Genomic DNA, 130,340 nt, shown 5'->3' on the forward strand with positions numbered 1-130,340 from the left:
TTTGTCAAAGTACCCTTCCATCCTTTATTAATGTCTTTACTGAGAGGGTTTGTCTACTGGACTTAAAACCAATTACAGAAAGATAAAACAAAGGCTTATTTGCATAGCTACTCAGTTAAAAACTAGAATGTCAGCACTTTTTATAGTGACATATCTTAAACTTTTTGAGTCACAGACACCTTATAGAGCCTCATGTACCCTATGGACTTTGGGGGAAAAAATACACATATACATTTGTATATGATGCCCTATGAATCTCAGGTGAAGAGCTCTTCCTTTACAGAGGGCAGGGAGTAGAAATTGAAAACATGAGCCTATTCAATTGATCATTTGGCTTGGGAGTGGGGCAAAACCCTTACATAGAATTGTCACTAATGTCTGTATCTTCCCAAGCAAAGGTATCCTCTACATTCTTCTTGTCAACCAAAATATCATAGAGCAGGAAGAAGCACTCCAATTACCGTGCCCCATCACAATCCACTAAGCCTTAACATTTGAGGTTCCCTTGTCCTCATCCTTAAATGTTTTTTCTCTGAGGCCTCTAAGGTGAGTATGCTTTGGGTAAGGGGTACGCATGGGGCTAGGCCTCTACTTGCCTGCCTCAGAGCAAATATTGGAAATTGACTAGGGCAAAAACTCTGATCCCTGATTTAGGAAGAGGCCGAGATTGTGTTGAAAGATAAAAATAAAACATACAAATCAGAGCAGGACTGAAGGGGAGAGGATATCCAGTGATGAACTGGGAGACAGAACCACTTGTGAAGAAACAGATACATTACTGAAATTAAGAAAGGTTGGAGCTCATGCTTGTTGAGCAGTTGATCTTTGAAGTCATTTGCTAATACTAATTTATGCATTTGATACATATTCTTGTTTAAACACAGTAACCTACCACTTAGAAATGTAAATGAAATGTCTTAAATGCAAGCTTGACCATACACTGCATAAACAAGAAGAGCAAAGAGGAATATTTCATATTTGTCTGCCATCTTCATCTGGACATTGACATGTCAAAACTGATCTAATGATCTTCTCCCCTCAATCTGCTCTCCTAGCATCTTTCCACCTCAGTTAATGCCAACTCCAGCCTTCCCGCTGGTCAGGCTGAAAAATTTGTCAGGAAATTCTATTGACTCTACCTTTTAAATGTACCTAGGATCAATTCATTCAACTTGCAAAATAGCCCCCATAAGGTAGGTACTATGTTTATCCTTTTTTTTTTTATAAATTTATTTATTTTATTGGCTGTGTTGGGTCTTCATTGATGCACACAGGCTTTCTCTAGTTGCAGCGAGTGGGGGCTACTCTTCATTGTGGTGCACGGGTGTCTCATTGCGGTGGCCTCTCTTGTTGAAGAGCACAGGCTCTAGGTACGTGGGCTTAAGTAGTTGCAGCACATGGGTTCAATAGTTGTGGCTCACGGGCTCTAGAGCGCAGGCTCAACAGTTGTGGCACGTGGGCTTAGCTGTTCCGTGGCATGTGGTATCTTCCTGGGGCAAGGATTGAACCCGTGTCCCCTGCATTGGCAGGTGGATTCTTAGCCACTGCACCACCCAGGAAGTCCCTATCCTCCTTTTTTAGGAAAGCAAAATAAATCAAGGCTTGAAGAGGATAAGTATAATTAGTCTAAGTTCTATATACTTACTAGTTCTATAGGTAGTAGAACCAGAATTCAGTCTAGACAGTCTGACGCCACAGCCCAGGCTCTTAATCATTTGGAAATATTACCTCTCCAAAGAAATAAAAACCTATCTAAAAACTGATCTAGCACAAGGCAGGACTGAACTCAGGAACAATATAGGTATATTCTACAGATTTATTCCAAAGTCACTTATTTAGCATTGCACAATTAAATATACCCAGGAAAGCTATTAGGAAATACATTAATTCCAGAATCAAATAAATTATTTCTCTCATTATGGTTGTATATTGCATACTTTTGTAATACATTTTTTAATGTTGGGTTTTTTTTCTCCTGGCCACTATACTTTTAGAAAGAACATAATAAAAATTTTTGAGGAAAATTTAGGAGTTACTATCAAGAACAATTCCTGGGTAAGTTAGAAATGTAAGCAGGGATCATATCTACTCTGTTCATCATTATATACCTGTGTCCACCATATATGTTTAATTTACATACATAAACATACATGTTTTACATAAAACTCCATCCTTCCACAAGTCACCCACTTCTTGATACTTATGTTACCACTAAAATACCTTGTGAAAATTATTAAAACAGCCTCTGACTGGCCTATCTTTGCTTCCCTCATCTGTTGTCAACACACAGCCAGAATAATTCTTTTAAAAGAGCCAGATCATTCCACTCCTTTACTCAGAACCCCGCAATGGTTTGCCATGTCGAAGTATCAAAATCTTTACAATGGCCTAGGAAGCCTGTGATCTCCCCATTCCCACTGCCATTACCTCTCTGACCTCCTCTTGCTACTCACTCATTCCACATGAATTCCTTGCTATTTCTCCAATATGCCAGGGGCAACCCACTCTTTAAGGCCTTTACAGGCTGTGTCCTCTACTTGGAAATTTCTTCCCCACATAATATATATGGCTAACTCTCACCTACTTCAAATCTTTGCTCAAATGTCATCTTTTCAATGAATTCTACCCAGACTGCCCTATTTAAAATTGCAAACCTACCAACACCCCATTATCCTTACTTTTCCTTTATCCTCTAAGATTTTATCACATTTCTAACATGTTACATAATTTAATGAAATTTATTGGTTATGTCTCTAAAGACCTGTGCATCCCAGGTGATCAGAATGGTGTCTAGCCAAATATCATATATCACTTACATGCAGAATCTAAAAAAAAAACACAAATGAACTTATTTACAAAACAGAAACAGACTCACAGACTTAAGAGAATGAATTTATGGTTACCAGAGAGGGAGGGTGGGCAGTGGGGATGGATTGGAGTTTGGGATTGACACGTACACACTGCTACATTTGAAGCAGATAACCAACAAGGACCTACTGGATAGGACAGGGAACTCTGCTCAACATTCTGTAATAACCTAAATGGGGAAAAGAATTTGAAAATGAACAGATATATGTATATGTTTAACTGAATCACTTTGCTGTACACCCAAAACTAACACAATATTGTTAATCAACAATACTCCAATATAAAATGAAAAAAATTTTTAAATGGCAACTAGCATATAAATGAATCCTTGTATTTCACATGGTAGGTGCTCAGTTCAGAGGCCATGAAATACTACATTTACGTGGATTAGGGTGCTTGACCAGAGCATGGAGTCTATTATTTAGCTGTCAGCTCTGCAACTAAAACGACTCATACACCAAAGTTATAAAAGGAGTTATCTCTGGATAATTTAATCGTGGTAGTGGTCAAGGGGATCTTTATTTGTAATATGACATATTTCTCCCAAAAGACTTATCGCTTGTATAATTGAAATGAGTACAAATTTTAAAACTAAACAAAACAAAGGTTTTGAAAGTAACACATGGGAAGAAAAGTAAAAGGGAGCAAGATTTTTCAATCTGAAGTAAGACAAAGGGAGAACAATTTTAAAGGTAGGTCAACAGGAAATAAGCTTAAATACTATATGAAAGTTGGTGCTTACAACTACTTGGAATAGAAATGGGATATTCTGAGGCCATAGATTAACATTTCAAAATGCTAGATTTTTAAAAGCCATGGTTCTGCCCATGACCCACCATTGTTCATTTAAATCCTGTGATTCTGTAATGCCTAAAAATTCAGACTCTAAGAGTGATGAGAAAATTAAAGTTTAATACTAAAATGTTGCTTTAAGAATTCTGCCTTAACACTTTTCCCCTCAAATATGGAAAACTGAAGGGGCATGAATCAAAACAAAAAATGTTTAAAAATTCAAATGTTTTTATTAGTATCATTACCAAGTATTTTTAACTGGCTTACCTCTCTTTCCCCTTTAAGCCTAGTATATCCCATATTGCTTTATTAGATTGTTATTAGATTGTTCATATATTGTAATAAGTAAAGTCTGCTTGGTCTAGGCCACAATTGAACAGATTACAGTTAAAAACCAGTGAAGAAAAATAAATCCACTCCAGTCAGAATATAGTATGATTATGTCAAACCTCAATTAACATCAATATACCAAGCTGATGGCTGATCTGACAATCAGAAAAGTACATTTTTGTTTCAGGTACTTTTGAGATTTTTCCACATACTTATAACGCTTTTTCAAAAAATTTTTAAGTCTATACGGTTTTTCCAAAAAAATGTATGAAAAATACTCTTCCAGTATGTTAGTCAGAGCAAAGTCTAAAGCAGCTCTGTATATTTCATACCGTAAAGTCACCTACTTTGAGTTTAAAAATATGGTGAAATTATCTTTTGCATTTATATTTCAGTGGTAGTTAGTATTTATACAATAACTTGAGCAAGTGGTTTTTACAGGGCAAAATGGATAGTAAGTAGTTTCTTACAGTCTTTGCAACTGATATTTCCCCAAATACTATATTATACTCTGAACGAGCATGCCACTTTAGAAATATTAACATTCAACTTGTTGGTTTTAATCTCTAAAAACATGAATCTATTTCACTGTAAAAGTTGTATCAACATGAAAAATTTTGCATTCTCCCAAATGTGTCAACGTTAGGTAAAAATTCACCTAGGCAAAATAGTATTTACGCTTTCATTTTATTGTTTTTAAGAATTAAACTGCCACCTCAGTAGTCTTAAGAGCAATATAATGAAACATACATACATTTAATTTAGACTTATGTCCATCATAGCTTCAAAGGCTTCCCTGAAATAAGGCTGGGATTCACATCTTTTTCCTTAAAGAAAGAAACACTAACAGTAATTTTGTTATCCTTCTACCCACCCACCCTCATTCAAACAATAACTGGATGAATTCAAGTCTAACACCATTTTAAAAAATTGTCTGCTACAACACATTCATCTGATCTGCCTCCCTGCATAACACATATTTCTTAAACTTAACCGAAAATAAATCATTTTTTAAAAGCCTACAAGAATTCTCTTAACATCTGGAATTTTATCATGATATTAATTTTTTTGTCCAATACACAGGCGAAGTGGTTTCATGCCACATTCAATTCTAGTGAATTTCAATTAAAACAGGTGAGCTCTTCATAAACAGTTGAGAAGCTTTAAAGTAAATCTGGCTATTTCCTATTACATGAAACCAAAAAATGGTACTGGATTTTCAAAAATAATATTTTAACAGCTCCCAAATAGGGCCATGAAAGGGAATCAAGTTTGCACCAGTCCAAGTACCTACAGTAATATGACAGACGCACTCACCACCATTTCACACTATTTCACTCCCATGCTTCTAATAACAATTTCTCACTAGAAATATCTCATTAACACTGGACTCTCAAATTGCTAGGTGTGAAAAGTCAGGTACTTTCACTTAAAAAAGTGTATTAGTTATTTTCAGGTGGTCAAGGTTGAAAGGGCCATTTATATATTATTTCTAACTTCAGCTCTAAGTTCACAGATGACTTTGCATCTGATTATCCAAGATGAGAAACTGTTTTGCCTGTTCCTGACAGAATTAAATGGTAAATTAGCAATCAGTTCACCCCTTGTCAAAAAGAAATGTTCTAAATTTATACACTACAAACTATTTAATAAATGGTATCTGCATACTACACATTTCATGTTTATGTTATGCACCATTTTAAGGGGGAGGAAGTACTTCACAGGGGTTTATTCAAAGGATATATAGTAATATCCTCAGAATGTTGATTTATACATATGCATTCTGTATAAACTGTAAGTGGTCATCTTAGCTGGACTGTAACAAGCCCCTATAATGCAAAAGCTGACTCTGAAGGCACCGTATAAAGCACTGAAATTCACAATTTAGACATTACTTTTCTCTTCTCCAATACAAAATCATCTGGTAGTCTTCAATGCTGACTCCATGCTAAAATGTTCCAAGTTTTAGACTGCTTAACCAATAAAAGAAACAGGAAATCATTAATAGTTTTTAAATGTCAAGTTAGAGAAAAAAACCTTATCATACAGTCATGAAACCTGAGCAACAAAAGTATGTGATTACAAGAATGTCCTTCATTAATACAGTATTCAAATTCCTCCATGGCATTCAAATTATATTTAAAACCTAATAAACAAGAACCCACTTAAGCACAGGATCAAATTCCACCATGAAATGAGGAATTACATAAAGCCTATTCGCCCTAAATATTTAAGACAACGCGCAGAGAGGAACACACTTCATCTAAAGAACACCATTTAAACAGTTCTATAAAATAATGTTACTTAAGATTAATGTGTGGTGCATCACGTGATTCCAACTATTCAGTAAAAAGCATTAATGAGTAACAGCATCCCCAATAGCTTGGAGCCTATACAGTTGATTACTCTGGCCATATCTTTTCAAATAACGAGCAATGCCTTTTAACATTACAAACGTAAGTATTCCTTAGTACTGGAATTCCAATGTATTGTGGTGCTCCTGAGGCTGCCTACAAATGAAAAGGCATCCAAGTGAAGTGCATTATACACCTAATATACCTCAAAATTTCAGTGCCTAAAATGTGAAATAATTTTCTACCATTTAACAGTCTGCCTTACAGTAAATTCTAGTAGATTTTTACTTTTAGGATTTTATTGTAACTTTGGGAAATTAGTGGTAAAACATATGGTTTAAAAAACAGTATGTGGCTGCACTTAAGTTCACATAAAAATAGCATTTTTACAACCATATTGAAATTTAATCCCTTTACACAGGTTAACAAAATGTATCACAAGAAAAACTAAACATTGGGTTTAACAAAAGCAATACTTTTGAAAGTGGAACGATGAAAAACTTTTTTCAAATTTTTTACAAATGGTCACCTCTGGGTCAATTTACCACACTAGGGGAACAAAGTTGTTAAAATATAGTTGTGCTCAACTGAGCCACTTATCTGCACTACAGTATAGTACTTGAAATCAATCCTAAGGTCAAGATTTCAAACCATTTTAACAGATAAGACCCTAAGTGTCTTACAGCCACCTCAGCAAGAGGTGCCTTTCCTTCCCCCAGTCAAAGCTTAATTAAAAGATTGACTATACATAAGTTTTGTATCCTCATCATATCTTCAGTTCAAAATACTATTATCATTGGTAATACGGTCTATATCTTGTCTGATCTGGATGATGTGGTCCAGGAAGTGGGGTTTGAGAAGGCGGACCCTGCATTCGTGGAGGAGGAGGTGGCCCTCTTGGTGCAGGCCATATACCAGGACTCATTCCCCCTGGCTGTGTAAATGGAGGGCTCAGAGTTCCTTGATCTTCAGTGAACTGGGGTAAAGAGTTAGGATTATAATGGTGAGGAGGGGGTGCAGTTACAGGTGGACCACCGTGCTGCGGTGGGGGCGGTCCTGGAGGAGGATGATTCATATAAGGTGGCATCTGGGCAATAATATGTCCAGGGGGAGGGGTGATTGGTGGTGGAGCAGAGGTCATTGGTGGAGGTGGAGCTTGGCTGTACACCAAGTGAGGAGTACCTGCAGCCTGGGGCGGATGTGGCAGTGGATGGCTTATTGGAGGTGGAGGAGGTGGGGGTGGTGCATAATGTTGCTGTGGAGGCATAATATGATGAGGGTGCGAGACCACTGGCTGACCCTGATATTCAGGATGGTGGTGAGCAGGTGCTGGGGCAGGAGGTGGTGGTTCTCTAGCACCTGAATTGGAGTCATCCTGAATAGGGACAGTTATTAAATTGCTGTGTTTTCTTGTTGAAATACGAAAGGTTTCCTGACTGACCGAGCGAGGTGGAGGTGGAGCCATGGACAACTCTGCCGGAGGAGCACGGATATCCTCATGTGGCTGATTATAGTGCTCGTGGGGCACATGCTGCAAAGGAGGTGGTGGCATCATGATGTGCTGCTTTGGCGGAATATGGCTCATATGGTGCTTGTCTGGCGGCATTATAAAACGATCGGGGATTTCAGCTGGTGGTGGGGCAATAGGAGGATGAACATTTTCAAGTGAAGCACGGGGAACAGGTTTTCCAGCTCTCATGTGGCGATGGTTGATATGAGCCTGTAAGTCTCTCTGAGACAAGTATGTTCTCTTGCACCCTTGAACAATGCTACACATGAAGAGAGAACCTCGTGTACACTGCTCAATTCGCTGCACAGGATCACTACAGCTAAATCAGAAGGGGAAAAAAGTTGGATTTACTAAAAACAGACTATATAAAAATAATGCACTTAATTTCAAAGATATGACTAGTTTTAAATTTTGTTATGGAAAATATCACCAAAGTTCACAATTAAAAGTTATAGTTACTGTAAGTGAACCTTTAATCTTTTCCTCTTGGTGGTCTGTTTGCTATTATTAAGCATCAGCATTTCTGTCCACATGAGAGCACTTAAGAAAAAATTCAAAGTGTTTATCAAAGCAGAATATATTTTAAGAAAAGACCTTTTCTTTCCAAGACCTGGAATTTACCTGATTTTCTCAAACAACTCTAAGCTTTGCATCCATTTGCAAAAAAAAATTCAGGAAGGGCAAACCAAAGGACCTGTCACAATCATGGAATTCAAACTTGTACAGTATTTAATGAGTAGTAAGTATTTTCTGAGCAAATAATACTAAGTGGAAGACAGTAAGTGGAAGGATGCTGTAAGAACTACAAAAATAAATAGCATCATCCTAATCATCAAGGTCCTTGACATTAAACAACATCAACGATTTAAATTCAAACCCTTAACACCAAGAGTCCCTTCCAGAAGGGGTCTTTATGAATTGTCAGACAAATTAACTTCTACAAAGTATTACACACTCCTGCTTTTCTAAATTATAACTGCTAAATTTAACTCAATATTTTCTTAATGAATCAGGGTCAAACTGCGTTCTTCATTCACTATTTTTAATCCACTCTTGCCACTGGAGTCTTCTTGAAATAGTGGAAAGAGGACTGAACTAGGAATTGGAACTGGGATCTAGTATTGACTCTGAGATCTTGGAGACATCATTTAAACTTTGTTTCTTTATCTGTAAAATGGGGTTAAAACATCTAACCTAACTCATGATGTTTTTATATTTACTTCCCCCTGCTTAAAACAGTATCCATAACATCAACAAAACAGTGAAAATGACAGGACTTAATGACTAATTAAGCACTATACATGTACAAGCTATTACCACTGAATATGTGTGTCAGGTCATATGACACTATATTAAATGACTTTATAGTCTTGATTTTGAGTGGTATCTGTTTTTTCTTCCTCACTGTAGGCTGGTACTCCTTCATGATACTAGGAGGCTTCCCTTTAGCAGCCATTTCACACACTTCTCATTTTTTGCTTCTAATTTGCTATAAGCTCCAAAATAGCTCCACAGTAACAGGATGTGAGTCACTTCTTTTGGGTGATGCTTAAGCATTAGAATGTAATATTTATATATATTTGGTTTGCCATTTTTTCATTTCTTGACCTGGGTCTGCTAATCCAGATAGGCTTATGTTCTAATATATCTAAGAGTCAACCAGTGAGATGCTTACTGGAGTCACAATGAATACCTTGAAAACTAAATTCCCTTTTGAATATTAACATTAGAACACTTACATAAAAGAGAAAACCTCTGATGTTTTAAACATCCAAAATCCCTTATCCCAATAAGGCAATCAAATTTACTATATAGTTTAAAGTAGATGTACACCATGTTGGAAAAATAAGGCACTACAGAAAATTAGGCAAAAAGTAAATATGCACTTTTAATTTCAAAACCCTTCTGAATTATAATAACAAAAAGGAAATATTCTTTAAACTCACACTATAAATTTTATAATCTGGGACTTTAAAGGGCTAATAAAAATATGCCCAGAGAATTAGTTGTTATCGGTTTGTCAATGAATCAACCATTCTCTCTGAGTGAAGCCAATCTTCCTACACCATAAAAGAAAATTATCCCTTACAACTGTCTATAGCTTCGTTATCAACTAATACTACAATCCCTGGGATAGGTTCTGACATAGGTTATGAGGAATCTAGGAAGCCTACAGTTGTTCCAAAGAAGTTTCTCTCAAAACTTTTCACAAACCTTCTATCAGGGGTTCTGAATTGATATAAAAATTCATAGTTTATTCTGGATCCTTCAAGACCATCTCCAAATAGATCACTATCAACCAACACCTCCAGATAGTCATAACTTGTCTGAGTCTATCTTAGAACATGATGGTGTTCAAAGACATACTCAAGAAAGAATAATCAGATTTGATGGTAATAAGTAAGAGCTTATACTAACATAGTACTTGCTATATGCAACATACTAGATATGTATTAACTCATTTACTTCTAATAATAACCCAGGGAGGTAAGTACTATTATTAGCTCCATTTTATAGATGAAGAAATCACCTATATCACACAGCTAATAAATAACAGAATACAGATTTGAAACCAGGAATTCTAATTCCAGAGTCTTTGCTCTCAATCGCTACGTGATACTACCTCTCTAGCGTCCCATTAAAACAAAAAAATAACTATCTTTGGTTTATAACGCTAACTTTGTGATGGCACATATACTTTTTACTTTGGCCAATTTGAATTGATTGATAATAGCTAATTAGCCCTATCTTAAGGAGAAGGCTAAGGCCAACTCTAGGCTCACAGAGAAACATTAGTCATGTCTACACATTTGATATCCTGCCATTGATCTATATCACACCCTGATCTTTAACCTACACTATAAATCATTATATCACAAACTTTATTATTTAAACATTGAATGATGATCTTACCCTGGACACATCTTATCTCCCTTTTTTTCATGTAAAATAGCACAGTCATAGCAAAAAACATGCTTGCATGGAATCTGTGAACAAAAACATGTTATAGTTACGCATACTAGAACAAATTTAAACATTTCCATAAAAAAATTACAGTAAGCACAGAGACCTAGACATAGAAGGCATTTGAGAACTGTTTGTTAAAATGAACATTTATTAAGTACTATTTACAACAGTTAGCCTTTTCCAGTCATGAAGCTCTTTATGAGAATGTGATGAAAATTTTGGGCCCTTTCCCCCAAAAAACATAAACATGCACATTTGCTTACACATTTCATGGTCCCTACAGGTTAAAAGTTCCTGAAGAATACTGTATAATGTTTTATCTAATCCTATATCTCCTGAAAGTATTCCAAGGCAGTAAAAGAACAAATATCTTCTTCATTTAATATAAGTAGACTTCTTCCCTGTAGTCTTAAGTTAATGAACTTACAAATATTTAAAAACAAATCAGAAGGACACAGTAAAATGTTACACCATTTTAAACCTCACAGTCCATTATTGTTATTTAGCTATGTTAAACAGCAAAGCAACAGAGCATAATCCATGCCTTCTACCATGACAGATATATCACTAAACTCAATTTTTTCCCAACAAAAATGTAAAACTATCTTTTTATATGTCAAAATTACCATAAAATTACAGTGAGCGCTGTATTTGTTTAAATGCTTAAGAGTTCAATTCTCAGAAATCATATATAATATTAATTCAGTTTTATATTAAAAATTACAGCCTTCAGAAATGAGTAACTGATTTTATTCTGTTAAGCGCAGAAAAAAAACACTTTTCCTTAATAAACTAGAATTAATGTAAACTAACAGGTATTGAACAGTCCAAGGAAATTATTTAGTTTACAGAATTAGTTTCCTTAATTAATATTTTACAAGCAATTCAAGAATTTGTCAAAATAATTTTATTAAATGCATATTATTCTCAAATCTCCCTTAACTATTTTATACTTATTTAAAATGTTATAAACGTAATCACTAAACAATAATAAATCTATCTACTTAAAATTCAGAATTTTACCTCTACGCAAATATATACATTTACAAAAACAGATTTAATTTAGTTTTACTCACCATTCGGCCATAGATTTTAATAGGCAATCCACATTTGTCACAGAAATGAACTGGTGTATCATCCTTTTCACCTAGGATGTTTATCTGTTGAAAGGATATAATTAAATTTTCCTTAAGCATTTCTAAAAATTATGTCTATAATTTATACAATGAATTGGTCAATATTTTATAAAAATTATTAAAACAATTAGAAATGAAGGTTTCTTGGTATAAGCCCCACAATGCCACATTATTTGGGCCACCATCAGTTTTGGGAGTTTTTTTCTCTTAAACAGTGTTAATGGTTATTGCTTTTACTTGACTTCACTGAAAATCACTTCAGATTAATAGTGAAATAGGTCATTAATAAACAAATGATTTGTGGGTACTGAAAGCTATAACTATAATAAAAGTTCATACCATTCTTTGTGAGTCTGAATTGTTCTAATAAAGTATTTAAAATATCTTATTGTTCTAATAAAATTTTTTATTTTTAGTTATACCTGAAAGTCCCAAAAAAGGTGTCCAGGAAATCTTCGCTGATTTCCAAACAGTTCGCCCCCTTTACAGTCATACCGTTCTTCTTCATTATAATCAAATCCTTCTGAGAAAACAAAGTGTTACTTATTAACTTTTCACATTTCAAAAACACCAGCTAGAAATGATCTTAGCAATCACATAGTCCAACTTTCACCACTGAGAATACTGCAGTACTGGAGACCATAACATCACAGAGAAGATCAGTGGCAGAGCTAGAAACAGATCTCAGATCTCTTCACTCCCATTCAAGTGCTCTTATTAATTCACCAGACTATTTCTAGTATAAAACTACTAATTATCATCATCATGATTATTACACAAATAAAAGATAATGATTGCCATTTATTCTGATCTATCTGTAAAAGTGGTATTATGTGGTAAGAAACTGGTATTATTGCCAAAGGATTAATGAAAACATAAAGAACTCTACAGACTTTCTTCTTATGACTTATTAAATTAGGTATCCTCTTCTTCAGCTTTAAATGGAGCCTGATTTTAGAAACATCAGCATATTCATACTTCATCCTTTCAGTTAAAACCTCTCCCTGGTTAATCACCCAAACAGCGAATTTACATCATATCTACTTACAAGTATCCTCCCCTACACTGCATACATCAATATCAATAAACTTAAGACAATATGAAGATCAAATGGGCTCAATTTCTCTGAACTAATTAAAAAGTTAGTGGTAATCCTCTCATCTCATACAAAAGAAAAGAAAAGAAAACTAGAGAACGGTCTGAATGGGGATTCTAGGTAGAATCCAGTTACCTAAAGTAAAGCTGAGAAGACAAATCTATCCCTCCAAGGTGTCAGGCTTCTCACACTCTTTTGGCCCTAGTACTGGTAAACAGAGTAGCCAAAACACACAAGTCTTAACTTTACTCACATGGCTACATTACAGCACCTGCACAGACACATGGTCACAAATGGGGACAGGCACACAGGCAAGAATTTTTTGAAGCTGATATAGATATACCAGTGTACTGCTATCTAATTACCTCCAACACAAAAGCAGAATTCTTTATAAGTTACATCTGAGTGAACCTAGGCTCTTATATGGCCCATTTATACCATATAAAAGCTGCTGTCATCTAAAACTCAAAATAAGTTAATTTTTCTACTTATCTAAAACTCAGAAAATTACTGAGCAGAATAACAGCCAAGAAAATAAGCAGCATGTTATCATTTTTCATAGTTCAACCTGTACTCCCATCGTTAAGCTATACATATATTTGTAGACATAACATACCAGCTGCTGCTGCTCTATCAATAACCTAAGATATCCTGCCTCTGGCCTTTCTGGTTTTTAAATAATTTCTTAGAACTACACAGTAATATATAAATAAATTCTTGTGTAACAGTAAAACAATGCAAAAAAGCTAAAATCCCCTTTCTATCCTTTTCCCCTCAGGTATCTCTTCAGCCCCTCCCACTTCAAGTGCACACCCCTTTTTGGTTTTAATAACCCAATACATATCCATAAAAGTTTCAAAGCAGGGATCAGCAAACCTTTTCTGCTTAAAGCCCAATTAAGTAAATATTTTAGGCTCTGTAGGCCATACCTGCAGTTACTCAACCATGCCAATATAGTGTGAAAGCAGCCATAGACAATACTTAAATGAATGGGCATGGATGTGTTCCAATAAAACTTAATTTACGAAAAAACAGAACTGGATTTGTCCCATAGGCCATAGTTTGCTAACCCTGTACTAAATGCTAAGATGCGAAAACTGTCTTATACTCGTGAAATGGGGAAAGGCCTTTCTAAGGATGACAGAAAACCCAGAAGTCAAAGAAAAGACTGGCTATTTGACTACATAGAATCATCAAGCTTCTTTTCTCTACAATAAAAATTTTATATATAAAACTCAAAAGACAAATGGGGGATATACACAATACATGACAAAAAGCCAGTTTATTAATATACAAAGAACTCATAAGAATCAAGAAAAAGACAACCAAACAGAAAAAAAAATGGGAAAAGGATATGAACACATAATCCTAGGCAAGAGAAATGACCCATGCTATGAAAAAATATACAACCCCACTCGTAATTAAAGAAATGTATATCAGAACAAAAATTTGTAAAGGTTAATAGTACCAATATTGGTCTGGGAGTATAAAGTGATGCACTGTTTTTGAAGAGCCATTTGACAACATCTGTCAAATTCTAAAATGCACAAATTACAAAATCCACCAAGTTCTAAAATGCCCACAGGGAATTCCACTTAATGCACTGTGGTGACCTAAATGGGAAGGAAACCAAAAAAATAGGGGATATATGTATATGTATAGCTGATTCTTTTTGCTGTACAGTAGAAACTAACACAACACTGACTATATTTCCAATAAAAGTTAATTTAAATAAGTAAAATAAAATGCCCAAATTCATGCAAAGTTTAAATTCTATAAAATATACATTCTAAGGCATATATACAAGGATATTTACTGCAAAATTGTTTTTAACAGCAAAAAATTTAAAAAACTGTTAAATAAATTATGGTATATCCATAAGTGAAATACTTAAACTTATTTTTGTAAATGAGATACACCCATATGCATTGAGAAGGCAAAATCTCACATGCATCTTACATGAAAAAAAGGGCAGTTATATATAAAGTAACTATGAAAAATTCATACCAGGGATAATTTGGGAGGAGAGGGACAATTTTACTTTTAATATTATGTATGCTGCAATATTGTTTAGATTTTTAAGAGGCGGTGTTACTTTCAACAACAAAAGAAAATAAACCAAAAATATTTATAATGGGAGATAAAAGTAAAATATGCCAAAATGAGAAGTCAAAAAGACTGAAAAAGGAAAAGAGTATGTACGATTAAAAAAGAGGTGGATAAAAGTAAACAAAATCACATGGTTTATTTGGTGGAATCAGATATAAAAGAAAGACTTTTGGATCTGTTAGTTTAAACAAATTACCTTCATCACCAGCTGGAGCCTTTGCAGGCATCCTGTTTATAGTCCTTGGAGTTCGAGGTGAAGCTTTGGCTTTGTTCCCTTGTTTGGAGATGAGTTTTATAGGAATTCGTCTTCGAACATCAAGACCACCCAATGATCCAGAACTATTAGTGCCTTGTAACTCATTGTCTATGTTAGAAAAAAAAAAGTTGTAATTTCTTTTAGTTTTTCTTTTGGAAGATTATTCTGCCACAGGTATTAAAGCAACATACCCAACATTATCAAGGGCTGAATATCTGGGTTCTGATTTTAAATACTATGCTATATATAAGTTCAAGTACTAATTTTCTCTACTTTGGATAAACCCTTAAAGCAATGCTTTTTGAGACACAGAACCCTTTAAAAAGTTAACAGAAGTTATAGCACCTCTCCCTAAAAAAGTGGACAATAAAATTTACATGTAATTCCAGAGAGGTTTACAGAAACATAAAACCCTTCATGAACCTAAGATAAGAACCTCTGTCTTGGAACTATAAGATTTTTTAAAAGAAGAAGAAAGGTAAAGGAGGAAGAACAGAAAGAATCCATCACTACGTCCATTAAGTATGCAAAGCAGGCACTCAATAAACTTAGTAATCTGCATCTACGTCAGGACAATCAGTAATTCTGGAAACACAAAACTAACACTGACAATAGTAAAATTAAATAAATAATGCACTGAAAATAAAGTTAGTTTTAGGGATGTGATTATTCTCTTAAGTGTGAAATAGTTTTTCTAAAAAGCATTCAGGAATATAGTAAAAATTATACCATTTAGTAGTAAAAACACACACTAATGTACTTGTGCTATAACATTTCTAAATGAACACATGTAACTGTGTTATTCTTGCTCAGCACTGTAATGGAAAACTATAGTTTAGGAGGATGCAAGGTTCCTGTACTTCAACTAGGCCTAAACTTGCTACATCCCTGTTATTAGCTTAGGAATCAAATTTACTCATATCCCATGAGTAACAGGAGGATTATTTCATAGAACTGACTCTATGTGAAGATTAAAAGCCACCTTTTTTCAAGTCCATGACAAGATGTTATAATTCAGAAAATATTTACCTTTACCTACTAAAGCTAGGAAAGTGCCCTAAAGTAAGAAGTACAAATAATTTTTTAAATAGTAATGTTCTAAACACAACAATTAGTGAACAAGGTTGTGTAAGTGTCACTGCAGCAGAAAGTACAATCCAGACTGACAGCCAAACTGTCCACATTACATTCAGTAAAGCCAAATTTGGAAGTGGTATCCTAATCAGCACTAATGATCTCCAAGGGTACTAGAATTACAGCCACATGTTAAACTCACATTGATTTGCACTCTTTCTGAATAACAGCTAGAACAAAACCAAAAATCAGTCCTTAACAATTAAGTTAAATATCTTTCAGTCTACTTTCTAGGGCAAGAATAAAGACGCAGATGTAGAGAACGGATTTGAGGACACCAGTGGGTGGAGGAAGGGGAAGTTGGGATGAAGTGAGAGAGTAGCATTGACATATGTGCACTACCAAAAGTAAAATAGATAGCTAGTGGGAAGATGCTGTATAACACAGGGAGATCAACTCGATGATGGGTGATGACCTAGAGCGGTGGGAGGGAGGCTCAAGAGGGAGGTGATATATATATAAATACAGCTGATTCACTTTGTTGTACAGCAGAAACTAGCACAACAGTGTAAAGCAATTATACTCCAATAAAGATCTGAAAAACAAAAAAATAGTAGGGTGGAAACCCAATGAAGTGGATTGAAGAGACAATGGTGGAGATAGATAGATGTATGATATACACATCTCTCTAAATGAGACAGGTTAGAGAGAAGTTTGAGGTCAAAATAAGCTTCTGTTTAATTTTTTTTAAGATCAGTGGCATTAAAGCACATTTGTACGCTAATGAGAATAAATTAGAAGAAAGGCGGGAAAATTCATGGGAAAGGGATTACATGGATAAAGTCTTACATTAGGATAAATCCAACTTGATCAACTCAACACTTCACAAAATGTATTAACAATCCGAATAATGTATTTCATCTGCTTTCACTTTAGTAGCTTATTTATGTAAAAATACCTACAAGTAATAGCAAAGAGACAGGTATGATAGGATTTTTTTTTTTTTTTTTGCTTAAAAAGTATTCCTGATTTTCCAATGAACTAAAAAAAGCAAGCTGTTGTAAACAGTTCAATGTTGTCCTTCGGATAGCAAAAGGCCTCTTAACAGTTTTACTTTGGTGAATGATCAAAATACCAACACTTCATTACTACAAGTCCTTTTCACACCACCCTGGACACTTGAGGTCACTACTGTGGCTTGCTTAGCCTATTATGACTTTGAAGAGCCTGCTGCCCTCTAACACCTAGCAGCCTGCCTCAGACTGCAAGTTCAAAAGCAAAGTACAGTGGCTAAGTGACATCACTCTAGGTTTGTCTTGGAGTTTGCAGTGTTTTATTAAGAATCAGAACATACAGTGCAATTTCCTTTTGAATACAACAACTAAAAACATAAAGCCCTAACAACAAAAGTCCGTGGATATTACAGAAAGTGAGAATTAGGGATATAACTGCCCATAAAGTGAAATCCACTTTAAAAACACATAACTTTTATATTATATAGGTTTTTTAAAAGATTTTGTGTAGAATATTACCTTGAGAAATATTTTTTACAAAACTTAGGTTACAGTTATAAGTGCTAATTCTTAGACTAGCCAAAGAATGAATCAAGTGTTAAGAAGGAGTTTCTTGGAGTAATTTTTCCAGCAAAATTCTATTACAACACCACAGGATACCCTTCATTTTATGATTGACTTTTTCAGCACGACCACAAAACCAGTCATTTTTGCGTAACATTCGAGGGTTTCATCAATTTCCCCAAGGGCTTCTCTTAACCCTTTGATATTAGAATTATCCTTTTGAGACGCCTATCCTGTCATGTCTTCAAATCACTGGCTAACTGACATTTCCTCACTTGACAAAGATTTTATTTGTGATTCAAACAATTACCAAATTCACATTTACGAATTTCATGAAAATTGGAATCTTCTGTAATCACAATCAACATACAGCATCTGATATCATTTCCTGATACGAAACACTAAGGACACTGCACTGAAATTAACTAAAAGAATAGAGAAAAAGCTGGTGTTAAGCAGGGATATCTGAGCAGTAACTAATTGAAGTGGTCAGTCCATTAGTGCAGGATCCTCAACCTTTCTGGCCCCAGTGGCCGGTTTCATCTGGGATGGGGGCGCAGGGGGAATGATGGTTCCGGCAGGGAATGAGCGTGATGGCGAGCAGATAAACCCTCGCCTGCTCACCTGCCGTTCACCTTCTGCTGTGAGGCCCCGTTTCACGGTGCCAGCAGTCCGCGGCTCGGGGACTGGGGACCAGGGACCCCTGTATTAGTGAATATTTTCATGTTCGGATGACTTTTACTTTCTTAGGCAAACTTTTAACAGGATAATAAATGCTCAGATACATACCCACCCACATTACAATTTCCTAACATAACATCCTCTAAACTGTGGAAGGTGCTTGACTCCCAATTCCAGTAAGAGGCTCAAATGAGAAACATTTGCTAACGTGGCATGTCTGCAGCCCCAACGCCAAGATTTTAGAGTTTCGATTCTATAAAATTTCCAAACACTACTGTTCCTTAGAGCCTGGTTCTAGGTCCTGTTCTCTTCTATATTCCCTTTCTTTAAGTGATTTGTGGTACTAAGTCCCAAATAAACTCCCCGCTGATCTCCACTTGATATCTCCCCTTGTATGTCTCAACACACATCTCATACTTAGCGGTCCAAAATCTTCTTCCCAAATTCCCATTTCTCACCTCTACTACATTTAAAAAAAAAATGTTTTTCTCCCAAGTCTTCCAGTAAGGGAGACTACTCAAACTAGAAACCTAGGCACGTTTCCTTTCTCTCACATGCCTCCAAACCAATCCACCACTGCGTGTTTGAGTTCTACCACCAAGAGTCACTGAATCTGCCCACTTCCCTCTTCACTAAACCAAGCCACCTTCACTAAGCCAAGCCTCCCTTCTGATCTAACGCAATCACCTCCTACATTTTCTATTTTCTATTATTCTTGCCTTCTTCTCTTACACCATTCACCACAGAACAACCTATTAAGTTTTAAAAAGAGATTATGTTCCTCCTCTACTGCTGTTCAACGGCTTCATACTGCACTTAAAATAGCATTCAAATCTTTACCATGGACTTCAAAGTCTTGTACAGCCTGACTCCTGCCTTCCTTTCCAATCTCATCTTAGGGCTCTTTCCCTCTAGTTAACTAGGTGCAGTTGATTGGGCTTCTCTATATTTTCCTCCCTCAAAGTCCTTGATATTGATACTTGCTGTAAATGCTTTCCTTGTGATTTATTCCATGCTGGATTCTTCTCAACCACCGGATCTCAGTTTGCGAATGTAACTTTTCCAGACAGACCTTCGCTGACCACCCTCTCTGAAGCTTCCTCCTAACGGTCTTTACCACAGCACCCGTTTATCTTATTCAAAACACTCATCATAATCTGTAACATTGAAGTTTTCTAAAAAAACTTGTTTATTGTGTCTTTCCCAATAGGACATAACCTTCAAGAGAAAAGGGACTCAGTCCGTCTTGTTTACCATTCCATCTCCAAGCCTAGCATGTGTATATATGTAAGTGTGTATATACATACACACATAACATATTCATATATATGTATGAGTGTGTGTGTGTATATATATATAATTAAGTAGATAATTGATGACTGAGGAATCCTAACCAATACTTAATACTGGAAAAAGCCTTCCCCCACCCCCCCACCTGTAATATGGCTAATGTAACTGAACGGAGCAGTATCTAACTCCAAATGCACTCATTCAACATCCAAAAACCACAAGGAAGCAAAAGCCAAAGAACACCTAACAAAGAGTGGAGCCATTCTTACTTGGAGAAAGGGATGAAGATATCTCGATTTTAAGCTCAAGACTGGTGGTTAAGGACCACAGCCGAAGCACGGGATATGCTTTAGGCTTAAGCAAAAAAGCTGCTCCCGGTATGATTCCGAAAACCATATCCGAGTCCCTTCTCCCACCTCTACTCCATGAAAGACCGAAGAGACAATAACGGCAAGTGGTGACCACCGCAGCACCCGCCCAAAGCTGACTGAGACAGCAGGAAGTCTCCAACCCACTCTCGCGCATCGACTCCCAGCGTAATGAAGCTTCCCGGACTCCGAGACTGGAATCTACCCGCCAGTCCCCCTAACGTAGGGCAGAGCACTCAAGACGAGGAAAAAAAATAGCCGGCGCTCTCTCCTCCCTGCGAAGCCCGCGCCGCCCGCCGTCCCGGCTCGGAGCTCAGCACAAGCAGAGAAGGAGGGGCTGTTGCCGGCACGGAGGCTGTAGGTATCACACGGGAGAGTAGGCCAGGAAGTAGCAGGCCCTGGCCGGACACGCGGAGGGGTCTGTGAGATTACTTTCTCGCCGCCACACCCCAGTGCTGTAGGGCGAGCGTAACCCTCTATGCTCGCTGGGCGACCAGTCCCAGGCCGGCCAAGGGGGCATGGAACCGGGACCCCCGCTGCCTCCGCCTCCTTACCAGTGTGATCCATGATTCGGCTCGCAGGGCACAGTGGGAGCGGAAGTCAACCGCGCCGGAGTTGCAGGGAGCGCGTGCGCGATACCTTCCGGAGCCTGGGAGGCGGAAGTGCGACCAGGTTGCCCGGGTTCGGGCCTCCAATGGCTTCCTTCTCTCGCGACCGCTAGCCAGCTCCAGTGAGGGAGTCGGGCATAGTTCGGGCAGAGAGAGAACGAGCGAGTACGCGGAGAGCTTCAATGTCGAGGCTGTTAAGGATTCCTCTTATGTGCTTCCAGAGGAAGTAGCCTAGACCGACGGGAACGGGGGAGGGGGAAGAGTCGGTAGTAGCCGGAGGACTAAGCTCGCGGCAGGTAAGGCGGCCGCAGGCCCCCGCGGAGCTTTGCCTTCTGGGACTTGTAGTGCGCCGGGCGGCCAGGCCCAATGCGCAGGCTCGGCCGTTGAGCTGGCCCCACCCAGGCGGGCGGAGTAACGTTTTGGAATCCCCCGGAGTCTGTGAGCTACAGTCTCCGCCCCCGTCCCCCCCGCCCCGAGTCCGGGGAAAGTGTAAACATGCGCCATCCGGAAGGCGTCCTCCAGCTGGAGGTTGCCCGGGGGATGGTTGAGCTGTGTGAGGCTCCCAGCTAGAGGGAGACGCACTGTGCATAGTCTACATTTTGCTTTGTCGTGCGAGCTGCATAGACCCACGCAGAGCTGACTTGGGTATCTGCCCCCGTTCCCACCTCTAAAGTTGCTAACAGTTGAAACCCATTTCTAACGTTTGACTAGCACTCATTTTCTAGGGAAAACGCTTGTGGCGCTTTACCCCCCCCCCGCCCCGCCCCCAGAACACCCCCTCCTAAGGGGCCAGGTGGAGGGCGGATGCAGCGCCGCCGCCCCCTGTGAGGGGACAGCGGGGACTCCAGTGAAGAGTGGAGCTGAGGATGGGGAGAGCACGTTAGGGCTGGCCGCGAGGGAGCGGTGAAAAAGAGGAAAGGCCTGAAACGAGGAAGAGACAGTTACCGCCTCGGGCAGTACCTAGTTCCAGTTCTTGGTCCCAGGGGCTGGTGGTTGCTGCCGCCTTCATCGTCCTCTGCCGAAACAAAAGGCAAGTGCCAAAGAGTGATTCCTGAGGACCTTCAGGGCTGTCTCCACCTCGCGACCCTGGCGCATCTGTGTCCACTGCTTTCTCCAGCCCTTCACCCTTGATGCTCTCGAATGAGTAGGAAGGAGCACAGTTAGTGGGAAACACAAGCTGGGGAGTCAAGGGATTTGGGTTCTATTCTTGTCGTCCCTCGGTGACGACATCATTACCTTGTGTTATTTACGCTTTCAGTGCCAAAGTTCCTGGATCAATCAGAGATTACTGTATTGACCTCTTAGAGAAGCGGTTTCATGGTGCTGAATTCCGAATGAAGTGTGTGTAGCGGTGTGCTCTATTTGTATAGTTGAACAGTAAGAGCTCTGAATAATGATATGATGAGTAATACTGTAAGTGTTCTGTATTATCTGCTGAATGGTTTACTGGGATCTTTTTAAAGACTTTCCCACTATATCTGCAGCTTTATAAACAGGTTTTTAGGTGCATTCACAACTAAGGAGAATTGTGAATCAGAGTTATTCCTGCTTTTGTTAAAATGTAAGTTTCTGTTTTATAAGTGGTTTTCAAGATGCTTTCAATTGCTGGGCATTTTTTGTTTTGTTTTGCAGGTTGGGGGAAGCTTAACCTTTCTCCCATTCCTCCCTATTTCTCTAAATACAATGCTGATATGATCAGGCATTTTTCACCAATCTGGGGCATAAAAGAAGAAAGTTTTCACCTATGAAGTGCTCTTTTTTTTTTTCCTATCCTCATATTTAGCCTAGGAGCCATACTTCAGATGATGCAAATCCAGGTTCAGAATAATATTAGTGCCTGCTGATGCTAATATTTAAAGAATTAGAATAGAAAAGAGCCTTCAAACTGTTTTATATAATTTAATATGTAACTCAGAAGTTGTGTCAGCATTCTGTGGTGCATCGAGTTATGAAAATTTACTGAAAGGAAACTTATTTTTTTAATAAATTTTTTTATTTATTCATTTATTTATTGGTTGTATTTGGTCTTCATTGCTGTGCGTGGGCTTTTCTCTAGTTGCGATGAGCAGGGGCTGCTCTTCGTTGTGGTGCGCGGGCTTCTCATTGTGGTGGCTTCTCTTGTTGCAGAGCATGAGCTCTAGGTGCGTGGACTTCAGTAATTGTGGCATGTGGGCTCAATAGTTGTGGCTCTTGGGCTCTAGAGCACAGGCTCAGTAGTTGTGGCACATGAGCTTAGTTGCTCCGTGACATGTGGAATCTTCCCAGACGGTTCTCCTGCATTGGCATGCGGATTCTTAACCACTACACCACCAGGGAAGTCCAAGAAACTCACTTTAGATTTCTTGTTGATAAAGTGTTAAACATTTGTTGAATTATTTGATTTGAGCTCTGTTGCTTTTATGCATAGCTTTAAGCATCTGTGCTCTATATTCACTTTCCCCTTAACTGTAGTTGCCTCACTGTACCAGTGTAGTGGCAGTATAAGTTAATTTCTTTACCTAAACTAATAAATGAAACTGTATATAGACTTATATTTTATTACTGCCCTCTGGTATCCATTCTTGGTAACCTATAGCTGTAATCAGTCACAATTTCTTTATTGAAAGTCTACATTATACTTATTTTATAGCTTGATACTGTCCTAAGGTTTATAAAAGTGAAACGTCAGTGTAGTGGATAATCAGAAGTTCCAAGTTAAATATCATGTTTTCATCTTACTGACAGACATCTGCTAGCCTAAAAATTATAAGCTAATGCTCTTCAAGGTGTTTTGATGACCTTGCGTTTACATAGCACTGTTTACCTGTGAAAGAAATAGGATGCATATCAGAGAGCTTGTTTGAGGCTCCTCAATACCAGATCAAGGCAATAACCTTCATCTCCTGAATGCTTTTTTTTTTAACACTTTTTTTTTTCCAGCCGCACAGCGTGGAACATGGAATCTTAGTTCCCCGACCAAGGATCAAACATGCACCTTGTGATGTGGAAGCACCAAGTCTTTTTTTTTTTTTTTTAAGCTCTTTATTGGAGTATAATTGCTTTACACTGTGGTGCCAGTTTTTGCTGTACAGCAAAGTGAATCAGCTGTATTTATACATATATCCCCACATCCGCTCCCTCTCGCGACTCCCTCCCACCCTCCCTATCCCACCCCGCTAGGTCATCACCCATCATTGAGTTGATCTCCCTGTGTTATGCAGCAGCTTCCCACTAGCTATCTATTTTACATTTGGTAGTGTACATATGTCAATACTACTCTCTCACTTCATCCCAGCTTCCCCTTCGCCACCTCCCCCCCCCACCCCGAAGCACCAAGTCTTAACCACTGGACCACCAGGAAAGTCCCTCCTTAATGCTTTTTTAGTTGTTATCACACTGTAGTGCCTGAGACTGCAGAAGACAAGAACTGTGTAAATAATGGTCTCTACATCCAGGACCATACAGGCTACCATTTATAGAAATAATTAAAAACATGGATTTACAGTCTAAGTGTTTCAAGTGCTGCCTACATTCAGAGAAAATTATGAGCAGTAGAGCTGAGGGCAGTTAAGTAGGCTTTATGGAGGGATTTTAAAGTGGCCCTTGATGAATGGGATAGCATTTGAGGATGAGAGCAATGAAGGAGACACATCAAACAAGAAAGAACAAGAGCACGGCTGTGAGAATTGTCATAGCTTCTATAGAGGACAGCGATCAGCTTTGCTTTGTGCTATTGGTCCATGTTTGGGAGTACTGAAAAATAAGGTATGATTGTGGAGAACCCTGAAAAGTAAGATTTCAGAGTAACAGTTAAGAAAGAGCATATAAACAAAACCTAGCATGATGCATTTATATAGACAACACAATTCAGTGAGATATGTTTAAAAACAATGAGCAGATCTTAAATTTGGGTGGAAGGGAATCAATACTATTACACATAAAAATAATTGGCCAAGAAGCCTGAGATCCCCTATGGTGGCCAAAATGCCAGCAAGTGTGAGTGAACTGTAAATAAGAGAACTGACTAGGACAGTGTTCACTACACATGAACAACTTTGATAAGTAGAAACGGATGGGAAAGGTAGTAGAATATAGGGGTTAGATATATGGACTTGGGCGTTAACAAACTGGGGGTTCCAAGCCCAGCACAGTTGTGAGACTTTAGGCAGATTACCTAATCTTGTGGCTGAATTCTGTCATTTGTAAAATGGGGATAATAATAGTACCTACCTTTAGGATTGTTGTGAGAATTAAACGTTATTTTCTATCTAAAGCACTTAGTAGTCCTTATTGGCACACAGTGAACCCTTATTAGATGGTAGTTATTATTACCAGGGTAGTTACTATATTCATTGCTTTTTTTTTTTCACAATTTATTTTCTTTAACTCTACTAACTTTTTTATCGTAAAAACTTTTTTTAAAAAGTCTTATGGTAACAAATGTATACTCTGTTTTCTGGCATTATCTTTTTGTATATCACTTAGAAAACACTTCCTCAATCAAAATAATAAAAGCTTTCCTGAGGTGTATTCATTGTTTCATTCATTCAATGTGTATTCATTCATTCAAAAGTATTCATTGCTTCTTGAGGTGATAGTAAAGATTAAGTGAGATAACAGCACAGCAGCTGGCCCATTATTAAATGAGTGTTAAATGTTAGCTACAATTTCATTATTATCTATAAATATGGATTGGAGATTTGACAGTTGGGTCAGTAGGGAAGTTTTGGACCTGTTTGCATACTGAGGCAAACACAAAACAAGCCTGATGCTTAGCCAAGACTCTTTGACTTCTATTTATTGCGGTCAATTGAGTGATCACCTTCAAGCTTGATTGGCAGGCGGCTTCAGCCTCACACAGCCCCAGCTTCCTCCTCTCCCTGCCAGCTCTTGAAACAGCCCCAACATATTACCACAGCTAAGCGTTATCACGTATGGCAGCCAGCTTTCCAAAAACCATCAAAAACTGGGCAAGAGACAAATTCAGGGAACAAGAAGGAATTAAGTCCTCAAGGACTGAACATTGCTGACTGAAAGCATTTCCCCACTCTGGCCTGGCAACATATTTACCCATTTGGATAGGAACCTTTGATCTAGAGAGGCCCTGCAGCCTGCCTCCTTTTCTGAGAAGAACAATTTTGCAATGGGTATTCTTTCAGCTAGATAGGCCTGCTCCTCCCTAGTTCTTGAGCTAGGAGAGCATTGTCTTGATTTTTCCTCTCCACATTTCTGTTCATCTCACTCCTGAAAGAAGGCTTAGCAGAACAGTCTGTCATACTGTTTCCTAGACTTGACAGTATCCTTCGCTGCCACTCCATGCCAGTTGGAAGGGGCTTTCAGGCCTCCCTGGTATACTTGGTTTGTAAATAGGCCCTGTTACTGTTAAAGAAATGTCTCTCACTATCAGAAATATATTTTACATCATAGCCCAGTACAGAAACTTACACACATGTACATAAATATGTCATGAAACTATACTTACCCTTACTGTATGCCATGCTCTCTGCTATTTCTATTCTTTTCTGTCCCTTTTTTTTTTTTAATAATTGGTGGTTATGACTCACTAAAATGTTGAAGTGTACTGATGGCATGGAATTTAGATTTGAAAACCACCATATCTCCCATGGTGTTTTGAAGAGCTTATACTATTTTAGAAACGTCCAAGAGGAAGGGTGAATCTTTGCACTGGGGAAGACTTAATCCTTGTGTGGCTGTGCAGAGGGTGATGAGGAAGTAGGTATCCAAAATCAAAGAATGCCAGGGAACTCAAGAACCAGGCTCCTGGAGTTTCTTTCCAGTATTTGGTAATAGCTACCTCCTCAGAACTGGGTCTCCAAATGAACAAAAACAGTTTCTTAACAGTAGATTTAACACCCACCTGCCCCTCAGTTGAGGAAAATACTAGGCATAGATTTACAGTTCTTCTCCCACCTTAAAACTGCCTACCCATGAAGGCACCTACTCATATGCCACTTTCTCCATCAGGCCTTCTCTGTCTCATGCTTCCAGTAGGTAATATATGCAGTAAAGAAAGAGCATAGGCTTTGGCATCAGGCAGAGCTGGGTTCAAATCTCAACTCTCTCTGTGTGATATTGGACAATTACTCAAGCTCAATTTCTGTATCAGTAAAATGGGGGATAATACTAACATTCCTTGCAGAGTTGGTCTAAAAATCAAAGGAGAGAACATTTATCACTTACAAATAACAGGCCTTCAGTAAATGTTCATTTCCTTCATTCCTCTTGGTAATTACTGCCCCTTCAGAACTGTGTTTCTTTTAAGACATCACTATCTACTTCATATTGCAGCAGCATGCTTATTTTAGCCACCCTACAAGACAAGCTCTTAGAGGATAGCATCCATTAGTAATTCATATTTGTATAATACATAGTGTTTAGCAGAAGGTGCTCACAAAAATATCTGTTGACTTACTGAAGAATGCCATCAAAGATACTATGACCCTGTCAAATTTTTTTTTTAACTTTTGAACACAAATGGATGTGGCAAACAACTGGATAAAAGCCTATAATAAGGGGACATCCCTGGTGGTGCAGTGGTTAAGAATCTGCCTGCCAATGAAGGAGACACAGGTTCCATCCCTGGTCTGGGAAGATTCCTCATGCCTCGGAGTAACTAAGCCCGGAGCCACAACTACTGAGCCTGTGCTCTAGAGCCTGCACGCCACAACTACTGAGGCCCATGCACCCTAGAGCCTGTGCAACACAACTACTGAAGCCTGCGCACCTAGAGCCTGTGCTCTGCAACAAGAAAAGCCACAGCACTGAGAAGCCCCCACAGCGCAATAAAGAGTAGCCCCCACTCACCTCAACTAGAGAAAGCCTCCACTCAGCAGTGAAGACCCAATGCAGCCAAAAATAAAAAAATAAAAAATAAACTTACAATAAAAAATAACTGCAATAGGAGGGCACTGGCCACTAGAATTGTAAAGGATTAGTGACAATTTATTACACCAGTATTCATAGTTCATTCAATAAAATGAGCAAAGAACATCTATAAGCAAAGAACATGCTATAAAACAACAGCCCATATCTGCCAACATGAAGGAACTCAAGCAGCACAGCAAGCCTGAGCTTTTCTTGAGTGAGAAAAAAACTCTGTGTGTAGGTGTGTGCTTGTTTAAACATATACATGTATACCACAATGAAATCCAGCCAGTTAGGAGAGACATTAAAATGTAAGAAAGTGAATAACTGTGGTAAATAATTTATTCAAGTATTTATCAGTGCCACTCTTCTAGTTGCTTTGAATATATCAGTAAACAAAACAAATAGCCCACCTTGCCAGTGTGAAACTTACATTCTAGTGAAATATAGCTGGTTTGAATATGTAACTTTATAAATACTAAGCAACTATGGAAATTATGGTTGCAGAATAGAATGTGAATGTTATAAACAACAAAATAAAAACTATATAACTGAAAAATTTTAGAGAGGTGACAGAAAGCACGTGAGTACTAATTTTTCATGAATTGCCTACCCTTACTGTTTAAAATTGAGAAATAGTTAAAAATATTAAGAATAAGAACTCTGACTTCTGAAAAGTTTTCATAATTTCTTTTCTTAACCTAGAAAGAGCCTTTAGAAAGTAATACCCCCACGTTAAAGATAAAAATGCCCTACTTCATGTTCTTTTGTCATATCAAGTTCAAATAAAATTAGAATGTTTCAATTAAAAATAGCACCTATTGGGACTTCCTAGGTGACGCAGTGGTTAAGAATCCGCCTGCCAGTGCAGCAGACACGGGTTCGATCTCTGCTCCAGGAAGATCCTATATGCCACAGAGCAACTAAGCCTGTGAGCCACAACTATTGAGCCCATGTGCTGCAACTACTGAAGCCCACATGTCTAGAGCCCATGCTCCACAACAAGAGAAGCCACTGCAAAGAGGAGCCTGCACACCACAATGAAGTAGCTCCTGCTCACCTCAACTAGAGAAGGCCCGTGTGCAGCAATGAAGACCCAACACAGCCAATAAATAAATAAATTTATTAAAAAAAATAGCATCTATTGTAGAGCAGTCAGGGTCTAACTAGAAACTACTTCAAGTATTCTCAATAAGGGAATTTAGTGCAGAGACTTGTTATACAGGTAACGGAAGAGCTAAGAAGCCACATATGTCAATGAGGTGACCCAGCAGTTAGTGTAAGAGCCAGAAGCTATTGAAGCCTTAGGCTGAAGGGACAAAGGGAGAATACAGTGCTCCCTGAAACACAGGAGGCCAGAAAAAACACAACTGCTGTGAAGAATATACCCCTGTCTTCTCCCTTTCTGGTGGCCTCCAGTCTCCCATTAATTGACCCTGGCTGGATATCAGCTGGCACAGGAGCCAGGGAAATGCAGGCATCAAACCCCCCACAGTACTGAAAGCAGAGGCAGGACAAGGAATGCCCAGGCACACAGGCCTTGCATTGAATATAGAGTACTGTATTGTCTTTACAAAAGGATTACTACTCATCTACTAGATGTATAGAGATAGCTGGGCAAGCTATTCACCTGTGGTTAATAATGGTTATTTCTGTATAGACTGATTTTGAGTGATTCTTACATTCTTTATCCTTATAAATTTTTTTTTTGGCATTGTTGGGGAATTTTTTTAATTGGATTTTTAAAAATTTGTCATCCACATAGTTTAATGAGCTGAACCATTAATGAACATAAGTTTAAAACTATGGTAAATTTAGGCAGATTTCTAGAATTATGAACATACAGTGTTCTTCAGTATTATCACCATGTCACAATATGTTAACTACTGCAGTTGATAAGCTTTCTGATTCCACTCAGGTTAGAAGTTTAAATTAAATCTGAGGTCTATTAATTATGCACTGTATTTTTGTAACAGCATTTCCCCAATCGGCAAATAATTCTGTGTAAATCTTTAAGAGATGATAAAGTCACAGTGCCATTATCACACCTGAGTCTCTTCAAAAAGTCAGTGTCATGGGGAAAAAAGGGTAGGAGGACTTTTCTAGATTTATAAGACTAAAGAGCTATAACAACTAAATGTAATACTTGCAGCTTCATTGGATCCAAACTCAGGGGAAAACAGATATAAAAGGTATTGGGGAAATTTTAATATGGATTGGCTTTAAGATGCTATAAGGGAATTATTTTCTTAAGTGTAATAATGGTATTTTGGTTAGTAGATGCATGCTCATGTAGTTGGGGGTAGAATATCATGTCACCAAGATAATTTAAACAGAAAATATATAGCTAGTAGGCATATAGACATATAGATAAGGCAGATGAGGCAAGTAATGAATCCAGGTGTAGTGTACTATTGTCTCCTTCCAACTTTTCTGGTGTTTGAAATACAATGTAATAAAAAGTTGGATAAAAACTCTAGACAGGCTCATTTGCAATAAAAATAAATATGCACAAAGAAATTAAATATCTGGTGCTATGGAATGGAAACAATGAAGACCGGTATCCACTGGTGGAAGATGATGAGGATTTGCCCCACCATGACAGAAAGATGTGGAATGTTGGAAGCAGCAACCGAAACAAAGCCAAAAACCTGTTGTGAGGGAAACAAGATGGCATTTTTCTTGTCTGGGAAAGCAGTAAACAGGGCTGCTATGCCTGCTTCATAGTGTATGTATCTCCAGTCAATTAAAAAAAAGAAAAAAATGTTTGCAATGTTTGAATGTTTTCACTGTCTCAAAATTCCTAAGTTGAAGTCTTAACCCCCAGTGTGATGGAGCCTTTGGAAGGTAATTAGGATTAGATGAGGTCATGAGGATGGGACCCTCGTGGTGGGATTAGTGCCCTTATAAGAAGAAACAGCAGAGAAGTTGTTCTTTCTCTATCCACACGCATACACCAAGGAAAGGCCATGTGAGCACATTGCAAGAAGGCAACCAGGAGGAGAGCTCTCACCAGAACCCAATCTCAGCTCCCACCCCCCTGATCTCAGAGTTCCAGTTTCCAGAACTGTAAGAAAATAAATTTCTGTTGCTTGAGTCACCCCATTTATGGTATTTTGCTGTGGTGTCCCAAGCTGACTAATACAGAGTTTGGTACCAAGAAGTGGGGTGCCGCTGTAACAAATACCTAAATATATGGAAGAGGCTTTGGAAATGGATAATTGGAAGAGGCTGGGAGAGTTCTGAGGTGCATGCTAGACATACAGACATTAAGAACAATCCTGGTGAGGTCACAGACAGAAATGAAGACCATTATTGCAGGAATATGTTTACAGGAGGAAAGGCAATCCTTATTAATCAGCGGTAAAGAACTTGACTGCACTGTGTTTTAGTGTTTTGTAGAAGCCAGAACTTGCAACTGATGAAATTGGATATTTAGCTAAGGAGATTTCTAAGCAAACTGTTGAAGGGACAGCTTGGTTCTTCCTGACTGCATGTCGTAAAATGCAAAAGGGGAGAGGTGAATTGAAGAAGGAATTGTTAAACACAGAGGAGCCAGAACTTGAAGATTTGAAAAATCTTCAGCCTATCCATATTGCGAAAAATGAAAAAGCTTATTCTGAAGAGAACACTAAGGCTACGGCTGAACAACCATTCAATAAAGAGATTCATGGACTTAGGTCAGCCATCTCAACAGAAGCCAGACAGAGAGATGGGATTAAACAGCAGAGACAATGCCAGTTTGAACTAAAATGGGTAGAGAATGTGGGATGGAATGAAAGAAGGCTGTTGGACGTTTTGGATTTCAAAAGATGGGACCATAGAGCTATTTGGCTTGTGAATATGCGTGCTATGCTTTAAGGAAAGAGAAGAAGGACCCCTAAGGTGATTTCAGAGATCATTGAGGCTGCCACTCCCACCACAGGTCCAGAGCACACAGGCAAGTCTGAGCAAGGTGTCAAAGGGCAGGACTGCTACTCAGCAGAGCTGCATGGACAGGGCCCTCCCAGAGAGCCACATGGGCAGGGCTGGAGGGCAGAGCATCAAACCAAAGAGGGTGGCTCTCCAGCCTCAAGATCGAATGGAATTTGCCTTGTGGTGTTTTGGACCTGCTTGGTCCTTCCTTCTTACCTATTTCTCCCTCTTGGAATGGGAATGTCTATCCTATGCCTGTCCCGCAACTATATTTTGGAAGCACTTGTTTGGTTTTACAGCTGGAGAGGAATTTTGCCTCAGGATGAATCCTGTCTACAGTTTCACCCATATATGATTTAGATGATCTTTAGATGAGACTCCGGACTTTAGACTTCAGACTTGATGCTTCGGAGTTGAGAAGTGCACTGAACTTCTCATTGAGAGGCTAGAGGGTGATATACTCTTCTTTCATCAGGAAAAGAAGACTCCAGATGGTCAGGATGGAGTCTGAACTTTCTAATTGGATGTAGGGGGAGAGAGAGAGTCAATCTTCACCCTACTTCAGCTATTCCCCTTATTGTGAATATTTGCTTATCTCTTGCAACAAAAGGTAATAAAAATGATGGCCTGGTCCACCTGCATTCTTGTCTGGGAGGAATTCAGAATGAATCCTGTCTGCTCAGTGTCCAGTGCAGGACATTTCTTTGGCCCCTTCCTATAGCCCCAGCAGACAACTGAACTGCTTCCTTGGAAGCTGTCACTAGGTAAGTGTTCTTCTGTCAGCTCCCAGGTGCTAAATCACACCATCAAGATCCACTCACCTCCCAGTATGTTAACACGTGGACACTGGAATTTATTTCTCGAGCGGCCTTAGGCAACTCACTTAAGCTTTCCTTGTCTCAATTTCCACATTCTGCAAAATAGGGACGGCTGTTTCCACCTTTTAGTGTGGCTTTGGAGGTTAAATTAGCCACTGAATTTAAATAGATCAGCATCACATCTAATACCATGATGCCTGACAAATAATAAGCACATAATGAGTGTTAGTCATCATCTTCATCACCACCTGTGCCAGGTAGATTAAAAACCCCGGACTCAAAGCTGTTTCAGATGATATCCACTAGGTGGCACTAGCCACAGGCCGGAAAAACCTCCCACATGTATGCGGTTTTTCATCAAAAGTATGAAAGTCCTATGAAGAGACAGAAATGAAACTGTCATGGTAATAAGGCAATGTGTACATATAGATATCAATATGTTGTGGCCCCCAAGCCAAGTATTTGATCCATGGTAATTTCTAAAGCAGTTGTCCAAAATAGTTACTAGTCAACATGTTCTAGTTGTTGATTCCCAGACTCAAGGAGATTCTGACCCAGGGGATCAGCAGAGATCAAGGTGATCTGACAGGGGATCTGCAGGGGATCAGCAGAGAAACCTTCCTATCCTGTATCCTGGAGTGCTGGTGTGTAGCTTGGTCAGTTTGGCTAACAGCTGGGGCTTTTGTTTTGCAGAAATCTGTTTCTCCAGCTTTTGTTAGGCTAAGTAGGGTATTTAGAGAAAGACCTAGATGAAGGCCAGAGATTTTTGTGCGCTGAGTGAGGAAGCTTTTGCAGGGAACAGACCGCTAATATAGGGACAAAAATTTGGTTGAAAGTGCAGAAGAGTTCAAATAGGAATTTTAGCAAGTTTTTCTATGTGATAAGGAATATCAACAGTGCTTTTGCAATCAGATGTGCTTTTCTGACATCTGTGAAAACGATCTCAGGGTAGAACAAGAACAAAATGGGCTAGACCCTTGAGTTACAACACTTTCTCACTTTTTTAATCATTCTGTTATCCCTAAGCTTTCAAGTGAAATCTTGTTTAAAATATCTTAGTTATATTTTAGGGAATTGAGAGGTTTGTGTCCACCTTTGGGCTGAATTATTATCCCAGTTGGAACCGAGTTACGGAAGTAAGGTGATAAAGACTGTGAAATGTGAAAGCACTCAGTGGGAATCCTCAATACTTAGAGAAATCAGAGAAAAGCCCGGAATCCCTGTAGTTTCCTAGGATGGAAGGTTTTGCTGTTTGGGTATCAAAGAGCAGGACAATCCCAGAAGACTGGCCATGGTAATATACTAAACAAGAAAATCTAGGGGCTGCAGGCAGATCCAGAACAGGTGGAGTTTACAAAAATGTAACTGGGTGAAAGTGAACAGAAGACATAAACAAATGGGGGAAAGAATTAAATTGGTTAAGAGGAGAAACTAAAAAGAGCAGTTTGGGAGCTTTCTGAGCTTTCTGTTTAGAAAGAAACTAGAGGCCAGTGGCAAGCCCACTCCTTCAGCTTCCTCACCCCCCACCCCCACCCGCAACCCATCTTTACCTGCTTTCCACCCAGGAGGAAAGGGAATTCTTTATGTAAGCTAAATCTCCTCTTGTCCACACATCATCAGTTATGTGTTCCCCTTCATACAGTTTCAATTCTTCTTTCATTACTGGCTCTATTCTCTAGACATATTAAAAAGAAAAGAAAAGAAAAAAGTTCAAGTCTCTACCTTTTGAAACAAAACTCTCTCTTGATTTAGCACCTTGTAGTAGCTGTCCTCTTCTTTCTTCCCTTTGCTCCATGCTTCTAGAAAGAGCAGTCTCCCTGGCTCCACTTCCTTTCTTCTCTTTCTGTTCCTTCCCTGCAATCGGGCCATTTTGCCAACACCCATCTGCAAAAGCCCTCACTCAGGTTACCAGTGAAATTCCTCATGTCAAATCATGGGATAGTTTTCAGTGCTAATCTAAGGAAGCTGGCTGCAACATTTGCAGCTGTTAACATTTAGCCAATAATTACTGAGTACTTACTATGTGTTTATACTGTTCTAAGCACTGTGATGTATAGAGATGAAGCCCTGTCGCAAGGGTGTAGCCAGGTTATAACATCCATTAGAGTTATATGATACTTGGATTGGTGGAACAGCAAGATCTTACAAAGGTGCCAACCTTTGACTCACTTCACGGCTTTGCATCACAATCTGAATTTCAAACTGCTTGCTCAAATGTTATTTTCATCATATTATTAACAACTATCAACACAGTATCTTAAAATTGCTAAAATGTAATACTTTAGGAGGCAATGACCACTCCTTATGCTCCCCAACCCACACCCCCTCCCCCAACAAAGTTTTCCTTGTATTCCCTTGTAATTTGCTTTCTAGTGGGGTGAAACTCACAGTATACATGTAAGCAATAATTTCAGAGAATTGTAAATACTGTGAAGGAAATAGAGAAGGGCAATGTGATATATAAAGCACTACTCTGGTCTGAATGTTCATGTCCCCCCTCAAATTCGTATGTTAAAATCCTTATCCCCAAGGTGATATTATTAGGAGGTGGGGACTTTGGGAGGTAATTAGGTCTTAGGGTGGCACACTTATGAATAGGATTAGTGCCCTTATAAAAGAGATCCCTTGGGCTTTCCTGGTGGCACAGTGGTTAAGAATCCACCTACCAATGCAGGGGACACGGGTTCGAGCTCTGGACTGGAAAGATCCCACATGCCAAGAAGCAACAAAGCCTGTCCACCAGAACTACTGAGCCTGCACTCTAGAGCCCATGAGCCACAACTACTGAGCCCACACACCATAACTACTGAAGCCCATGCACTTAGAGCCTGTGCTCCACAGCAAGAGAAGCCACCACACTGAGAAGCCCGTGAACAACAAAGGGTAGCCTCTGCTTGCCTCAACTATAGAAAGCCCATGCACAGTAATGAAGACCCAACACAACCAATAAATAAATAAATAATAAAATAAATTTAAAAAGAGAGAGAGAGCCCTTGCCCCTTCCTCCATGTAATGGCACAGTGAAAAGGTACCTTCTATGAACTGGGAAGTGAGCCCTCACTAGACACTGAATCTGCCAAAGCCATGATATTTGACTTCCCAGCATCCAGAACTGGGAGAAATGAATGTCTGTTGTTTATAAGTCACTGAGTTTATGGCGTTTTTGTTATAGCAGCCCACACAGACTAAGACAAGCACCTATGGGCACCTATGGCACTGGGAGAACTGCTTTACACAGTGTGGTCAAAGAAGGCCTCTTTGAGAAGATGTCATTTAAGCTGAAGCTTAAAAGATGAAAAAGAGTTAATCTTTATAAGAACCTGGGGGAAAGCCTCCAGGCAGAGAGAAAAGTGCAAAGGCACCAAAGAACTTGGAATGTTGATGGACTGAAAGGAGAGATGTGTGCCTAGAGCTTTGTGCTATGACAGTGTCTGCAGAGGAGGCTGGAAGAGGTGGGCATTGTTTTATCAGATGGGAGATGTCACTGCAGCATATTTAAGTGCTAACAGAATCGTTTCGGTGGAGAGAGGAATAAAGGTGCAGAAGGGGTGGGGATTCATCGCACAAGTGGAGGAGTCTGCTTTGATAAGAGCAGAAATGCACACACTTTTTTTAAAGCTTTTTTCCCTTGGGGCTTCCCTGGTGGTGCAGTGGTTGAGAATCCACCTGCCAATGCAGGGGATACAGGTTCAGTCCCTGGGCTGGGAGGATCCCATATGCCACGGAACAACTAAGCCTGTGTGCTGCAACTACTGAAGCCCATGTGCCTAGAGCCAGTGCTTTGCAACAAGAGAAGCCACTGCAATGAGAAGCCCACACACCATAATGAAGAGTAGCCCCAGCTCTCAACAACTAGAGAAAGCCCGTGCGTAGCAACAAAGACCCAATGCAGCCAAAAATAAAATCAATCAATCAATCAATAATAAAATAAATCTTTTTAAAAAAGAAAGCTTTTTTCCCTTAATTTTAACAACGTCACTCTTGATTCTCCCCCTTCCTCTCTGATTCTTAGTCTCCTTTCTAGACCCCCCTTTAATTTTCATTGTCAGCAAGGTCCTGTCTACAGCTATTTCCCAGTCATTCTCTCTGTATCTTCCTTAGACACTCTCATGCCCAACTGGGCCAGCCTACACCACTCCAGTGGACTTCACACACTCACATGCAACTGCAGGTGCATGTATTTTAATCTCCCAAATTATAGCTCCAGCCCAGACCTGTCCTCTGACCTGATTCAGCTGCTTCTTTGATACTTCCATTTGGATAGATGGAGGCATCTTTAACTTAATGTGTCCGAAACTGGGACTCGTGAGTCTTTTCCACACACAAAACACAGCACTAAGCAGGGGGTAGGGAGTGTGGAGGGTGGTGAGGGCTCATTTGATGGTCCAAGTTCTACCTCTCCTCCTCACCACTACCCACATTCTTTGATACAGAAGTTTGAAGTGTTTTCATTCTTATGTAAGATGTCACAGTAGGCATTACTAGTCACCAGACTTCTTACTCTCCTTCTTTTCCTAGACATCATATTTGTTTACATAAGAGGATTATGTTTATCCACCTCCTTGAAGTTAGACTTAGCTCTGACTCTTACTTTAGCCACTGATATGTGAGTGAAAATTACACGTATTGCTTCCAGGTGGAAATATTTCTCCTTGCTGTCTTTTTTTTTTTTTTCCCCTTCTTTGTTTTAAGGTTATCATTTGTTGAGATAAAGATACCTAAGATTAAAATAGCCTGGAATGCTGAGGCATCACGTGGAAGAAAATTGCTCAGTGGCTTATTTGGACATGCAGCAAACTTTAAACAAGAAGGAAAAGAACAAGAAAAAAAAACCTTTGTTATATAAGTCACTGAGGTTTTGCTTTTTTTTTTTTTTTTTTAGTTCTCAGACATGTGTATCTTAGGTTACTATGCATAATCGGACATATCCTGACCGATGAAAAAAAATGCTGTGCAAATTCAGTTTCAGACCAGTCTCTTCCAGCCACTACTTGCAACCAGCTGCCCACCCCTAAGCCTCTTCTAATTAGAAATTCTAGAGCTGCCAATACCCCCAAACTGTCCCTCTTCAACTCTCCCCAATTTGTTATCATCACCATCTACTTAGTTGCTCAAACCTAAATCCAAAAACACAGAGCATCTTAATTCCTCTCTCTTCCTCACTCCCACAGTCTGGTCACCAGATTTTTGTATGTCTCTCTCAGATTTGTCCTGGATGTCTGTCCACAGACTGTTCCTGTGTCCAGTCTTCAAGTACATATAATACCCTCAAAATCATAAGTGAATAAAGGGTTTACAGAACTTCTTCCTCCTGCCCTTGCCCCCTGGCCACCCCCAGTTCCTCTTCCCATAGGCAACCAAAATGACCACACCCTGTGTATTCCTTGAGAGATACTCTCTGCACGTGGAAACAAACAAGTCTCCCAGAGCAATCTTCTGGAAACACAAAACTGGCCATATCTCTCCCAGTTTAAAGGCTGTCAGTGCCTTCTGGGTACAAACTCTTGAGTGTTTAGGACTCTGTGTTGGCAGCCTCCTCTGTCCTGCTGGTCTTCTTTCAGTCCCAAATGACGGCTTCTCAGCTGAGATCAATCCTGCCTCGGGGCTTTTCCCTACCTGTTCCCTCTGCCTGAACAATCTCCCCCCAGGTCTGTGCTTGCTAATTCCTTCCTGAAGCATCCCCTCCTCCGAGAGCACACACAGTCTCCCCTCCTTCCCGCCCAAGTCATCCTCCGTCACAGAAAGCCCTTTGTTTGTTGCCTTCAAGCCTCTGCCACAAGACGTCAGCCTGTGTTTAGTGGGATGTTGACCTGTTCATCAACTGTCTCCCTCGTTAGACTCTAAGTCCCAGGAGGATAGAGCCGGACTCTATTTTTTTGACCACTGATTGTATACCCAGCTTCTAGTACCATGCCTGTCACAGAAGAGGCACTTGATGAATAAGGAGCCGATGGAGAAGCTAGTGCCCTGAAGAAAATGAAGGCAGATGAAACTAAAAAGAAAAAGTAGCCTCAGCTCTTTAAGCAGGCAGATCTGACCTGCACGTTACTTCTCCCCGGAGTGTAGATCTTTATCCTGACTGTCCTCATGCCGCGCAGCTGGCTGTGTCTCTGGTTAGGCAAACCACCTGGTGTAGAGGAGAGGCAGTGAGGAAGGAGGAGGGCAGGCTTCACCCCCTACAGCTTGGAAGTCTTCAATTCTTCAGGAGGAGGTCACAGCAAGCACAGAGGACTTCTCTGCTAGACCTTGTATTTTGTCACAGACATTTAATAACTGGTTTAAAGAGAAATATTAAGCAATCACTTCCTGCTTTGTTTTAGGAACCAAAAGTTCTTTCTTTTTTTTTCTTTTTTTTAAAAACAAGCAGGTAAAACCGGAAAAGACCAACTCTCTCATGGAAACAGCAAAATGTTTATAGGAAACATGGACTCCACAACATCAAATCAGTATCTACTGATGCCTTAAATATTTTAATATAGCACATATCTTCCTAATCATAAAAGTAAGGCCTCATATCATTGGAAATAATAGAATACTAAAATTGTCTTAAAAGAATAAACTAGGGAAATAAAAATCACATCCATAGAACAAGCTTTTTATTTCTAAATCACAAAAGCTAATCTTTCATCCGTTACTCTGTCCTTGGAAACCAAACAACAAAAGCTTCATTCATCTCTGCTTTAGTTTCACCTTCTGAATTTATTTCTAGGCATCCAGGTCAGCTGATTGGATTAGCTAGGTAATGTAACCCAGTCATTTTGCCTTTATCTCTTACCAGAGTCAAGGATAAAATCCAGGCTCCTTGATGTGGCATCGGAGGCCCCTCGTAATCTGGCCCCAGTCTACGTCCCAGCCTCATTTCTCACCACTTCCTTCCTTTACCCACTTGATTGGGAGCTTACCAGAGAAAGGTCATGGGTACACAAGTGTGTCCTACTGGTCCAGACCACTCCTATTCACCTGAATACCTCTGGGCCAGGGAAAGAACAATGCCCAGGCATCCTTTTGTATACGGTATAAGCTTGGGGGAATGGGTTGAAGGATCCTGATGTGCTATACTCACAGTCAATTAACAAGCTCAGAAGTGAGTTCACTAGGAAGGGGTAGGGTTGACTAATCAACATGCAGAGATCAGGACCCATCCTCAGGTGTGTAGCAATGCCACCTAGTTCACAGGTGGCTTGAAGAGAGCTGCAATGAACTGAATGTGCCCCTCCCCCAAATTCAGATGTTGAAACCACAACCCCAAAGGGAGGTGGGGCCTTTGGGATGTAATTAGGTCAGGGGAGTGGAGCCCTTACAATGAGATTAGTGCTTTCCAAGTAGAGCGCTAGCTATGTGAGGACACAGCAAGAAGACAACCCTCTGAGTGCCCACTATAAACCAGGAAAGGGGGGGGGGGTTCACTGACCATGTTGGCACTGTGATCTCAGACTTTTAGCCTCCAGCCTATTAGAAATAAATAGAAATAAATGTTTTTTGTTTAAGCCACTCTGTCTATGGTAATTTGATATAGCAGCCTGAATTGACTAGGACAAGAGCCATACCTGGTATCTATCCTGAAGAGTCTCCGCCAACTGGTAGCACTCGTTGGTCAAGGACTTGTATTATTGTTTTACATCCAAAGGGTGATCTTTAGATGCTCCTTCTTTGTGGCCTAGAGCTCCTCCATGACTGGGATAGTAAAGAGTAAAAATGGAGAAAACTGCAAGCACAATTCTAAAATGGAATATTGCGTGGTCAACTTATCCTGGCCACAGGAAGTATAATATCAGAGGTGCTCCTCCAACTCAGAATGTCCTTGTTCAGTCTTTTTTTTTTTAAATAGCTCCTTTTAAAAATATTTATTTATTTATTTGGCTACATCAGGTCTTAGTTACAACACACAGGATCTTTCGTTGTAGTGCCCGGTGCGAGGGCTTCTCTCTAGTTGTGATGCGCGAGCTTAGTTGCCCTGCGGCATGTGGGATCTTAGTTCCCCAACCAGGGATCGAACCCTTGTCCCCTGCACTGGAAGGTGGATTCTTAACCACTGGACCACCAGGGAGGTCCCCCTTGTTCAGTCTTAATGAGTCTGGGAGTGGTGTGATGTGGAGAAGTGTATTGGCACTTGGCATGCTTTTTAAAAAAGGCTCTCAGAAGGAGTCTTGTGCTGATGGCACAGCCATGCAGCTTGATTGTGATGGTGTTTACATGAAGCTATACTTGGGATAAAACTGCATAGAGCTACTACACACACGCACACAAATAAGTGGTGACATGTGAATGAGCTCTCTGGTTTGTACCCATGCCAATTCCCTGGGTTTTATATTGTGCTGTAGTTGTGCAAGATGGTAACACTGAGGGAGGCTGGGTGAAGGGTGCATGGGAACCTTGCTGTACATTTCCCTGTAAATTCCTGTGAATCCATAATCATTTCAAAATAAAAAAAATTTTAAGTGTAATTGGAAGGGATTCAGAATACCAGAGCACTTGGTCTAAAACAGTGCATTGGGGCTGGCTCTTATGCAAAAACAGTTCCCCTGTGTCTAGGCCCAAAGATGTTCCTGAAGAAAGGAATGAAGTGGGCTACCTTAGCAGATTCAAAACAAGCATAGCATCTAGAAGGGCCTTCAGCTCCTTGAAGCTCTGTGAGCATCCTAGTGAATCCCTAGCTGCTTTTCCTGGAGACCTGTACAGAGAGCAGGCAGACAGGGAGGTAAGTTGGGGTAGGCCACAGGAATAGGCCAGAGAGCCTAGGAAACTCTGAATGTCTTGTGAACCCAGATGACTGCTATCTCAAGCCATGTTGGTCTTATTCAGCATCACTGCATCGTGATTCAGTCTTCCAACAGTATTAAGCACCTTCTGTGCGCCTGGCACTCTTCACTCTTCTAGTGCTTGGAATCTGTCCAGGAATAAAACAAAGATCCCTGCCCTGATGGAGCTTATATTCTAGCATAAGGGAGGAATCAGGGAGAGGAAATAAATAGTACTAGCTGGATTATAATGCATAGAAGGTGATAACTTTAATGAAGGAAAAAAATAGAGCCAGGTAAGGGGGACCAAGAACTCAGGGGATGGCATGATGTGGGAGAGAAAGTGTTGCTAAATTCTCTGAGTTCTCAAATGATATGATTGTATTGAAATCAATCCTTTATTTGAATTTTCTTTTTCTACTACTAAATTCTTTCTCATCTTCCCTTTCTACTTTCCCCTGATCTCCTCTCTCTTCTTCCCTCCACCTTTTATTTTAAACTTCCTTTTTTTTCTCTTTCTTCAGTTAATTTCCCCTTTCTTATTTCTTTCCCTTCCCTGATGCCATTTTCCTCATAGTGGTTCTTTTCCTTTCTCCTTCCCCTCTTTGGCCCTCCTTTCCTTCCCCACTCATCGCTTTTATTTTTCTCTCTCTCCCATTCCTTCTGGCTATTTGTCTTTATGTGGCTTTTTTACGGAACCGAAGTTCGTATGATTAAAGTTCATATGGCTTTTATTATATTGTTTGCATAAGGGCTTTCTATTCTAAATGAAACCAAACTTTCTTCAGGAACCCAGCCTGATGCAAGTGATAAAGAGATGTAATTTACTGACTCTCATCTCATCTATTCACCATAGGCCTAAGCCCCAAATAAGGGACCTCTCAAGTATTTCTGGAAGTTCTGATGAGCACCTGACATGTGTTCATGAGTAAGTCCGTCCCACAAAGGACGGCTATCCTCCATGCACTTTTCAGGAGGATAAGACCTGAGGTGTCTCCAGAGCTGTAGATGTGCCTGGAGACCAGGGCAAAATGCCTTCCTCTACCCTGGGAATTATATTGTTATATGTAATGGTTGCCAAGAGCATTTCATGTGCCCCATCCTTTTATAGAGATCTCAGGAAATCAGCTCTTTTGGATTATATTTTTGCAGCCTTATTTCTTCATAGGAACCCAACATGAGTTCATGGATCTCTCTCTAGAACATAACCCAGAATGACAGGCACTATATTACCCCAGTCACCCTGTCCACCAACAACTCAGCCTTGTTACTGGGTCAGCTCTTTAAGTCTGCTCCTTCTTGCTTTGGAATGAATGTCTCTATCCCAGGAGGCTCCTCAGTCATTACACAGACTTCTCTTTAGCCTGGCCCTGGACACATCTCAAGTCCAAGTAGACACAATTTGACCTCAACCTGGGAGTCCCACCATGTAAGTTAATGAAGCACATGAATTGAAATCTATATTTCTCTCTCTAATTTAAAAAACAAACAAATAGGGCTTCCCTGGTGGCGCAGTGGTTAAGAATCCACCTGTCAATGCAAGGGACACAGGTTCAATCCCTGGGCCGGGAAGATCCCACATGCCATGGAGCAACTAAGCCCATGTGCCACAACTACCGAGCCCGCACTCTAGAGCCTGAGAGCCACAACTATTGAAGCCCGCATGCCCAGAGTCCATGCTCTGCAATAAGAGAAGCCACCACAATGAGAAGCCCGCATACCACAACAAAGAGTATCCCCCACTTGCCCCAACTAGAGAAAGCCCATGCACAGCAATGAAGACCCAATGCAACCTAAATAAATAAGTAAATAATAAAATAAATCTTTAAAAAAATTTTAAAAATAATTTAAAAATAAATGAAAAAACCAAACAAAAATCATGTTGTTTTTATATTTTGTATCATCTAATAAGATGTAACCATGATTAATTTTGTGAGTTTCAGCATATATTTCATTTAATTTTTTAAATTTAAATTTTTGAGGGTCATTAATCCCTCAAAATGAAAATGTTTGCTAATTCTAGAAAATATATTAAGAATGATAATTGTTAGAAATTGATAGGCTCTTCTAAAATGTAAACGGGAATGCAGAGGACTAAGCATAAATATAATAGGAAATGAACAAATTGGAAGAATTATACTTCCAAATATCTACAGCTACTAAAAAGCTATAGTAATTAAGACAGTAAAGTATTGGTACAAGGACAGAAAAACACACCAATGGAACAGAGAGTCTAGAAACAGACACAAGCATATATCATTATCTGATTTATGTTAAAGGTGACATTTCATTGAAGAAGGGGAAAGGTTGGTATTTTCAATGAAAGTTGCTGGGTCAATGGGATATTCATTTGGGAACAAAAAAATGTATCTTTACTCCTTGCCTCACACCATATATAAAAATTGACTAAATGTGAGAATTTAGAATTTTTTTAGAAGAAAACATAAGAAAATATCTTCATTGTCTTGGGGAGGCACAGTTTTCTTTAACTAGACACCAAAAAAAAAGGAAGGAAAAAGAAAAGAAAAGAAAGAAAGAAAGAGAAAGAAAAAGTGATAAATGGAACTACATTTAGATTAAGAACTTCTCTTGATCAAAAGTCATCATAATTGAGTGAAAAGGCAATCTACAGAATAAGATACAATACATTTTTCAACAAAGGATTTGTATCCTTACTACATACACTCATATAGGGCAATTAGAAAAAGGCAGATGGCCTGAAAAGAAAAATAGGCAAATGATTTGGGCCCATGACTCACTAAAGAGGATATTTAAATGTTAAATGATAATAAACATCTGAGGTGTTCAACTGCTTTAGTCATCAGAGAAATGCAAAGTAAAACCACAGTATGATACTACTACACACCCACAAGAACAGCTTAGATGAAAAATACACAAACCAAGTGTTGACAAAAATGTGTAGCAACTGGAACTCTCACAGCTGATAGAAGTGTGAGTTGGTACAACCCATTTGGAAAACAGTCTGCTGTAGATACTAGTTATCTACCGCAGTATCTACTGAAACAGAACATATGTAAATGACACAGCAACTCTGCTCCTAAGTATATACTTCACAGAATTGTGTGCATATGTTTACCAAATAAATAAATAACAAGAATGTTCACAGCAGCTCTATTCATGAAAGCCGAAAACTGAAAACAACCCAAATATCCATAAACAGTAAGATGGATAAATAAGTGGTAGTAAATTCAGACAATGGAATACCATGTAACAGTGAGGAGTAATGAATGATTGCTACATGCAATAACATGGATGAATCTTACATTTGTGATACGGAGTGAAAGAAGATAGACACAAAAGAAAAAGGGAAAAAATAGAAATAATCTTCCTATTTTGATAGAAATCTTTCCATTTCGATTCCATTTATACAAAGTTCAAAGATCAAGTGTTAGAAGTCAGGACAATAATTACCCATTGGGGCAGTTACTGGAAGGGAGCATGAGAGGGCTTCTGGGGTGCTAGTTATTTCCTGCTTATTGATCTGGGTGCTGGCTAGACTGGTGTGCTTGTTTTGTGAAAATTCTTCACGCAGTACACTACGCTTTATATCATTTTGATGTGTATGTGGTACCAGAAAGAAAAGGTTGCTTACAATAATGAAAATCATTGCACAAAATACGCTGGAAATATTTGGGTAAGAATTACAAGATTGAACTGAGATATGTAACATTATTTATTGCATTAAGAAGTTTTTACAAAAAGAAATTACACACAAATGGAAGGAGAGCTATGCGGAATACATCAAAATGATGACTGATAAGAATACTGACACACTGCACAGCACATGAAACCACTGACAAAATGAAAAGCCAACCTATTGAATGGGAGAATATGTTTGCAAATAATATGATGATAAGGGGTTATTATTCAAAATATATAAACAGCTCACACAACTCAATATCAAAAAAAAACAAACAACCCAATCAAAAAGTGGGCAGAAGACCTGAATAGACATTTTTCTAAAGAAGAAATACAGATGGCCAACAGTCACATGAAAAGATGCTCAACATCGTTAAGCATCAGAGAAATGCAAATCAGAACCACAATGAGATATCACCTCACACCTGTCAGAATGGCTATCACCGAAAAGACCACAAATAACAAATGTCGATGAAGATGTGGAGAAAAGAGAACCCTCTTATACTGTTGGTATGAATGCAAATTGGTGCAGTCACTGTGGAAAGCATCATGGAGGCTCCTCAAAAAACTAAAATTATAACTTCCATATGATCCAGCAGTCCCACTGCTGGGTATATATCTCAAGAAAATGAAAACACTCATTCGAAGAGATACATGCACCCCAGTGTTCACAGCAGCATTATTTTTTTTTTAGCAGCGTTATTTATAATAGCCAAGATGTGGAGGCAACCTAAGTGTACATCAACAGATGAATGGATGAAGAAGATGTGGTGTGTGTATGTGTGTGTGTATATAATTCTATTATATATATAATATATATAATATGTATTAAATAATTATATATAGTATATATAATGGAATACTACTCAGCCATAAAAAAGGCAGATATTTTGCCATTTTCAGCAACATGGATAGAACTGGAAGGTATTATGCTTAGTGAAATAATTCAGAGAAAGACAAAAACTGTATGTTATCACTTACATGTGGAATATAAAAAGTAAAACAAATGATTGAATATAACAAAACAGAAACAGACCCACAGATACAGAGAACAAACTGGTGGTTACCAGTAGGGAAAGAGTAGGGGCGAGGATCAGGAAAGGGGTTTAAGAGGTACCAACTACGATGTATCAAATAAATAAGTTAGGAGGATATATTGTACAGCACAGGGAATATAGCCAATATTTTATAGTAACTTTAAATGGAGTATAATCTACAAAAATTTTGAATCACTATATGATATACCTGAAACTAATATAATGTTGTAAATCAACTTTACCCCAATTAAAGAAAAGAATACTCGAACACTTAAATTTAGCATTTTTTATTATATTTAATAGTTTGTTCAGAAGGGACACATCAGAGTAGCTTAAAAGGCAATGTTACTTTTCATAAAAAATATGTGCAAATATCTCCAAATGTACATGATTTGATTTTTTTCACTTATTGAAATTCATATACAATAGTGGAATCTTATCCTCTAAGTTAAAAACATAACAAAAGCTTTAATTTCAAGTAAAATTTTCATTGACAATACAGAATTAAAAGTATGTTTACTATTCACAAAATGCATGGAAGAGACAGTGTTACTAGAGTATGCTTGGGAAACAAGTCAAAGACTGTGGTCTTATATGGCCACAAATGGACCCAAGATTTTACAAAACTCTAGCCTTTAAAATGTAACTTTGGTATTTCCTTCAATCAAAAAAAAAAAAAAAAAAAAAGAGCAGTGCATATTTCCTCTATTGAACAGAGGTATTTATCCATTTTCTGCAAGACTATTATATTCACTCTCTAGAGATATGATTTTCACCATTATAGGCATGTATTACTGTGAAAATGAGATAACGTTATAATCCTGGTTATGCTATACCCAACATGGGGAGAATTCTGTTCCACATCAATTAAAGCCAGTATAACCCATGAGCATAAAACACTGTTATAACATCACAATCCATTGCAACTCCCTGAAATTCTAATATGTAGTATGGGGGTCGGGGAGGAAAATAATGCTTTTAGTCACCTAATTTGATATGATTACTAATGATATTCCTTCAGAAGTAGCTAGAGGCCTTATTTCTGATAGTATTTAAGAAGAAAAACAGAGATAAGACATGCTGCCTTTGGATAGCCAAACACATTTGGGAATTTCACACATTTGTGCCAAAGGTACAATATCATTGTCTGTCAACTTAAGACATTGTCTCAGTTGAGGACCTGAGTATTTTTCTCTAGAAATGAAGTACAACTTCATTCACTCCAGCATGAAATACATGGGACTAGTCCACAGGACCAAAGCCTAAATATTATATACAGTGCCTAGAAAATTGTTGGCACTCAGAAAAAGTTAAGTAAAAAATATTTTCAGGCTTAACATAAGGATTTTTAAAAAATATATACTTTCAATGTGTATATTCCAAACCAACTATTTTCCTTTAATATTGAATTCATTTAGAATGCTTTGTCTTAATCAATATATATGTATATTATACATATATATAAGCATTTCACTTTTTAGATTTTTTTTGAAAGGTGTTTAGAATTTAGTTGAAGATCACTTCACATACTGCTAAATTTTTAAAGAAAAACAGAAACTTGTTTTAATCACCACGGTCTTATAAACATATCTAAATTGACTTTTGTTCAAAACAACACTATCTTTGTGTTAGACTTTAAATAGACCATACTTAAATATAGCCTACACAATGACCATTTCTATAGACTAAGATAAATTAAAACTGCATTTTTCAACTAAAGATAGTGTGTCATATATTTTACTGGATCTTATCTGTGATCCTTGATTATTACATTGAAAAATGCTTTCTATAAACCACAATAATCTTAACACTTCACTTCTCTGAGTCAATGTTTCTAAAATATATCAGCCCAATTCTATAGCTTTTAAGTGAACCATTCCCTTTATTCTGAATTCTGGTTACGTATCTGGTCACATATAGTAATACTTCATTACTAAGTACTAACCAAATTTGCATTTTTAAAGCTTTTTTTGGATGCATTTACCAAAAGGGATTTTTTAAAGGTATTTATTGATAAGTATATTAATAATTCTATTTCAGCCTTTACTCGCTGTGACCTTATACTGTGATCAGTGCAGCTCATGGGTATCAGTGTCAGTCAGAAATAGATTTTTCTACAGGATAATCATTCCTGCCTCACCTGCCTGCCCACAGAGGCTGCTGGGTGACACAGCTACACAGAGATACGCAGGTACCCACGAGAACGTTGTCAGCAAATCTGTCGTGGGGAAGAGCAGCATAATATCCTCAGATCCTAGACATTGCTAAATTCTCTTCTCCATTTTGCTTATTTTATAAGTAAGCTACTCATTTTATAAATAAAGCCTAGAAACAATCTTAGTGCTTCTCTTTCAGTGGTTAAGAGGTTAAAAAAATATACAAGATTTTAAGAAGTCTAATGGAAAAAGCATCTTTCAAGTTCGAAGAAAATAGTCAATGCAGAAAATATTTGCATAGAATTATGTGGTGGGTAAATTTTGCCTTGCAGTCCTTGCTTAGAGAAACCTCCCGAGCCCAATTTCAGGAAGCAAGTCTTCGCATAGCCTGTGGAGGCAAAGGGGAAACAGTGTTGATGCAACTGAATTCTCCTTAAGTCTACCTTAACTTTTTTGCAGATGTTTGTGTAGTGTTGCTTGCTTACATTTATTCAAGTGTATAGCATCACAATAAAAGTAGGGTAAAAACTTAATTCTGTACCTTATCATACTTTAATCGAATATATTTTTAAAGCAATAATTACTATTTTTTGAGCACTTACTATGTACAGTACAAAGTTTTATTCCTTTACATGCACCCGCTAATTGTCACAACTCTGTGAGGTATTATTATTTCCATTTTACATGAAGAAACCAAAATGAAGACAGGATAAATAAAGTGCCCTAGGCTACCCAGCTAGTAAGCTGCAGAATTAGGGCCAGCATTCAAGTCTCTTGGTTCTAAAGCCCAGGTGCTGAAAACCACTCTGCTTTACTGATTCTCTATCTACAGGAACCCTACCTGAATGTGGCATTAAAAATACTTCTATAGTGTGACAACTTCTTAGGTTCCAATTTTGACATGAGTTTTCACTCAACTAAGTTGGCCCTGTATCCTTAGTCATAAACTAGTAAAGCTGGAAGGACTTCACAGCTCAATAATGACATTCCTGGACTCACTAAGCTGATGGGCTAAAACGCAGAACCTCTGATTTTCATTCTACTTAGTGTATGTCTTCCACAAAAATCTTCTCTGCCTGTCATCCTCACTGCCTGATTTTATCATTGGGGTTTGAGTGTTATTCTTTTCAACATTTTTATCAGGACCTGGAGTAAAGCAGAGAAGTCTTGCTTATCCAGATCTGCATTTGGCACCCAGTGGGGGTACATAGCTAACATGCTGGATGATAGATTCAGTGTTCAATAAACTGGAATCAGTAAGCTGTGACCTAGCAGGAAAACATGTAGTTCTGCATCAAGGTCCAAACCATACATAAACACAAATGGGGAGCTCGGCTAGACCACAGTTCATGTGAAAATGCCCAAGTCTTTAGTTGCTCAATAGAAGCAAAGATTATGATGTAGCTATTATGAAAATAAACCCATTCTTAAGTCACAGTAATGTAAATATCTTGCTGTGATCAAGGTAGGGCATAGTTGACCCCATCTGGGGTTTTGTGTCCCCTTCTTGACCAGGGAAGGATTAACAAACCTCATGTCTATGAGGAACAGGAAAGGGAACTGGAGGAGTCTCACCCAGGGCAGAGGCTGTTGCAAACATGAAGGTTGCTCTCAGATATTTAAGGACTGTTCAGAGAAGGCAGCCCAAAGGATCTCAGTCCATTGGATGATTATTAGAGAAAGGGTTAATCTAGTTTGTAAGCACAACTAACACTTAGAAACTTCCAATTGTGTAGCAAACTCCCTTGGAAAGCTACTACTTGCCAATGTCTAGAAATGTTCACACAAAAGCTGAGAGAACATCCTTAGGGATGGGTAGGAGAGATTTCCACATGGCCAAGGATGTGGGGCTACTTGATTTCTACACATCTTTCAACTTTAAAATTCTATGATCTTCTTTTGTTGGTCCCATTTTACTGAGTGATGGAGCCACAAAGTTCAATCAGATACTGTAAGTTTCAGTCAAGCTTCCTATGAATAATCTGATGCCCCCGAAGCATCAGAAATATACAGAATCAGTCTCTTTTTTAAGCCATCATCAGTCACATGAAGAAAAGTCATGAGGTTCCTACTTCTCATATACTATTTCTGAAGCTTATGAAACTCCTCGTTTAAAAGTTCCCTCCATTCATCCTTCTCCTTTACCACTGGCCTGAGGTCTCTGAAAGAGAAGGTATGCGGAGGCTTAGGTATAAAATCAGGACCAGTGTGTTGGCTGCTTCTAGTTGCTGATCACACCTGTATGCCTGGGGCAAAAGGTCCCTCCAGGTACTTAATGTCTTCAAGAGAGAATCCTTGTTTTCCATTCTCCCCTTTCTATGAAGCCATCCTCTTGATATTTTTAAAAAATTCTTTTCCCTGAATAGTTTTTATCAGTTTTAATATACAAGTATTATTCTATTTAATCCAAATTATTTTCTTTGAATGAAAATAATGATCATACCTCATCTTGGACATCAAGTTCTTCTTCAATCAGCTCTGCTTCCATTAATTCAAGAGGATCTTTACAGTCTTGGATGAGGGTGATCTTGACAAAGAGAACACAGAGAATATATATTGGAGGTATAATAGCATCAACCCACCTGATACTTCACTGTAAATGATTTGAAGCTTTGCTGGTGCCTCTCATCTATAATCTACATGCTTCAGAATCCTTTTCAGCTTTCTTGTCCTTTTCTATTTCCCACTTAGAATTCTCCCTATACCATTTTTTTTTTCACATTCAAGTGTGAACTGGTATCGTTCTCCATTGTCTAACCTCCTTTGCAACTCTATTCCCCAACCTCTGAAGGGTATGCCTCTTAACAAGTCACCCTGTCTGCCTAAATGATTCAGCAGTCAGTAGTGGTTTTCTTTCAGTGGCCAAGTTAAGAGCACTTAGTACAGCATGAAGTATTAGTGAAGGCCCAGAGAAGGACTCCTGACCGATGGCAATAAACAGTCTCAAGTTGAACTGGATGGGAATTAATTTTATTGGAGATGGAAACCAACATCTATGAACCAAGTAGCTTGTTCAGGAAAGTTCTGCTTTTTAGCTGTAGTATGTAATTTAATCTTCCACACAGAGGAAACCAGTAGCAATCTGGACTTTGTCTTATGCGTAAAGGGTATTCTCAAGACAACTCTAAATGTATATCAAGGCAAGAGTGACATTTCAGAGGGCTTTTTAGCTGCTTTTAATCTCACATATGAATAACCCAGTTCTCTTTATATGATCGTGCTTTGCTGTTGTTACCTGGGGGTGAGATATGTGTAAGATCCATGTCTTGGTATTTAGGACTAGTATTTTCTACAGCAGAATAATCTTTGCACTAACCATAGGTGGAAAGAATAATGTATTATTGTTTTCTAAATTAATTTCACCTCAGATATTAACTTCCAATCTACAGGAAGAATCTATTTATTTTACTTTTAGAAAAAAGGGAAAGAAATTTAAAATATAGTAGACTGTGTCACCAGAATAATTATTATTGTTGTTATTTTTATAGGCATTTGTTTTATTTTCCCAAATTCACAATGAGAAGATCCATGAGAGATGAAGTTCTTGTACCAGGCAGTAGGCCCAGCCCAGTGATCCACATGAGAATACTCAACTCTCCTGGGTATTTTACAGGAGAAATGACAAAATAAGGAGGCCTGTGGGAAATCAAGGCCTATCCTGTTTTGTGCAGAATAAACTCTAGGCTGATTCATGGGTTTCAATTTTTTTTTTTTTTTCAAGGATCACTTAAGACCTAATGGTTCGTATTTAAAGACATTGATAGGGAATTCCCTGGCAGTCCAGTGGTTAAAACTCCAAGCTTCCACCCCAGAGGGCATAGGCTCGATCCCTGGTCAGGGAACTAAGATCCCTCAAGCCACGTAGTGCAGCCAAAACAAAAACAAAAGCAAAAAAAAAGACACTGATAATCAAGAGTTTCCAGACTGCTAAGAATTTAAATTGCATTTTATATACACATCACAGAAGATCCAAGATTTGGTGCCTATATTCTAAAAAGTCACTACAGCTAATGCCTACTCTTCTTAGTAAATCCACACATTGTAGAACTAACATTGTCCTAGCTACTACCAGGTGCTTTCCTATAAATTCTCACATTTAGTCTTCATATGTACCCAGCAAGGTAAATGTTTTTACTCCCATTTTACTTATGAGAAAATCGAGGCTCTGAAAAGTTAAGTAGATGGCTTAAAATCCCACCGGGCTGGGATTCAAACCTAGATTTGTGGAATTTTTGCCATTTACAGAAATCATGGTAGTTTAGGAAAGATACATATGTAGAAAGGTTTGTTTACCGTTTCTAAAATGGAATCTTGAACCTCTTGGGATTTCACCTGGCTCTGGAGATGGAGAACAGCATCATGGACAGTCAAAAAGAATATGTCCTTTCTGATGTTATCATTAAAGAAACCACATTTCTCCAGCTTTTCTATCACATGATCTTCAAAAGAAAGAGATAATGTTTAGTTAGTCTCTAGGAAAAGATATTTTTATAACATCAACCAATGTTAAGTTTTAGTACCTCCTCCTTTTAATACTTTTTTCTCATTTCCAAAATGTGATCCTGCTCTAGATAGAGTTTCTTTCCCAGTAGCCCATGGATTGATGATACCATAATTGGTTGTAGTAGGTGGTCTTGTTTTCCACCACATCCCTTTTTCCAGTGGACCGGTCCTCCAGCTGCTATGAGTCTGACTGCTAATGGTTCACAGCTGTGCCCTTGTCTGCAGAACTTTCTTTGGCCAACGGGAGCTGTCTCACTTGAAAAGGCCTGGGAGGTCACACCTGCTCCCTTGGGTGGCCTGCAGCCACCGATTGACTGATCCAGAGGTAAAAGGGCCAGCCCCCTGGCCTCAAGGAGGGGTAACCACCTGGTGCTTTTCTTGCTGTGTGCTCCCTGTGAAGTCAGGCTAGGTAGACTCTGAAGCCATGTCTTTTGTCTTCTCCACCTGCCCTATCTTGCTCCCTTCACTCCATGAATTTTCCAGTGGACTCTCAATAAATCACGTATGCAAGAACCCTTATCTCAAGCTGTGCTTCTAGAGAACTCAGCCTAAGCACCGCTATTTTCCTACACACACACTTGTACATAGACAGACACAGGCTCATACCCTGGAAGTTTCTCCAGTTCTAAGGGGTCTAAATCATCTCCAGCTCTGCTCTCCGCTTGACAATTTCTCCCCATTGTTCCTGCACTGCTGTCAGGACATAGGTGTCCATGCATTACCAGCTCTGTGGCACAAACTGGAAGTAATCTTGCTAGGTTCAAAAAGGCCTTCAGAATGATTATTTAATGGGTAGAGTTTCTGTTTGTGGCAATGACATTTTTGAAAATAGACAGTTGTGATGAACTTTGGGGCACATGTATCTTTTCGAATCAGTGTTTTCATTTTTTTGCAGATATACACCCAGGAGTGGAATTGTTGGATCCTATGTACTTCTATTTTTAGGGTTTTTTTTTTTTTTTTGAGAAACTTCCATACTGTTTTCTACAGTGGCTGCACCAATTTACATTCCCACCAACAGTGCACAAGGGTGCCCCTTTCTCCGCATCCTTACCAACATTTTTAATTGTAGACTTTTTCATGATAGAAATTCTGACTGGTGTGAGATAGCTCATTGTTGTTTTGATCTGCATTTCTTTATTAATTAGCAATGTTGAGCACCTTTTCATGTGCCTGTTAGCCATCTGTATGTCTTCTTTAGAAAAATGTCTGTTCAGGTCTTCTGCCCATTTTCTGATTGGGTTGTTTGGTTTTTTGATATTGAGTTGTATGAGGTGCCTGTATTTTTTTTTTCTTTTTTTTTGGAACCTTTATTGAGATATTGAGTTAACATACAATAAACTGCATATATTTAGAGTGTACAATTTGGTATCCCAATATCCCAATTCATTCCACCCCAACCCTCCCCGCTTTCCCCACTTGGTGTCCATATGTTTGTTCTCTACATCTGTGTCTCTATTTCTGCCTTGCAAACTGGTTGATTTGTACCATTTTTCTATAGTCCACATATATGTGTTAATATACAGTATTTGTTTTACTCTTTCTGACTCACTTGACTCTGTATGACAGTCTCTAGGTCCATCCGTGTCTCTACGAATGTCCCAGTTTCATTGCTTTTTACAGCTGAGTAATATTCCATTGTATATATGTACCACATCTTTTTTATCCATTCATCTGTTGATGGACATTTAGGTTGCTTCCATGTCCTGGCTATTCTAAATAGTGCTGCCATGAACATTGGAGTGCATGTGTCTTTTTGAATGATGGTGTTCTCTGAGTATATGCCCAGCAGTGGGATTTCTGGGTCATATAGCAACTCTATTTTTAGTTTTGCAAGGAACCTCCATACTGTTCTCCATAGTGGCTGTATCAGTTTACATTCCCACCAACAGTGCAAGAGCATTCCCTTTTCTCCACATCCTCTCCAGCATTTACTGTTTGCAGACTTTCTGATGATTCCCGTTCTAACCAGTGTGAGGTGATACCTCATTGTAGTTTTGATTTGCATTTCTCTAATAATGAGTGATGTTGAGCAGCTTTTCATGTGCCTCTAGGCCATCCGTATGTCTCCTTTGGAGAAATGCCTGTTTAGGTCTTCTGCCCATTTTTTGATTGGGTTGCTTGTTTTTTGATATTGAGCTGGATGAGCTGTTTATATATTTTGGAGATTAGTCCTTTGTCTGTTGATTCATTTGCAAATATTTTCTCCCATTCTAAGGGTTGTCTTTTCGTCTTGCTTATAGTTTCCTTTGCGGTGCAGAAGCTTTGAAGTTTCATTAGGTCCCACTTATTTATTTTTGTTTTTATTTCCATTATTCTAGAGGGTGGATCAAAAAAGATCTTGCTGTTATTTACATCAAAGAGTGTTCTTCCTATGTTTTCCTCCAGGAGTTTTATAGTGACTGGCCTTACATTTAGGTCTCTAATCCATTTTGAGTTTATTTTTGTGTGTGGTGTTAGGGAGTGTTCTAATCTCGTTCTTTTACATGTAGCTGTCCAGTTTTCCCAGCACCACTTATTGAAGAGGCTGTCTTTTCTCCAGTGTATATCCTTGCCTCCTTTGTCATAGATTAGTTGACCATAGTTTATCTTTGGGCTTTCTATCCTGTTCCATTGATCTATATATCTGTTTTTGTGACAGTACCATACTGTCTTGATCACTGTAGCCTTGTAGTATAGCCTGAAGTCAGGAAGCCTGATTGCACCAACTCCATCTTTCCTTCTCAAGATTGCTTTGGCTATTCGGGGTCTTTTGTGTTTCCATACAAATCGTAAAATTTCTTGTTCTAGTTCTGTGAAAAACGCCATTGGTAATTTGATGGGGATTGCACTGAATCTGTAAATTGCTTTGGGTAGTATAGTCATTTTCACAATATTCATTCTTCCAATCCAAGAACATGGTATGTCCCTCCATCTGTTTTTCTCATCTTTGATTTCTTTCATTAGTGTCTTATAGTTTTCTGAGTACAGGTCTTTAACCTCCTTTGTTAGGTTTATCCCTAGGTCTTTTATTCTTTTTGTTGCAATGGTGAATGGGATTGTTTCCTTAATTTCTTTTTCTGATCTTTCATTGTTGGTGTATAGAAATGCAAGAGATTTCTGTGTGTTAATTTTGTATCCTGCAACTTTACCAAATTCATTGATTAGCTCAAGTAGTTTTCTGGTGGCATCTTTAGGATTTTCTATGTATAATATCATGTCATCTGCAAACAGTGACAGTTTTACTTCTTCTTTTCCAATTTGGATTCCTTTTGTTTCTTTTTCTTCTCTGATTGCTGTGGCAAGGACTTCCAAAACTATGTTGAATAGGAGTGGCGAGAGTGGACATCCATGTCTTGTTCCTGATCTTAGAGGGAATGCTTGCAGTTTTTCACCATTGAGAAGGATGCTTGCTGTGGGTTTGTCATATATGGCCTTTATTATGTTGAGGTAGGTTCCCTCTATGCCCACCTTTTGGAGAGTTTTTATCATAAATGGGTGTTGAATTTTGTCAAAAGCTTTTTCTGCATCTATTGAGATGATCATGTGGTTTTTATCCTTCAGTTTATTAATATGGTGTATCACATTGATTGATTTGCATATATTGAAGAATCCTTGCATTCCAGGGATAAACCCCACTTGATCATGGTGTATGATCCCTTTAACGTGTTGTTGGATTCTGTTGGCTAGTATTTTGTTGAGGATTTTTGCATCTAAATTCATCAGTGATATTGGTCTGTAATTTTCTTTTTTTGTAGTATCTTTGTCTGGTTTTGGTATCAGGGTGATGGTGGCCTCATAAAATGAGTTTGGGAGTGTTCCTTCCTCTGCAATGTTTTGGAAGAGCTTGAGAAGGATGGGTGTTAGCTCTTCTCTAAATGTTTGATAAAATTCACCTGTAAATCCATCTGGTCCTGGATTTTTGTTTGTTGGGAGATTTTTAATCACAGTTTCAATTTCAGTACTTGTGATTGGTCTGTTCATATTTTCTATTTCTTCCTGATTCAGTCTTGGAAGGTTATACCTTTCTAAGAATCTGTCCATTTCATCCAGGTTGTCCATTCTATTGGCATATAGTTTCTTTTCTGATTGGGTTGTTTGGTTTTTTGATATTGAGTTGTATAAGCTGCCTGTATTTTTTTACCAAATCTTTTTTCTATTGAAGTATAGTTGATTTACAATGTTGTGTTAATTTCTGCTGTACAGTAAAGTGATTCAGTTATACACATATATACATTCTTTTTTATATTCTTTTCCATTATGGCTATCACAGAATATTGAATATAATTCCTTGTGCTGTACATTAGGACCTTGTTTATCCATCCTATATATAATAGTTTGCATCTGCTAATCCCAAACTCCCAATCCATCCCTTCCTCCCCCCCCAACCTTGGCAACCACAAGTCTGTTCTCTATGTTTGTGAGTCTGTTTTTGTTTTGTAGGTAGGTTCATTTGTGTCATATTTTAGATTCTACATATAAATATTATATGGTACTTGTCTTTCTCTTTCTGACTTACTTCAATTACTATGATCATCTCCAGGTCCATCCATGTTGCTGCAAGTGGCATTATTTCATTCTTTTTTATGGCTGAGTAGTATTCCATTGTATATATGTACCACATCGTCTTTATCCATTCATGTGTAAATGGACACTTAGGTTGTTTCCATATCTTGGCTATTGTGAATGGTGCTGCTATGAACATAGGGATGCATGTGTCCTTTTGAATTATAATTTTGCCCAGATATATGCCCAGGAGTGGGACTGCTGGGTCATATAGCAACTCTAGTTTTTTGAGGAACCTCCGTACTATTTCCATAATGGCTGCACCAACTTACATTCCCATCAACAGTGTGGGAGGGTTCCCTGTTTTCCACAGTCTCTCCAGCATTTGTTATTTGTAGCTGTCTGTATATTTTGGATATTAACCCCTTGTCAGTCACATCATTTGCAAATATTTTCTCCCATTCAGCAGGTTGCCTTTCATTTTGTTGATGATTTCCTTTACTGTGCAAAAGCTTTTAAGTTTAATTAGGTCCCATTTTATTTACAATAGCATGGAAGCAACCTAAGTGCCCAACAATAGATGATTAGATTAAGAAGATGTGGCATACACAGCAGTGTAAAGCAACCATACTCCTATTAAAAAAAAAAAAAAGAGGAAGAAGAAGATGTGGCATATATGAAATGGAATATAACTCAGCCATCAAAAAGAATGAAATTCTGCCACTTGCAGCGACGTGGATGGTCCTAGGGAATATTTGTTTAGAAATAAGTCAGACAGAGAAAGACAAATGCTTTATGATGTCACTTGTATGTGGAATCTAAAAAATATGCAAATGAATGTACATGTAAAACAGAAACAGACCCACAGATATAGAAAACAAACTTGTGGTTAACAAAAAGGAAGGGGAAGGAAGGAGGGACAAATTAGGCATATGAGATTAATAGATATATTAATAGGTTAATCTATTTTATACAAACTACTATGTATAAAATAGATAAGCAACAAGGACATACTGTCTAGAACAGGGAATGATAGCCATTATCTTGTAATAACCTATAATGGAGTATGATGTGCACAAATACTAAATCACTGTGCTCTATGCCTGAAACTCATATAATGCTGTAAACTAACTAAACTTCAATTAAAAAAATAAATTTTTAAAAAAATCAAAAATTAACAACAGCAACAACAAAAAATGTGCAGTATATGTAAAATACACACTGGATCTCAAAGATGTGAACAGAAGCAAACAGTGCAAAATTATCTCACTAATAAATTTTATACTGCCCAAAAAAAAAAGAATGAAAGAAAGAAAAGAGAGTTGTGATGATTGCACAACATGGTAAATGTACTTACTGCCACTGAATTAACTGTACACTTGAATGTGACTAAAATGGCAAATTTTATGTTATGCATCTTTTACCACGATAAAAACTGTTTCTGAAAAAAAAGGCCTTTGGACATCATGTACTCACATTCCAAAGTAGAAAGAAGGGCTTAAGGAAAAGTCTTATAGATAGATATGTACGTATATGCATTTACCTTGAAGTGATGCAAAGTACACATTTACATCAATTCTTTGGAATTCTTTGACAATCTAAAAATTTAAAAAGGAGAGTTTGTAACAATGAGTAACTTCATCTGCCCATAATTCAGTAGCATTCAATTACTTGCTCAGGAGAAACTTCCAGCATTTTCACGGTGAATCAGGAGTTTGAAGAAAGTTCATTATTGGAAACTGGAAAACCATAGAGGTTTTCCACATACAGTGATGATGATTAGGATGAAAAGACCGTATCTCCAGAGGTGGCAACATCCAGTGCTCAGTAGCACAGCACTGGATAGCACAGAAGTGCTCCATAAATATTTGTGGAAGGAAAGAAAGGAGTACAGGAGGCTTCCTAATGCAGCCTCTGCTGGTTGGAAAGAAGAGTATGAGTTTATATCTTTGAGTGGAAGCGATATGGGTGTGGATTTGTGGCCACCAGATTCCTAATGTAAAAACAGACCTATAAACCAGAGCCTTTGTGTTTTGAATGTAGCAGTGTCCGTATCCCGATTATGATTTTGTACTATAGTTTTGCAAGATGTTAGCACTGAAAGAAAGTTGGTAAGGGGTACAGAGGATCTCTCTTTGTTATTTCTTACAAATTCATGGGGATTGACAGTTATCTCAAAGTGAAAAGTTTAATTAAAAGAATCAAGACACAAGACCTATGGGCAATAATAAAACAGAACTTGAAGTTTCTGGGGAGAAAAGATCAAGACCTCTGTGCAAGTATAAAGTCTGGAGTTTTCATAATTGTCATTATAGCATTTGAAAGCAACTATGTGTTAGGTGCGGAAAATATTCTGGCATTAAATATCTTGACTCTTCCTCAAAGTAATTCATTAAATCCTTTGGTCAACACAGTCTACAGTGGATCTCAGCCAATGCTTAGAGTGAAATGCACAAAGAAGAACAAGAATGTGTTCTCAAATGAGCTAATAACCAGGTTTGCTAAGAGACCTGTAATAGAACCTATCAACATACTCTTGCATTCTTTTATCAATTACTTCTCTACCTGACCGGCCTAGCACCTGCACCCTGGAATCATTTCCTGCCTTTGCAGAGGTAGCTAAGAAGCCCCAGCTAAGCTAAACCTCAGCTGAGGGTAGTTTGATGTTATTACACCTGATTGTTGGTGCCTTGAACCTACCTACTTTTCTGCCCGATCCTCTAGATACCTACCTGAAGCTTCACCTAAACTTGACACTCCGGTCAAGTTGACACCCAGTTAGGCTGCTTTGAAGCACTTAATACAATTGTTATTTAAAAGATTACTTAACATTTGCCTTGCCCCCTAGACTGCTTAGTCCCATGAGGGTGGGGACTGTGGCTATTTCACAATTAGTTTCCTGTGCCTGGCCAAGTGCTTGGCACACATGAGGCATCGCACATCTATTTGTTAAAAGAATCACTAAACTTGAACTTGCCTACCTGGTTTCTAACATAAATGTTTCTGTCCTGCATGCTCCTCAACTCTATGACTTCCTAGTTGCCTGACCTGCTTGCTGCTGATCCAGCCTTGATAATGCCTGGCTTTTCCAGTCCTACCATGTTTCTCATTCTGCTGCAATTCACACAACATATAAAAACATAATACTTAACACAAAATTTTGCCCATTTTTCTTTCTTTTCATATTCCATGTCATATATATACTTGGAAAAATAAAACATAATAAATGTTAATATTTGCTGACAGGTGACCATGTGCCAGACACTCTTCACTCTTCCCATTTAACTCTCATAACAACGCTATGAAGTAGGTACCATCATTCTCTCTACATTACAGATGGAGAAACTGAGGTACAGACAGATTAAGCAGCTCGCCCAAAGTCACACCGCTAGTAAGCCGTAGAGCCAAGATTCAACCTCAGGTAGTCCAGCTCCACAGCCTGTGCTTTAAGATAATATACTCTGTTGCAAAAGCATTCCTCTGGAAAAATTACAGCGCCTGTGCAAACCCTTTTGCAAGACTGGGAAACCCATATCATTTTACTATTGCCAGAGCTCCAAATCTGTCATTCGAAACACCAGAACCTTACCACTCGCAACGATCTCACTCCGACAACATCCAAGAAAGAGACAGCTCCACAGTCAAGCACGAGGCTGTGGATCGGGACTTTAGGAACATTCACTTTGACTGGGAGCTCAGCGTTCCAATCCACTTGAATCTCTATTTCCTTGGTTGGGATATCAAGTTCTTCTGGATTTTCGATGTCTTCATCAGGCTCAAAAGCATTATTCGATGAACCAGCATCACTTATAATGCCATTCTAAACAAAGAAAACACTGCCAACTCAATTACTAATCATTTGGGATGTCTTTCAACAATTAATCTAAAATGACTTAAAAGTCCTACAAACTGTTCCTTGGTAAGCAAAACATCAAAAGGATGAACTGTTAGGGAATAAGGTTTACCTTAGCCCAAATTTTGATGTTCCCTAGGAAAAAAAACAGAAGAGCAATGGAGCAAGGAAGTGCTTGATTTCTGGAAGATTGTAGAACTTAGCCAAGAGATACATTGACAGGAGAGTTTGAATAAAAGGTAATACTGTAGCTCTAAAAGTTTATGACCTTACAACTGCCTTCTGTTGTGAGTAATTTTCTGGCATTGAATTAGCACTTATTTTGTTCCTTTCAGTGAAAGTAAAGTTTATTTCTTATTTTTCACATCTTAAATAAGGTGTGATAGAAAAAAAAAAAAAAAACCACACTCTATGTTTCCAAGGAGCCCTGCTGATTTCATTTTATTCTCCCTCATACCCTCTTGCCTAAAAGAACAACTCAGCTGTTCTCCATTCATACATTTGTCATCTGCTTATACACATCTGGGTACCAGAGAGGGTATATTTAATTTTAGACAGTCTAACTGCTTTAATTTCATCTGAGAAATGAGAGAAGTTCAGAGGGGAAAGAATGATGTTGCCTCACCTTTGTTGCTCTTAATTGCCCTTTTTTGATGAGTTTCTGTATTTTCCTCAATGCTTTCAGCCTCTTATTATACACTCTAATGGCATCAAATCCAACCTTTGGAAATAAACATCAAGTTAGTTAAGATTTCTGGTTCCTAATGCTCATTAATGGCAATTTTTACCTGGAAAGGCTACTTCTCAAGTGGTATTACTCCCTGATATATCCTGCCAAAAAAGAAATTCTGAGGTCTGATGGAGGTCTCCACTACAGGGCCACCTGAACCCACCCACCCAGAGACTCAGGGAAGGCAGTAGCATATTGAAGACTCCAAGACAGTAAAAAAAAAAAAAAAAAAAAAAAAAAAGAGCAAAAAATCAGGACTTCCCTCATGGTGCAGTGGTTAAGAATCCGCCTGGCAATGCAAGGGACACAGGTTCAATCCCTGGTCCAGGAAGATCCCACATGCCACAGACGAGCAGCTAAGCCTGTGCACCACAACTACTGAGCCCATGTGCCACAACTACTGAAGCCTGTGCACCTAGAGTCCGTGCTCTGCAACAAGAGAAGCCACTGCAATGAGAAGCCCGTGCACTGCAGTGAAGAATAGCCCCTGCTTGCCACAACTAGAGAAAGCCTGCGTGCAGCAACAAAGACCCAATGCACCCAAAAAATTTAAAAATAAATAAATAATAAAAAGCTTATTAAAATAAATAAAATTATTAGAAGTATGTAATTTAAAAAAAAAAACAGCAAAAGGTAACCTTTTTAGCTTTGTCTGTGTTTTCCAAATTTGCTTGACATAACAAAGCCCTTTTGTTGTTGCAAAATTTATGAACATTCCTCTGAACTTTAGGAAAGCACTGATCTAGAGGCAAACTCCAACTTCGAAGCACGGCATGGAATTCAAGACCAGAATTTCCTGCTTATCCATTCCACTTATACTTTTTACCCTTCATTCCAACTGCCCCCTCCCCCATCCCCTGCCCAATACAAATTCCCCCATTTTCCTTTCAGCTCACATAATTCCCAAACACCTGCCATAATCTCCTTCCTTCTGCCCAACCGCTACGAAAAGCCTGACCAATCCACCTAACACAGATCGCTCCTTTCCATGGAATCTTAACACTTACTGTCTATATTACTTATTTGGAACTTACTCAAATTCTGCCTGGAGACATCTCTAGCGGTTTTGTCTGGCATAGTTATTGCTACCTGACTTTTAGCATATGTGTTATTATTGGTTTTTCCTATTCCCAAATAGATTGAAAGTTATTTGAGGGCAAGGATGTTATCATTCTTAGTGCCCTGTACCACGGAAATAGGTATAGGACCTTATGCCCAAGTTTGAGCCCAATAAATACCTGTTGAATGAATGAAGTTGCAAAGGAGGTTAGAAACCAGATTTCTAGGGATAAAATACTTACTGTGGACTTGATACATTTTTTTAAACCATCGACGTTGCCATAAAAAATAGGACTAGAAAATCTCAGAATCTTCACTCCTTCAAGTTCTTCAATCTAGCATTAAAAAAAAAAATTGTCTGAGGTTAAATCATTTCAGGCCTTAAATATTCAATTAAGTTTTTGGCTATTCAGGTAGGAGCTGAGTGACAATTACCCAGAGGAGCTGGGCAGTGACACTCAACTTTCCTCGAACAGGGGCTTCATTGCAGTTGGGAGGCAGAGATTTACACAAATTCCTGGACCTCCACAGTTGCAGAGAAGGGCAAATTAGAAAGGGCCTTATTCAACCCTCTGATTTCCAGATGAAGAGACCGAGGCTCGGAATGCTGATATGATTTGCCTCAAGTTCACTCCACTGGCCCTCTTTTTTGTTTCCCCCAAATTATTTTAAAATAGTGAGGGGAATAAGAAAAGCAAAGTCAAGGGGATTTGCAGGAACTGAGGCCTATGATGTCATTTGCTTGTTCTTACCCTGACACACAGTGGCCAGACCAAAAGCAGAACCCACATAAAACCCATAGGCTTTTCTACTCTTTAGGGGTCATAGCAATGCTAGTCCAGCCCTTCAGATGAGAAAACTGAGGCCCTGAGAGGCTGAGTGACTGGGGTAAGGTCTCCACCAGCCAGAGCCTAGAACTCAGAACCCCCAGTTCACCTGGGGTTCCCTACCCCAGAGCAAAAGAGTCATCTCTAGAATCATTTCTAGCTCTTGAGGGCACCTGACTCAACATAACTGCAAAAGATTGTGGAAATAATTGAAGTAGCAGCTTCTGGAATTCCAGATTCAGTATCCAACATCTAAAAAAAATTTTTTTTCTTTGCTTTTAAAAACTTTTTGTTGCTAAATTAATGTTTTCTTCATTTTGTTTGTTTGTTTCTTTTCTTTTTTCTTTTGTTCGCTGCACTGCACGGCCTGAGGGATCCCAGTTCCCCGACCAGGGATCCAACGCAAGCCTGAGGCAGTGAAAGCGTGGGGTCCTAACCACTGAACCACCAGGGAATTCCCTTTTTTCTTTTTTTTTTTAACTTTTTTTCATGGCAGGTCCACTTTTCCCATGAGCAACTTTTTTTTTTTAATTGAGGTAAAACTGGTATATAATATATTGGTTCCAGGCATGCAATGTAATAATTTGATATTTGTATACATCACAAAGTAATCACCACAATAAATCTAATTACCCTCTGTCCCTATATAATTGGACCCCTTCATCCATTTCACTCAACCCCCAACCTCCTTCCCCTCTGGTACCCACCAGTCTGTCCTTTGTATCTATGACTTTCATTTTGTTTTCATTCGTTTTGTTTTTTAGAATCTACATATGTGACCTCATATGGTATTTGTCTTTCTCTGTCTGACTTATTTCACTTTTTTTTTTTTTGGCTGCACTGTGTGGCATGTGGGATCTTAGTTCCCTGACCAGGGATCAAACCCATGCCCCCTTCAGTGGAAGGGCAGAGTCTTAACCACTGGACCAGCAGGTGCATTCCCTTTATTTCACTTTTCATAATGACCTCAAGATCCATCCATGTTGTTGCAAATGGAAAGATTTTCTTTGTTATGGCTGACTAGTATTGCAGTGTGTGAGTGCGTGCGTGCATGCGTGTGTGTGTGTATGTGTGTGTGTGTGTGCACACGCCACATTTCTTTATCCATTCATCCATCAGTGGACACTCAGGCTATTTCCATATCTTGGCTATTGTAAATAATGCTGCAGTGAACACAGGGGTGCCTATATCTTTTTGAATTAGTGTTTTCATTTTCTTCAGATAAATACCAAGAAGTGAAATAGCTGGTAGTTCTATTTTCAGTTTTGGAGGAACCTCCATACTGTTTTCCATAGTGCCTGCACCAATATACATTCCTATCAATAGTGTTTGAGGGCTCCTTTTCCTCCACACCCTCTCCAACACTTATTTCTTGTTGTTGTTGTTGTTTTTCCTGGTTTTTTGTTGTTGTTGTTGTTAATAGGCATTCTGACAGGTGCGAGGGGCTATCTTGTGGTAGTTTTGGTTTACATTTCCCTGATAATTAGTGATACTGAACATCTTTTCAGGTACCCATTGACCATCAGTATGTCTTCTTTGGGAAAATGTCTTATTAGATCCTCTGCCCATTTTTTTAAATTGAATTGCTTGCTTTTTTGCTGTTGAATTGAGTTCTTTGTATATTTTGGATATTAATCGCTTTTAAGATATATAATTTGCAAGTATTTTCTTCTGTTCAGTAGGCTGCCTTTTCATTTTGTTGATGGTTTCCTTTGCTGCACAAAAGCTATTTAGTATTATGTAGTTCCACTTGTTTAGTTTTTCTTTTGTTGCCTTTGCTTTTGGATTCAGATCCAAAAATTTAATACCAAGACTGATATCAAGGAGCTTACTGCCTGTTTTTTTTTTCTAGGAGTTTAATGGTTTCAGGTCTTACATTCAAGTCTTTAATCCATTTTGAGTTCATTTTTGTATATGATACAAGATAGCGGTCCAGTTTCATTCTTTTACATATGGCTGTTCAGTTTTTCCTAACATCACTGATTGAAGAAACTGTCCTTTCCCCATTGTATATTCTTGGTTCCCTTGTTGTATACCAATTTTCCATATATGTGTAGGTTTACTTCTGGGCTCTCTATTATATTCCATTGATCTATATGTCTATTTTTATTGCCAATACCATGCCATTTTGATTACTATAGCTTTGTAGTATAGTTTGAAACCAGGGAGCATGATATCTCCAGCTTAGTTCTTTCTCAAGATTGCTTTGGTTATTCAGGGTCTTTTGTGATCCCATAGAAATTTTAGAATTATTTGTTCTAGTTCTGTAAAAAATGCTGTTGGTAATTTGATAGGGATTGCACTGAATATGCAGATTGCTTTGGATAGTATGGACATTGTAACAATACTAATTCTTCCAATCCATAAGCACAGAATATCTTTCCATTTATTTTTCAATTCTTCTTGAATTTCTTTCATCAATGTCTTCTAGTTTTCAGTGTACAGGTCTTTCACCTCTTTGGTTAAATTTATTCCTAGGTATTTTTTTCTTTTTGATGCAACTGTAAATGGGATTGTTTTCTTAATTTCTCTTTCTGATAGTTCATTATTAGTGTATATGAATGCAACAGATTGTATATTGATTTTGTGTCCTGCAACTTTATTGAATTCATTTATTAGTTCTAACAGCTTTTTGTTTGGTTTGGTTTGGTTTGGTTTTTTGTTTTTTTGCTGTGTGTTTGAAGTCTTTAGAGTGTTCTATGTATAGTACCATGTATTTTACAAATAATGACAGTTTTAATTCTTCCCTTTGAATTTGGTTGCCTTTTATTTCTCTTTCTTGTTTAATTGCTGTGGCTAGGACCAATACTATGTTGGATAAAAGTAGCAAGAGTGGGCATTCTTGTCTTGTTCCCAGTCTTAGAGGAAAAGCTTTCAACTTTTCACTGTTCAGTATGACTTATCTGTGGGGTTGTCATATATGGCCTTTACTCTGCTGAGGTCTGTTCCCTCTATACCCACTCTGTTAAGAGTTTTTATCATAAATGGATGTTGAATTTTGTGAAATGCTTTTTCTGCATCTATTGAGATGATCATATGATCATCAGATCTGCAACATGCAGATGAGTTTTGCTATTTTTATCCATTCAACCACTCCATGCTTTAGGGTTTTGTTTTTTTTTTTTTTTTGGAGAATTTAGTCCACTTGCATTTAAAGCTATTATTAATAGGTATGTACTTATTGCCATTTGTTAATTGTTTTCTAGCTGTTTTTGTAGTTACTCTTTGTTCTTTTCTCCTTCTCTTTCCCTCTTCCCTTGTGGTTTGATGACTTTCTTTAGTGTTGTGTTTAGATTCCTTTCTCATTATCTTTTTTTTTTTTTTCATAATTGCTTTACACTCTTGTACCAGTTTTTGAGGTACACCAAGGTCAATCATCTGTATTTATACACATATCCCCATATCCCCTCCCTCCCTCGACTCCCCCCCACCCTCCCCGTCCCAGTCCTCCAAGGCATCATCCATCATCGAACTGAACTCCCTTCTCATTATCTTCTGTGTATCTACTATAGACATTTGTTTTGTGGTTACCATGAGGTTCACATATAGCAGCCTGTAAACCTATAAATCAAAGAGCCTATTTTAATTCAATAGCAACTTACGTTTGAATGCATCCTGAAAACTACATTTTTATTCTTCCCCCACTTTTCATGTTTTTGATGTTACATTTTATATCCTTTTGTTTGGGGTACTCCTTAACTTTTTTTTTTTTTTTTTTTTTGGCTGCACTGTGTGGCTTGCAGGATCTTAGTTCTCCAACCAGGGACTGAACCTGTTCTCTTGGAAGTGAAAGCTTGGAGTCCTAATCACTGGCCCGCCAGGGAATTCCCACTTCTTTTCTCTTTTAACCTTTATGTTAGCTTTATAAGTGGTTAATCTACTATCTTTACTATATATTTGCCTTTATCAGTGAGATTTTTACTTTTATATGTTTTCTGATTGCTAGTTAGTGCCTTTTCTTTTTAATTTAAAGAAATCCCTTTAACATTTTTGTAAAGCCAGTTTAGTGGTGATGAACTCCTTTAGTTTTTGCTTGTCTGGAAAACTCTTTATCTCTCCTTCAATTCTGAATGATAACCTTGCCAGGTAGAGTATTCTTGGTTGGAAGTTTTGTCCTTTCAGCACTTTGAATATATCATGAATCTTCCTTCCGGCCTGCAAAGTTTCTGCTAAAAAATCAGCTGGTAATCTTATGGGGGTTCCCTTATATGTAACAAGCTATTTTTCTCTTGCTGTTTTTAAGATTCACACTCTATCTTTAACTTTGCACACTTTATTTGTAATGTCTCGGTATAGATTTCTTTGGGTTCATCTTATTTAGAACTCTCTGTATTTCCTGGAGTTGAATGTTTTTTTCCTTCCCCAGGTTAGGGACATTTTCAGCCATTATTTCCTCAAACAGTTTCTCTGCCCCTTTCTCTCTCTCTTTTCCTCTGGAACCCCTATAATATGAATGTTATTCTGCTTGATGTTGTCCCATAGGTCCCTTAAGCTATCCTGTTTTAAATTCTTTTTTCTTTTTGCTGCTCTGCTTGGGTCAGTTCCACTGCCCTTCTTCTAGGTTGCTGATCCATTCTTCTGCTTCATCTAGTCTGCTGCTGAATCCCCCTAATGTATTTTTCAGTTCAGTGAGTGTATTCTTCCGCTCTTGACTTCTTCTGCTTTCTTATATTTTCTGTCCCTTCATTGAAGTTCTCACTATGGTCATCCGTTCTTCTCCAGAACTCATTGAGCAACTTTATAACCATTACTTTGACCTCTTAATCAGGTGCATTACTGATCTCTGTGTCATTAAAGTCTCTTTCTTAAGTTTTGTCTTGTACTTTCATTTGGAACATATTCCTCTGTTTCTTCCTCATTTTGCTTGATTCTCTGTGTTTGTTTCTATGTATTATGCAAAATAGCTACCTATTCTAGTCTTCTAGCCTTGAAGGAGTGGTCTACGTAGGAGATGAACCCCATTGTTCAACCTTGCCCTAGCTCTTGGTTGTCTCTCAAACCTGTGTGCTTGTCTAATTAGCCTGGTTTGTTTTTGATAGGTCCCAGCTGTTGAGGGTGTGCCAAGACCTGTCAGTGTTACAAGCGGAGGGATTTCATTCAGCACCTAGTTTCAGGCTGATTGGAAGCCACATCCTCAGGCAGCAGATTTTAAAGTATGAAAATATACACAGTCTTGAGGAACCACAATTGCTGACCTCAGGAGACATGGAGGTGTCTCCTGGGTGATGGTTGCAAAAATTGGAGCTTCAGATGAGTGAATAAATAAACTCCTTTCTGGGAGGTACCACAAGCTGTGGCAAGGCCAAGAAAGGGTGCCAGGTTGTGTCTCCCTGCCTACAGTGCCTGAGAACACTTCTGCAGCCTCTACATGTGTGGCAAACCTGAAGCCTGTTCCTGAGGTTAAAGCTCTAGTATAAATAAATGGGCCTTTTTCACAGGGGGACTAGGGTATGTTTTTATCTGTTATCTGTGTAGTACCCTGGGTGTGGTAGCCTGCCCAGAACTATTTTTCCAACTGTTACAGTCCTGTGGGGCTCGGGCATGCAAGGCCCTCTGGCTACCAGGGCCAGGCAACCAAGGGGTATTCTTTGTGTGGACTGTGCTCACCCACCAGCTTTAGCATAGCTTCAGGAGAGTGCTGAGGCTGGGGCATGCAGCAGCTTTAGCAATGCAAGCGAAGAGTGCTGGGAGCAGGGCAGACCTGTGGCTTTATTGAGGTCGTGCCTGGGTGCACCCACCTACACTAGCAAGGTATAGGGAGAGTGCAAAAATGGTATTCATCAGTGCCTCCATCCTTGAAGCAAGTCCCAAATGGTCCTTGCCCCTCTGGCATATGCTTTAAGATTGGCAAATGAATCTCCTTCACATATAGTCCAGGCACTTTCAAACTGCTGCCTTTGTGCTGGGTCCCAGGATGAGTGAGCCCACATGTGAGCTCCTCCAAAGGCATATCTCAGATTGCCACAGTACCCTTGGGGGCCCTGAGTGTACATCCCATTTGTTTCCAAAACCAGACTTTTGGGGGGTCTTCTCAGGGATGTGGGGTACAAACCCCTTGCTCCTCATGGAGTAGCTCCAGATTTAGGACATTCCTCCCTATCGTGGGACACAGAGCCAGGGGTGGGTTTTAGCAAGACTGCATCCCTGCCTCACCTATTTGTTTCAACGTGTCCCTTTTATCTCCTGTTGTAGAGGAGCTGTTCAGCTAGTTATCAGTTCTTTTTCAGCGAGAATTATTCCACACGTAGTTGTAGCTTTGTTGTGTCCATAGGAGGGGATGACTTCAGAATCTTCCTGTTCCAGAATCCATCTTGGACCGCCCCCTTGAATTTTCTTTCTTTCTCTGCTTTTTCATCTTTGTTCTCTCTGGTGGTCACTAAGCACTCTTATTTGCAGGGAACATAAGCCCAACAGTGAAATGTTTATTGTCTTCATTTTTAATTTCTACATTGTATATTATTTCTTCTAATTCCAAGGATAGAGAAAAATGTCAAATAAGGTTCTTTGTGACAGCGAACATGAAAATCTCTTCTAAGAATGGAATGAAGAAAATCTTACAGGGATTTCAGACAATTTCATAGAGGATAAGGTTAACATAGGAGAGAGAAATTTTTTTTCCTCTTGCTGCTTAAAAATTTTTTTAATGTCTTGGCTTTCAGCAGTGTTACTGCAGTGTTTCTAGGTGTGGATTTTTGTGTGCACATTAATTGGGTTCAGTGGGCATTTTGGATTTGTACATCATGTTTTTCCTCAAATTTGGGGAAATTCTGATATTTATTCAAATATTTTGCCTGTTATTTTTTTTCTCTTCTCCTCTTTTGAGACTGTTATTACACATATGTTGATGTGTTTTATTTAGTCCTAGAGGTCTCTGAGGCACTGTCCTTTTTTTTTTTTTTTTCTTTTTAGGTATAATTGACATATTATTCTATTATCGGATTGGCAAAAAGTTCATTTGGTCCTAAGTAAAAATAAAAGACACATTTTTCATTTTCCCCAAGAACTGAATTGAACAATGTATTCACTAACCAAATGAACTTTTTGGCCAACCGAATAGCTTCAGGTATACGACATGATATTTGGGAATATTGCAGAATGATCATCACGATAAGTCTGGTTAACATCTGTCACCATACACAGTTAAGTTTTTGAGTAATGAGAACTTTTAAGATCTATTCTCTTAGCAACTTTCAAATATACAATACAGTATTATTAACTATGGTCACCATGCTATACATTACAATCCTATGACATTTCTTTTACAACTGGAAGTTTGTGTCTTTTAACTGCCTTCACTCAGGGAAATGGAATTTTGATTCAACTTCTGGAAATAATTGAATTGCCTATTTTTAAAAAAAATTCCTCTTACAGTGGTTTGACATTAAAATGACATTTCAACTAGCATGGACAAAATTCATATACACCTAGGATATCAGAGGGCACATTGGATCCAAAGTTTTCCTGACACCCCTAGTGGACTTCTGGATTTCCCCAAAGAAGTAGCCTCCCTTTCTGGCTACTTATCCCCAATTCACTAAAAGAGAAATATGCCACCCCTGAAAATCCAGCTTAGCAAACCCAAGTCCAACCAATGTCTCACAAAGGCACTTACATTTTTGTAATTCTTGGTGCTTTTGTAGATATCTGTGCTAGGGATGATTCCGAGGCTGTTCCATGAGGGACTAAAAGAAGAAAAATTAAGGTCAGGATTTTTTGGAACAGGCATATTTTGGAACAAAAAGTTAGAAGAAATTACAGATACTAAAGAGCCCATAATTTGGGTGTTTTTGGACTCTGTCTTTGTTGCGGATGACATTTTCCAGTAGCTAACTCTGAAGTGAACAGCTTGTGTTTGTGTGGGGTTGGAGGAGAAGAAGGAAGTGTGCCTTTTTTCTGATGCCTGCAAGAAGTCATGAGCATCATATTTTCCTATGGGTAACACTTTGTAGGATAAGCAAAAAGCTTTCATGCACATTAAATCTTCTTTGAGCCCTACTATAACCCTGAACGGTCAATAGTATTATCCTCATTTTTACTGGTGAGTAAACTGAGGTTTAGAGAAGTTCAAGAAGACCCTGGAGGGAAGAGGAGCACAGCCTCTATCTTTAACCCGTGGCTCTTCATTGCCTTGGCACATTGCCTGGAACTTACTTGTGAGTTATAGCAACTTTCTGCTGAAGTATGAGAGTCTGCAGGGATCGAATTCGTCTCATGTCACAGAACTAGGAGGCTGGGAGGACCAGACATAAGTGCTTCCCATCCACCAGACGGATGAGTTCCTGTTCCTGATGCAATCAAATAAATTCCACGATTCTCCAAGTGTGACTAGGGAACATACGCTAAATACAATTCCTGAAGAAAGAATGTCTGTTTGGGGTCCTCTCAGCAATGTGCTCTCTGGATCAGCCTTATAATTACTGGAAATTAAATACTGTGGAGGATACTGCTTTCTGTGGCACAAAGCCTTGTTACCAAATCTGCAGCTAAACGGTGCCAATGATTTCTCCTCGGCTTACTGTGCCGTGCTGATTTTTAACTGAAGGCTCAGAAACTGTGTGGTCTTCCTCTAAAAAACCCTCCTCTCCAATCGCACGCACACCAGTAAAAGTAAACATGTACCAAAGCACAAAAGGCATCATCGTCCAAGGAGAGTCTCTGGGGTGTTTCCCAGCAGTAAAATGGGTCCTTTGGAAGCTTGTGCACTCTTTTGGACCCTCGGGCAACCATTTAAGGGTGCTGCGGCGCTAAACACCAGCCTTTGGGTAGGCTCCAACACGCCGGGGAGGAAAGGAGGGCGGGAAGGAGAATTGGTTGGTGGAACAGGGAAGGTGGACTTATGCTAAGCTGAAGACATCCATATTGAGGTTTACCCAGGTTTCTTATTCCTTCAGGGCCCAAGCGCAGGCAGAGAAGGGACCAGAAGTCTGCGAAGATAACAGAAGTTTTAAGGAAGGAGAGAAGTTCGCTTCTGCTCTCTGTTCAGACAATTCCATAGACCCAGAAGGGCACTTACCAAAGGCCTCTCAAGAGTCAAAACAAAATGAATGAAAAAAACATACACTTCAGGCTGCCTCACAGATTGTTTTTCCATTGCTTTGAACTGTGTCTTTGCTGCTTTCACTCTGGAGATGACCTAATTCTGTCTACTTGACTTAGCTGGTGTGGCTTATTGGGTACATACCTTATTTGGTAGATTTGAATGAATTTTGGCTACAGTCAACCGTTTTTACGTCTCTTGTTCTGGGTTGTTACATACATTCGGGGTTACTAGCTTCAAAAGAGAATGAGCTATAATATATTTAGCAGCTGTCTGGGCCCAAACCTTGGGCCCAGTGCCCTTAGACTTCATCCATTTTAAAAAGAAACTGCACAGCGACCTCAGTCTTTTGCTGAATCATGTAGCTTTTGGTCTTACCATGACTTGGAGGAGGGCATAGCAGTAGAGCAAGTGAATACGGACATAGGTTTTGGTGTGAGACACATCTGGGTTCAAATCCTGCCTCTGCCACTTACTAGCTGTGTGATCTTGGGGAAGGTTCTTAACCTCTCTGAGCTTCAATTATCTTACCTGCAGGATGAGAATAGTAAAACCCATTCACAGGATTTTTTTGAAGACTAAATATGATAATGTGTGTAAAACACCATATGCTTAATTCGTAGAAGCACTCAGTATATAGTAACGATTATGAAAGGGAGTGGTTTTATTATATTTACTACAATGGTATAAGAAATCTCAGGGTGTGTTGTCCTATTTATAGATAACATAGATCTTATATTACTCACAATTGAACTCTCAGGACCACAGTCAGAAATCCAAATATAAGGCCAGCTAGTAAACCGAGGTCCAGCCCCAGAATGATGGATGCTACACACGTGAACACCCAGATAACCTAGGAAACCAGGGAAATGGAGAGAATTATGTTAATTCATCAGGTACCATCAGGTGAGAAATCACCTGTAAAAATAATATCAATTGTCCACAAACAAATTACAGCTTTGTAAAATATCCAGACTTCATTGAATATTTTAAGTGGAAGTGGAAATTGGCCTTTCCAATAAAGGCCAGCTGTTCCATTTAAATATTTTTAAATTTAATTTTTGAATAGGTAATATATTAACATGGTTCAAAATAAAATTAGTATTAAAGAGGTGTGCAGTGGGACTTTCCTGGTGGTCCAGTGGTTAAGACTCCAAGCTTCCACTGCAGGGGATCTAAGATCCAGCATGCCGCACATTGCGGCTGGTGGGGGGGGGGAGGGGCACAGAGGGGAGGTGTGCAGTGAAAAATCTTGGTTGCAACTCTCTCCTTTCTCCATCCATTCCCAACCACTCTCCCTTCTTGTACTCTCTTTTATTTCTCTGTGTGTGTATGTGTACACATATATGCACACTTTTCACCAGCATTTCTTTTGACAAATACAAGCAAATATGACTACAAAGCGTAAATTATTTTCCCTTCTTTTAGTGTGTTATACGCACTCTTCCATTTTGCACTGGTCTCCTTTTTACTTAACAATTTGTCTCGGATAGATATGGAACTCCTCATATATCTTAGGGAGTTTTCCCATTCTTTTTTATCTGTTCTGGTTTAAATTAGAGCAGAACTTGGAAGGGTTTAGCTTCTTTTTTTTTCTTTTTCTCTTTTTTTTTTTTTTAACAATTTTTCAGAAGAGTTTTAAAGGTTACTTTAATCAAAGTTATAGTCAACGTGGGGTTTTTTTTGTATTTGCTTTGTCCTAAATTGGAGTGTTTTTCATTTGTTTGTTTGTTTGTTCTTTGAAGGCCAAGGGTATAGGAAGGAGTTCATAGGAGAGTCTTGCCAGAAACGGACCTTCCCAGAGATACAGGACCCTCACAAATCGCAGGGCACGTGGAAGACTTCTCAGCTTTTGCTTATCCACAAAATTCTAATTTCTGCGCTGGTTCCCAAAATGCAAGTAAGGCTTGGGAGATAAGGGGACATAATAATATGGCTAGAATTATATAAGAAGCAATTCTTGTTTCAGAGAGAAATGGATGGAAAGTGACTTACAGCATCCGTCTTGTTCTGCCTCCACAGACGAGGAACATCACACACCTGCATAAACATCCCCTTGAGGTTGGCAATTACAACAGCTGCCAAGACCGACTGCCAAGAGAGACGGGCAAGGCTGAATTATTCAGGGAATGGTTTTCCACGTGATAACTTTTAAATCCCCTATTATTTCTCGGGTGGCAGAGCAGTGAAGGGAAAGTATGCCATTGGTGTGGTGAGAGGCAGGGTTATACCTTCTGCAAGGGTTCCAGCAGCTTCCCCAGGGCAAGGATGGCAATCATCACGATGCCAGCCGAGATGATGCCGGCGACCTGAAAGACACACATGTCCCATAAACAGGGTCCATCCTCCCTCCTCTGGACGTGTGCTTGCTGGACACACGCGTGCAAGAGCCTGTACGTGGGCACACGTGACACTTCCCGACTTCCCCCCTTCTGCTCAATACTGTTGAGAGAAATGAGAATTATTTGCTAAAACCATACATTTGTACCTATGGCAGAGAAAGTAAAGAAAATGTGGACCCCGAGACTGCTAGAGTAAAGCCTGGATTGTACTGGGGTACATTGCAGACCTCTACTTTTGGTGTCAGTTCAAGACCCCAAACTTCTAGGCATTCACCACTCCAGGAAACAGGGCCCACTCCCCTTCCTGGACAACAGATCCTTGTAATGTTCTTGGGAAATAAATTCTCACAGCACAAAGCTGACTCTTCCGCATTACTGAGTCAGCAACCTGATCACGATTCTGACAACACTTTGTAGACGCAGCTGCCATGATAATCTCAGAGAAAATACATTTACCAGTCCTTCTGCAGGTTCAGAATGCCACACGAGCCTGTTGAGAGGTGGGACCACGTCTCCGTGGCCTCGCACAGCTGCGTGGATACAGGCTCAGAGCTTTGCCCCACAAGCAGCCCGAGAGACGATGGGCCAGTAGCAGGAGTAAAGGACGCTTCCGACACTTTACCTTCGCTGGCAAAAAAAAGCTCTCCTAGGATCCACAACCAGTTAGGACAGAGGCTGAGGGGGTGGGGTGATTAGAAGACCAATGGGTTCTCTGCCTACACAGCTGGAGCCTGGCCAAGGTGAAGCCTAGAAGCTCTGAAACAAAGGAAAGAAGGATCTAGGAGCCAGAAGCAAAGCGACCACCGAGGAAGCAGCAGAGAAGGTTGCCTTGGGTGCAAGTACTGCCTAGGGCAAGATGTTTGCGTTCAAGTAGACATGTGAAGCCAATAGAAATTAAAAATCTGAAAACTGGAGGAAATTTCGTAGTCACACTCATTCACTCCACCTGGCAAATTGATCATTCGTGTTCCGAGGATAGTTAGGTCAGCCTGAGGCAACATTATGTACGTGATGTACTAAAAAGTCTGCTCTGGCCATCCAGGTCCCCTTTTCTGGCAATTTGTTACCTCCCAGCACCACACCTCCGTGTTCCCAGTACCTTGGTGAGCTTTCTCCTCTCCTATCTAAGCAGAGAAGCTGGTATCCTTCCTCCTTCCTTCCCTCCTTTCCTTCCTTCCTTTCTTCTGTGCAGTTACTTAATCAATATTCATCGTCTATCATGAGCCACTTGCATCTCACTGTGGCTGTAGGGCTCTGTGGATTGGTGAGAAAGAGAGAGATGTGGAGACAGGGACCACAGCCAGCTGCCCAACTCACACCAGGAGGGTGGCCATCTTCTCACTAAGGCGGGGAATAATCAGCCTCCAGTTATGGGGGCCAAGACTAATTGTGGTTACCATATTAAAATCTGTGGGGGAACCCATTACTTGTACTTAATTTATAAAGGAAAATTACATATTTTGCAGGAAATGCTGTAGATTTCATATCTATGAGCAGATTCAGTTACCAGAGAATTAATTCTTAAGTGAGAGGGTAACCAGAGCTAGAGAATAGTTTTGCCATCGGAATTACTTGTTCATGTGTCAGTAGAAGTCAGACGGGGGTGAGAGGAAGAACAGGTTGCAATGCTGAGCTCTTCTACAATCTGTAGATGTGCTGAAAACAGGTGATGTCCACTAACACTCATGATTCTGTTCATTCAGTCAGCAAATATGCTGGGTGCGTCTTATATGCAGGTACAACATGTGTATCATAGGTACTAAGGCCCTGTCCTTACCTCGAGAAGTTAATGACCAGAACAATCAACATTTATGAGTTATATACCAGGACTTTACAAACATCTTATTTAATCCTCACAACATCCCTGTGAGGGGGATACAATTATTATCCCCATTGCATAGACACGGAAACTGAGGCTCCAAAGTGGAAAAAAACATGAGAAGCCACGCAACAGGAGAAGACCTGCCTGTTTAGTTGGTCATGAGTCCCTGGATTTCAGTCCAGACACTTAGACTTTGAACCCCAGAACTTAGTATACATTTCAGTAATTAAATATCAAGCTATTTCTCTGCTGGTTTCATTCTTCAGTACTGAAATCCTGGCATCCTCCATTCCTACATATAATACACGCCAGTGTGTGGCAGGGGGTATTAGCTTACCAGAACACCATTATCCCCCAACCCTCTGCCAAGGAATCGCTTTACATGGGCATTCTTAGTGGGGGAGGGGAGGATGGAGGGGACTGTGCCCATCTGAGCCTGGAGGTAACAGCAAAAGTGGGAACTGCCTGCACCCACTTATAGCCATGTGCCCTGGAGAGCTTGTCAGGGTTGCATCTCCAGTGGAAGCAGCAGAAACTTTCACTGCTGACAGCTGCCCCCTGAGCACAGGGGCAACTTTGGTAATCACCTCTGACCTCTTCCCCTTGACCACAGATCTCCGGTTATGCTTCCTGTCCAAGGCTGTATTATTTTATTTGCTCTCTCAGAGCTGGAAATGTGTGCGGGAAAAAAAGAAAACTCAATTTTAAACAGAAAAATTCTGAAAATTAAAACCAAATGTTTGTTCAATGGGAGCCAAGAAATTAGAAGAGGCCGATTCTTCCGACCCTGTCACAAAGGTCCGCTATAAATGGGAAAGGAGCCTCATGGACACCTTGGGGACCATTCAAGCTCTCCCTGGGCAACTGACGGTTGGAGTCATTCATTTTCTCAGTTACTCTCTTTCATACTTACTTGTGTTTCTGCCTTAAAAAAAAACAACCCTATCTGAAGACTCTGTGTGTGTTACACTATTTACTTTGGATTTGTTCTTCTTTATGGTCTCAATGTATTTTATACTCTCAAATAATAGTTCTTTCTCTATTGGGAAGAGAAAACTCTCCAGGCATAACAGAAACCCAATTCCTGAGCTGCCCCTTGCCTGCATCCACGTGGTTGGGCATAGCGGCCTCACATCCTGCTGGAGAGGATGGCCTGAGAACAGCTCCTGAGCTTGCTGGCCCCTTGAAGGAGGACTTTTCCAGAGATTAACTGGGATGCTGGTTTGAGGGAAGGCAACAACTTAAAACCACATTTAAAAAGCAAGATAAAACCCACATTCCGAACTTCGGGAACAAACGTCTTGCTCAGGAAGAAATGCCAAAATGTTACAACAAAAATATCCTTGGGATGTTGTTCTGTGGGACCCAATGTCCCTGGAGGAAGCTGCTGACCGTTGTAAAGGAAATGTAAATAGACAGCTTTTCGTTTTCCTGAAAATGGAGTAACTCACTAAGCCATGAAATGCTCTTATTAGGTCTTCTCTATCCCCAGATAACAAATTGGTAAAAATCAGCATTCTTTCCATTCCTTGTCAACTGTTATCATCCCTAGAAAAGGAAGGAAGTGGAGCTATCTGCCAGCTGAGTGCTGACACAAGAGGGTTTGAGACTTGCTGCGTCAGAAAATCATACATGCTGCTGTGGAAGAGGTTTTCAGGGAGGGAGTGGATCACCGTCACGGAGATGGAGAGACCCTAGGTGGAATCAGGACAGGAAGTGCACGTTTCTCTTTTCTCAAAGGCTAATCGTCCTGCTGAGTTCTTGTGCAAGCCTTTCTGAGCCACTATTCCCCTGACTCATTCTCTCCATCACTCTAGATGGATATTACCACACCGCTGTTCCATACCTGTGTCTTTCCCCCAGTGCTCTCCTGGACGGCGGTGCGGGACAGGGCAGTGGTGGCCACAAAACAAGAGAAGAATCCAGAGAAGATGTTGCTGATCCCAAAGGCAATGAATTCCTAAGAGAGAAACTGGATGGTTAGTGATGCTACAAATCACATCTTTGCAAGACCCTCGCCAAGTGTTTAAGGAAGAGCATTAAGAAAGCAAACTCCCAAGCCCACCCTGCCTTGGAATCCCAGTTTAATTCTTACCATTAAAGGTGTTTTGGGCCCTTGAAAGACATGGGGAGTTTGGGCACCATAGAGCCTAAGAGTGGCCTCGCTGCTCTCAGTGGGTTTTAAGATCAACTGACCTTTTGCTCAAATGCTTATTTCACTTCCTGGTGAGTGGCATATCTGTTAACTCTCACATAAAATATTTTCTCTGTGGTTGGATATTTGCTACGAAGCATATTATGACTAGGAGAGCTATTATTCTGACTGAGTACTAATCATTTAACTGCTGTAATTGCTATGCTGTGTTTTCAGAAACAAACCATACTTGCAGATTTGCAAGCAGTGGAGAATCAGCTGACCTGGTAATGTATCAGATGCTACAAAAACCATCCTGTATCTATTACAAGCATCCCCTGCTTTTCAAAAGTTCACTTTACACCACTTGACTTTTACAAAAGGCTTATGTTAGTACCTGTTTTTGCTAACTGAAAGAAATCCCAAAAGGATTTTCACTTTTACAAAAAAGGGCGAAAACCATTTGTTTTGCAGCAAGCTCTTATAAAGGCAGCAGCATGCCCCCCCCAGGCAGAGAGCATGGCACCACCAAGCTCCTCCCCCCAGGAACCACACTCAGCATCTCAGCATCTCAGCATGGAGCTGCCTTCGCTTTGAACTGTGTTTGTAAGCACCTGTGCTTCATCTCAATATATTTTGTGCATCTGTTTGCAAGATGTGTCCTAAGGTAACTGGTTCTTCACTTTACCGCCATTTCAGCTTAAGAAAGTTTTCATAGGAACGGTCTACTTTTAGATAGCAGGGGACACCTGTAATTGCACAATAAACCACCATCAATTTAAAGTGGTCACGACTATCATCACTGATGTTTGTTGCGCTGTTTTACCATATTACAGCTGTCATTTAAAAAAAATTATCAGGAGATACTAGATTACATGAAGAAGTCTTATTCCAACCTAGTATGTTAAGCTTAAATGTTATTTATGACCTAACTGAATTAACTTTTTAAAAACTAGGATTACTTCAGCTTATTTCTTAAAAAGTAAAGTAAAGCATATAGCATAGGGAATATAGCCAATATTTTCTAAGAACTATAAATGGAGTATAACCTTTAAAGCTTGTGAATCACTGTTATACACCTGAAGCTTATATAATATGGTGCATCATATGTATATGTAAACTTACATAATATGGTATAGTTATACCTCAATTAAAAAATAATTTTTTAAAAAATGTAAAACAAAAAAGAGATGTATCAAGCTAATACAACACATGGAGCTTGTTTGGTACTTAACCAAGCAAATCAACTGTTTTAAAAAAAACTTTAAACAGCTGTGCTGCTGTATAGCACAGGGAGACCAACTCTATGCTTGGTGATGACCTAGAGGGGTGGGAGGGAGGCTCAAGAGGGAGGGGATATGAGGATATATGTATAAATACAGCTGATTCACTTTGTTGTACAGCAGAAACTGGCACAACAGTGTAAAGCAACTATATTCCAATAAAGATCTGAAGGAAAAAAAAAGAAAAAAAACCTCATCATGATCCAAAAAAAAAAGCTTTTTAAGATAATCTGAAAACTGACTAGTTGATGTTATTAAGGAATTATTGTTAATTTTTTTAGTTGTGATGATGATGTGGTTATACATGAAAACTGACTGGATGTTAGATGATATGAGGGAATTACAGATAGTTTTTTAGATATAATGATGTATCACAATTATGTTTTTTACATGCTTATCTTTCAGAGATATATAATAAAACATGGATAAAGAAATAGTAAAATATATTTTTTAAAAAATAAAGCAATACAGCATGCATATTTCAAAATAATTTCAAATTACATACACGAGAGAAACCAACTCAATAAAGATGGATAGAAGAAACCAATCCCTTCTTTAGCACGTACCACATCTTTCCCATTTATGTTTTCTTCTTATTTTCAGCCCTACAAAACCAGTTCAGCAAAAGGGTGACCATACCTGGTTCCCATTGATGGTGTAATCATACTTGATGGCATATACTTTTCCTACAGACACCGCAATGGCGTAAGCGACCACAGCGATGGAAAATGACGCAGTCAGCATCTCAGAAAACAAATTCACAGATGGCATTGCTGGAGGCAAAAACCTAGTGAGTTTTTAAATGAAAAATGCTGTGAAAATTTGACCACAGTACTCTTCCCCTACCTCACCAAATGCTCTATCAACCCAGCCACAAGTCAGACATGAAAGGACTTAATCCAAGAGAGCAAAAGATACGTGAGATGCATAAGTGGTAGCACCTGCTTTCACAGTCTTCACTTAGAAGTTGGCGCTATCTCACTGCTGACTGCTTTGCCCCCTATTTGAGAGCCTACAGATGCTGCCTTATCCACGCCTCTGACAGGAATAAGCCTGTTATTGCTGATTTTTTAGTACCATACAATCCCATGTTGTGCCATTTCACGCATTAGTGTTTCTCCTTACACAATTTCATCTTAAAGGTCTTTGAATTTAAAAGATATCCTAAAAAAAATGAAAAAATAAAAACGATATCCTAGCCAAAAAATGAGATTTACCCTGTACAAAGAGAGGTCGGGTCTGTTAAAGAGACAAAGAATAGAAGATGCTAAAAGAGCTAAGGGGAAAATCCATTCTAAGGGCCATAATTAAAATCTTCTTGAGTCCAGAAAAGATTAAATGTATGTAATTATCAGAATGCTCCGTAGTCACAGTGACTAAGACATCCCAACAGTAGCAGGATCAAAGAGTTACTGTTTCACAAAACCAGAGCTACTCTACCAACCATATAAAGAACTAAATCTACAAGTTTATAAGCATGCAGTTGTCCCCAAATATGAAAATTGGGGGGGGGGGGGGGCGGGGGATTCCTTTCTTGTACTTATATCTTGATAACTATCCACAGTGTGTAATTCCAGAGGTCCCCGGTCAAAAAACAAAACAAAAAACAATCTCCCTGACCTACCTCACACCTGAAGTTCCTTTAATCAGAAACTACATTTTTCCTCCTATAATTAGAGGGAAGTGGTAAAGTAGAAATAAGATTCTTATAGAAAACCATAGAAATCTAGAGCCAGCTAATATCCTAATATTATCCAAATTAATATCCTAATCTAATATCCTAGAAATTGTTGAATCTACGTCTCTCTTTTTGTTGATAAGGGAACTGAGGCCCAGAAAAGTGATTTGCTTAAGTTTATTTAATAGGTCCAGGTATGAATGTTAGATATTAGATGATTTCCTGGGTGACTGGCCCTCTTAGAGCAAAGAAAAAGCGTTACTGATGGGACTTCCCTGGCAATCCAGAGGCTAGGACTCCGTGCTTCCAATGCAGGGGGCAAGGTTTCAATCCCTTGCCTGGGAAATAAGATCTCATATACCACGTGGCACAGCCAAAAAGTAAAAATTGAAAAAAACACAAAAAACAGAACAACAACAACAAGCAAAAAAAAAAGAAAAAGAAAAATGGTTAGTGAGAGAATGAGCGCTCCTGGTTTAGGAGAATCCTAGTGGGTTACTCAGAAGCTGATCAGACTTGGAGAAATTGTATATTTGGCCAAGAAAGGGAGTAGGGGAGAAGGGCAACTGGTCACGGTTTTGGGGACAGTGTCATTGGGTACCGAGCAATACTGAAAAATGGCATTGACCCTCAATGGGACAAAGGGGAGTTGCCAACAGCGGCCAAGTGCTTTTACTCTCTTATTGGGGGATTGATGTGGGGAGGGGATAAAGAGTTGGGTAGCACAATGTTTCTCTTTGTTCCTCTTCCTTTCATCCTACTCACCTTACTCTCCTTTTTGCCCTTTTCCAATCTCTCCACACTACCCTTTCTTTTTCAGGTTTGTTAATGTTACTAGACTTGTTTCAGTGCTACCAAAAAGCTGCACAAGACAAATGGGAACACTGCCCACAGGGAGGAGCTTACAGTCCTGGGGGCCAGGCAGCTTAGGTCGGCTGAGTAATCACACTGTCAGAGGATTCAACTTGACTAACCCGAGGGCAAGAGGCTAGAGATCCAGTCTCAGCAGGAGAACAGCCAGGAAAGCTCTGGATAGGGCCAGAAAGGATCACTTAGGGCAGCAAAAATGAGTTCCCCAAATCTCTTAATGGAACATGGACTTATGGGACAGGGCACTGCTGTGGACCTCCTCTAAGAGTTACACCCTAGGAAGCCTGACAACAGCGATCTATCCAATATATTTTTTATGTATCAGTTTATAACTACTCAAATAATCTAATTGTCAGGGTGAAATTGCCATAACTCAAGTAGCCACGCTGCATCTTTTTATCACTAAATTTATACCAGCATTAGGATTCACTATCAAAATGTTGATCCTCTAATGTAAAGTTTCCCAGACTTACCTGATCATTAGAATCACCTGAAGCCCCTTTGAAGCACATTCCCCGGCCCTTCCTCTGGAAGGCCTGATCCCATAGGTCCAGGGTAGGAACCGGGAATCTGTGTTAACAAGGGCCTCTTGTGTGATTTTAGAAAAAAGTGAGTTTGAGAAACACTAGAATGGATGATATGTAAATTGTCCCATGTAGCCAGTTGTAATTTTTCCTTTTTTTTTTTTCTTTTTTCTTTTTTTGAACAGATTAGAAGAAATCATATGATTCATCAAATGGCAAGGCAGCAGTTCCCTGTGGAATAAGCCCTGGGACTGATCTGGCCTGAGGAATTTCTATTTAGAGCACGAGAAACAGCACAGACTGTTGCAGGTCCCTCAGCTAGTATTAAGGGAGGGGAAACCAGTACTTACTGGTTATCTAACAGCAAGTCTAGTCATAGATGCTATAAGTTAATGTTACAAATCTAATAAACATCTGGGTTTTTCAATGTCATATGATCCAATTATACTGTAGGGCCCTTGGTCTACTTTACACTTTATGAGAGATCTCATTGATGTTTTATAACAAGTTCAAGTTGAAATTTCAGTGGTTTGTCATCATCTTTGTGTCATAGAACCTCCCTGGGCCACAGGACTAGATGGTGACAGAGGTGGACCAAGAACCTTAGTACTTTACTCTTTTAATTCACCAGACTACCAAATATAGCAAACCTCCCTTAAAGAAAATGCATTTTATTTCTAGAAACAAATGATATAATTATTATCTAAGACTGATTAAACTAAATGGAGGAGAATTTAAGCTAGATGTCCCTTTTTCCTTAAGCAGATTGGTTCTCGGTACAATAAATGTTACTAACCATAATTCTATTTATAGTATACTGTAATTGCATATGTGAGTTTAAGTCAGGAGTCTGGCATTAACTGTGCATGTCCTGCTACGTTTTAAGAACATAAAGAAAAAGAGAGAGCATACGAGGGCTGCTTTTAAACAAATGGCTGTTTTAAATACATACTGTTTATCTGATGGTTTGCACAAATGGATACTTCATTAAGATCACACACCAACAAGACTGCTGAAGGCGCACCAGTGAAATGAAGCTTAAATTTCATTTAAATAGAAAGTACTGACAACATATTAGTAGTATTGCCTAAGAGGAACTCCATACTCACCCACTGGGGATGGATTTAACAATGCCAGCATTATAATTTTTTTCCAGGTCAACTCCATACGAAATGGCAGTAGCTACTATTGTCTGAAATGAAACAAAAGAGGTTTTAAAAAAAGTCCATTTGTTTTAACAATTCCTTTCTTATCAAGTTAATTAATGCTGAATTTTCTAATTACACATTCTACTTACCACAATCACTTCTATAGGAATAGGGACTGGGATTTTGTGTTTAAATCGATCATTTATTTCCTTAACTGCCATACAGATAATAATGGTGAGTAATCCAGCGATGAAATCAGCAAGATTAGTGTTACCAATATTTTGAAAAATCTCAATCAAAGTCTGTAAAAAAAAATTTTTTTATATACTTCCCATATGAAAAATCATACCATCATCAAAGAGCACTTAAGAATTTCATGTAAAATTGTAAAAATGTGTTGGTTAATACAAAGACCATTAGCATCCAATCTTTGCAGTATATATACCAAGTTATTAATAATGGTTAACGTGCAGTGGTAAAAGTATGGGTGATTTCAGTTTCTTATTTTCACTTTTCTGTATTTCTGATCTTTTAGAACTTCCCTGGTGGCACAGTGGTTAAGAGTCCTCCGCCAATGCAGGCAACACAGGTTCGATCCCCAGGCCGGGAACATCCCGTATGCCACAGAGCAGCTAAGCCCCTGAGCCACAACTACTGAGCCTGCGCCCTGAAGCCCACACACCTAAAGCCTGTGCTCTGCAACAAGAGAAGCCACCACAATGAGAAGCCCGTGCACCACAAATGAGTAGCCCCCATGAAATGCAAGGGGGGCTCGCCATGACTAGAGAAAGCCTGCACGCAGCCACAAAGACCCAATGCAGCCAAAAAAAAAAAAAAAAAAAAAAAAACCCAGAGCAGGAGAGAGATCTTTTAAAAGAAAATATGTCATTATATACTGTCTTTTCTTGCAGAAAAGCTTTAAAAGTTTATAGCTTAAGTGGTTTTACAGGTGCTATTGAGTGGCCTAATTTTCACCATGTTGATCTGTATTATTGAGATTAAAAACTGAGAAATCAAGTCCCAATTAACCAATATTTTAGGTAAAGCTCTTCACTAAACTTGACTGATACAGGTGATAATAAAAATTCCTAAAATTCTTCGTATGTAGATACATATGGACTGATCCATTCTTTATGGCAAAGAAAAGCGATGGGATTGATATATAGGTCAAGTATAAATTTTTGGAAATCAATTTGGTTCTTAGTTCAAACTTGAACTAGGATGACTTAAATAAAACTAACTTTTTCCAAGTAGACAGACAAGCCAGCTTAAGAAAAACTAGTTTTGTTTTGTAAATAGGAGGTTTCTGGGAATCAAGGGAGATTAGCAAGGAAGAATCCCAGAGGAGAACACTAATATCTTTGTTATAGGAACTTCAGTCCTGTAGACGGCATGACTTTAGAAAGTATTCCTCAATTCTTCAAGACAACTAACCTCCTTCTGAAGCTTACTTGTCTTTGAATGAGTCCTTTTATAGATATATTTTTATATGAAGATAAAATATTACTTAAAATAATTATAACAACAATCTGGTAACAATTATGTATAGTAATCACTAAGTAATGTAGGAGTCATCTTGCCAGCAACCTCATCTCTTTGGAAAACATTCAAGAGTAGGGAATAAGAGGAGAAATTATTGCGCAAGTAAAATACATTCACCAAGTGCTTGAACAAGAGTTCAAGAATCTAACTTGTAGGAAGCCTCTTGGACTTTCACTGACTACTTTTGCCCTTGCTTTAAACCCAATACCAGCACATTTACTTTGCTTTCAAGTCAGTAACAATTGCTAGAGGCAGATACAGTGATAGGAACAAGATGAAGCAAGTGATAGCAGGGTGAAAAAGAAAAAAAGAAAACCATGAAACGACCACAAGCCAACACAACAACTCAAGAATTTAAGGCATCTATCATAGCAATAAACAGCCCTACACAACTCAAAATCTTAAAGGTATTTGCTGTCTGGCCCTTTATGTCAGTTTTCTGATGATGACCCCGATTAATTCATGAGCTAGATATAATACTTCAATTAATTATCTATACAATAAAGGTTTACTCCCAATGCAAGAAGGAAATATTCAAACTTAAGAACAATCAGAATACCTGTCCCAATCCTAAAAACTTTCACCTTACAAAAGTGATCCTGCAGGATTCCCATGTAATCTATGAGAGTCACTTAGACTTTTGAATAAAAAGCACCTGTGGGCTTCCCTGGTGGCGCAATAGTTAAGAATCCGCTTACCAATGCAGGGGACATGGGTTCGAGAAGATCCCACATGCAGCAACTACTGAAGCCCTCGCGCCTAGAGCCTGTGCTCTGCAACAAGAGAAGCCACTGCAATAAGAAGCCTTTGCACTGCAAAGAAGAGTAGGCCCCGCTCTCTGCAACTACAGAAAGCCCACATGCAGCAACCAAGACCCAATGCAGCCAATAAATAAATTTTTTAAAAAAAGCACCTGTGGTGCATTAAAAATGAAATATGAGTTGCAAAAACCAAAATTAGTTTATATTACACAATTGCATCAAATGAGGCATATGAATATATGAATATAGTTGCCTATATTGAGTAATTATTCAGAATCTTTTTTTAATTTTTATTTTATATTGGAATATAGATGATTTTATTCAGAATCTCTTATGAAAAGTTCTATAATAGAAAGCTCAATCTATGTGGAAATAACACTCACCCATAGAAACTGAAGTAGTCAGAGTATACTCAAAAATATAGAAATGAGACGAAGAAAAGCACTGAAAAGTAATTCTAACTTAGTTTACTATTAAAATACTAAAATATGTTTAAAATATGGACATACGTATGATTCTATATTTCAGCCTAGTATTCTGACCAGTTCAAATCAAGATAATGAAACTTTTCAGAAATAGGTAATATTTTACTATATTTCCTACCATGCTTGGAGAATTTTAGAACCATTCCATTTAAAGAATTTCTTCCTTCTGGGTATATGAAGCCTTAAGTTAAAAATTATACCTGATATTACATATGAGGAAATTCATTGGTTAACTTTTAGTGCCAAATTTATTTTAATTCATCTTATCTCTATGAATATAACAAATCTTTCATAATCAGCCCTTGCTGTCAAGCATTTCCTCCTACCAGAACTTCTGTTGCATATAGAAGATCAACCCTTAAAATGTTACTTTCCTTTTATAATGGCTTCATTTTTACATACTAAAATAGATTCGAGGTAATGAATCTCATGGAGCTTAGTGGTGGCTTTCAAAACTGTCACCATCTGGGCAGAACTTTTCTACATGGTCTTCCTCCTCATTAGAGGAAGAAATGGGCAGATAGCATCAATTTAGTCAGCAAGCAGAAGGCTTCCCTTGGACTCCCTGGTGACGCAGTGGTTAAGAATCCGCCTGCCAATGCAGGGAATGCTGGTTCAAGCCCTGGTCCAGGAATATCCCACATGCCGCAGAGCAACTAAGCCACAACTACTGAAGCCCGAGTGCCTAGAGCCCATGCTCTGCAACAAGAGAAGCCACTGCAATAAGAAGCCCATGCACCACAACGAAGACTAGCCCCTGCTTGCCACAACTGAAGAAAGCCCGTGTGCAGCAATGAAGACCCAACGCAGCGAAAAAATTAAAAATTTTAAAAATTAAAAAGAAAGGCTTCCCTTGTCTACCAAGACCAGTAGGGTAAAAAAAACCACTTTGAAATGGACTGTGTGACTTAGTTACATAATTGAGTAGCTACATTGTGTCTTGACTAATTCTAAATTCTGCCAACACCCTGTCATCTTCCCTTCCACCTCCTATGGCGTTTGTAAACTGAAGTTTCTATTTTTCTTTCTTTCCCAATATTTCCTCCTCCAATTATCAATTATTTGTACTCATCATTTCCTTTTCTTTTTCTTTTTTTAGGAAGGAGCAGGCAGGTGATCCAAAGCACGAGCTTATAACAAAAGGGATGTTAACTAAATTCCAGGGACAGCATCTTACAACAGTCTTACAGTCTTTCCTAGAGAAATCCACAACTGCCCTGCATTTGTTGAAGGATTCTTTCACAAATAATTGCAACTGGTAATATCATAAGCAGAATTCTCTGCTCAGGTACTGAGTGGCTCATTCAACCCTTATGCAATTATTTCCAGACCTGCTGATTCTTTTTTTTGTTTTGTTTCCAGAGGAGCAAGCTTACATTCATGCTCACACAAGGATGACTGAAGTACCTTTATCCAACTTGGCTGGCCTGAGAGGAATTGCTTGCAGAATTCTGTAACGCACACTAACCTGAGGCTTCAAGAATGATGTTCAACAGGACATAAGTCACGTAATACTTTAAAAACTAGTTTTGACCTTGTTCTAGTGTTTCCTAGTTACTTTGGCCTCTGTTGAAAGCGGGGTTATTTGCAGCAAGCTTCAACTTAAATGTAGCCCTAGGAGACCAGAAGGACTATTTCTGGCCCCTGTCTGCAGAAGTCCAGCAAAGGCCAGGGACCCAGGTTACTCATCAGCCTGGGCTTCCTGTGACCTATGAGGATGCAGGCCTAGCCATATTCACACAAGGAGGTGAGCACACTTGGTCAGGGGTGTCTTGGTTGATGCAGGAGTCAGTGGGTTTGTACAGGGAGTGAATAGCACCCGGCACGTGGCAGGTTTCAGTAAATACTTTATTGCAAAGATGAATGGATGACAATGAAAGAATAAATGAATGAAGAGTTGACGGAGAAAGTAGGAAAGCAAAAAAAAAAAAAAAACCATGATGGGTGGGCAGGCGGAAGGGAGAGGACCTGTCAGAAAAAGGCAGTCAGAAGGTCTCAAAACAAACCAAGGACTTGGTAGGGAAAAGAATCAGCAATGACAGAAATAACGATGAATGAAAACACAGCTGCTAAAGGCAGGTCGCTGGGAAGTGGACAGTAAGCTCCACGAAGTCTGATTACCATGATAACGAAAATTATAATGATGAATCGAGTTCTTCCTGTGAGCCTGGATTGTACTAAGTGCTTTACACAGATTTGCATTTTTAATCCTCACGTTGCTAACAGGCAGCTGCTATCATTACTCCCATCTTACAGCTGAGAACACGGAGGCTTAGAGACGTTAAATACGACATGCATAGAATCACACGGGGCATAGGTGGGGGAACCAAGAATCCAGCTCAAGTCTATTGAAGCTCGAAGTCCACGATCTTAATCACTATGTTAAAGTGCCTCCTCTAGGGACTTCCCTGGTGGTCCAGTAGTTAAGACTCACGCTTCCAATGCAGGGGGTGCAGTTTCAATCCCGGGTCAGGGAAGTAAGATCCCACATGCTGCACAGCATGGCCAAAAAAATTTTTTAAAGCAAATAAACAAAAAAATTTAAAAGAACAAAACACCTGTCTGCTCTACATAGTCCCACTGTTTAGCATGGTATCTGGCCTGTAACAGGCACTCAGTAGTATCTGTCAAATGAATAATGTGGGTTTATGGCACTGCTGTGAACTTGAGCAAATTCCTGACCACCTCACTGATTTTTAGATATGTATGCCCGGACTTACCGCATTTTAGAAGCTAATACAGGGTCATTAAAGGACTCAAACTCCCTTCGTAAGGCCGGCACATTGTATTTGCATTATATCATTCTCCCCAAGCTAGGGTGATATCATGTTACTATTATCACCATTTTTCAAGCATCGATAACATACTTTATATAGAACATACATTTAGATCCAAGAACTTTTTCAAATCTAATTAGTGTGATCTACATCCTTCTTTTGCATCTCTTTTGCATGTTGAATCATCTCTGAATCTAATGTTCCTTTTCATCTATAATTGCTGAGACATTTACATTATGCATTTTATGGGCTCTCACAGTTAAAAAGGGCTTTAGAGACACATCTCCAATCATTTCACTTTATAAACAAAAAAGAAAAGCCCTGAGATGTGAAATAATGATTTCAAAATAACACTTTTTTTTTTTTTGAGTGCTTGTTATATGCCAGCCCTTAGGCCAAGTGCTTCTCATATATCCTTATTTAACTTGACAGATATTATTACAAACTCCATTTTGCAGAGAAGGAAGCTGAGGCATGGCGATTTGCTCATGTAATAGAGCAAATAATAAATGACAGTCAGGATATGAAGCCCCGTCACCCAAACTGAGCTTTCAGCCACTATCCTACATGATGTGTCCAAGGTCGCTTAGCTTGTCAGAGGCAAAGCTGAGAATGGGACTCAAGTCTGCTGCCTCCCAGACCAGTCTTCACTCTATCACTTTGTTTTCATTAATGTTTTGAAACGCAATGACACTTCTGAAACCATTTTGATTAATTGAGAACAGTGATTTGCAAAATCTGCCTTCTTCAATGTTACCCTGATTCTATTGCTTCTTTCAGAGAATGTTTTCAATGGCTCCCAAAGTATGGCATGAAGGAACGTAGACTCTCCAGACTCTGGTTCAAGAGGAAAAGTGAGTCATCTGTGGAGTAAGAAGCAACACTTACATAGATAATGGAGAGAATTCCATTATAGTTTTTGGTTGAAACGTTGAGGACGATCTTTAGCTGTGAGACCAACACTTGGAAGGCAGCAGCTGTTGTGAATCCACCAACCAAAGGATCTGCCAGGTACCTCACTATGAATCCAATCTGCAAACCTCCAAATATCAACTAGAACAAGAAGAAGGAAGGAAAAAGTAAACGTTTGCCTGGGAGAAGGACCAACCCTTTTGAACTATTAACAAATTAAACTTAATACCAATTAAAACTCTGGTAGGGACTTCCCTGGTGGTTCAGTGGCTAAGACTCCAGGTTCCCAATGCAGGGAGCCGGGGTTTGACCCCTGTTCAGGGAACTAGATCCCACACGCTACAACTAAGAGTTCGAATGCCACAACTAAAGAGTCTGCACTCTGCAACTAAAAAGATCCCACCTGCTGCAACTAAGACCCCGTGCAGTCAAATAAATCAATAAATAAAATTTAAAAAACAACGCCTCCCAAAAAAACTCTGGTAGCCTGCCAATAACACAAAAATACTTATAGCAAACAAATCTGAATTTCTTAGTGCCCTATCTCTCCCCTCCACCACTCTAAAATTGAAAACCATCTGTAGTATGAACCCTATTTCTAGATAAGTATTTCTAGATATGTAATAAGAAAAGAAAAATTCATGTAGCTTATTTCTGTGACTTGCAGTTTCCATGGCTCTGCTCACCAGAACATTTTTTTCTTTTTATGATTTCTGGCACATTTCCCTTCTCTTATCCTCATTTGAATCACACAAGTTCTTCTGCCTTTTTTTTTTTTTCCTGTCTCTGATTTTGATGATTAAGTGAGCCTTAATAAGTGGGGGCTTGCCTTCTAGCTTAAAAAATAATTTGGGGGGCTTCCCTGGTGCTGCAGTGGTTAAGAATCCGCCTGCCAATGCAGGGGACATGGGTTCGAGCCCTGGTCCAGGAAGATCCCACATGCCGAGGAGCAACTAAACCCAGGCACCACAATTACTGAGCCTGTGCTCTAGAGCCTGCATGCCACAACTACTGAGCCCATGTGCCACAGCTACTGAAGCCCGTGTGCCCTATAGGCTCCCCCCTCCCCGTGCTCCACAACAAGAGAAGTCACCACCATGAGAAGCCTGCACAACTCAACGAAAGAGTAGCCCCCGCTTGCCACAACTACAGAAAGTCCCCGCACAGCAATGAAGACCCAACGCAGCCGATAAATAAAAAGAAATACATAAATAAATTTATAAAAATAAAATTAAGTAACTTGGAGGGTCTGGTAAATTGATTTGTTTTGCTTTTAAATGACTCTTTAAGTTCACATGCTTCATAGTTTGTGCTTTCAAATCCAAATCATGCCAATCTGTCTGTTCCTCGTAAGCCCATTACCTGTATGATTCCAACCAAAAGAGTAAGGGTGCTAGCGATCAATACGCGCGCTGCATCTCTAGCCGCAGAGTCTGTCACGGTGGCATTCAGTGCGCTTCCATTACTGCTGGATTCGAGAAAGCGTTCATCGGGGGCCATGCTCAGAACAACAGATCCCACCATTAAACTGACCACTGGGAAAGGTCCTGGCGAAAAAAAGAATCTATCAATTAATAATCATTAATCACTTGTAAATCAACTATCCTCCCATGAAAAAACTAAAAAAGAAAGTATTAGTAATTGCAAACGTTCAGGCTCAACACGTCTGCAGAGGATTAGAAATACCTGAATTAGCTATGATTGGGAAAATACGCTTTGTTCACAAAAGAAGCTAAAGAGCAGATGTTTCAAGGCATTCGTGATCCAAAAATGAGCAAGAGAGACATGTAGGTGGTCATTATAACACAGCTTTCAGGCTGCTTTGTAAGTACACAGGAAGGGTGTCTAACCTATCTGTGTGTGATCTTCACATGTGTGGGTGGGGACAGGGAAGTGGAGCGGGGAGTTGTTGAGAAAGGTTTTCTGGCAGAAATGATGTACTAGCTTAGTCCTTACTTGTTCCATCTTATTTTTACTCCACGTAAGTTCATTTCCTAGAGCATCCCATGTCCTGATCTCTGTGGAGCTGAGGACCTTGATCAATATTACAGGGTCAAAATTAGGTTAAAGAAATAGCCAAGGGAGTATAGGGTTTCTCTTTTTCTCTCCAAGACAAATTATTTTTTCATATCAAATGCCAGTCTGTAAGAGTCTATGTTTCAAAAGTACTTTTCTTCCAGCAGCCGCTCCATTCACTACTGATATTTTTATCCATGATGAAGACGATCCTATCCTTTGATCATGGAAGGCTTTAACAGTGGGGAGGGCACAGTATCAAAATCCAGTAACCTGGAGTGTCTAAATGTATAGAACAGCAAAGAGAAAAAAAAATCAGCTTCTGTGTTCCTCATCTTGTCATGCATTTGATACTGATCTACTCTCCCAGGTGAGGAAGTTCTTTTAATCAATAACCTCTTCCTGATCTCCTTTTATAGACAAGGTAATATGCCAGACACTGGAGGAAACACAGCTAAGGATAAGGATACGGGCTGGGGGTATAGTAGTAGATGGCTGTATTTGTTTCAAGAGGATTGCCCAGGTAGACATGTCTAGCCAACAGATGGATGTAGGCGAAAAGTTATCTCAAGCATAAATGTCAATGTTGCAAAATAGCATTAAAATACTCATTTACTAGAACATTCTAGCAGAAGAAAATTCAAATTTTAGGAACATCAGGAAATAAATCTATTTTGGGCCATAGCAAGAAGGACAGCCAAGCTTAGTTTCTAAATTGTTTTGGCACGATTCTGCCACTCTTCCAATATTAGTGACTTAAAATAAGTATGCTCTTTAATAAGACAATGAATATGTATTTGATGAACATAATTTGGTAAAAGCTAGGTTAATCTAGTAAAACAGCAGGTTCAAAGACCTCCTGATTTTTTTCCCCTTGTCATTTTTTATTTTAGAAAACTTTCTACATATGGAGTCAAATGTATTACATTTCTGAAAAGCAAAACACACTAAGATTGGAAGCTAGATTACAATTTTTTAACAATCTTTCAGTTTTCTCTTCTTCATTAAAAAAAGGGTTACGTGTAAAGCTTACACTTTACACTTAAGAAGAACCATTGCATCACTGAACAGGAAAAGCAGGTAAAGCACTGATGCCCTTTCTCCCTAGAAAACATTAACAAAGACATGGAAGCAGAAGACACCTAATATAACCCAAACACAGTAAATGCGAACAAACAGAATTGTATATGCTTATAATTACCAACTGAGATGTGTCTTGATGTTCCGAAGATAAAGTATGTCAGGATAGGGAAAAAAGCAGAGTAGAGACCATATCCAACAGGAACAGCAGCTAGTAGAGCATACGCCATGCCTGAAAGTACATCCAAAATGATCAAATTCAGAAACAAAAGTTATGCTTTATGTCTGCTGTACAGAGAAAGGCCTTTTCATAGATCTCTTCAATTTGCAGCTCATCCTGAGTGATTTTCTTATTTTGCATATGGTCTGTGGCTACGCTAGGATGCAGAACATGATTCGAATCAGCTGGGATAATGATTGCATCTCACGCACCACCTGCTCAAAGGAGAGGCCCCAACTGATCAGTAATTCAATCATTCACTCTTCAGATGAGTGGAGAAAGTCGTCAGTTGTTGATTAAAAATTCAATCAATTCAGTTCAAAGGCTCAGGCTCGTTTTGTCAAGAACTGTGTCTCTCTGTGTTATGAGGAACACAGTCACTGTTGCACTGCCCTTTCTCCTTTCTTGTTGGGGAACAGAAGTTAGATCCAAACAAAGCAAAAAGTCTGACCTTCGTACATAGCATAGGCCCTCCACTAGGAGATCAACATCTTTGCCAGCCTATCCCAAGTGGCTTCTGGGCCCATGAATGTCATAGTGTATGGAGAAATCTCAACCTTTCCGTGTACATGGTAGTTGGAAGACAATAATGCGTTTCCTTTTTTTTTTTTTTTTTGCCTTAAACAACAAACTTTTATTTCTCACAGTTCTGAAGACTGAGAGGTTCAAGATAAAAGCAGATTCAGTGTCTGCTGAGGGCCCTCTTTCTTACCTCCCTACATTTCACTCACTCACAGTGAGAGAAAATCCAGCCCTTTGACTTTTGGGTCATTAATAAAGGATTACATTTATAACAGTGGAAAAAAAAAAGTGGAAACAACCTAAATATCCTGGCCCCCAGGTGCCCAAAATTATTTATTGAATGACTGTCTCAAAACAGGAAAGTGGTTAACTTAATTATACTTCATATATTGTAATTCTATGAACTGAAATTATGCTGTATAGAAATAATTTACTACTAATAATTTACATATCTCCAGTACAACACAGTACATATAAGAAATAAGTGTTAAAAGACAGGATTCAAAATAGTGATCAGGGAATTCCCTGGCGGTCCAGTGGTTAGGACTTGGCACTTTCACTGCCATAGCGCAGGTTCAGTCCCTGGTTGGGGAACTAAGATCCCGCAAGCCGAATGCCAAAAGGTACAGGGCTAGGGACACACACACACACACACACAAAACAGTGATCAGTATGCATGCTTTCACTTTTGTTAAAGTAAGCATGTTTGTCATATGCATTTTAAAATATGAAAAGATGTAATATAATTCAGGTATGCAAAGACTATAATATAATAAACACCCACGTACCCACCCTCTAGCTTAAGAAATGAATCACTGCCAGTATAGTTGAAACTCTCTATATAGTCTTTCTCAATCACATCCTCTTTCCTCCCTTCACCTTCAGGAGGCAACCACTATCCTGAATTTAGTGCTTATCATTCTCAGACATTTCTTTATATTTTTACATAAATATGCACTTAAGTGTCTAATAGGATATTTGCTAAAATTTGGGTTTAGTGGGTTACCTATATGGTAGGATCAAAGGAGACTTCTCATTTGTTGAAGAGGTATTTTTTTCGTGTTCCTTATATGTATTTTCTAGTTTCTCAGAATAAACATTCATTCATTCAACAACTATTGATGATGTACCTTCCATGTGCCAGGCACTGTTCTAGGTTTGGGGGAATGTGGGAGTGGGCAAAACGAAGTCTCTGCCCTTGGAGAGTTTGCATTCTAGAAAAATCTGTATTACTGATGCAAATGTTTTCATATACAAATTACAACAAGGAATTCCAACAACCAGTAGTCCTAAGAACATAGAGTAGAAAGGTGAGGGCACAAAGGGAAGACGAGAGAAGGAGCAAAAACAAAAGCAAAAAAAATTAATAAATAAAATTTAAAAAGAAAAGAAAAGAAGGAGCAAGGAATGAAAACAACCTATTTCCTATGTACTGTTTTCAAGTCCTTCCCAAACTTCCACTTCCCTAACCTGGGCTCTGTAGTCCTTACAGTCCTGGAAAATGGGGGCTTGCTTTGGTTTTCACTTACTCTCCTATTTCAGGACAACTACTACTCAAATATACTGTAATCATATTATAAGGGAATTTGGTACAACGACTTTGAAATTATGTAATTTGTAAAGAAATTAAAGCCATTGGTTTAAACTATGGAATCTCTTGCATGGGCACCCTTCCTGTGTAGGATGGTGGTATGTATTGATAAACATTCAGAAGCATCTAGAAGGCAAAAGGATCAATAGCAAGTAGAGAGCAGGTTCCCCACAGCTGCGAATAAAAGTAGCACTAAAAGGGCTGCACTGATTTCTTGCTGCCTAGTGGGAATTTTCTGTTAATAATAAAAGTAAAAAAGATCCCATGATGCTTAGCATTTCTGGTTTCTCAGTAACTCCGATGTTTTCCCCCGCCCCTCAGCTGCCCAGCCAGCGGTTACATTGGTTATATCGTGGACCTTGCCATCCCTAGAAACTGCAGCACCACCTCTGAAATCTCAGTGTTGAGCCTCCTCCTCTCCACCAACAGCCGCCTAGCCTTTCTGCTCACCTACTCCAGAATCCTTACTGCAATGTTTCTTTGTCCTCACAAGGCTTCTCATCCATGAACTGATCCACATCCTTGGCACCCTCCTGTCTTCGCTTGCCTCCCTGTTCATAGAATTTTTGCAAATCCTGTGAACTTCCTGGCTTCACTCTCTCTCTCCTTCCCCTGTCTTCTCTGGTAAAGACAAACCCAAGCATCACCCTTTTCCATGCCAGCATTCAAGCAGCTGGATAACGGAACTAAAGTTCTCTACATTTGGGCTGGCCAGTTTCACGTAAATTTCATGATGCCAAATCCCAGATGGGAACTCCAAACTGCCTGGCCATCCAATTACATTTCCTCAGGGAGTGCGCTTTTCCTCTCCGCGAGACAGCTACTTGGATTTCCCCTCCTTCCCTCAAATTCCCCATTCCCCCTTCTCCATACAGACACAGTTCAGAGAAGAATCTTAGACTTCATCCAAAACATGGAATCCATGAGATGTCCATTGGCTTTTCACCAAAATTTCAAATCTCTCTGCATCTGCACTCTTGCATCTGTCTTTTCTCCTTTGAAAAATGGAGGAAATATCCCACCTGCCTTTAAGGAGCAGCACTCCCACTTCTATCCTTAAACCCATCTACACTTGCCCCTTCTTGGCACTTTTAGTTGTTTCTCCTCTACCTCGTGGACCACAGATCTTTTTATCTGCTAGGTCATTCCCACTGGGTCACATCTATGTTCTAGTACCTCCTATATTAAAAGAAAAATAGATCCTCCGGTCAATCCACCTTCGTCTTTTATGCCTCTGGTTACAGCCATGTCTCTACTTTGCTTCACAGCAAACCTCCTTAAAACCATTGTCTGTGTTCCATCACCAAGAGTATTCCACACTACAGACCCAGCTATAATTAAAAGAAGGAGAAGGAGAAGGAGAAAGAAAGAAAACCACCAACTCCTTTCTTGGCTCCTGACCCCACATTCCTCAGATTGTTCTTTTTCTCTAACTTCCTGAGCCCAACCTCCTCATGTTTCTTTGTGGCCCCTCCTCATTTCCCAGACCTTGAAGTACTCCAGCCCGGTTCTCCTCCCCATCTGTCCTTTCTCCCTAGGTAGTCTCAGGCATTCCCGCTCCTTCAAATATCACCTCTAGAGTGATGCTTTCTGGACTTTTACGTCTAGCCCAGACCTCTCCAGGGACCTTCCCACTTCTAGTAGCTCCAGCTCCATATTTGGCCTCTCAAACGTGGCAAGTCCAAAAAGAAACGCTTGGTTTTCCATTCCAATCCTGCTCCTCAGCCAGTCCCAATCCATTATCTGTGATTCCTGCTCCAAGATATATTTCAGAAGACTTCTTTGGCGGTCCAGTGGTTGAGACTTCGAGCTTCCAGCATAGGTGGCGAGGTTTCCATCCCTGGTCGGGGGACTAAGATCCCACATGCCAGTGCAGTGCAGCCAAATATATATATATATATATATATTTTTTTTTTTTTAAGAAAAAAATATAAATATATATCTGTATATTTCTGATCTGTGCAGCTCTCTCAAATCTCCTGCTTGATTGGCTTCAAGCTCCAAAGTCTATCTTCAGGGCTGGGACTTGGGAGAGGCAAGTGAGGTGCCTGGGGCGCATTATTGAAGAAGGCCCCCAGAGTGTGACTCACCTACCCCATCTTAATCCTTGCCCTGCCTAACCTTATCTCCTCCTGTTCACTCCCCCAACCCGCCCCTTCCTCCACCCACACTGGAATTCTTCTCTGTTCCTCCCTTGAAAATACTACGCTCTTTCTGACCTCAGGGACTTTGCAGCTTTGCCTGGTACACTCTGCTCCTTACATGGCTTTCTCCTTCCCATCCTCCCAACTCTGATTAAATTTCACCCCTCAGGAAGGCCTTCCTTGATCATTCTATCTAAGATAAACACTCCCTCCCCAAATTAATCCCTGTTCAAGCCTATTTAATCCACCATAATAGATATCACAACCTGTAATTATTTTTTCTATTTATCTGCTTATTTATTTAATTCCTCTGTTTCCCATTTAAAATGAGCTCCATGAGGTCAGTCCCCCGGCCTGTCAGTAAACCACTGAATCCCCATGGCTGGCCTGTAAATATTATTAGAGAAATGAATGATGATGATGGATGAGTGTGTGAATGAACCAGGTTAACCACCCAGAAGCTCACCTTACAAAGATAACTTCACGGGCACAATGTTTCTAGAAAACGTATCACTGATAAAGTGAGGAACTGCATCGTTTATGCAATAAGACCCTAGGAATTAGACTCTGGGTTCAAATCCCAACTCCACCACTTACCAGCTCCATGACCTTGGACAGGATACTTAATAAACAAAACTAAAACTAAAATTAATTCTTATAAGATACTTGTCTATGAACACTGGGGGGACACAGCTTGAAATACCATTTTTCGTACATAAAGATGGTTCATTATCAGGAATGCAATTCAGTCCTCTTCAGTAAATGTTTTCGGGGCCACCTATTTGGTGCCTGTCTCATGCTAGGCACTGGCTACACAAACATGAATCAGACAGTTCCTGTCCCCCAGGAGCCACAGGGGTTGCTCTGTCACAGCTATTAGAGTCCACTGCGTACACCACACTTGGCATCATTTAACATACGAAGCTCACCACCCCATCCAACTCTCCCATCCACCTTTGTGATCGAAAACACAGTTGATCAGGCTGCGGCTCTGTGGGAATCTCTCTGGCCTGCTCTGAGTAATCCTGAGAGCTCTGTAGGCAAATTTTGGTGCATGACATTGCTCAACCACTAATTACTAACTTCTGCAATAGTCTATTTCCAAGCCATCTCTCTACACAGATTTCTACCCCACCCTACTTCCCATCATTTGGCAAACTGAGACTTAACCTTCCAGGAAATAGCCCTGATGACTCCTCCTCCAGGAAGCCATTCCCGTTTCCATAGGGCTGGGTTGAGTGCCCCTGTGTGCACTCCCTTCCCAAGCAATGTTACGCCTTCCATGGTCGGTCCCTCCATGGACTTGTTATCTATTCCCTCGTTGGACTATGAGCTCCTTGAAAGCAGAAGGCGCATCTTATTCATGTCAGAATACCTAGTGCCTGGCACCTATTAGATGCTCCATAAAATTGTAATAAATAAATGAGATTTCTGTTTTCATGGTCCAGAGGCTTTGTAGAGTTGAGGTGAGGGCAGAAGCAAGATGACTGGGGCGGGGGTGCAGAAAGGGAGGGGAGGGGGTTTACAAAGGAGAATGCCCATACTGCTACTCACCAGCTATGCAACAGATTTCCAAGATGTTCATGGAACTATGGCAAGAGGCCATTTAAAAAATGTCCTGTGTTGCGACATTTTGCCAGAAGATTAAAATATAGGGATGGATTTAAAAAGGGAAGTGGGAGGCAAGGGCAGAAAAAAACCACTTACGCGTAGCCCAGGCTAAAATACTTCCTTCCCTTTCGCTTAAGGCAGTTTCAAACTGCAGGTCAAGACCATGTTTACAATGTAAAATAATTTAACGGGCTACAATCATCACTTAAAAAATATAAGGAGAATAGAATAGGACAGAATAGAAAATATCAGAGTGTATCATTTGTAGTGAGGGTAAATATGCTTTCACAAAACTTGAGATACATATGTACACATCACGATGTAATACAGATTTCTCACTGTGAGCTGTGATCAATGAAAATTGAGAAGCCACTGCTTAGGTGATAGGGCTCTAGTAGGAACCATGCAGCTAAAGAAGCGGCAGGGTTTCCCAGGAAGAGAAGAAAGGTGAATCTCACCACTAAGGGGCAGGCTCTGGAGGAAAGATGAAGGCTGTGAAGGATAAGTCTTTGGTGCAGGAGGGACCAGAGGGGTAGGAACGGCTGCTGGAGACTGTGATTCTCCGTCACTTGGGAGCTAGCCCACCACCATCTTACCTTGTAGTGTCCCCACTAGCCCAGTACTAACTCCCGAAATGATATCACTAAGCAGCCACTCCTTGATCCGGTATTTGGGGAGCCAGTCCAAGATGGGCAGGAGAGTCTTCAGCACACCAAGGGTTCTCTTTCTTGAACAACTGTCAAAAGGCAAGAAAACTGGACTTCCAATCCAATCTCGGTCACAACCCACTGCACATCACTGAGTTTTGAACCGAACTCTGCTAATGTGTCTAACTATTTAGAAAACAAAATAGGAATTGCATGGAAAATACTAACAGTGACGTGCTTACCAAGTCTTTGCCAAGAACTCTATTTACCCTTTTAAAGGCACTGTACTAGAAACCACAGGATTAAGTGTTCCCTCCCCCCTCCCATCTTCTTAATCCTCTGAGAAAATATCCCTAAACAAGAACCCATTTTCTGGTCCAGCCACAGACTGATCAATGTAGAGTCTTTAAATGGTGATTAATTTTTGGACTTCTAACCCAGGCGCCTTCTTCTCTTTTTCTTTCAAGAAACATAAACAAACTCTCTATATTTGGGCAATGGGAGCTTGGAGCCCGTTTTTACAAAACTCTTAACATGATGAATATATATCTTGTTGTACCTTGCTACCTAGTTTTTAAAATTCAACAACCAATAGGTAAAAGAAAAAACATGTTAAAAGTAGGTACACACAATTTGACTCCTGATTCAAATCAGTTATTTTAAAAATTATATTTATGAGACAATTTGAAATTTTGTTGACAATTTTTTATATTAAGAAATTGTTTTATTTTTGTGTGTGATAATGGAATTGTGGTTGTATTTTTCAAAAGAGTCCCTAAAGATATATACTGAAATAGATACAGACAAAACAACAACAAAGAACACTACAGGGGATTTGCTTAAAAAAAAAAGTGGAGTGGGCAAGTATGTGGTGAAACAAGATTAATTTTAAGTTGATCATCCTTGAAGCTGGCTGATGGGTAAAAACACAGGTGGGAGTTCATTACACTACTATGCCTACTTTTGAATGTATTTGAAATGTTTTATAATAAAAGGTTTTTTTAAAGCAAGAAAATCTAGCAGCAGCTGACAGTTCCCTTTTTGTTTGTGATGTTTACTTACGGGTGGCACGTTTGGGTGTAAAGATTGATGGAGGTTCTTCTTGGGGGGCCCTACAGCCTGACAGTGGAGAACTTGGAGTGCACCGCGCACAGGGTTCTCGCCTTCATTCCGTGTCCCTAACTGAGTAGCATCCTTCCTAGAGGAGCCTGGGGTTTTCAAGGACTCTTGGTCAGGTGACGGGTTATCCCATCACCTCTTTGTGATCGAACACCTTGCTCTCCCACTCTCCTCAGCCTGGCCTTTACGAGTAGGGACCCGCTGTACTCCAAGGCGCACTCCAGGTGCCCTCAAGAGAGGAAAAGGAGACGAGGCTCCCCAAACACACTCCCTCCAAAGAGGAGTTTGCGCGACTAGGGTCGATTAGGGCCGAGAATGGTGGAGCCACCCTCCCACCAGGAAGGCCAGAGTCCGTAAGTTGACAAAAGGCGGGTGAACCCGGCAGGGCTGCGGAGCATCCTACGCTCCGCCGCTGGGTACGCACGCAGGTCGGCGCGCCCAGATTCCCGGCTTCACTGAGCCCCGCGCCCCGCCCGCCGCGGCCGCTACCTGCAGCCCTTGGCCAGGCTCTCCCGCAGCGTCCTGCGCTCCTGCAGGCGCCGCTCGTACTGCTGCTGGAAGGCGAGCTCGCTGTAGACCGGCCGCGACACTACGTAGCTGCAGCTGTACTCGGGCAGCGGCGGCGGCTCCAGCATGCTGCCCGGCACTGCCATGACCCTGCGAGGCGGAGGGCGATGAGGAGGGAGAAGATGGCACCAGGGAGGAGAAGAGGAGGTGAAGACCGCCCGTTAGCTGCCTCTCGGCCGGCTGCACCTGTTGCAGCAGATCCCCGAGAGCCTGGTCCGCGCGCGGCCTCTCTCTGCGCCCAGGCCGGCCGCCCCCGGGCGCGTACCTCCAGCCTGCAGGGGGCCCTGAGGACCTCCTGGTCCCGAGCCTGCACCTGCTGCCCGGCGCTCCCGTACTCTAAGAGCGTGAACCCCGCGCCGGGGGCTGCGGGAGCCCGACCCAGTCCCCTCCGATGGGCCGCCAGGGCGCTGTCCGCGTCCTGAAATCTCCCCAAACCCAGGCTGGGGCCCGCGGCGCGCGCGCCGGGCAGGAAGGGGACCCCGTGCGCGTCCCTCTATCCCCGCACCCTACCCAGGGCGCAGCGCCAGGCAGGCCCTGGGAAAGAAGCACAGCCCCTGGGGCCGGGAGTAGGACCCTCAGGCTACGCTCCCCGGGTCCCGAGGCTACGCGTGCGCTGCAGGCAAATTCCAGCAGCCAGGCGCGCTCTCCCGGGGACAGAACTTTGGGCGGGTGGAGCAGGTCTCAACCCTTGGCCTGTTTTCCTAGCTTCCTTCTCGCACTCAGCTTCTCAGAAAGAAGGCTGTACTGTCCCTGCCAGGCGGCTCTGTGCCTCCCCCCCTCCCACCCCCCCGCTAGTCCCATCCCCAACCAGCGATGCCTCCCCGGGAGTTAAGCCGGGGCGGAGTGGGTTACGCCGCATCTTCAGCGACGATCTCACCTGCTTCGGCTCACGTCCGGCCCGGAATGCCCCCGGGACAGCCGTTCCGCCGCCTTTATAGCGCTCGCAGAAGGCAGTGAGACGTTTTGTTTATGGAGCAACAGAGACACCTTAGTCCAGAAGAGGGACACACAGGCAGCGGTCTTCCAACACCTATCCTAGCGGGAAAAAAAATCCTCCCCCTCCCGAATTATTTCCCTTTCCCAAACCAGGAAGGCTAAGAACCTTACTGGCTCTCACCCAGGGGCCACCTGAATCCTCACTCGCGACCCCAGTTACTCACGTGGGTTACGAGGTCAGGGGCGGGACATCCCCTAGGGAACTTGTTCCAGGATAGCAGAGCCCAGCGTGAGAGAAGAGGTCAGAGATTGCGGGGAGTGCTGACCTTGACTCCTAGGTTGTGTGAATCCGGAATCTCCACGGTCTGGCACATGGCTCTCATACTAGGTGGGGAGGAGGAAAGGAGCAGCGGCCAGTTTTACATTTAACAAGGCTTTGGATTTTTTAGAAGGACCCAGTGGGTGATGGCTATAGTGAATTCATAATTTATTCATAAATCTTAGAAATACGAACTTTTCTGTGGTTGTGTATGTTTCACTTCACAAAATCAACTGCCCAGGTGGCCCCCTTTCTTACCTGACTGACTCCTTGGTTCTTTTGATCTTTTTTCTCGTTGATCTGAACAGTCAAGGAGGGAATAAGCTGGACTAAACAGGAATCAAAACTAGAAGAGAGTGAGTGGGGAATGGGATGGATGCTACCTCCTCAGTGTTTTGTCTTTTACTGGGATGAATCTTGCTAAGACTGACTAATTCGGGTTAAAATCAAGAGAGGGAGAGTTTGGTAAACAGGAAGATTCCCTCCTGATTATCAGCAAGTGAGAAGGGGCTCTAAAATATGGACCTTCTGGACACGAGCCTTCAGTTACCTGGCTGGAAAATTCAGGCAGTGACAATTCTATAAGCAACAGGAAACAGAATCCTCTTGGGAAAACCCTAGTGTAAATTCCCTGAAATTGTATTCGACATGGTGTAAGCATGTGTGTGTTTTTCTGAGGAATAAATGAGTCAACAGCTTTCAATAGATCCTCCAAAGCTTACTTGAATGGTCAAGTTCAGGTTAAGAACCCTTGAAGAAAGGACCTAAAAAGAAAATCCAAGGACTTCCCTGGCAGTCCAGTGGTTACGACTCTGCGTTCCAATGCAGGGGATGTGGGTTCTGTCACTGGTCGGGGAACTAACATCCCACATGCTGTGCAACCAAAAAGAAAAAAAGAAAATTCAGGTCATGAAGTTTAGAATTTGTATTCATTTGAAGAAGAGAATATACATATATATATTTAAACTAAGGGCTATATTCCCCCAGGAGACATTTGGCAAAGTCTAGAGACATTTTGAGTTGTCATACTGAGGAGATGCTACTGAGATATAGTGGAAAGAGGCCAGGGATGCTACTAAACATCCTTCGATGAAGTTTTCAGTCCCTCTAAGTTTCTGTATGCTATTCAAATGTACGTTTATTAATAAATTCTTATGGGTACTAAATATATGCATTTCTCCGTATATATATTATATATATAGTGTACATGCATTTCTATAAGTAGAAACGCATTATGCATCCATTATCATTGGATGTGAAACTCAACTACACTGAAATAGAGGCAAGTTTTTTAAAGTAGATTCTGAATGTCCCCACTCTTCACACCCCCACACATACCTTCAATGTCCAGTTCAAACGCTGTCTCCTCCATGAACAGTGCTTGATGCTCTCAGAATTAATCCAGTTACTTCTCTGGATTCTCTTAGCACCTTATCTGAGCCTCTCTCTTTAAGACATCTCTCACTATCTACTTTAGAATCATAATTTGATTTATATACAAGTCTTATCTCCCTCACTAGACAAAAACTTCTTGAGGGCAAGCACAATGTCTCCCTCCAATCATTATTACCTTCTATAATGTTTTCTAAAAAGATACATCTATAGCCCAAACATATTTTTTAAAAAAACAACTATAAATTACACTACATATTGGTCTACAACTTTTATTTTTTCAGTTAAGGCTATGTCAAGAATATTTTTCCAGGTGAATACATATGGATTTTTCTTAACTTTGTTAATAGCTGCCTAGGATTTCATACTATAACTCAGTTCCAGGGTAACTCATCTAGATGAGTCACACTTTTTATTGATTTAATTTGGAGGCAATCTGTGCAAATATAAATGTAATGCATGTTCCATTCTGATAGGCATTTCTGCTCCCCATCACTTGCTATTTTGAACATTTTTTAGTTTAGTCCAATCAACTCTGTGGACCGCTGTGGACCCGCTTTGTATCAGAACTAGGTGATCATATGGTGATGGTAGCAATTCAAAGGAACAAGGAGCGGGGTAGAGGTCTCAGAAGACAGGAGGGGAAAAAAAGCTATCAAATAACAGTAGGAGTCAATGGTGTAACTTCCCTTGGATAATAGACGGAATTCTTCTCTGAAGTGCATCTTTGTAGATAAGGATTTGGTTTAACAATTATCACACTATAATAAGACTTGCATGTACCTGGATGAATATTGCCTCTTTTTTTTTTTTTTCTGTTAAATGCTTTTTCTGCTGAAGAAATAAATGGTGCATGGACAGAATGGCGTCTCCTCTACAGGTTTCTATAAAAGTATAGAATTGCTTTTCTCACTGGTCTGAATTTGGCCATCCTTTAAAAACAGAGACAAGTAGGAGGTGATAACAGCTGACTCTCCCCACCCAAACTACTTGTTATATTAAACACCTCAAATTACTCACTTTAGAAATCAAGCCTTCACCTGTTTGACATAGAGGTGGGTGGTTCTTATTTACCAGAATTTAATCATTTCCAGGACTTTTTTCCAAAGAGATAGATGTGTCACTTCAAAATAAATGTCAGACAATATTACCGTCACTTTCCAGCAATTACTTAGAAATTAATGCTGATTTAAAATGTGTTTTCTCAGTTGATTGAACCTGGTGTACCCCCCAAAAAAAAAAAATAAAATAAAATAATAATAAAAAAAAAAAAAAAAAAAAAAAAAAAAAAAAAAAAAAAAAAATAAAATGTGTTTTCTTAGTTATATCCTTTAGGCATTTGAAGTATAAGACAAAGTCCACTATTAGATCTGCACACTCACTCATTTGTTCATTCATTCATTCATTTACTCATTCAAGGATTTATTAAGAATTTGTGAGTGCTGGCCATGATGCAGTGATAAATAAAGACGCGTAGACCCTGCTTTCATACCCGTGGTTGCAGCAAACATTCACTACATGGTCACAAATTGTATATTATATTTCACTGATTCTAAAATGCATATTTTTTGTATTTTACCAGGACTTATAATTGATGGTGTGTTATAGTTCAATTGGCAGCATTTTTTTCTTTCTTAGTGGTTCATAAAATAATTGTGAGTTTTACAATTAATGGCTTATAGAATTGATGAAATACGAATATATATAAAATCATAAGCGTAGCTATATTTTTGAGTGATGTCATGTGTTACAAGAATGATTTCATTCAGCCCTGTGCTAATTTAAATTGAGAGCAGTCAGTCTTGCTACCTTTTTCTGGTTAAGAGGGCAAATTTTTACTTAGTTTCTTCTTCCTCTTTTTTTTTTCCCAACTTAAAATTTTCTCTTATCAGAAGAATTGCAAAATAACAGAAATATGCAAATAATGCCCCCAAAGTCTGTTTTTAAAAGCAACCTAGATTCTGATTTTTATCATTTTCTACCTTTGAATTGTAATGTTTGTACCTTCCTTCTTTCTTTCTTTTTTTTTTTTTTTAGGTAGAATTGAATTGAATCACTTCTGTTTGGAGGCAGAATTTGCCTCACTGTTAACCACATTTCAAACAGAAACACTGTCCACTTTTCAGGTTGGCATTGGTGAAAAACCAATTAAAAAAAAAACAAAAAACAACAACAACAAAAACCAATTGCCTGGGAAAGTCATTTTCCCTGGGAAATTCTACTCTGATCGTGAGCTCTATTTTTATTATGTTTGTTAATTTTCTCAAGATAATAGGTGCTAAGTTTCTGCCATGTATATTTTTCAATTAATTAATTAATTAATTTCTGGCTGTGTTGGGTCTTCATTGCTGAGCACAGGCTTTCTCCAGCTGAGACAAGCAGGGGCTACTCTTCTTTGCGGTGTGCTGGCTTCTCTTGTGAAGTACAGGCTCTAGGTGTGCAGGCTTCAGTAGTTGTGGCACACAGGGCTTAGTTGCTCCGAGGCATGTGGGATCTTCCTGGACCAGGGCTCAAACCCATGAGCCCTGCATTGGCAGGTGGATTCTCAACCACTGAGCCACCAGGTAAGTCTCTCTGCCATATTTAAACGAAAAGAGAACTTTAACTTTCTCTTCTTCTGATCTTTCCTCTGAACAACTGATTTGGCCTATTTTCAGTAGGCATACAATTTTGTACTCTATTGTTTTTATGTATTTCCTGAATGTTACTTTTCCCCCCTCTCCACATAAAAGATCTGTTCCTTAAAGACAGAAATAATGTTATATGTGTTTTATGGTATTAAAAATTAAATATGCCTGTAGTGAACAAGTTGGGAAATATATTAAAATAGAAAATAGCAATCATTTCTTATTTCATCACCCAGATAATATCTGTTAAGCTTTTTGCTTATTTCCTTCTTGTTTTTTTTCTCTGCACACATATGTATACATTTCGAGCAAATAAGAGTGTAATGTTAGTCTTGTTTTGCAACTCTACAGAATACCTTGATAAATTATGACAATGTAATAGACACTGGAGAAATACTTGTTAAATTATTGATTGATTGATCATTTAATGATGGGATCTTGAGAAATCATTGGACAGGAATGAAACTTGTTTAAAAAGGTGAGAATTTATTCTTTTTTAAGAAAATCACTAAATAATTCTTTCCAAACCTGTGGGGCAGTCTATTCCAATTTAAAACAACTTTCAGTGTTAACAAAAATTAATTTTTATATAATTCAGTAAATGTTTCAAATAGTAGAGAAAAAAACCACATTCTTTAATATGAATCCAAATTTGATATTGTCTTAGTAAAATCATCTCTCATGAGATAAATGACATAATGACACATTTTTTTAAGCAAAGAGTAATCTGAGGGCCCATCCAACTTTCTTATTACTTAAATGTACTTCACTTTTTTTTTAATGTTTTTTAAGCTCTCTGCCCCCTTTTTTTAAATTGAAGAATAGTTGATTTACAATGTGCTAGTTTCAGGTGTATAGCAAGGTGATTCAATTATGTACATATACATGTATTCTTTTTCAGATTCTTTTCCCTTATAGGTTACTACAAAATATATATATATATATTTTTAAGAACTTTTATTGAGATACAGTTAACAGACAATAAACAGCATACATTTAGAGTGTACAATTTGGTATCCCAATCTCCCAGTTCATCCCCCCCCAACCCTCCCAGCTTTCCCCACTTGGTGTCCATGTGTTTGTTCTCTACATCTGTGTCTCTATTTCTGTCTTGCATTTCCTCTTTCATAGTTGTTAGCATTTGCCTTGTGTATTGAGTTGCTCCTATATTGGGTGCATATATATTTATAATTGTTATCTCCTCTTCTTGGATGGATCCCTTGATCTTTATGTAATGTCCTTTCTTGTCTCTTGTAACATTTTTTATTTTAAAGTCTATTTTATCTGATGTGACTATTACTACTCCAGCTTTTTTTTGATTTTCATTTGCATGGAATATCTTTTTCCATCCCCTCACTTTCCGTCTGTATGTGTCCCTAGGTCTGAAGTGGGTCTCTTGTAGACAGCATATATATGGGTCTTGTTTTTGTATCCATTCAGCCAGTCTGTGTCTTTTGGTTGGGGCATTTAGCCCATTTACATTCAAGGTAATTATCGAGATGTATGTTCCTATTATCATTTTCTTATTTGTTTTGTTTTTGTTTCTGTAGGTCCTTTTCTTGTCTTATGTTTCCCGCTTAGAGAAATTCCTTTAGCATTTGTTGTAGGGCTGGTTTGGTGGTGCTGAATTCTCTTAGCTGTTGCTTGTCTGTAAAGCTTTTCATTTCTCCATCAAATCTGAATGAGATCCTTGCTGGGTAGAGTATTCCTGGTTGTAGGTTCTTCCCTTTCATCACTTGAAATATATCATGCCACCCCCTTCTGGCTTGCAGAGTTTCTGCTGAGAAATCAGCTGTTAAACTTATGGGAGTTCCCTTGTATGTTATTTGTCGTTTTTCCCTTGTTGCTTTTAATAACTTTTCTCTGTCTTTAATTTTTGTCAGTTTGACTACTATATGTCTTGGCGTGTTTCTCCTTGGGTTTATCCTGCCTGGGACCCTCTGCACTTCCTGGACTTGGGTAGCTTTTCCTTTCCCATGTTAGGGAAGTTTTCAACTATAATCCCTTCCAAGATTTCCTCGGGTCCTTTCTCTCTCTCGTCTCCTTCTGGGACCCCTATAATGCAAATGTGGGCACATTTAACATTGTCCCAGAGATCTCTTAGGCTGTCTTCAGTTCTTTTCATTCTTTTTTCCTTATTCTTTTCTGCATCAGTGATTTTCACCATTCTGTCTTCCAGGTCACTTATTCGCCCTTCTGCCTCAGTTAATCTGCTATTGGTTCCTTCTAGTGTATTTTTCATTTCAGTTATTGTGTTGCATATCTCTGTTTGTTTGCTCTTTAATTCTTCTAGGTCTTTGGTAAACTTTTCGATCTTTGCATGCAGTCTTTTTTCAAAGTCCTGGATCATCTTCACTATCATTATTCTGAATTCTTTTTCTGGAAGGGTGCCTATCTCCTCTTCATTTAGTTGTTTTTCTGGGGTTTTATCTTGTCCCTTCATCTAGTACAAAGTCCTCTGCTTTTTCATTTTCTCTATCTTTTTGTGGCTGTAGTTTTCAGTTCCACCAGACGAAATACTGCTGATACTGCTTGATACTGCTGTCTGCCAGTTAACAATTCTTAATAATAAATTCCCCTTCTTTCTGGAAGCTTCTCTAATGAACTTATCAAATGTCAGCATATCTGCTGGTGTTGGATGGTTGCCTGCAGAGCTGGGGGGCAGCTGTGGCTCACCGAGGAGACAGGGGCACTGGCGGCAGGGGCTCTGGGGGGGTTACTACAAAATATTGACTATAGTTCCCTGTGCTGTACAGTAGGCCCTCATTGGTTATCTATTTTATATACAGCGCTGTGTATGTTAATCCCAAACTCCTAATTTATCCCTCCCCCTGCCCTTCCCCCTTTGATAACTGAAAGTTTGTTTTCTATGTCTGTGAGCCTATTTCTGTTTTGTAAATAAGTTCATTCATATCATATTTTAGATTTCACACATGATGTATGATATTTGTCTTTCTCTGACTTACTTCACTTAGTATGATAATCTCTAGGTCCATCCACGTTGCTGCAAATGGCATTATTTTATTCCTTTTTATGGCTGAGTCATATTTCATTGTATACACACACACACACGCACATATATATATGTGGTGTACATATATACATATATATATACCACAGCTTCTTTATCTGATGTATTTAACTTTTAAAGTTATCTTTGCACACCTATTCCATGAACATGGTTTGCTAATAGAGTGAGAAAAGGGAAACTTGAGAGATGTTTCAAGTAAACAATGATGTGCTAGGTTATCCTGAGTTGGATGCTTTGTTTTGTTTTGTTTTGTTAATATTTATTTTGTCTTATTTGACTGTTCTTTCTGCATTTTCTCACTTCTCTGACTAAATTTATTCTTTGATTAAAGTTTTTCTGTATACAAAAGACAGGCAGAGGACATTGGTAGTGGGGGACGGGGAAGGCCCCATAGGGTCCTACTCGGTTACAAAAGGACTTATAGTCCAGTGGGGGGCAGTGATATACACAAATAAACCAAATAATATCCTGTGATAATAAAATCTATTAGAGAAACAGAACAATGTCACGTAGAATTACTGGTGGGGCAATGACAGCAGGGGGAGAGGGAGCAAAGCTTTAAACGGGGTGGTCAAGCAAGGCCTCTCCCTTTCCAAGGAACTGACAAATTTTAAGAGAAATCTGAGTATGAGAAGGAGACTCGCCTTCTGGAAAAGGGAAAAGCAAATGCAAAAACCCTGAGTCAAAAAGGAGTTTGATGTGCTTGAGAAACGAAAAGAAAGTCACTGTGGTTGAAGTCCAGATAAGGCAGATCTGGAGATACCAGACTGTGAGACCTCAGCAGCATGTGGCAATTATAATCTGGCATTTAGGGGAGAGAGGATGGACAGATAAAACAAGCCCAGCACCTAGTCCCTGAGAGGTCACAGGAGGAGGGGGAGGGGACTTTCTTCCTCTGTAAAATGCAGATAACCCTTGAACTCAGGTGGAGAGGAAAAAAAATCTAAAATACTTTGAATTTGGAGAACTAGTTTTTGAATAAAATGTTTTTGGATGCTATGTTTTTTAATGACACGTCAAGTAAAGGGAAAAAATCTTAAATATTTAATATGTACCCTCTTGTTTCTAATTATTGCATGTGTGATTAATAATTTTACTTTTTTTTTTGGTATGGGCAGTGTCTTACCCTCAATAAGTTCTCAGTAGTCAAGGTAATTCCTGTATATCTGAGCAGAAATTGAGCCAGGCAATCACAATAGAGCTTTTTGGTGGGAAACAACAGCATATTACCTGAGGACATTTATCTTTCTTTTGAGGGGTACTGGCTGACAGCTACTTTGCTTTATAAAGAATATGCTTTTGGGGAATTCCATGGTGGTCCAGTGGTTAGGACTCTGTGCTTCCTCTGCAGGGGCCATGGGTTTGATCCCTGGTTGGGGAGCTAAGATCCCACAAGCTATGCAGAAAAAAAAAAAAAAAAAGAATATGCTCTTTAAATTCATTCATACCTCCTCTTTTGAACTACAAATTAGTAGCAACACAATCCTAGAATCTACTGTGTAATTCTTTATTTAAAAATGTATCTTAAATATCAACAGAGAGAAAGCTTATCAAGGGTCAGATAGGTTGAAGAGGAGGAAAAAAAGAAGGAAGGATGAAGCTGAGAGGGGCTGAAGAGAAAAAAATCAAAGAACTGGGAGCTGGGAGACAGGCCGGGAGGGAGATGTATGGCCTTTTTTCCAACGAATGTGCCATGTTGCACAGTGCGGTCCAATTTGAAAACGCAACTGCTTTTGAGCGTAAGTATTACCTTGTGGTGGATATTGTTATTCCCATTATATAGATGAGAAGATGATACACACAGGTCAAGTAATTCGCCCAGGGTCACACAGTCTGGCTAAGCTGGAATCTGAACCCAAACAGTTTAACTTCAAAGCCCACCTCTTAACTTCTGTGCAAATACCTGGGGCTTTAGCAATATCAGCTCACCTCTCCTCACCCCAATAGCACAGAATTTCTAGTCGTGTCTAGTTGTGTCAGCCCAGGCTTCATTGTCCCTCTGCTAAGTTTCAGCTTCTAATTCTCCTCTTTTAATATAATATTGAGAAGTATGATATACACAGACAATGGGATATCATGGGATACTAACAAAGTGGTTCAATGTATATGAACATGGAAAGAAACCCGAAGTGTATTAGAGATGAAAAAAAGACAAGGTGCAAAAAAATGTGTAGAGTATGCTCACAGTTGCATAATGAAGGGAATATACATTTACATACGAACTTAATCAGAGTCCTAGGAAGAGAGAGATAACACACAGAGATAGAGTTAATGAAGGCACTGTTTACAAAAGTGCGGGCAGTCTCAAGGAAAACCAATAAGGCTTGGCGAAGCCCCTTGGGGCTAGCTGGAGGGAGGTGTCAAAGGTCCCAAGAAAAGAGCAGTCAGCAGTCCTAGCCTAAGGGGGTGGAGGGAGGGAGCTGTTACCAGGACCCAGAGTGTGGTTGGAGAGGGCTTCCCAGACAGGAACTGGGCCTTCAGTACAGGAATGGGGCCTGCTAGTTCCAGGTCCAAGGAGGAAGGAGCTGGGGGAGTAAGTACCTCTACTTCACCCCTCCTATCTCATGTCCTGCCGGTAGGTATTTCCCCACCCTCGCTTCCTCTGTTGCCCAAGTTCTACTGCACGAAGCCAGAGAGCTGAGAAGCCTGTTGGCATTACCCATAAGGTTAGTATTCAGGGCACAGAGCAGAGTAGAGAAAGCTGCAGAGTGGACAGGGAGGGGCCAATAGAGACTCTCTACATAGAAACATAAAGTATTCTGGAAAAATTCACAAGATACTAGCTTCTGTTGGAAGCAAGAGACTTTTTTTTTTTTTTTGGTGACATCGTTTGGCTTGAGGGATCTTAGTTTCCAGAACAGCGATCAAACCCAGGCTCCAGCAGTGCTGAGTCCTAACCACTGGACTACCAGAGAATTCCTGCAAAGGACTTCTTAAAAAATATACTTTATTTTTAGAGAGGTTTTATTTTACTTTATTATTTATTTTGTGTGTACCATGAGGCATGCAGAACTGCCCCGACCAGGGATCGAACCTGTGCACCCTGCAGTGGAAGTGCAGAGTCCTAACCACTGGATTGCCAGAGAAGTCCCAGAGAAGTTTTAGATTCACAGAAAATTTGAGAAGATAATATGAAGAGTTCCCATACTGACATCTTAAATTTGTATGGTATATTTGACACAATTAAAAAGCCAATATTGGGAGTCCCTGGCAGTCCAGTGGTTAAGACTCCATGCTTCCAATGCAGGGGGCATGGGTTTGATCCTTGGTTGGGGAACTAAGTTCCCACATGCTGCATGAGTGGCCAAAAAAAATAAAAATTGAAAAAGAAAGCCAATGTTGATACATTGTTATTAACTAAAGTCAATAGTTTTTTCAGATTTCCTTAGTTTTTACCTAACATCTTTTTTCTGTTCCAGAATACTACATTACATTTAGTTGTCATGTTTCCTAAGGCTCCTTTTGAAATAAAGCAGGACACTCTGGGGTTCTCCCAAGTACAAAAAGCCCATCTGTGTCCTCCCTTTCTTGTTTGTAGAAAAAGACTTTGGTCTCCTAGGCCTTCCCTGAATTACAAAGAGCCAACTAAGCAGTTACTAATTAGGGAAGGGAGGGAATACAGAAAGAAAGAAAAAGTAGTCAAGAAACAATATTTCAAGGATAAAACAGTCCTAGTTCCTGCTCAGGGAATATACACAACAATTTAATGTACATCTTTGAGCTGTTATGCAAACACTAAGACCACGCCCCAACTCCATCCAGCCTCCAGGTGGAGAATGGTGATTACATGGGAACCCCAGACTGGTTGGAACCAGAAAGTTGATGATTAAGATTCCTGAAAGATTAAGATTCCTTACCTCACCACCTACCAATCAGAAGAAAGTCATGCACCCTGCATCCCTCTAGCTAAATGTTGACTTTAAAAAACCCTTCCTATGAGGAATTTGGGTCTTTTGAGCACAAACCACCCATTCTCCTTGCTGGGTGCCCTGCAAATAAATGCTATACGTTCCTTCACCACAACCTGGTGTCAGTAGATTGGCTTTGTTGCACAGCAAGTGGACCCAAGTTCCCTTCTGTACTACTCTTGGTTGTGACGGTTTCCCAGACTTCCTATGTTTCTGACGACCTTGACAGTTTTGAGGGGTACTGGCCAAGTATTTTGTAGGATATCCATCTATTGGAATTTGTCTGTATTTTCTCATACTTTGACTGATGATATGCTTTTTGGGAGAGGAAAACCACAGAGGTAGTCATTTTCATCACATATCAAGGATACACAGTATCAACATGACTTATTGTTGATATTGACCTTGAACACCTGGCTGAGGTAATGCTTGTTAGGTTTCTTCTCTGTAAAGTGACTCTCCCTCAGCCCCATCCCCCTTTCTATGCTGTACCCCTTGAAGAAATTCACTGCATGCAGCCCACACTTAAGGAGTAGGAAGTTAAATTCCACCTCCTTGAGGACAGAGTGTCTACATAAATAACTTGGAATTCTTCCATCTTGGTGAATGGCATTTCATCTATTCAGTTGCCCAAGGCAGAAACTTAGGAGGCATCCTGGATTCCTTCTTCATTACTTTTGATGTCATTCTACTGTCAAGTCTACTTTTAAAAGAAAAATTATTTACTTATTTATTTTTGGCTGCATCAGGTCTTAGTTGCAGCCATGGACTCTCTCATTGCGGTGCATGGGTTTCTCTCTAGTTGTGGCAAGAGGGCTCCAGAGTGTGGGGGCTCATTACTTGTGGTGCTCAGGTTCAGAGGCTTAGTTGCCCCATGGTATATGGGATCTTAGTTCCACAACCAGGGATCAAACTGGCATCCCCTGGATTGCAAGACTGATTCTTAACCACTGGAGCACAAGGGAAGTCCTCTGTCAGGTCTACTTTTTGAATCACTCTCCAGTTCCTCTGCTTCTCTCTGTCTCCACTGCTACTGCCTGGGCTTAGGCCAGGATTACTCACAAGGCAATAGCCTCCTATCAGGTCTCCCTGCTTCTCTTCTTGTTCTTCTCATAAGTCATGCTCCAAACCAGACAAAAACAGTTTTAGAAATACAAATCCAATCAGGTCCCCCCTTAGCTAAAATCTTTCAAAATGACTCTCCATTGCCATTAACCCTCTCCCCTTATACACCCTATGGTACTGAGCTCACTTTTATCTTTGGGCTTAGAGACCTGCTTCTTCCTCTGCTTGGAATTCCTTCCCTCTTTGGCCATCCCTAGCTTCTGCCTTGGTTTAGTGGTCTCTTTCATAGATCCTTCCCTAAGAGCCAAAAGCCAGATTAGATGTACTTCCTACATAGGTCCTTAGCCGTCTTACCACATTGAAGGGTACTTATCCGAATTCACTATTAGACTCCAAACTCCTTGAAGGCAGAGACTTTATCCAGAGCATAGTGGAGTCAGACTATCAGAGTTTCAGCCCTGGCTCTGTTGTTTTCTACCTTTGTGACGTTGAACAGTTTTTTAGCTTCCCCTTGATTGACTCTCGTCATTTAAAAAACAAGGTGATGTGAGAATAGTACCTAATTCATAATGTCAGTGTGAGAATTAAATGCAGTGCCTGGCACAAAGTGAGCACGTGATAAACGTCAGGTCTTATAATTGAGTTTTGGAGCCCTGGGGAACAGTTTGAGTTCGATCTTTGTGTATTTTGAGCTTCATTTCAAAAAAAGGTACATGAGTGTATGTGTATGTTATTTAATGTTGCCAGGAATAGCTAATTTTATATCTCAAAAATTTCTTCCTAGCACGCTCTTTTGAGTCACGGATTTTGGCTTTTAAGTAAGCTAAAGGTTGCTAATTGGGAGAATGGCCAGAAAAACTTATCCACGGCTTTTGAATCACACGTTGAGCAAATTGGCATCACAAGCGTCAAGCTGCCTTCTGTTTCTAATCACTTCTCTTTCTAATTTAGTTTCTCCCACCAAAAGGGATTATAATTGATTTTCATTGCAGAGTCCATGGAAGATGTCACAAGATGTAAAGGCAATTATTTTCGAGTAGATGGAACCCATATTTGCTGAACGTCGTTGTTGGCTTCATCCCAAATGCTAAGCAGTGGCAATACTTGCCTAGATTGAGAGGACGTGGCTCGGATCTGGAAGAACTGCGCACATCTCAGCTGGGAGAAAGCTTATTTCTCCCCTACGCTTCTGAAATTCTTAAAAAAAAAAATGTGGCAGCATTATTTATGAAAATCTGTCCAAGAGCATACAGGTCAGTAGTCTAGGCCATGAAGGCTTTGACTCTGAGTCCTGTCTCAAGACAGATTTCCCTCAGGGAATTGCACTATGTTTTTCGTATGCTCTGAATTTTCTTTTCTTCCCTCTCTTCATTGCCCAGCATTTATCCCTTCCCTCCCTTTATTCTAACCTTCAGAGAACAACCTCCCTCCTCTTGAGTTTCCATATTCTGCTCTTCCAATCATGTTTCTTTTTTTTTTTTTAATTTTAAAATTTATTCCACTCATGGTTCTTATTTTCTAAGCTTAGGCATTTGTCTCCGCTGTGAAATTCCTATAAAAAAGAGTGGAATCTGGAAGTGAGTTTTCATCAACACTAAAGGCAATATCTTGTAAGATAATGAACATTTACAAAAAGAGAAAAATTGCAAGCACAGAAAAGAACAATGCTGTTCACCCCTTCTCTCTGTCTATCCAAAATCGACACATCAACTTCCTCTAGGAAGTCTCCCAGCCTCTCCCTTGGATTGAATGCTCCTTCCTTGGAGATCTTACTGTATTTTTATTTCTACCACACATTTGACATCATCTGTAGTTGTGCCAGTTCCTTCTGTGTTTGTGTTAACTCCCAGTAGAAATAAGTTTCTTGAGGGCTGAAGCTTATCTCTATGACTCTGGGAAAGTTTCAAACCTGTCTCACAGATATAAGGAAGTAATAATCTTTCATTGTTGTGATAAATACAAGAAAACTTTCTGGACCACGGTAGTTCATTCCTTTCTCTTTCTTCTTTGGTTTTATGGTCCCCTCCATGGTGGTCATGCTGGAGGGGACACCCAACGCTGATTCAGAGTATGGGGTCTGGGTTTGAGACCCTGCTCTGCCATTCCCTGAGAAATTCAGGAGGCATACTTAACCTCTCCAAGAGTCATCTTCTTTGTCTGCAAATTGGGGATAATAAAAAGTATTTACTTCATAGGATTCCTGCAATAATTAAGTGAGGAGTGGGTAAAGTGATGAGAACTCATCATATGGTGAGTATTCATTCAATGTTGGCTGTTATTATTACCATAACAGTGTAGGTTTGGTGCCTAAAAAAAAAACTTAAAATAAATTGGGAAAAAATTCATAGCACGGTCCTTTTAATAAGCAGATCAGCGGAGGTAACCTTGGTCACAGTTTTCTACCCAATGGCTGTCTTCTTTTCTATTTAGTTTGCCAGTTTATCTTACAGCTGGACCTTGTAAACCATTTGCTGGGTCAGTTCAAACTGCATTCATGTAATAAAAATCAAAAATTGTTTGGAAGACAAAAGCCAGAAGGAATTAGTAAGTGGAATTATAATCAAATAGGAAAGGTGTTTAACAGAGGGTGAATGAGAGATTCCCACCGGTATACATCTTCTTTAAAATCTTAATTAGAGTTCTGGAAAAGGCAAAGTCATATGCTAATGTAATGTTAATCTAATTACACTTAGGAACAAATGGAGATGCTAATATGGGTTGAGGACCAATATAAAGAAATCTAAATAAGGCTTTCTTCCAAAGAGCTCATAAAGTATTCTTCTTCTTTTTTTTAATTAATTTTTATTGGAGTATAGTTGATTTTACAATATTGTGTTAGTTTCTGCTGTGCAGCAAAGTGAATCAGTCATATACATATATCCACTCTTTTGTAGAGTCTATTCCTATATAGGTTGCTACACAGTATTGAGTACAGTTCCCTGTGCTATATGTTACTTATTTTATATATAGTAGTTTGTATATGTCAATTCCAAAAAGCTTATAATGTATTATAAACATCTCATTCATCTGAATAGTACTTCCAGAAAAGTGAAGTAGATTCTTAACTTAGCGATATTTTCTTTGAAATTTTAAAAAATTTTAATTTTATCAGTATGATGCTTTCAGGAATTGACTAGTTCTACAAAAGTGAATAAGATAAACAGCGGTCCTCAGCCGCTTCCCAGAGACAGCCACTTTTAAATCCTTTAGCTGATTCTTTGGTAGATATTTCCACATCTCTGCTACTCATGTATTTCTAGTTTTGCTTTGCTTTGCTTTTTCAGTTTCCTCACTCTGTGAGATGAGAGTTTAACTTTCTTTCCTGTGGCCCCACCACTGCTAAAGCTTGCACGCTCCCTCTTTCTCCCTCTCCCACACCAGGGGCAGAATTTTGGTTAGATTAAAAGTGAGAATTCACATTATAATTCTCTTTTCTATTCAGGATGGAGCTACATGCTAAGCTGCTATTACATCTTATTTCCTGGAATTTTTTTTTTTTTTTTTTTTTTTTTTGGTGTTCCTTTGAGTTTTGATTGTCTTGGGTTTTTTTGGTTTCTTCCTCTTGTGTTATTTGCTTAGTCTTCCATGGCCACTGAAACATCACTATTTAACCTCAGACCTTTCTCCAGCATAATCAAAGTCTCCTTTCCACATATTCCTTAGGCCCAGTGTGTTCATTCACATCAGGAAACTGATTAACTACATCTCCCTGAGAAAGCCTCTCTCACAGTCATCTGAGCCGCTTCCCAGCTGAGAATCTCCCTTTTCCATCCTCCTGTGGGGCGCCTCTATCTCCTCCTGAGCAGGTCTCTGTTTTTCCTGCTTCCTGGCTTCCTCCTTCTTGGTTTACGCATTCTCTACCCGCAGCTCCCGGAGGAGCGCTGTGTGGGAGGTAAAGTGTTTGAGAAATTGCAAGCCTGAAAATGTCTTTATTCTTCCCTCATACTTGATGTATAACTTGATTGAGTATAGAATTCTGAGTTGGAAATACTTTTCTCTCAGAGTTTTGAAAGCTTTTCTCCGTTGTCTTCTACCTTTCAGATTTCCTTTTGAGAAATCTGAACTCATTCAGCTTTGTGTGTTGTGCTTTCTTACTGGAAACTTGAGAATTTTCTTTTTGAACCCAGGTCATTTATGTGGGTCTATTTTCAGACACTGTGCTGAATGGGCCCTCCTTCCATTTTTTCCTAAGGGCTTACTTTTATTTTCTGGAAAAAAAAATTTTTTATAGCTTCCAATTCTGATTTCATGGGTGTATTGAAATAAGAATCCACGGTTTCTCTGAAGACATTGAGTTGTTATTTTTTTACTGTACTTTTTTCCCTCCAGCACACTTTGTATGTTCACCACATTTTTTTCCAGTTTGTTTTTTGGTCTCTATTTTTTCATATTAGAGGCTTTTCTCAGGTCTCCTCAGGCTTGATTGCCTGCTTGTACTTAAATTAGGGACCTCAAGAGCTGCCTGGAAGCTCTGAGTGCGAGGGTGAGGTGTCCTGTGGGGAGAGCTGGCCAGGAACTCCTGATGTCAATACCCATGGCTGTGTCATAAGGTCTTTCCTCTTGGGTCCGAGAGAGCCCCACCTAGAAAAAGATGTGATGGTCTTCTGCCTGGAAGTGAGGGACTAGCTGCTGTCACGGTGGGTTGAGGAAGAAGTTCTGCAATTAGTATGATACATCATTTACCTAACATCTGTTTTTTCTTTTGGAAAAGACTTCTGCTTTACCCTCTTCAGAGAGATGAACTGTCTCTGCTGGGCTGAGGGAGGGCGGTCACCCAGCACTGCAAGAAGACAGGGGCATCTAAGGATCTAACTGCTTCCCCAACAGCTTTCAAGCAACCTGCCACATTTCAGCACACGCCTGCTCTCCTTTGCCGGAAGTAGCTGGTGCCACCACTTCCAGAGCCTCTGTTATTTGCCAGTTTAAATGGACTTTGTTCTTGACTTGCCTTTCCCCCCGACCCCCACTCCGCGAGGAAGTAGAATTCAGTCTTCCTCAGTTCTACGAAGTCAGTACCACTTGTTCATCTGCTTTGCAGCTTCTAGAACGTTGGTGCTGTTTCTTCTCATACTCACTTTATCCTTGTAGGTTTATGCTTTTAAAATACTCCCTCTAGTTTTAGTGCAGTGTAGGATAGAGTAAAAGTGTGTGTTCAATCAGTTATCTTTTTGCAATCCTGTTTTCTTTGGATGAAAATCCTACATCTGATATCTTCTAGTGTTGGCAGAGTCTTGCAGCTGCCTTCACCTGGAAAAACCAAAGGCAGCAGGCTCTGGGCATGCACAGCTTGGAGTACCTGCTCCGCTTCAGTTCTGAAACGTCCAGCTGTGCTTTGCACTCCCTCACAGATAGTCTAACTAAAAGTAAAAATTCTCCAGGCACTTATACTCAGGATTTTGTAATAACTGCTAAGGGAAAAGAATCTGGAAAAAAATAGATATGTATGTATGTATAACTGAATCACTTTGCTCTACACCTGAAACTAACACAGCATCGTAATCAGCTTTACTTCAATTAAAATTAAAAAAAAAAAAAATCCCTCCATACTCTCCTCGCCCTCCCCTCCCCCCCAAAAAAGTCTCCAAATTGAGAACCAATTAAATGCTACGGGAATCCTATTACAAAAAGCATTTTCAAAAGAACTTGGCATTCAAGTAGCTTCCTCACTGTGGTAAACAGAACAATGCACACACCCTCCCCAAAGATGACCATATTCTAATCCCCAGAAGCTGTTAAATGTGTTAAACTATGTGGCAAAGAGGAATTAAGGTAGCAGGTGGAATTAAATATCAAAAGCAATGGTAGCAAATCAGTCGTCTTTAAGATAAAGAGATTATCCTGGCTTCTCGGGATATCATAAGGGTTATTAATGTGAAAGAGGGAAGCAGAAGACCAATGGCACAGCGTGATGTGATATGAGAAAAACTCCACTGGCCATCGCTGGCTCTGAGGATGGAAGGCAGCCAGAGGAATGCAGAGCTTGGAAAGGCAGGGAAACAGGCCCTTCCCTAGGACCTCCGGAAGGAATCAGCCCTGCTAACACTTGGATTTTAGCCCCATCACACTCATTTCAGACTTCTAACCTCCAGAATTGTAAGAGAACACGTTTGTGTTGTTGGGGGCCACATCTGTGGTAATGTGTTACAGCAGCAATAGGAAACTAATATACTTACTATGAAATAAAAAAGGGATTGTGATGCATGTTCCATTAAATTTTGAACAAGTTTTCAGCATGTTGATTACACTAACCTTGCCCTTCCATTTCTTATCTAAAGGCAGATTTATATGGAGTTAAGGAGTCCCTTAGAAGAGAGGGATCTGGGTCTCCAAGGCTCTAGCAATTTGTTGTAATTTCTGCTCTTATTCTAAAGAAATTCTCATGTTCAAACCTAATTTTGCTTTGTTAATTTTATATTGTTTTTCTTGCAGAGATCTCCACAAATTTTATCTGCTCTAGGCAGCCCCCCACCTCCACTGTAGATCTGCCCCTGCCCTTAATTTTTTCTTCTTTTTCAGAGTTAGAAATATCAAACACATACACAGGCCACACATACACAAGTGTGTGTGTATATATATATATATATATATATATACACACACACATATATATATATACACATATGTACATATATTTTAGTCATTGGGAAAGCAAAAATAAGAGTTGCAATAAAGGTTCAAGTGGCTAATAAAACACCCCAGACCCAGGCCCTTCCACAACATCAAATCTGCCAATGGGATTTGAATGGAAATATGTTACTGGCCTGGTTTAGGGACTTACTAATATTTTAAGAGAGTTGGTCAAAATTGTAGTTGATTCTGTCATAATCTTAAAACAACAGGACATAACATATAGACAAGGAATGGGAAGAGTCATCTGAAGAGAATCTGATGCATTAGAATTGAATTCAATCCAGATAAAGACACATTTATTGTATTCCTATGCAAATCATACGCTGGGCTTCTCCGGGGGCTGGAGGAGAGGTGTCTGAATGACAGCCCAGAGTTGTCAGAAAAAGTCATCTGGAAACTACCTCATCCTACATCTTCACTACACAGAACTAGGGGGCCCACTTTTAAAAGATAAATTCTCCTTTCAGATTATCTTGTTTCCCCCTTCCTTCCTTCCTCTCTCTCTCTCTCTTTCTTGGAGGCAATTTACCATTGAGTACCAGTTTCTGTAAAATGTTCAGAGTCACTTTCTGCCAGAAAATGTTCTTTATGTGTTTTACCTCATTTAATCCTCTCAGTAAGTCCCTGAGGTAGAGTCCTGCTGTCACTTTAAAAATGAAGGGACTGGGACTCAATATGGGATTTGATTCCAGGTGATCCATGCCTATAATCACGATGTTCTACCACTTGTAGAGCATTTTCTGCCAATAAAGGTTCTCATTAAATGTCTAGCAACAGGGGATAAATCACATGCTCTGTGTTACAGAACAGTGGCTTTCATCCCCTTTTTTCTGTCCTCACATAGTGGGTGGTTACGGCACAGGTCTGTTGCCTAGGTGAGTAATTCTCAATGGTGTAGACAGTGGTGGACAGGGCATACGGGCACGACTGTATGTAGCTTGAAAAAATCCTGACCCCTCAGGTGATGGGTGATGATTATATGCTCTATTGGAGGTCCTGTTGTAGAAAAATATTTATTGATGTGGTGGGGAATAAAAGCAGGTCACAAAATAGTTTCTATGGTATGATCTCATTTTTGTAAATATTTGTATGTGTATAAATATTTGTATGTGTGTAAGAGCATTAACCAAAGTAACTGTATTTTTTTCTGTAATTTTTATGTTTTCTACATTAGTCATGTGTCAATTTTGTTTCAAGAGGGAAAAAAAAAACTCTTTAGGAAGTAAACCCCTGTGGAAGGTTATTTCAGGAAGCCCTTGGATGAGATGTGGCAGGAAGTCATCTGTGTTCCAGGAAATTGGCAGCCCTTGGAAGAATGAGAATGAAATTCTTTGCCATGGGTGTTGCTTCAGGGTGAACAAAGATTTCTGAAGGAGCAATAATACAGTCTGGAAAAACCTGGCTGACCAGAAAGGCATCTGGCTTAGGGGGCAAAGCCAAAACTTCAAATATGCTCTTTACTCAGATTTAGGAAAAGAGGTGACCACCAAGAACAAAACCCTGTAGGAACTTAAGTCTTTCCTAATTTTGTCACAATTAGACCTCAAGCTCTTATGTTCTATGTGTGTATACAAGGTGTAATTGAAAGCTCTTGTGTTTGTGTGCTTTGTTCTTTTTGTGGCGAAAGTCACAGTAAAGACAAAGAAGGAGAGACCAGAGGTCTACTTTCCTTGTAAATTCTTCCCATGTGAAATGCACAGATATTGTGGGGGCACATTGCATGCTGCTGATGAGCTGATAATGGTTAAGCTAAATATAAAAAGCTGGATTGGGACTTCCCTGGCAGTCCAGAATCTGCTTTCCAATGCAGGGGACGTGGATTTGTCCCTGGTTTTGGGGAATTAAGATGCCACACTGCTGTGGGGCAACTGACCCTGTATGCTGTAACTACTGAGACTGTGTGCCACAACTACAGAGCCCACACACCACAGCTAGAGAGAAGCCCGCTTGCTGCAACTAGAAGCCTGCGCGCTGCAGCGGAGGATCCCACATGACACAAGGAGGATCCCATGTGCTGCAACTAAGATCCGACATAGTCAAAAATAAAATCAATATACATTGGGAAAAAAAAAAAAAGCTGGACTGCAGAGAAAGTAGAGGATGTAATTTAAAGTCATGATCCTGGACGTGCCACTGGCTCTCACCAGGGTTGGAGTGGTCGGAGAGTCCTTTTGCCTTGGCAGCTGTTGGCCTCCTGCAATTTCAGACTAACCCTCACCAAGCTCCTGGCACTGCTCAGCATTGATTGGGACAGTCACTTTGCCTTCCTTGTTTCCCACAGGGTGATTCACCCTGCCTTATGTAAAATCCCTGAGGAGCTTGCCGAGCCACAGAGGATGTGACACCAGCCGGGTTAGAAGAACCATCTGTAGCAAACAATTTTCCGACACCCCCTTTCCTGAGCACACTCACCACACTGGTCACTGAGAGCTGTGCGTTTTGAGCCATTTTGGGGGTCAGTCCACCAGGAAAGCTCTTGGGTAAGAAACAGCTCTTCCTCTTACCTCTCTGTTCCAGACCTAAACCAAGATTCCCAGTCAGGGGCTTGGATAGTCTTTCTTAATCCCCTTTATTGCCAGGACAAGCAACCTCTGGAGTCTGGATTCCTTGACCAGAAGTCAAGTTGGAGGCTCTGGGGAGGGAGCACCAAGTCCAGGACGCTAGACCACTAGAGAGTCCTCAGCCACAGGGAAGATTAACTGCAGAGAATTCTCACAGAGGCCTCTATCAGATTCTAAGACCTGGCTTCACCTGACTGCCTGCAACTGCCAGTGCTGGGTACCTCACACCAAACTACAAACAAGACAGGAACACAAACCCACCTATCAGCACAGAGACTGCCTAAAGCCACATTAAGCTTACAGATACCCTAAAACACACCACCTGACACAGCCCATCAGAGGGAAAAGATTCAGATCCACACACCAGAAAGCAGGCACCAGACCCTCCCATCAGGAAGCCTACTCAAGACACTGGACCAACCCCACTGCAGGGGGCAGAGAACAGAAACAAGAGGAATTACTACTAGGCAGCATAGGGAAAGGAGACAGCAAATACTATAAATTAGACAAAATGAGAAAACAAAGAAACACCTTGCAGGCAGCAGAGCAAAATAAAAACCCACAAAGACCAAATAAATGAAGAGGAAATAGGCAAGTTGGCTGAAAAAGAATTCAGAGTAATGGTAGTAAAGATGATCTAAAATCATGAAAACAAAATAGAGAAAATACAAGAAAAATGTAATAAGGATCTAAAAGAACTAAAGAGCAAATAAACAGTAGTGAACAAAACAAAAACTGAAATTTAAAATGCTCCAGATGGTATAAACAGCAGAATAACTGAGACAGAAGAACGAGTAAGTGAGTTGGAAGATAGAATGGTGGAAATAACTGCCACAGAACAGGAAAAAGAAAAAAGAATAAAAATAATGGAAGACAGTCTCAGAGACCTCAGTGACAACATTACATGCACCAACATTCGAATCATAGGTGTCCCAGAAGAAGAAGGAAAAAAGAAAGGGTCTGAGAAAATATTTGAAGAGGTTATAGGGGAAAACTTCCCCAACATGGGAAAGGAAATAGTTAATCAAGTCCAAGAAGCACAGAGAGTCCCATATGGAATAAACCCAAGGAGAAACACACAGAGGCACATATTAATCAAACTAACAAAAATGAAACATAAAGAAAAAATATTAAAAGCAGCAAGAGAAAAGCAATAAATAACATATAAAGGAAAACCCATAAGGATAACAGCTGATCTTTCTGCAGAAACTCTGCAGGCCAGAAGGGAGTGGCAGGATATACTTAAAGTCTTGAAAGAGAAAAACCTACTGCCAAGAATGCTCTACTCAGCAAGAATCCCATTCAGATTCAACAGAGAAATCAAAAGCTTTACAGACAAGCAAAAGTTAAGAGAATTCAGTACCACCAAACCAGCCTTACAACAATTGCTAAAGGAACTTCTCTAGGCAAGAAACACAAGAGAAGGAAAAGACCTACAAAAACACAGCCAAAACAATTAAGAAAATGGTATTAGGAACATACATGTCAGTAATTACCTTAAATGTAAATGGATTAAATGTTCCAACCAAAAGACACAGACTGGCTGAATGGATACAAAAACAAGACCCTTACATATGCTATCTACAAGAAACCCACTTCAGACCATGGGACACATGCAGACTGAAAGTAAGGGGATGGAAAAAGATATTCCATGCAGATGGAAGTCAAAATAAAGCTGCAGTAGCAATACTCATATTAGACAAATTAGCCTTTAAAGTAAAGACTATTACAAGAGACAAGGAAGGACACTACATAAGGATCAAGGGATCCATCCAAGAAGAAGATATAACAATTGTAAATACCTATGCACCCAACCTAGGAGCACCTCAATACATAAGGCAAATGCTAACAGCCATAAAAGGGGACATCGACAGTAGCACAATAATAGTAGGAGACTTTAACAACCCACTTACACCAATGGACAGATCATCCAAACAGAAAATAAATAAGGAAACACAAGCTTTAAATGACACATTAGACCATCTCGACTTAATTGATGTTTATAGGACATTCCATCCAAAACTACAGAATACACTTTCTTCTCAAGTGCACATGGAACATTCTCCAGGACAGACCACATCTTGGGTCACAAATCAAGCCTTGGTAAATTCAAGAAAATTGAAATCATATCAAGCATCTTCTCTGACCACAACACCATGAGACTAGATATCAATTACAGGAAAAAAAAAACTGTAAAAAATACAAACATATGGACGCTAAGCAATATATTATTAAACAACCAAGAAATCACTGAAGAAATCAAAGAGGAAATAAAAAAAAAATACCTAGAAACAAATGACAATGAAAACACAACAACCCAAAACCTATGGGATGTAGCAAAAGCAGTTCTAAGAGTAATGTTTATAGCAATACAATCCTACCTCAAGAAACAAGAAAAATCTTGAATAAACAACCTAACCTTACACCTAAAACAATTAGAGAAAGAAGAACAAAAAAACCCCAAAGTGAGCAGAAGGAAAGAAATCATAAATATCAGATCAGAAATAAACAAAAAAGAAATGAAGGAAACAATAGCAAAGATCAATAAAACTAAAAGCTGGTTCTTTGAGAAGATTAACAAAATTGATAAACCATTAGCCAGACTCATCAGGAATAAAAGGGAGAAGATGCAAATCAACAGAAGTAGAAATGAAAAAGGAAAAGTAACAACAGACACCACAGAAATACAAAAGATCAAGAGAGACTACTACAAGCAACTATATGCCAATAAATTGGATAATCTGGAAGAAATGGATAAATTCTTAGAAAAGTACAATCCTCCAAGACTGAACCAGGAAGAAATAGAAAACATGAACAGACCAATCACAAGTACGCAAATTGAGACTGTGCTTAAAAATCTCCCAACAAACAAAAGCCCAGGGCCAGATGGCTTCACAGGAGAATTCCATCAAACATTTAGAGAAGAGCTAACACTTATCCTTCTCAAACTCTTCCAAAATATAGCAGAAGGGGGAACACTCCCAAACTCATTCCAGGAGGCCACCATCACCCTGATACCAAAACGAGACAAAGATGTTACAAAAAAAGAAAATTACAGGCCAGTATCACTGATGACTATAGATGCAAAAATCCTCAACAAAATACTAGCAAAGAGAATTCAACAGCACATTAAAAAGATCATACACCATGATCAAGTGGGCTTTATCCCTGGAATGCAAGGATTCTTCAATATACCCAAATCAATCAACGTGATACATCATATTAACAAATTGAAGGATAAAAACCATATGATAATCTCAATAGACGCAGAAAAAGCTTTTGAGAAAATTCAACATCCGTTTATGATAAAAACTCTCCAGAAAATGGGCACAGAAGAAAATTACCTCAACATGATAAGTCATATATGACAAACCACAGCCAACATCGTTCTAAATGGTGAAATACTGAAAGCATTCCCTCTAAGAACAGGAACAAGACAAGGGTGCCCACTCTCACCACTATTATTCAACATAGTTTTGGAAGTGTTAGCTGCAGCAATCAGAGAAGAAAACGAAATAAAACGAATCCAAATTGGAAAAGAAGTAAAATTGTCACTCTTTGCAGATGACGTGATATTATACATAGAAACCCCTAAAGATGCTACAAGAAAACTGCTAGCACTAATCAATGTATTTAGTAAAGTAGCAGGATATAAAATTAATGCACAGAAATCTCTTGCATTCCTATACACTAACAATGAAAGAGCAGAAAGAGAAATTAAGGAAACTCCCCCATTCACCATGGCAACAAAAAGAATAAAATACCTAGGAATAAACTTGCCTAAGGAGGACAAAGACCTGTACGCAGAAAACTTTAAGACACTGCTGAAAGAAATCAAAGACGACACAAACAGATGGAGGGACATACCACGTTCTTGGATTGGAAGAATCAACGTTGTGAAAATGAGTATCCTACCCAAAGCAATTTACAGATTCAACACAATCCCTATCAAATTACCAATGGCATTTTTCACAGAACTAGAACAAGAAATTTTACAATTTGTATGGAAATGCAAAAGACCCCGAATAGCCAAAGCAATCTTGAGAAGGAAAGATGGAGTGGGTGGAATCAGTCTCCCTGACTTCAAACTATACTACAAAGCTAGTATCAAGACAGAATGGTACTGGCACAAAAACAGAACTGTAGATCAACGGAACAGAATAGAGAGCCCAGAGATAAACGCACACACATGGGCACCTTATCTTTGACAAAGGAGGCAAGAATATACAATGGAGAAAAGATAACCTCTTCAATAAGTGGTGCTGGGAAAATTGGACAGTGATATGTAAAAGAATGAAATTAGAACACTTCCTAACACCATACACAAAAATAAACTCCAAATGGATTAAAGACCTAAATGCAAGGCCAGACACTATAAAACTCTTAATTAGAGGAAAACATAGGCAGAACACTCCATGACATACATCAAAGCAAGATCCTTTTTGATGCACCTCCTAGAATAATGGAAATAAAATAAAAAATAAACAAATGGGAGCTAATGAAACTTAAAAGCTTTTGCACACACAGCAAAAGAAACCATAAACAAGAGAAGAAGACAATCCTCAGAATGGAAGAAAATATTTGCCAGTATATTTTGGAGATTAATCCTGACAAAGGATTAATCTCCAAAATATACAAGCAGCTCATGAAGCTTAATACCAAAAAAGCAAATAACCCAATCCACAAATGCACGGAAGAGCTAAATACACATTTCTCCAAAGAAGACATGCAGATGGCTAACAAACACATGAAAAAATGCTCCACATCACTAATCATTAGAGAAATGAAAGTCAAAGCCACAATGAGGTTTCACCTCACACCAGTCAGAATGGCCATCCTCAAAAAATCTAGAACCAATAAATGCTGGAGAGGGTGTGGAGAAAAGGGAACCCTCCTGCACTGTTGGTGGGAATGTAAATTGGTACAGGCACTATGGAAAACAGTTTGGAGGTTCCTTAAAAAACTAAAAATAGAACTACTATATGACCCAGCAATCCCACTCCTGGGCATATACCCAGAGAAAACCATAATCCAAAAAGAAACATGTACCACAATGTTCACTGCAGCACTATTTACAATAGCCAGGACATGGAAGCAACCTAAATGCCCATCAACAGATGAATGGATAAAGAAGATGTGGTACATATATACAATGGAATATTACTCAGCCAAAGAAAGGAATGAAATGGAGCTATATGTAATGAGGTGGATGGACCTAGAGTCTGTCATACGGAGTGAAATAAGCCAGAAAGAGAAAAACAAATACTGTATGCTAACTCATATATATGGAATCTAAAAAAATGGTACTGACGAACCCAGTGACAGGGCAAGAATAAAGACACAGGTGTATAGAATGGACTTGAGGACATGCGGTGGGG

At 39.6% G+C, this 130,340-nt stretch overlaps 2 protein-coding genes across 4 annotated transcripts; both read right to left on the reverse strand.

Moving 5' to 3' along the window:
* Positions 1 to 6,625: 6,625 nt before the first annotated feature.
* Positions 6,626 to 21,119, reverse strand: CBLL1 (Cbl proto-oncogene like 1). Of its 3 annotated transcripts, XM_057733434.1 has the most exons (7): positions 20,841 to 20,947; positions 18,694 to 18,772; positions 15,359 to 15,526; positions 12,380 to 12,480; positions 11,898 to 11,981; positions 10,768 to 10,841; positions 6,626 to 8,173 (listed from the first exon to the last, which is right to left on the reverse strand). In XM_057733434.1, exons 3-7 carry the CDS (start codon positions 15,387 to 15,389, stop codon positions 7,138 to 7,140), a joined length of 1,326 nt encoding a protein of 441 aa, XP_057589417.1. In that variant the 5' UTR covers positions 15,390 to 15,526; positions 18,694 to 18,772; positions 20,841 to 20,947; the 3' UTR covers positions 6,626 to 7,137. The 3 variants fall into 3 exon arrangements, with proteins under 3 accessions (XP_057589417.1, XP_057589416.1, XP_057589415.1); XM_057733433.1 differs by lacking the exons at positions 18,694 to 18,772; positions 20,841 to 20,947 and adding an exon at positions 20,963 to 21,119 and having other exon boundaries at positions 12,380 to 12,477; XM_057733432.1 differs by lacking the exons at positions 18,694 to 18,772; positions 20,841 to 20,947 and adding an exon at positions 20,963 to 21,112.
* Positions 21,120 to 48,414: 27,295 nt separating this feature from the next.
* Positions 48,415 to 103,944, reverse strand: SLC26A4 (solute carrier family 26 member 4). Its single transcript, XM_057732053.1, has 21 exons — positions 103,371 to 103,944; positions 102,416 to 102,583; positions 100,757 to 100,896; positions 94,194 to 94,304; positions 92,339 to 92,523; positions 90,953 to 91,117; positions 84,649 to 84,801; positions 84,461 to 84,543; positions 80,919 to 81,066; positions 78,709 to 78,822; positions 74,930 to 75,007; positions 74,694 to 74,789; positions 73,445 to 73,551; positions 71,274 to 71,343; positions 63,077 to 63,169; positions 61,671 to 61,766; positions 60,782 to 61,012; positions 58,736 to 58,790; positions 52,498 to 52,643; positions 50,648 to 50,731; positions 48,415 to 48,592 (listed from the first exon to the last, which is right to left on the reverse strand). Exons 2-21 carry the CDS (start codon positions 102,577 to 102,579, stop codon positions 48,569 to 48,571), a joined length of 2,343 nt encoding a protein of 780 aa, XP_057588036.1. The 5' UTR covers positions 102,580 to 102,583; positions 103,371 to 103,944; the 3' UTR covers positions 48,415 to 48,568.
* Positions 103,945 to 130,340: the final 26,396 nt, after the last annotated feature.

The sequence above is a fragment of the Hippopotamus amphibius genome, chromosome 4, assembly GCF_030028045.1.
Source record: "Hippopotamus amphibius kiboko isolate mHipAmp2 chromosome 4, mHipAmp2.hap2, whole genome shotgun sequence".
Classification (NCBI taxonomy): Eukaryota; Metazoa; Chordata; class Mammalia; order Artiodactyla; family Hippopotamidae; genus Hippopotamus; species Hippopotamus amphibius.

Bases quoted from the DNA above. Each gene is read 5' to 3' on its own strand.
- CBLL1 (XM_057733432.1), bottom strand. The intron at 12,481-15,358 runs GTAATTTGTTTA...TTGTTTTCTCAG, and splicing joins GGCTCCAGCTGGTGATGAAG to AAGGATTTGATTATAATGAA. The intron at 8,174-10,767 runs GTAAGATCATCA...CTTCTGATTTAG, and splicing joins GGAGATAAGATGTGTCCAGG to CTGTAGTGATCCTGTGCAGC.
- SLC26A4 (XM_057732053.1), bottom strand. From the start codon at position 102,579: ATGGCAGTGCCGGGCAGCATGCTGGAGCCGCCGCCGCTGCCCGAGTAC. The intron at 94,305-100,756 runs GTAAGATGGTGG...ATGTACTTTCAG, and splicing joins GCTAGTGGGGACACTACAAG to GCATGGCGTATGCTCTACTA. The intron at 61,013-61,670 runs GTGAGGCAACAT...TTCTTTGTTTAG, and splicing joins GGCAATTAAGAGCAACAAAG to AATGGCATTATAAGTGATGC.